The 141,870-nt window shown below is 37.3% G+C and overlaps 9 protein-coding genes and 3 long non-coding RNA genes across 23 annotated transcripts in view; 8 read left to right on the top strand and 4 right to left on the bottom strand.

The window, feature by feature from the left end:
* The window catches only part of itpka (inositol-trisphosphate 3-kinase A), an 18,358-nt gene extending 13,775 nt beyond the window's left edge, over positions 1-4,583 (bottom strand). Inside the window, exon 1 of the mRNA XM_044143857.1 lies at positions 3,633-4,583. Coding sequence (XP_043999792.1) covers positions 3,633-4,040 — 408 coding nt within the window. The 5' untranslated portion in view covers positions 4,041-4,583. The remainder of the gene's footprint in view (positions 1-3,632) is intronic.
* Positions 4,584-6,251: 1,668 nt separating this feature from the next.
* ivd (isovaleryl-CoA dehydrogenase) lies at positions 6,252-14,068 on the top strand. Its single transcript, XM_044143853.1, has 12 exons — positions 6,252-6,556; positions 8,096-8,185; positions 8,348-8,399; positions 9,175-9,344; positions 9,430-9,523; positions 11,014-11,144; positions 11,252-11,348; positions 12,052-12,145; positions 12,412-12,493; positions 12,576-12,680; positions 12,954-13,026; positions 13,498-14,068. Exons 1-12 carry the CDS (start codon positions 6,425-6,427, stop codon positions 13,629-13,631), a joined length of 1,254 nt encoding a protein of 417 aa, XP_043999788.1. The 5' UTR covers positions 6,252-6,424; the 3' UTR covers positions 13,632-14,068.
* A 4,195-nt stretch (positions 14,069-18,263) lies between these two features.
* Positions 18,264-50,659, top strand: bahd1 (bromo adjacent homology domain containing 1). 5 transcript variants are annotated; one of them, XM_044143490.1, is made up of 8 exons: positions 18,264-19,035; positions 25,699-25,775; positions 39,766-41,356; positions 45,947-46,347; positions 47,785-47,944; positions 48,024-48,103; positions 48,275-48,366; positions 49,482-50,659. In XM_044143490.1, exons 3-8 carry the CDS (start codon positions 39,850-39,852, stop codon positions 49,672-49,674), a joined length of 2,433 nt encoding a protein of 810 aa, XP_043999425.1. In that variant the 5' UTR covers positions 18,264-19,035; positions 25,699-25,775; positions 39,766-39,849; the 3' UTR covers positions 49,675-50,659. The 5 variants fall into 5 exon arrangements, with proteins under 5 accessions (XP_043999425.1, XP_043999423.1, XP_043999426.1 ...); XM_044143488.1 differs by lacking the exon at positions 25,699-25,775; XM_044143491.1 differs by lacking the exons at positions 18,264-19,035; positions 25,699-25,775 and adding an exon at positions 33,277-33,718.
* A 12,282-nt stretch (positions 50,660-62,941) lies between these two features.
* prlh2r (prolactin releasing hormone 2 receptor) lies at positions 62,942-72,459 on the bottom strand. 4 transcript variants are annotated; one of them, XM_044143406.1, is made up of 3 exons: positions 71,885-72,459; positions 68,246-69,144; positions 62,942-63,640 (listed from the first exon to the last, which is right to left on the bottom strand). In XM_044143406.1, the coding sequence occupies exons 2-3, from the start codon at positions 69,140-69,142 to the stop codon at positions 63,314-63,316; spliced, it is 1,224 nt and encodes a 407-aa protein (XP_043999341.1). In that variant the 5' UTR covers positions 69,143-69,144; positions 71,885-72,459; the 3' UTR covers positions 62,942-63,313. The 4 variants fall into 4 exon arrangements, with proteins under 4 accessions (XP_043999341.1, XP_043999340.1, XP_043999342.1 ...); XM_044143405.1 differs by lacking the exon at positions 71,885-72,459 and adding an exon at positions 70,192-70,359; XM_044143407.1 differs by lacking the exon at positions 71,885-72,459 and having other exon boundaries at positions 62,942-63,458; positions 63,569-63,640; positions 68,246-69,455.
* On the top strand, positions 70,403-78,844 carry LOC122846435. Its single transcript, XR_006373237.1, has 4 exons — positions 70,403-70,790; positions 73,127-73,280; positions 74,369-74,483; positions 77,416-78,844. It is a non-coding gene; the product is annotated as an uncharacterized LOC122846435 (long non-coding RNA).
* Positions 78,845-79,068: 224 nt separating this feature from the next.
* Positions 79,069-81,720, bottom strand: ccdc32 (coiled-coil domain containing 32). The gene is made up of 4 exons (XM_044143408.1): positions 81,574-81,720; positions 81,154-81,401; positions 79,799-79,952; positions 79,069-79,706 (listed from the first exon to the last, which is right to left on the bottom strand). Exons 2-4 carry the CDS (start codon positions 81,383-81,385, stop codon positions 79,517-79,519), a joined length of 576 nt encoding a protein of 191 aa, XP_043999343.1. The 5' UTR covers positions 81,386-81,401; positions 81,574-81,720; the 3' UTR covers positions 79,069-79,516.
* A 1,065-nt stretch (positions 81,721-82,785) lies between these two features.
* Positions 82,786-88,474, top strand: pcmtl (l-isoaspartyl protein carboxyl methyltransferase, like). Of its 4 annotated transcripts, none has more exons than XM_044143532.1 (9): positions 82,786-82,903; positions 83,098-83,292; positions 83,976-84,080; positions 84,916-84,947; positions 85,060-85,164; positions 86,208-86,328; positions 86,439-86,524; positions 86,863-87,032; positions 87,676-88,474. In XM_044143532.1, exons 2-9 carry the CDS (start codon positions 83,175-83,177, stop codon positions 87,686-87,688), a joined length of 750 nt encoding a protein of 249 aa, XP_043999467.1. In that variant the 5' UTR covers positions 82,786-82,903; positions 83,098-83,174; the 3' UTR covers positions 87,689-88,474. The 4 variants fall into 4 exon arrangements, with proteins under 4 accessions (XP_043999467.1, XP_043999468.1, XP_043999469.1 ...); XM_044143534.1 differs by having other exon boundaries at positions 82,840-82,903; positions 83,200-83,292; XM_044143533.1 differs by lacking the exon at positions 87,676-88,474 and having other exon boundaries at positions 86,863-87,036.
* A 1,038-nt stretch (positions 88,475-89,512) lies between these two features.
* Positions 89,513-93,276, top strand: rpusd2 (RNA pseudouridine synthase domain containing 2). Its single transcript, XM_044143530.1, has 4 exons — positions 89,513-89,614; positions 89,694-90,140; positions 90,857-91,153; positions 92,402-93,276. Exons 2-4 carry the CDS (start codon positions 89,706-89,708, stop codon positions 93,104-93,106), a joined length of 1,437 nt encoding a protein of 478 aa, XP_043999465.1. The 5' UTR covers positions 89,513-89,614; positions 89,694-89,705; the 3' UTR covers positions 93,107-93,276.
* A 1,337-nt stretch (positions 93,277-94,613) lies between these two features.
* Positions 94,614-117,747, bottom strand: disp2 (dispatched homolog 2 (Drosophila)). 2 transcript variants are annotated; one of them, XM_044143525.1, is made up of 10 exons: positions 116,990-117,747; positions 112,133-112,271; positions 111,221-111,486; positions 109,666-109,695; positions 109,454-109,577; positions 108,557-108,672; positions 106,051-106,175; positions 104,140-104,237; positions 103,163-103,321; positions 94,614-102,225 (listed from the first exon to the last, which is right to left on the bottom strand). In XM_044143525.1, exons 1-10 carry the CDS (start codon positions 117,082-117,084, stop codon positions 98,965-98,967), a joined length of 4,413 nt encoding a protein of 1,470 aa, XP_043999460.1. In that variant the 5' UTR covers positions 117,085-117,747; the 3' UTR covers positions 94,614-98,964. The 2 variants fall into 2 exon arrangements, with proteins under 2 accessions (XP_043999460.1, XP_043999461.1); XM_044143526.1 differs by lacking the exons at positions 108,557-108,672; positions 112,133-112,271; positions 116,990-117,747 and having other exon boundaries at positions 109,666-111,352.
* LOC122846513 lies at positions 103,262-106,110 on the top strand. Its single transcript, XR_006373250.1, has 3 exons — positions 103,262-103,347; positions 104,189-104,329; positions 106,025-106,110. It is a non-coding gene; the product is annotated as an uncharacterized LOC122846513 (long non-coding RNA).
* Positions 107,034-112,097, top strand: LOC122846515. The gene is made up of 3 exons (XR_006373251.1): positions 107,034-107,305; positions 109,457-109,551; positions 112,086-112,097. It is a non-coding gene; the product is annotated as an uncharacterized LOC122846515 (long non-coding RNA).
* A 5,441-nt stretch (positions 117,748-123,188) lies between the features above and the next one.
* On the top strand, positions 123,189-140,765 carry pkdccb (protein kinase domain containing, cytoplasmic b). The gene is given in 8 exon segments (XM_044143529.1): positions 123,189-123,383; positions 123,385-123,972; positions 127,485-127,616; positions 129,570-129,841; positions 131,142-131,221; positions 132,217-132,324; positions 137,560-137,736; positions 139,267-140,765. Coding segments are annotated over 8 exon segments (1,644 nt in total). The 5' UTR covers positions 123,189-123,203; the 3' UTR covers positions 139,374-140,765.
* The last annotated feature ends 1,105 nt before the right edge of the window (positions 140,766-141,870 follow it).

Here is a 141,870-nt window from a genome sequence, read left to right as displayed (position 1 = left end):
AACTAACTCACAAGTAAATTTTCAGCAACAATTATGAGCTTATTTAAAGCCAATAATTCCTTAATACTCATGATAAAGTACTGGATTATTGCACTTATAATATGGAAAAAATGTCTCATTGCCTGTTCGAGGAAGCATAATATGTCACTTTAAAAACTTCCTGGAATGGTGTAAATTCATTCCTTACATTAATGAAATGTTACCGATAAGCTAGTCCTTCGGTAACCACGAGGTTGTTTAGATGACGGACAATAAAAGTCGTTTAAAATTGCAGATAGTTGGAGCTTTCTGTCACAGAAGGGAGCTGGTTTGTAGAGCAGAAGCAGGTCTTAAACATCAGCCAGCAACACGTTTCCTGACAGACGACTTCTGGGAATTACTGGAGAGTTACTGCAGACAAGACGCAGCAATAACAGATTTCCCTTTAAACGGTTCAGTTCATCTTCCAGTGGCATTAACTGGTTAGTTCAGCTCACAGCAAGCACTTCTCATGGGGATGAGTCATTTTGGCAGCTCAGGAGTTATTTTGGGAGCTTTTGAATGAGATGGGCTCTGGAAGATTTCACATGAGATTATGTTCCCGTCACACAAGTGTGACGGTTTTTCTCTCACTTTCAAAGCTATTTCTCAAATTAAAAAAAAGAAAAAGAAAAACCTGTTTTATAAAGCTTGGAGAGCTTGTCAGAGGAAGGATGACACCCAGAACATCTGATTCTCCTCCCTGAAATAATATTACAACGTTTTTTAACATCATCTTTACGACCTTTTAAATCTTTATTGGTTCTAAGTTTATGTGTAAAATTAAAGTGTTAAAGGTTATAATCACAAACTTTACTGCATTTTAATCAGATGTTGTCTGACTAATAGAAAGTAGCACCATCATCACCACCTGTTTGAACCATGACACACGTCTGCATGAAATTAAATCGCTGTGAATGGAAAATGACGGGTTACGTAATCATGTGTCATTTTGCTTTTACATTTAACTTGAGGATATTTTGCCTCATATTTCCGATGCTTTTCTTGACTTCTCCTCCGGTGTGAGATGAGTTCACGTTAAAAACACTACTTTTCATTACAACATTACAACATTACGTTTATTTTCTGTCATTGCTGCTGATAACTTTCTATCTGAAGAAGCTCAGCTCTGCAAGAGAGGCTTAAAGGTGTGGCAGAAAAGTATTTTCCCTCTTATTCCTTCTAAGTACATGAAACTCCTTCACATATTTTTTATTTATTAAAAAACCTGCAATCCACACCAACATGAAATATGCTGATGGGTTAAACATGTTGCAATCAGAATAAATTTGATAACGGATAACAAAGAAACCACCTGCTGATCTAGAAGTTTCTGCCAAGGGTAAACAGTACGCACTCAAAGTTTTATCATGATATTTTGTTCTACAGTTGTGATAACAATAGACAGACATGACAGTAAGAGCTATTTATTACTTCTTTTGTAGGTTAGGATAGATCTACATTTCATTTTTCACACAAAATCATTCTTGGATGTATTTTCCAGCAGCTGCTGTACATTCAGTGGTAAAACAACTGACCAAACGTGCTAGAGCTTTGCTTGTGTTGCTAGGTAACGGGCTGGGCTGGCTGGGGTTGCTAGGTAACGGCGCATTCCGGAGATTTCTGAAACGGCTCATATTCCACAAACCAAAAAACATTAATTTATTGCCAAAAAACAGCTGCGTGTATTTCTTTAAGCGCTTGTGTTGATTTTTAGAAGCTGTAAAAACCCAAATGGAAGTAAAAAAACTTGAAGTCTGTATAATATGTCTCCTTTAACAGTTTCTTTTCATTTTTAGCCTTAAAGAAGGAATAGATGTTCACCATTAATAATAATCCCTTATTGAAAAAGGTTATTAGCAACCTAAATAAATTCAGACATGCTTCTTTGTCCCAACTGTACATAATTTATTGGAGATAAAACTAACAATCTCTTATTTTGAGAATTAAGTTGATTAAAAACATAAAAATCAATCAGGGTTTCTGCTAGTTCAACCAACTAAAATGTAAGACTTTGAGACAAAATGTGCAAAAGAAAATTGCATATTTTATGTAGTAGTGGTGAGCTTTTTGTACAAAATCCACTTTATTCACCACATGGTGAGCCAGTGGTGAATATAATGCCAACTGGCATTGTATTTACTTCAAAGGTGGGAGATTTGTTAGAAAAAAACTCAGAAATGTTTAGATAAATCTCAGAAACTTCTTAGTTACAAAAATAAAAAAAACTTCAGATTTTTCCAAGTTTCTTTAAGAAAATGTCTGAGTTTTTTGGTTGAAATTGAATCCTCCTAAAATGTTTAGATTAATCTCAGAAACTTCTGAGTCACAAAAATAAAAAAAACTTCAGATTTTTCCAAGTTTCTTTAAGAAAATGTCTGAGTTTTTTGGTTGAAATTGAATCCTCCTTTTTGGTCATAATACACCAAAGTGTGAAAGCTTTCACAACAAAAACACAAACTCTTACCAAGTATCGTGGTCTAGTTTCTGGTGCAAATGTTGAAACATAGACAAAACTACCTTTTCAGTAAGATGTAGGAGCTTAATTTAAGTAAAAAAGAAAATGTCCTTAGTATTGGTGAAAAAGTACATGTTCCATCAGCAGCAACACATTTTTTACATTATAAGTTAAATAATTGGTGGAACTAGAAATATTTCAGCAATATTAGTAAAATACTTACTTAAAACAAGCTCCTATACTATGCTGAAAAGTTACTTTTAAGTTAGTAGTGTCTTATTTCATGTGTACTGTGATAACACTTGGTAAGATTTCGTGTTTTTGCAGTGTTCTCTGAGTTCAATGGCTGAGGTTAACGTATCAATAAACAGATCATAAAGAGAGAGAAACTGTGTCTTATTATTCAGCCAGTATTTTAAAATTATTGTAAGATAATCCAGTTAACAGAGTTCTTCCTCTGATGGTGAAAAGATTCCCAAACTTGATTTGTGAAGTTATTTCATCCTAACTAAAACTAGATAAGAAACTGTTCCCCATACACACAGGATTCAGGAAATGAGACCTCCACCGTGTTTGACCTCATATGAGAAAGTCCAAATCACTTACAGGAAGGTTTCATATCTACAATGATAAAACATTTTCAAAGTCAGGAAATTATGCTTTTTATCTTACAGGATTAGATCATTGTTGGCTAAACTAAGTTTATTACAATTCAGCTAATGTAATGTAATAATTTTGAAATTAAAATTGAAGCAGAAACCCTCTGTCCTGTTTTCATGTTCAAGTTCATTTGTTCAAAAACTCTGATCCTGGGTACAAAGATATTTATCGCTTACTCTGCTTTTTTGAAAACTGGCAGATTATTTCACTTTGAACAAAGTGTTTTTCCAATACTGCAAGTGAAGCAATCTGCCAACAGATCCAACACTTTTCCATCAGTATTGAGTAATTACCGCCTTAAAACGAGCTCATACTTGCTGAAAAGTTACTTGCTGTAAGTTAGTTTTGTCATTTTTCAAGTCTACCAAGATATTTGAACTAGAAACTGGACCAAAAACTAGGTAAGATTTTGTATTTTTGCGGTGCTGCTCTCACTTTAGCACAGTTTTTGGAGTACCCTGACAAAAACCAACCAAAAACCAAAGAAGCTTCTCACCTCTGCGCAAACCAGGTGCTCCAGAGTGACGAGGCCTTTGCTCTGAGTCTCGGAGTCGCTCAGCAGATCATCCTCAGACTCCACCGCGGAGGATCCGGTGGAGGAGATGGACGAGTTGGACAGCTTCCTACGCAGGGTTCCGTCCACGGCCCCATCCAGGTCTTCCTCCTGGATCTCCCTGGAGGTGCCGCCTGCGTCCGAAGTGATGGTGACCTGCGGCACCAAGGGCGCATCCATGAGCGCCGGCGCGGCGGGCGGCACGGCGACGATTGCGGCTTTCTGGATCTGCTCCGCGCAGATCTGTGGAGATCTCCCGGCCGTCCTTCTCTCTACACGGCCTCCATCGCTTATCCCAGTCCCAGAAAACCCGAAGTCCTTGGAGGACTTTCTCCGGCACTCTTTAGGCATTTGAGATCTGCCCGTAGAGGTGCAACGACGAGAAGCGAAACTCCGCTTCGGCTCAGCCTTCAAATCTGGTCATTTCACTGTGAGAGCGTTCCCACGGAGTCTCCCCGGTACTCTGGGAGTTCTGCCGATCCTCCCCGGGTCCTCCGCTGGTTGCTCTGAGCTGGGAAACGCCTCTGGCAGCCTGTGCACTCTTTGACTCTGTCGGTATGGGGAACCCCTCTTTAGTGGCGTGGCTCGCCCTTCTGCGCGGTTTTACACTCTCTCACACACGCTCTCACACCCCGCCGCTGCTTATTATCTTCCGCATTGCCGCTCTTGCTTCCTGACTGAACAGTTTAGAGCTGCTGACACAGTTTCAGGCTCTCTGCCGCTTCACTTCAGCAAAAAACTCCATTCCTTCAGCTGCTCGTCTCCTACATTTTGCACTGGATCTTAGACGTCAAATTGTCAAGTTTTTAATCACTTTAAAACATTTTCCAGCCAAATTAATCCAAGAAACATTTATTCTGCATGCATAATCTGTGAGCGTAGTCGACCTACATTGTTTTGGGGAAGTTGTCTCCAGCTGTAGCATTTAGTCCTCTTGTTTGCACATCATGATGAAATAGAGACTTCAGCTCACATACAATTTGCATATTTGCATCATTTAGCTAAAGCCATAGTTTGCAGAGAAGATATAAAGGGTTTAAAACATCAGTGATATTAAATAAATTGGTGTTTCTCTAAAAATGGAGTAAATACAGGAACTGGTCGTAAAAAAATACCAACAGAAAGTGGTGGCAGTTTCAAAAAGATTTGGAACAGCTGCGAATATTTCTGATGTTTTGATCAGCTCTACTTGAGTCGCCTTTTTACCAAATACTTTTCTACTTTTACCTGAGTAAAAACACGTTGAAGTGGTGCTACTCTGCAAATACACAAACAAGTAATTTTAGTCTAGTTTCTAGTATAAATATCTCAGTACACTTGTAATAAGATAAAATTAACTTAGAAGTAACTTTTCAGACAAGTCCCATCCTCAAAATCCAAGATGGATGCCTACCAAGGACGACTGAATGATTAAAAATATATTGAAAGTTTATATTTAAAGAAATGGACATCTGTGTGTAACCATGGCATAACAGCTTTATATAGAAAACAATTTTTGGTTGCTGTTTTACAGTTAATATATGGTTAATTTAAGGTGGAAAATGTGTAATCTATTTTCTTCTATGTCAATAAAACCTAGAGTTAAACTGGGAAACACATTGTACTCCACTAAAACAGTTTTTTAAACACCATATTTCCTTATTAATCCTCAACAGCTAAATAATCAAATGACTTCTGAAACAAATAAAGAAATGTAAAAATGTAAATTGTATTTAATAGAACAAGCCATTGTAAAACACCAAAAGCTCACTGATCTGATTTAAGCAAATAAGCAGATATAATTAAACGCTTCAAATGTTTTGTTTGCTCCGTGAGGTTCAGCAGTGCAGGAAATATTCCAGTAAAAAATGCAGCCACACACAATATAACGCTATAATATTATATAGAAACACATTTTAAGCTTCAGCGGTACTATATGTGAATTTAGCGTTGAAATTTGTATAAATAACGTATTTTAATGTTTTGAAACGCGTTGCTTTACCAGCTTTTACCGACAGATGGTGATAACAACCAACTTACCAAAGAATAAAAGTTTCACTGACGAAAATTCATAGAAGAAAAAGAGTAGACGTCAAACGCGTGGCCCAAGTCGAACGTCAATATCACCGCCATCTTGTTAGTGGCATATAACGTCATATATTTGTATTATGAACTGTAGCATTTTTATAGGTTTTACAGCAAATTAAGCACTTCTTATGGACAATAACTAGCTTTTAGTATATTTCAAATTGTATATTGATTATTCTGATTATGCCATGTCTACACATATTTGAGTAGTTTTGTATCTCAGAGTTAGCATTATACCACACATTGATATATTAATCAGAGTCCTGTTATCAAACTAAAAAAATAATACTTTAATTCGACACAATTTGCAATTTCCTTATCTCATGTGTTTTATCATTTTTAAATGCATTATCTAAAAAAAAGATGAATACTAAAATTAATATATATTATTCATGCAAAAATGTTAGATTAATATTAGTTAATCATAAACTTTCTTTCATTAAAAAATAAAGCTTCCAAGCAAATTTGTTGGTTTCTCTCGGATCTTGCCACACACAAAATGGTGGATGCTTCGACGCTAACGGTACTGTGAAATTCTCTCAGAGTGAGACCTCGTCTTTCCGCCGAATTAATATCAGAGTGAGACCTCTTCTTTGTCCTGGGATAAAAGGACAGTCCCACCAACACATCTGAAGCCCAGCTTTTTGTTTTCACCCGCCAGCAGCGTCATGTTTGCGGTCAGAAACGCTCTCCGCCTCGGCTCCAGGTTATCCGTCTCCACTACGGCGCGGAGGGGATGTTCCGGTGCTGCTATCCAGGTGGATGACGTGGTGAACGGACTCACAGAGGAGCAGATACAGGTTAGCTAGCTGCTACTAGGTTGTCTTGGGGTGCAGACAGGAACAACAACTGTTAAACAAATCAACAGTAATCATGTGGAAACTAACTGCATTGTGCACCAAACTTGAGAAATGTTTTCCACTCAGAAGATGTCGGCGAAAGGTCGTAACTGACATGGCGTGATGACATAACGTTAGCTAACCGGCAGGGAATACATAAACAAAACATAAATACTAATGCTTATTGATTCAGTAAGTTAAGTCTAAACACTTCCGTAAACATAAAAACACAATATTCCTGCAACAATCAGATTTTTTTATGGCTAAACTTTTGATTTAAAGCTGATTTTTATATAAGAACCTACAAAAAGAGGAGGAGGTGGGTCTCATGTAGGCTATTTGATTGGACAGAAGGTTCTTCCTCGTAATTTAGTACCAGCATAACATTATGACCACCTGGTTGTTAGTGGGTTAATTTCCTCTTTGGTGACTCTATTGCAGTGGTCCCCAACCACCGGGCCGCGGACCGGTACCGGTCCGTGGACCAATTGGTACCGGGCCGCGCAAGAAATAATTAAATATGTCCGTTCTATGCATTGAGTCTGGAGGAGCTTTTATTTTGAAAATCGTACACCGGATGCCGAGGGTTGAGTCTTGCGCCAGCTCACAACGCGCGCACCTCCCCCCCCGGTCCGCGGAAATTTACGAAGGCTTTGGCCGGTCCGCTGTCATAAAAAGGTTGGGGACCACTGCTCTATTGGATCCATTGGATTGGTGATGATCCTGTTCGGTACTAGACGTTATAATATGGATCTGACGTGTTTTTCAGAACATGCTTCTTGTATAAAAACCAATGTATTGTGTCCTGATGCCTCTCCACCACATCATCTGTTGCATTGGGCTGCATCCACCAGATGAGGTCACCCATGAGTCTCCAGTTCATCAAAATTCCTTCTTTGGGTCACTTTTGATCGATTATTGTCCACTGGAATGCAGAAGCATTTTGTATTTAATCAGGAAGCTTAAACGATCAGTTTTGGTGTCCTTGAAGTTCTGACTGAATCTGTCATGTTGTTGTTTGGAGAAAATTTTCAAATAATATGTTGAAAATGGAATAATAATGCACGTTCACGCTCTCAAATACCAATAATCTTGAATTTTGCAAAGAACAGTCAAACTTAAAACTGTTACCCAGCAGGTTGTTGCTAGGCAACCAAAGAGTGAGTGAGTTAGTTGAAGCTCTTAGGTTGAATTCAGTGAATTTATTGAATATTCTATCAGATATATCTATTCACATTGATCATGTTTTTTGAGTTGCATATTATTGATTTATTGTCCATCTCTGTACAAATATACATTTAATTACATACACAAAAATAATGTTTTACAATATGAGAACCAATCATTTTAGCTACAGTACGCTTTTGGAAAGGAGTGAGAAGTTTAGACTTTTTAGAACATTTTTATTATAATGCTCTACCAAAGATTTTGTCCAAGTAGATATTATGTTAACAATATTAATATTATGCATCTCTGATTTTTTTGTTGTTTTTTCCACAGCTTAGGCATACAGTTCGTAAATTCTGTGCAGAGAAACTTGCACCTTATGCTGATGAGATTGACAAGAAAAATGAGTTCCCAGGAATGCGGGTGAGTTGAAACGCACTCAGTGAGTGATTTGCCTATAAATAACTGTTAGTGTTAGTGTTTAATTAAACATGGTTAATACCAAACCATTGTACGTTTATTTAGGACACATCCAGTAAAAATTAACTCTGGGTAATGAGAGGAATGTTGTTGTTTTTTAACCAGGATTACTGGAAAGCAATGGGGGAGATGGGACTGCTGGGGATTACTGCTCCAGGTACAACTATGAAGCAAAAGTGTTTTTTGTTTGTTTTTTTACAGTTATATTTTCTTGTTTGAAGCATGCAGTGCTGTGTAAGTATTTTCAGTTCAAATGGAGAAAACATGGAACAGTGATGAAACTTTTCAGATTTGGCCAATCTACCAACATTACTCCAATATATATAATAATCCAGACTAACATTTAAAACTCTGAAGGCCTCACTTGTCTTATTTAAGGTCAAAGTTCATGATCAAATTAAGGAAAAGATGGCATCCATACTAGAGTTAAGAGATCACAACCACAAAAAAACCCCACAAAGATTGTCTCACATTTGGTAGAAAACATCTAGTGGAACTTTTTTATTGGCTCTTGTTCCAGTGTAGAACAGCATAAAATAGACACTGCAAACACACAAAATCTTTCCTATCATATTTTTGGTCTAATTTCTTGTGCAAATATCTTAGTAAACTTGAAATAAGTCAAAACTAAGACTCTTTGGACCGTTCTGGCACATCACCGCCATGTTTGTTTCTGTATCAACTCTGCTTAGGAATGGCAAATGGCGCCCTCTGCTGGATGGCAGCCAAATTAAACACTAAATGAGTAATTGTACTTTGGTACAAAATGTATCTAATAAACCATTAATTGCAAATTAATTCCCCAATCTGAAAAATTTAAGTGTGACTGAATAAATCTGTCAGGGAGCAAATACGTTCCCCAGCACCGTGTGTCAGAGTTTTAATCTTTATCTCGACCTCTCTTACCTTCGCCCTGCGTTTGCTCCGGTCAGTGGAAGACGGGGGAACGGGACTGGGCTACCTGGACCACGTCATCGTGATGGAGGAAATGTCTCGGGTGTCGGCAGCCATCGCGCTCAGTTATGGCGCCCACTCCAATCTCTGTGTCAACCAGATGGTGCGTCACGCAAACCCGAAGCAGAAGGAGAAGTACATGCCAAAGGTCAGGACTGCTCTGTGTGGAATAGGAAAATTATCATTTTAGAGCATGAAGTAGGTTTTTTTCTATCTTATTTTGTGTTTGGTAGTTACTGACAGGTGAACACATTGGAGCGCTGGCCATGAGTGAACCGAACGCTGGATCTGACGTCGTCGCCATGAAACTCAAAGCTGTTAAGAAAGGTAGTAAATGTAAAATAAAATTTATGTGAAAGCATAACAAAGTTAAACTAATTGACATCTTCTTGGCAAGTATGGAGAACACTGTTATTTTTTTATTATTTTTTTCAATGTCTTCACTTTCCTTTCCAATTTTCTACAGAAGAGCTCTCAGAAAACTCTTGTATGGCTTCTATTTGTCCTCTTAGTTTTAAAGAGGCAGAGATGCACATCTTTAAAAAGTGTTCAATTCATTCAGATTTTTTTTTCTTGTCTGAATTCTGACTTTTTTCCTTTTGAATTTTGAATATTTTCTCCCTCCAAATTCTCACTTTTATTTCACAATTCTGTTCTTTTCTCTGTGTTCATAACTTGGCCTTCTTTCTCAGAACTCTGTTAGTCATTTGTTCTCTGGCAAATTTCTTACATTTGAACTTTTTTGTTCAAAATAATCTCTCGGATGTTTTTGTTAACTCTCTTTTTGAATTATTTGCTCCACGCTGTTCTAGAATCTACATGACTGCTTCTCTCTGGTTATTTGTACAGGTTTTGTTATTTTCTTCTTCTACAAAGTCAGAAAATGTGAAAAAAAAATGAGCAGAAAATCTAAAAGTTTAGAATAATTCACTTTTTTCCATTTTCCAGATATTAATGACAAAAGTTATTTTTTCTACCATTTTCTTTTAAAAAGTGTCTTTAATTTTTTGTTTTTTGTTTTGACTTTAAACTAAAACTCTATCATAATATAGTGTTAGATTAACAAGTCAATTTTACAAGTTTATCACTATTTTGGTTTTTTACACACACAATAATGACACTTTTATTACTTTTTAAACTTGAAATTGGTTTTAAACGCAAATTAATTTGAAATGCACAACAATGTATTTAGGTGCTCTGAATTATTACTTTTTTGATATTTTATGATTCATAGAAATGAAAAAAAGCTGCACTTGTTGTAAGATTCTTATTTTAAAAACTGAAGATCTAGTATTAGATTATGTACAGGAACGCCAGATAAAGTTTATTTATTTTTTTAATTATCTGCTTTTTATCCACCTACTTATTCTGAGCTTTTTTTGTGGGTTTTGATTTATTTTTGTTTTTTTGTTTTGTCATTTATTGGTTTGGATTTATTCTCCAAATGTCTACATACGGTATTAAAATCAGAAATAAATCATAAAAAGGCCAAACATGCCATTTAAAATAGGAATCTGTTCATGGAAGCCGATGCAAAAGAATAATGAGTTTATAGCTCAACATGAAGCAGAGGGCAGTAATATAATCGGTTCTCTTTGTGTTTGTCAGAAATCAAAGCAGAAGGTTTAAATGTTTTGGTTTTCACTGAAGTGTAAAATTACCTTTGATCTGCTTCCACTGATGTGACACTTAAAACTCTGAGCTGCTTCTGTTTCTTTTTTCTGTGCAGTTTTAAACAAAACATCGGAGGTATCGGTTCTGTTTTTGATCCTCTGTGTTTCCTGCTTTCTGCAATTTTTAATTTTTTTTATCACCAGGTGACTATTACGTTCTAAACGGCAACAAGTTCTGGATCACCAACGGGCCGGATGCCGATGTCCTCATCGTGTACGCCAAGACCGACCCGGAGGCGCATCAGAAGGGAATCACGGCTTTTATTGTGGAGAAGGTGAATCCGACTCTTCTTTTCCTGTCTGTGGGTCAGCGCTGTTCATGTTTTTGCATTAAAAAAAGCCTGTAAATATCAGTAAATGTTTTTATTTTCCCCTCCTAAAGGGAATGCCAGGATTTTCCACTGCGCAGAAACTCGACAAACTGGGAATGAGGGGATCCAACACCTGCGAACTGATCTTTGAAGACTGTAAAATCCCAGGTATGAAAAGTTTGAAAGATTTTATTTCACCTTTAAACCATTGATAACATATTACAAAAAAGTCATTTTGAATTGAATTTATGGTATTTTGCTCCAAAAGGCTGAATTTGTTTCTGTGTTTAGCTTGAATCTAAGTTAAAACAATCAAATTTGTTTGTTTATGCTGCAAAAATACAAAATCTTACCAAGTATTTTTCTCTAGTTTATAGTAAAGTTAAGCAAAAACTACTAATTCAGAAGTAATTTTTAGCAAGTCAATTTTTAAGTCAGCAATTTTTGAATATTGATGAAAAAGTTGTAGCTCCACTGGCTGATTATTTAACCTATATCCATCCATCCATCCATCTTCTTCCGCTTTACCCGGGGTCGGGTCGCGGGGGTAGCAGCTTCAGAAGGGAGGCCCAGACTTCCCTCTCCCCAGCCACTTCTTCCAGCTCCTCCGGAGGAATCCCAAGGCGTTCCCAGGCCACACTAACCTATAATGTGGGGAAAGTGTGGATATAAGTGAAATAATCTCAGTACTTTTTTATTAATATTAAGGAATAAACTCTGTTATGTTGCTAAAGAGCTGCTTGTAAGATACTTTTGTCTTATTTTAAGTCTTTGCACTATAAAATAGACCAAAACAACTTTAATATTTTATGTTTTTGCAGTCTTGGGACTCAGACTGAGTGTTTTTCTGTGAATTTGTCCTGTTTGACAGAGAAGAACGTTCTGGGTTCGCTGAATAAAGGAGTTTATGTGATGATGAGCGGCTTAGACTTGGAGAGGCTGGTGCTGGCTGCTGGACCTGTTGGGTGAGGTTCTTAAATAACAGATTTTATTCTTCAAGCTAACAAAAGATACATCAAAAGTCAGGAGATATTTAGAGAACAATGTGAAGGGAAGAAGTTAGCACAAAGAAAGCTAGCATGATATGCTTGTGTGTTAATCTTGTTCTCATTTTAAGGATTTGAGATTAAAATTAAATGTGATTGATAGAGATTCTGTTAAATCTTGTTGAAACTCTGCTGTGAAGTTGTAAAAACAAAGACAAAGGGAGCTACATGTTGGTGCTTTTCAGCATAATGCAGTCCGTTCTGGATGCTGCTATCCCCTACTTACATGTGAGAGAAGCATTTGGGCAGAAGATTGGACACTTTCAGGTCTGACTGCTGACTTTCGCTTGAGCAAACCTCTCGCCACTTAACAGATCTTAATCTGGAAAAATGTAAACTTTTTCCACAGCTGATGCAGGGCAAGATGGCCGACATGTACACCAGACTGAGCTCCTGTCGGCAGTACCTCTACAACGTCGCCAGAGCTTGTGACAAAGGGCATTTCAGTGCAAAGGTCGGAACATTTAGCATCTTTAATCCGTTTTCTTGTTAAAAAATCAATTAGACTGTCTACATATACTTAAAACATGTTTACAAGGAACCTGTTCAGCATTTAAGTCAGATTTTTGTTTATTTCTCGTGTTAAAGACCTGAATATTTTTTATTTTCTCCTTGTTAACAAACCTATAATCCATTCTGTGATGCTGAGTTTGTGTTTATGATATAATTTAATCTGTAACATGTGGTAAAAATGTGGTTTGTGGTTTGTTTGTTTTTTTTTTCCCAGGATTGTGCCGGAGTGATTCTGTACTGTGCCGAGAATGCCACTCAGGTTGCCTTGGATGGCATTCAGTGTTTAGGTGAGTAGTTTCATTGGCAAGACATTTTTCTAGTGTTAAAAGCTACTTCTTCATCAATATTAAGAAATTATTTACTTAAATTAAGCTCCTATATTTTGCTAAAAAGTTACTTGTAAGCTAATTTTGTCTTATTTTAAGGGTAATAAGGAATTTGCATTGAAAACTAGACCAAAAATACTTGGTAATATTTGGAGTGTTTTTTGACATATTTTTCATTGCCACCTGGGTTTTCCTGCGTATTTTAAAGTCAGAGTAATCTTAGTGTCTAACAAGTATTTTTTTTATCAATACTAAGGAATTATTTACTTAAATTAAACACCTATATCTTGCTAAAAAGTTATTTTTAAGTTGGTACATTTTAAATTAGATAAAACAAAGACATTTTGATTAAATCTGCTTGGTAAGTTTGTGTTTTTGCAGTGTTTTGTTGTTGTTTTTTCCTGAATAACTTGTCTGGTTTGGTACTCTCAGGCGGGAACGGCTACATCAACGACTATCCGGTGGGGAGATTCCTGCGAGACGCGAAGCTGTACGAAATCGGGGCGGGAACCAGCGAAGTGCGCCGGATCATCATCGGCCGAGCCTTCAACTCCATGTTCAGATAGACGCAGCAGTCGCTCGGTTTGTTGTTTGCACCGTTTCTCACACCCAGGACCTTTACTGGATGAGTTGTTGTTTCCATTCAGACGATAAGCTGATAAATGAACAAATTACTTATTGATCCTCGCCGAGCGGCCTTGAAGTTTTGCTATGCTAGCTGCCTGTTAGCTGGAGGTAGATGATAATAATGTAATGAACAGATTCCCGTATTTCAAGCTTAAACGCTTCCTCAAAACAGTTTGGATGAAATCATCTTTAACAGATTATCGAAGGTTTTCCTTAACCTGATTCTGTTATTGAATATTTTTCTGTAAACAAAACACTGTCAAACATATTTTACTTTTTTTCTGTGAAGATTTAGTCTCTTCTTGATTGTAGGTGTCATCATTATGTAGACGTGTATGAACTATACCAGGTTTGCAATAAATCAATAAGTTTCTAACATTTGTCTGTATGATGCTGCAACACAGATTCACTCATTTTGGGTCAAATTAAGATAATGAATGTCTGTGCCTGAAAATATTGATTCACTTACAAACTGTTAAAATATTAACAAAAAGCTGTCAATAAGTATCTCTTAAAATTAAATAATATTGATGAGTCCCTTCAGGAAATTATGATCAATCAAAATTATTGATTTTGTAAGAAAAGATATTTGCGCTTAAATATGACGCTACTTGTGACATTTTGACATTAAGGCTGCGGCAGCAGAGTAGCAGAAGTAAGACATACTGCCACCCGCAGATGGGAGGTAGCATTACATAAACAATGTTTGTCACTGTTGTGGGAAATTTGCAATAACCTCTCAATTATGCATTAGCACCAAAAACTGCAGGGACTGGTAAATGTAGCGCCATATGGTTAAAAACTTTGATCTGATAGATAAACTACTATTTAACCAAACCACTGTTTTATTTGTGCGTAGAATAATTTCTAATTGAGGAATTTTGAGTTTGTACTGAGATATTTGCATCAGAAAATACTTGGCAAGAGTTTGTTTTTGCAAAGTAATAGTTTTTAAAAATGAAATTTGAAAGGAAAGAATCATAAACTATAAAAAATATATATATGTTACCATTTTCTTCCCATTTGGATGTGATTTAGATTATTTCACTTAAAATTTAGGGAAAATGTTGTGTTATAAGTGAAATAATCAGCTAGTGGAACTAGTAGAAATTATGCATGTAAAACATCTTGCTGACGATATACTTTTAATTTAGTTTTATCTTGTTTCAAGTGTACTAAGTACTAGACAAAAATACTTGGTAAGATTGAGTGTTTTTGCAGTGTGAAATCTAATTCTAGACCAGTTACCAAGTTTTATTTGATTCCAATACGTCCTGACCTGAGTGTGGTTAATACTGGATTGTTTTATGGGCTAAAGCCTGAATTACACGCACATAAAAGTCAATCATAACTGCTAAGTGAATGTGGTGGAGTGGAATGGGAAAATATATTTGTTCTTGAGATTCACCCGATAATAGTAATAATAATAAAACACATTAAAAGACTCTGTAGTTTTAACGAGCATTAAAATAGCTTCTATCCATCAGCTGTTTTTTGTTAGCAGTCAGTTTTCTGTGATGGAAACTGAAAGTTTAACCCAACCTTTATGTTTAATCCTGAGTCCAGAAAGGAAAGAGTGAAGTTTTGGTTCTGATTAAAGGAAAGGCTGACTCTGAAACGCAGAAGCCTCTCTGCATTGGAATCAAAAACTAATAAGAATGTGCTCATGACGCCTCAGTGAGGGCTGAACACTCAGCCTCTTGTTTGCAGACAAGAGAGGAGACGGCAGTCCAGACAATAGTGGAACCGTCCCAGCACATTTGAATAATACATGGAAACTCAGTTTCAGGCTGGAAACCCAACAAATGAGGTTCAGATGGTAAAATCACTGAGAAGTTGCAGCTGGCAGAGCGAGTTAAAATGATTGAAGGTTTTTCTGCTGTGTTTTCATGCAGCTTAAAACGATTCCAGGCTGCAAACAGTAACATCAGCAGCTTTAACATGGAAACACGACAGACTGCGTTTACACTGCAGCCTGAAGTGACACAATTACAATTTTTATTTTTTTTGTCAAATCGGATTTCTTTGCTGTGGTAAATGTTCACATTTACAACTATATGCGACTTCAATGTGAACTTCAAATGACATGAAAACGTCCCTCTTGTGCAGTAGAGGGCGCAATAACGTCACACAGAGAGCGTGCTCAGTGTTTTCGGAAGTAAACATGGATGCTAACGGTGTAGCATAGCTTTCAATTTTTAAGTTGTTATCCGACCGGAGCAGCACATTAACAACTTAATCCTCATTATCATCCGCCGTTGTTGTTTTTCTTCCCGCTTGCGCGTATCAAGAACGCAGGATAGTGACGTTTGTCGAGCGTCGATGACGTTCAGGACCTGACCGTTAGGATTCAGGTCCCATTAGAAACGATCGGATGTCCAGGTGGCCTGGGTCGCAATCGGAAGAAATCCTGGCTGTCTTGTTCAGACCAAAAAGAAGGTCAGATACAGGTCACATTAAGACAAAACAATCTGAATTGGGTCAGTTGGCGGCAGTGTGAACGCAGCCTTAGACTTCCTGCTTGTCGTGAATTTCTTGTTCAGGACTCCTGTAGTATAAACTACGGCTGAAACAATTAATCAGGTTAATCGATTTAAAAAAAAAAAAATCGTCAATTAATTTAATTAACTGGATAATAGAGATGATAAAAAAGCTATATGTTCTGAAACATCACATTCAGAGCAGTAATTAAGCAAATAATTTTAACATTTACATTTAAGATGAAAAGAAAAATGACTGTAAGTCTGTTAACTCCTCAAGTTGCAGTTTTACCTTCACCTGATTCAAATTATGTTTAAAAAAACTTTTATTAATCAACTTTTGCTATCCAGTTATTGATCTGTTGATCACAAATAATCAAAGAGCTGAAATTTTCACGTATTGATGTCAGAAGTACTTTTTTAGCTGCAGATGCAAACTTTGATACAAATGATCACTAAAGGAATACTTTGTTACTGCTGTTTATTAAAAAAAAATATTTAAATATTATAATATACTTGAGTTGTTCTACTTTCAAAGCAGATGGTTGCATTGATGATTTTATAATCACTGTCTAACATGATATTTTCAAAATGACGACAATAACTTTAAAGTAACTCTTTAGCAACATATAGAAGTTTAAGTAAATAATTCCTTAATATTACGTTTAAAAAAGGTATGGTACTGTCAAATTATTTCACTTATAACATGGGAAATGTCTTACCATACGTTTAAAAAAAAATCTCTCCTTTTTTAAATTTAATATTACAAACTTATTGGCATAAAACAACCTCTTCTATGTTGCTAAAAATTACTTGTAAATTAGTTTTTCTTATTTCAAATGAAATAAGATGTTTACATTAAAGCTAGACCAAAACAAAGTATTGATTTATTGATTTAAGGGTCTTTTCACCAGGGGTTTCAATAAGTCTGGAGGGGGTTGTGTTGCAGCTGAGCCCTCTAAAAAATCTATAAAATCATCACACTCTCGGAAAAGTTAATGTTTTCTTTTCATGAGAAGGATGCAGCTTCTCGTGTTTCAAAATCATCCGTTCATTTGTTTTAAAATATATTTCTATATTGAAAAAGAAGTTGATATTGTTTATTTTGGCTTTGGTTTTATTTCTGCACCATGTAATTTGTCATTTTCAACCACTGATCCTCTCATATTGTCAAAGGTTTGCTTTACATGTTGCACTTTGTAGGAACGGTTGTCTCTGACTAAACAGGTATTTAAATGGCTTTAAGTTCTGATGTCACTTCCTGTTTCCTCACTGCTTGATAAACATCTATAGATCACAATGAAACCTGTTATCTCAATGAAGAGACTAAAAAAAGAATAAAAAAACTATTTACAGACATAATAAAAGCTTTTTTAAATATATGTTCCAGGTCATAAGAAAACACCATTATTATCGTTTGGAGCATAAAAATTATGAGAAAATATTGATAAATCATCCAATATTTGTGTTATTTAATATTCAGACTTTCTGAAAAATAGAATTTCTGGATTTCTATTTTTCAGTATATCTTGATTATTTATCATTTATCTTGTTAAATTCCACATGAGATTCTGATTAATTGTTGACACAATAAACGTCATCCTAATTAAGGATGTTAAAAAAAACACTTAAAACTGTCCATATTGTCTGAATTATTTTTTCTTTTTTTCACTGGTGTTTTTTGTAGTTTTTTTTTTTTTGTTTTGTTTTTTTGCCATATTGAAGTTGGTTTACTTCAAAACTGCAATGGAAACACTTGATCAACAAGCGGGCCACTGGCGAAAACCACAAAGAAGACGAAACAGGAAGTGGTAGGAAGATGACGGCAAAGAAGAAATTAAACAAATGAAACACGTTTCATTTAAATTTTATTTAATGGAGACATTGCAATTGCAAAATTATTATTATTATTATTTTTTATTTTTACATTAGTGGAATATTTATTTATTTGTTTCAGGGATAACCCCTTGAGATAAAAATAAGCATCACCAATACAAATCGTAATAAGTAAATCTAAAATATAATACAATACATATATTCACAAAAAAGTTGTTTAAACATAATTATTACAACCATACAGCTACGTAAATAATAATAGTTTGTATTCCTACTTTTACCATAAAATATTGAGATAACTCGCTCCAATGTTATGAAAAACTGTATTATGGATTTCCATTTTCCAATAAATTTGACATTTTGAGATAAATTACTGAAATAAATAAACTTTTTAATGACCAGATGAGTCAAAGTTTGGTTTTCTGAAGCCCTCCCAGTCTTCATCCAGAGGTGAAACGCTGAGTTCCTGCTGCCTCCGCTGTCACATTTACCTCCAGTGTCAGAATAAAAGGCTCTTAAAGACGTAATAATGTGTGCAGGAGCCATCTGTCAGCCCAGCGGGGCCGCTGCTGTTGCTGCTGGGGGACGGGGGACGTGTGCCTCTGCGCTGCGGCGTGGCCCTTTAAGGAGCTCCATGTTGTCGCTTCATGATGCGTCAACATAAAAAGCGGATGATGCTGTTATGTAAAACATGCCAAAGTCAGCCGGAGTTTGCGGGATCTGCGTTCAGGGCCTCGGCTGCTTTCTAAACTCATCTGCTACAGCTTAAGCGTCACGGGTGGATTTATTGGTATTTTTTCCCCATTCCTCGCAGCGTGGAGTTTGGAGCGGGTGAAGGAAATAAAACAGCCTGCTTCAGATCAGCTCAGCTCAACATGAGTCGCCCTCGGCTCGGTTTTCCTCCTTCGTTAGTGGGGAGCTCATACACCTGACGCATCTCCGTCCCCCCTTCCCCTGGAACCGATCGTGGGTTTATTTTTAAAGGATCAATCCGCTCTTTTCCTGCGTGTTCCGGGGCTGCGAAGCGGTAAGTCAACAACAACAACTCTTTATCTGTAAAACTGAAAGTGTCGAGCAGGACAGGAGCGACGATCGAGCGTCCAGACAGCTGGAATAATAAGAATTATTATAAATGACGACAATCCGTCAGCATTTGTCAGTTCGGGTCCAACTTTCGGACAGCTCCGGAGGGTTTCCTACGCAGGTTTGTCGCCTGATCGGTGGGCAGAGCCGCGGCTGATCCTCCGGCTCATGATCGCTGAAAATGTCACTCCTCTCCAGCAAGTTCACTCCGAGAGCTTCTATCTGTCTAAACCAAGAATATTAATCATTTAAATGTACATTTGTTTCGGACGCAAGTTGAATTGCCTCACTACAAAAACACAAAATATTACAAAGTGTTTATGGTGCAAATACTTTAGTAAGCTTGAAATAAAAGAAAACTCTTACAAGTAAGATATGGGAGCTTATTATAAGCCAATAATTCCTTAATTTTTATGGAAAAGTCCTAGTTTTATTGGCAGATTATTTCACTTATGAGTTTTGTCTTATTTCAAGTGTACTAAGAAATTTACAGTAGAAACTAGACTGGGTAAGATTTTGTGTTTATGCAGTGTTTTTAATATTAATGGTTTATATCCAGGGATCTCGGGCAGTTTTGGTTAATTTCTAAACTCTTTCCGTCCTAAATAACAGTGTGTGCATGTATTTTTAGTTATAAAGAAAAGACAAAAGGTAGAGTTTTTTATTTTTTTTGTTTTCCAGTTGAGTATCAGACTAGGTAGGTAATGTTCATCGTGTTGATCAAAGAGACAGCCTGAAGGAAGAAACTGTCTCTGTAACTGCTGGTTTTCACTCTGTAGCTTCTACGCAGAGGTAAAAATCTGAGCAGTTTGTGTCCAGGGTGTGTGTGGTCTGCAGAGATGTTGGCTATTTCTACAAGGAACAAAAGAAAACATGCCATTTGGAAACATTTTGGCTCCATGTATGGCATTTGAACATTAACACTTAATGGAAAATCTGTTCATAAAATCTATTAGTAGGCATATTGTTATCCTAATTTTTAGCTTGTTCTTTTTCTAATTCAAATAAGACCATACAACACAAGTTTTCTATTGTTATTTTTATTATTGTACACCTACATGCAATATATTACTCATCAAAACACAAAAATAAAACTTAAAATGTCTAAAATCCTCTCATTTTTTATGAAAACAAGCAGCTTTTTGTGATTCCTTTGTGAAACTACAGCAGAGTCATAGTGGAAAAGCTGAAATAGATATCGATTTAGAGTCTGACTCTGAATCTTAACCACAAACCAGCAAAGTTAAGACATGCTGTATGACTTTGAGTTTTTCTCCTGCTGTTTTTTGGCTTCTAAAGTTCCAGTTTTTGTGGGTCAGTCAGCAGGCTAGCTCCATCTTTCTCATGCGGTTAGCTTGAAGTGGTAAAGTTAGCAGAGATGCTAAACTGTACATGTGTTGTTTTTGTGGTTTTTATGCTTTGTGACCATATAATTACTTAGGATTTTAATTGTGTTTTGTTTGGGTGGCAATGCTTGATGGAAACCTTTTCACCAGAAATACGGTATTGTTGGAAAGCTAAACGGTATTGTTTTTTTAGTCTTTATTTGAAGGAGTCAACACTTTCTGAACATGTCAGGTTTCAGCACTGAAAAGCATAGAAACTACGTTTTGTTAATGATGAATGTTTGGTTAAAACTCTCAAATGTGAAATATCTATATCATCCGTTATATATTTTTGATCAAACAAGAAGCCAGTGCAGCGATTTAATGGGTGTTTGTGACCTGATCTGACCCACAAGTGTTGGTCAGGACTCTGGCAGCAGCATTCGGGATAAGCCTGATTGATTCCTTGTGTCCCGTTTCTAAAGGAAACCATTTATTCCTTTAGATCTGAGTTCATAACCACAGTGTTGTTTCTTGCATACTCTTATCTTTAGCTTTATTGAGGCTAATTGAGCGCTCTACAACTTTTATTTTTGGAGCAAAACCAATTACTTTTGTCTTTCCAGCGTAATGGTGGATGAAATTTTTATGCCTTTAAGTTCATACAGCAGCCAAATGAGACCAAAATCTATTTTCCCCCCCCCCCCCCTTTTTTAAACCATATCTAACTTTTTCATTTCAGTATGAGCTGCCTGATTCCAAGCTTTTCAACTGTTAAAAAAATCAGATTTTTGGTACTTCCATATCTCCATACTTAATCTGAGATTTCATTATCATCTACAGTCTGAACGGTCATGCTGCATTTTATCATAATTCTGCACCAGAAGAAGCCAGATATGATCAATCTGAATGTAAGCAATGGCTGAAAGTTATTATTATTAAATTAAGTAAAAGATCTGCGTCACTAAAGCGCCTCACATCACGATCTCTCCACTTCTGGCTCCGTCTACACATCCAAACAGACTTCTCTACAGAAGGTTGTTGCTGTTAGTTGTGCTTTATTTTTATTAGTTTATGATCTTGTGACAATATTGTTGTTTCCTATAGCTGAATAACTTCAAAATCGATCCATAAACGGCTCCTTTCATTATTACTTCTGTAAAAAATGCGCTGCTGTTTGACGTCGCCGTTCTTCTTCTGCGCTTCCAAGTCACTTTAGTGTTGTAAACCAGAAGTTTTGTTGTGATTGCGTCATTTAGTAACATGAATGAACACACACACACACACACACACACACACAAAAAAAAATCCTATTTCAGTGTGTGATGATATATTTGCACTTTAAACTAGTCTAAAAATACTTGGTAAGATTTTGTATTTTTGCAGTTAAGAGAAGCAGAAGAAAGTAAATATAATAATTTTGAGAGCAAAATGAAGCAGAAACCCTTTCTGTCACACTTAAGTCAACATTTGGTTCATTGTGGTGTGAAAGCAAACACTCTGATCCTGAACACAAAGATATTTAATGCTTAGCCTACTGTGGTTTTTGAAAACTTAAATTTTCGATTTAGTACATGTTCTTCTTGTTAAAGAAGGAATTACGTTCAGCAACAAACGACTAAAATGAGTTTCAAGTAAAAAAGCTGAAGTTCATGAAGTTAAATTTATTCACAAACTTCCGTACCTTTAACATCCCATCTACATTTTTGACGTCTTTCAGTTTTTCTGCTGCAGTTTTGGCTTTGGCTGCCTTCATGTTGAAACAGATTTTTTAAAGTGCTTTATATTTACCAGACCTGCTAGTAATATACCAAAAAGTAAGAATATGAACTCTTTTGTTTAACTTCTAGCTGTCTTTTACCAATCAAGATTGTTTATTCCATAACTTTGTGTTAAGTTGTTCTGTGTTTAGTTTTATAACAGTTTTAAATAACAAATATTGCAGTGTGGTAAATTATCCAAGAAATTATTGTGATAAATGATAATATTGCTGTTTTGAGACCATTTTTAAGTAATATATTCATATTGATAATGCAAGTTTGCCCTCTCAATTTCACACAGAATCTCTACGGTGGAACTGGAAGATATTTTAAATATCCAAAATAAAACACAAGAACTAAAAACAATAAATAACTGAAACCATAAGTAAAATAGACTGTGATGTCAAGGTAAAAAAAAATTGCCATTCAAAAAATATTAATCATCAGAATGGAAAGTGACCTAAAATGGTAAAAGTTGATTTAGAAAACCAGCAGCTAGTATATTGTTTTTAATATATTTGTAAATATTATCTTGTTGTTCTTGCAGAATGTGTCAAAAGTGGTCAGTTTTTAAACTGTTTCATAACATTTGGTGGGAACCTTGACCCCAACCCCTCATTTAAGGTTTAAAATGTACAAATAAAAGACTCGAGTTGACCTTTTCGCTCATAATAACAATGAATCCATCAGTTCCTCGCAGCAGCAGACCGAATGCGGCTCGCTAAACAGAGACGCACCGCCCACACATGAGATAAAGCAGGTTATCAATCCTGGACATAATCCCATTATTCCTGATTGAATGCATCTAAGACCTGCTAGAGATAAGCTGAATTCAGAAATCTGGGAGATTCTTCAAGCTGGCTACAATCCCACTTCAAGATTCCAAAGTTGTTCTTGTCAGTTTATTCATGCCTTCTACTTTTTCGAGTCAAGCTATTTTGTCTTTGAGTGTAACTCGTTTGGTTGGGGCTCACAGACGACGGTATTTACAGAAGCTTGATATAGCCGGGTTTTTTATGCTAGGCTACATGACGGTGTGGCACTGTTTCCATGGTTACTGACGCGTACCTTCGCCATAATACATTTTACATATTTCTAATAATACTTACTTATAAAGTATCTGAACGTTAATCTTCTTACCTTGTAAATAGTGTTCGCTGCGAATCTGCGGTTACATGGAGGGATGACAGTCATGATTAACGCTGCTGCTGCCGTATCTTTCCTCATTAAAAGTTACATAACAAACTGGCAAGTTTGGTTTGTATCCTTGTCTGTTTGTGCAGTCGACCGTGCAGCACACTGTGACCATTTTTACTGTGAAATCAACTTAATAAAAGCGACCTAAGGCCACCACATGTGCGGTTTTTGGCAGATTTTATAGGAGCGCAAAGGTTTTGACGTCATGGCGGAGCGGGCCGAGTTTCGAAGAGAGTGACGTCACGTGCAAAGCGTCAGTAGAGGAATAATAATAATAAAAATAACTTACAATATGTAGCCACCTACACACTGGAAACACTGACAGCTTCAGTTTTACCAAATCACTTAGTCGTTAGAATCAGAGATGGGTAGAGCACCTATAAATTTACTCGAGTAAGAGTAAAAAGTAGCCATCCAAGAAATTACTTGAGTAATAAAGTATTTGATAAAAAGTCTACTCAAGTTTACTAAAATTATCAATCATTTAATATTTAAAAATTACCTCATCAGACGGACTGAAATATTACGTTATGCGGAAATTTTAGTATTTTAAGGATAAAAATGACAATCATTCATAAAAAATAACATAATCAAGTAAAATAAGTTTTTTGCCCAAATCAGTTTCTTTCAATAATAATAATAATAACAAGGTATGAAACTTTAACAAAAACTCCAGGTAAATTCTGGTGAAGTTTTGTTTGTTCTTTTTTCAGTGGGTAGAAAATCTAGCAATTTAACTCGAGTTAGAGTAGAGATACTCCATAATAAAATTACTAAAGTAGAAATAAAAAGTACAACATAGCAAAAAATAATTTCCTTCAAAAATGTTACTCAAGTAAACGTAATTGAATAAATATTACTAGGTTGTAAAACAACAACTGCCGCCTCCCTGTCAGAAAAGGGAGTTTAAATATTCCCCAACAGAAACTAACAACTCATCATGACTGTTTTTTGTTATTCTTACTGTCTGGTTATTTTTTAATAACAATTTGTTTTATCAGGCTGCTTGTTGACGCAGCAGCTCCAGTTTAACTCACCAGGCTGGATTTCCATGCCTCTTTGTGTCTGTGATGCTCATAGAGCCAAATACATTCATTTATAATAAATGAGTGGGTAACTGTTAGTGGCTACACTCACAACCTATCATTTCATGGCTTTAACAAAGTGGTTGTTGATGACTGGAGTTCTGAATTACCTGCTAGTCATTTCAGATTCACTCCCACAGGCTGCAGGTGTTTGATACAGATGGAGACAGTTCATATTTAACTGCTTTTTGTTTTTTAAATCTTCCAAAAAAATAAGAATGTTTTTTTTTCCCTCCTTATTTTGCATTTTTTAAAAGTGAAATTTGCTAAAACTATGCCTGGTTTCACACCAGCTCTGATTATTCTGAGAAATTACTCGTGATCTTTAATCCAAGATAAAACAAATAAAATCTGACGCTACTCGTTTTTTGTTAACATTTTGTTTAGCAGTAAGCTGCGTTCATGTCTTCTTCAGAGGTTCTTGTGTCGTTGCCGTAGCGCCCCCGCAGGCGAGGAGGGGAACATGTTTTTCAGTTGTTTGGTTTGTTTGATTCAGTGCGGTGTGAAAACGAACCGCAACAGCTGAAAATAAAACAAACGTAGCAATTGTGGTGGAGTCTATAGACTATCAGGTGTGAAAATGTAAAGAGTAAAACATCCAAACAAACATTTTATTTTCAGCTTTTGTGATACCGGAGAAAGTTTTCCCAACATTAGGTCGGATTGGGAGGCAGGCAGGAAAAGCTGCGCTGTGTTTCCGACGCAGCTGTGGAAACGTGCAGGTCTGGTTCGTGGAATGACAGGAGAAGAAAGGAGGGAGGGCTTGTTGTGCAGGAGAGACAAGGAGACCCACAGACTGGCGTCAGCTGTCCGCCGCTCCACAGCTGCAGCAGCGCGTTCAGAGCCGGGGTCTTCACACACACACACACACACACACACACACACACACACACACACACACACACACACACACACACACACACACACACACACACACACACTGGGGCTCTTCATATCTGCTGCAAGAGAGCGAGTGTGTGTTTTATGTGTTGTTCCTGGCTGTGACTGAACTGAACAGAAGCTTTCAGTGTGACGGAGAAACATCCTTCACCAGGTGTCCTCCAGTTCAGCAGAAGTTAAATCTTCTATCTTTTCCTCCGGCGTGTTGCTGTTTCTCACAAATCTGTAAAAACAGGAGGCTGGATGTGGTAAAGAAAATCTCTCTTAGATTTTCCTGAGTTCAGATGCTTTCAGAGATCATCTTTAGATGCTTTTCTCCTCTTCTGTTGTTATTATTCAGACTGTCTGGCATCAGGAAGAGGAAGCAGATAATTAGACCTCCTGTCTTTAGTGTTGATCATCGCCTGAAAATATTAGGTAAGGTAATTTTATTTATATGGCACATTTTCAGAAACAAGGCAATACAAAGTACATTACAGGAATTAAAAGGAAATACAAACAAAATAACAAATCAAAGGTAAGAGCAAAATAAGGAAAAGCTAATAATGTTGATCCAAAGTAAATAATAGATATTACGGTGTGTTACAGCCATCGTAGAAAAAAAAGGAGAAATAGGGAGTGAATTTCAACCAAAAACCTCAGAAATTTTTAGATTAATGTCAGAAATTATCCACAAAATCTTGAACATTTCTGGGATTCAAAAGTCAAAAACTGATTGAAAAAAAGCCTGAAATATTTAAATATTTATCAGAATATTTAAAAAAAAATAAAATAAAAAAAATAGAAAATTTGAGAGTAAAAATAAATTCAACTTTTGGAACTCAGAAACTCATTTTTTCAGAACATTTCTCAGTTTATTTCTCACAAATGCAACTTTTCAAATTAACATTTTTTATTTAGACAAATTCTGAGATTAATCTCAGAATTTGAGTTTTTTTTTCTAGAAGATGTTGAACTTTTCAGACTTAAACATTTCCATATTTTTTCTTATTTTTTGAACAAACTTGCAGCTTTTCAAACTCTAATATTTTCACGTTTATATCTAGAGAAGTTTTGAAATTTTCTGATTTGTTTTGGTAGCAAATGTTGAACTTTTCAGACTCAGAAATTTTCAGTTTTTTCTACAAAATGTTTGTTTTTGTAGAGCAAATTTGCAACTTGAAACTAAAAAATCTCCAAAAAAAATTTCTAGAAAATGTATTAAATTAATCTATAATTTGCTGATGTTTTTCTAGCAAAAGTTCAATTATTCAAACTAGATAAAAAAAATGTATTAATTTATTTAGCTATTTATAATTTTTTTGTTAATTTTTAATTAATTTTCTAGAACATTCCTGAGATTTTTGCCACAAATGTACTCCTCATCTTTTTCTTTTCCCCTAATTTGCTGTTGTATTGGCATGTGTTGATTCAGTATTGGTGCAGTAATGTGATTTATTTCTTTTTTAATAGCTACTTGTCGTTTAAACAAACACAATATAATTATCCTGCAAACAGTACACAGCAGCAAACTGTGTGAAGACCAATAGAGACATGTTTACACCTGACATTAACATCCATACGGGTGATTAAACCAGAAATGAACAGATAGAGGTGGATGTCGGAGCAAGAGCTGATTGTGACGTTTCTCAGCAAAAATGTGCAGCAACAGACCATCTGTTAAGAGAACAGACCAGCTGCTAAAATCAATCAACTTCACTTCAGATTTAGTTAACGCAGCAGATGTGACTCTGATGACGTCACTTTACATAGAAAGAAATTAATAAAATTAAGCTATTAATGTTTCTGAATTTAAAAAATATGTAGAAATATTATCTGAATATTTAAGTTGTCAGTTTATTTATGAGTGCAACTCCAAAGGAAAGAAAACCATTTGTTCAAAATGTAATAGACATTGTAAATTCACATTTCCTAATGATTTGATTTTAATACCTGCAGTTTTCATTTGAGTTGTCTCCTTTAAGTTTTATTCAGTAAGATTTTAACATTATCTAAACTAGGCGTGCTGTGGTGGCGTCGGGGATAGCACAACCCACATTTGGAGGCCTTAAGTCCTTGACGCAGCCGTCGCGGGTTCGATTCCCGGAACCGACTAACATTTGCCGGATGTCTTCCACCCTCTCCTTCCCCCTTTCCTGTCAGCCTACTGTCATATAAAGGACACCAGAGCCCACAAAAGACCCCCTGGTGGGAAAAAATCCACAAAACATTATCTAAACCGTAAAATGTATGCATGATCAGCGTTTTGATGCTGAAAACTAGCAGCGATGCTAAGCAGGGTTAGCTAAATTGTAATCAGTAGCATGTGGGCTATCACTAACATGTTGCATAACATTGACTTACTCCATTCAGGATGGTAAACATAGATATCATTTCAAATTTTAGCTACAAGATTGGTGCTAACATGTTGTGTCAAAAATTAGCATGTTGACACTACCAGTAGGATGAGGGTTTCCACTTGCATGTTGACTATCATTGACTTCACTCAGTATGTAAACATTAGTGTATAAACTAAAACTAGCTAAAATGTGAAAGTTAGCTGAAATGCTGCTAGTAGCATGTTTGACTAGCGTCACTAGCTAGTTGATGCACAGTGATTTACTCCATTCAGTATGCTAAAAGTTTTATATATATATATATATATATATATATATATATATATACATACATACATACATACATATAAAAATGTGATAAATCCTTATTTTAATTGTGAGGCTAACATTAGCACGAGGGCAATCACTGGTATGTACAGCAACTAACATATTGACACTACTAGCAGGATGTGGGTTATCACAACATTGACTTACTCCATTTAACATGCTACATGAGGCTAATACACAACAAATAAACTAAAATACCTATTTTAGTTGTGAGGCTAACATTAGCATGAGGGCTATCACTAGCATGTAGAGCGACTAGCATGTTGACACTACCAGTAGGATGTGGGTTATCACAATATTGACTTACTCCATTCAGTATGCTAAATGTTCCTAGTATGTAAAAAATTACCTCAATTATTTTAGCTCTCAGGCTAATGTTAGCATGAGGGCTGTCATGTTGAGCGACTAGCATGTTTCCTATGCTTTGCTATGGCAAGCCCCAATTAAAATGGATTGAATTAATTTTATTAATTCAGCACAAAGTTAATGGAGTGTCTAAATAATCTTGTAAACATTTATATACCTGATATATCTACTTAAATGTCATTTAGCAGCTATAAAAATACTCAAACTGGGGCTTTGTGCTTTCTACCAGCTCATCGTTAACCCTCGGCTGTTTTCTCTTTGGCTGCATTTAAATCTGCGTTTTTATAACTTGAAATACTTTGGAGCGCCTTTGGGATATGTTAAAAACTCTTATAAACAGTCTCATTTCCTCAATCTGATGCTTGAATGTTTGATTGGTGCGATCTTAAAACATTTAGTCCCTCTACAAATATAAAAGCACTCGTAATGTTTTTTTTTTTTTGGCTTTATGATTCCATGTTTTTCCTCTACTTAAGTAAGAAGCGTAAAGAGTGATGATCCAGTTTTTATAAGCTGCCAGGGGTTGAGTCGCTGGGTAATGATATCTCATCATGAATGGTCACTTGAGACGTATGTGAAGACGCAGGTTCACTGCAGCTTCATGACAAGCAGCTGAAGGCAATAAAAACTCGCACAGCGACTTCCTGGGATTAAGTTGTTTACTGCTGCATGATTCATCAACCTAAAAACACACTGCTTTTATGACTTAAAATGAGTTAATGGCCTTTTGTTGAACCCCTCTGGCTTCTGTATGAAGATTAGTTTTATACTGCAGCAAGCAGAGCAGCTACAGAATAAAAACTGTTTGATTTTTAAATCCTCACCAAGTCTTAATGGTGCTGCTCGGTTTGTTTTAATCAAACTCTAGTTCGTCTTCCTAGAAATTAAACTCTGGTCCATCTAAAAACCTCAAGTAAGAACCCTCCAAAACCAGAAAATGGACTACAGCGCAGGGCATTCTGGGTAAAAACAACCAGAACAAAAGTGCCAGTCTATCACTAGCGAGAGAAACGGCTCATGGTCTTTTACCAAAGACAAAAGAGAAAACCTAGAAATCATAAAATCTGACGTTTACGTCTCGTGAAGAAGGAAGTTGCGTTCAATGTCTTCTTCTGGGGTTTTTGGGTCATTTCCTTAAGTGGTTCTTAGTGCAGCGCCACCACAGGCGAGGAGAAGAAAGAGCATATTAGTGTCATTGTAGATAGAAAGAAAAAAGTACATTTCCACCAAAAAACTCAGAAAATGTTTAGAGAAAGAAAATGAGATTTCTGAGTTTGAAAAGTTAAAATTTTGCTAGACCATGAAATTTTCATGTTTTCTAGAAAATGTCTGAGATGAATCTAAAAATGTCTCAGTTTTTTGGTGGCAGTTTATTCTTCCTTTTATTTTTTTCTATCTGTAATGGTTTTAAAAACGGTGGTAGAAATGCTTGTTGCCTTTTACCAAAGACAAATCAGAAATCCTACCATTGCAAACATTTGACTCCACTCCATTTTTAACATTTTGTGTAGAAGGAAGTTGATCTCATGTCTTCTTCAGAGGTCTTAGTGTTATTTCCTTCAGTCATTCTTGATGCAGCGCCACCACAGGCCAGGGGGGAAACAGGTTCATAAATGTACCACGTAGTATTGGGACCATTGTGCATGTGGAAAAAAATGGCAAAATTTCTGCCGAAAAACTCTTAGAAATACTCTAGAAAAAACAAGACCATTTCTTAGTTTGAGAAGTTAGTATTTTACTCAAAAGTACAAGGAGGAGAACAAGTTTTTAATTTAAAATCTGATAAAATTTACCAAAAAAGTCTGAACTTTTATTCATATCTCCAATCAACTATTATTTTCTAATAAAGCAATGACACCTCACATTTAAAACTGTCTATTCAGCTAAAAAAAAAAGTCCCAAAATATGCATTTATTTACTTACCGTTTTATTCTTTCCCTGGTTTTCCCTGGTCTGACCTCTGGACTGAAAGAACCGAAGCGCTGACTTTTCAGGCAGGGATGAGACGAGAGAAAGATCAATAAAATAACCCGGCGTTTTTTCTCCCTGCCTGATGTTATCTCTCCACCTCCGAAATGAAAAATTCATCATCGTCAGTAAACATCTCCTCACATCAGAGTTTCTGGGGGAAAGGACTTGTCAGACACAAACAGAAGATAAATGTAGGACATTTTGGAGATATCTGATGTCAGTTTTCACAAAACGCAGTGAGCAAACTCATCTGTGTTTTCCTACAGGTGAAGAGTGTGTGTGGAGTTTAGCTCATAATCAGAGGAAATTCGCCTGAACATGAGCCAGAGCCTTGAAAACACATAGACGGCGCTCAAAAGGAAAATGTTATTTACAGAAATAAAGGTCAGATCTGGGATCTTTTTTTTTGCTCTTTTTATTTCAGTCTTTCCTCAGAAATAAGAGCGGCTAGAAAACTATCTGGTATCTTTAATGGGAACATTGGAAACCAGTAAAGTTTTGTAGGCGTTTCCACATTTCCAGCCCTTTGCAGCATTTCATGATCTATTTATACATCTGTTCTTCTATCACTCCTCTTTTTATCCATCTTTTAAACCATCAGCCCATTGAAAATGTTCAACTCTCTCAGGTGAAATCAGTTTTCTATTGATCTTTCTGATCCTGAGCAGATCGTTCGCAACATTATTGTGAGCTTCAGCCAGTAGGATGATCAGCTTCCTGTAGCTTCTTGTTGTTTTCTAATGCTTTCTGCAGCTCTCTACAACTTTCTGCAGCTTTCAATAGTTTCCTATAACTTTTTAGAAGCTTTCAGAAGATTCCTGCAGCTCTCTACAGCTTCCTGAAGCTTTCGACAGCTTTATGCAGCTTTATGCAGCTTTCTACAGCTTCTTGTTGCTTTCTACAGCTTCCTACAGCTTTCTGCATCTTTTTACAGCTTTATGCAGCTTTCTACAGCTTCTTGTTCCTTTTTGCAGCTTCCTACAGCTTTCAACAACTTTCTGTAGCTTCCTGCAGCTTCCCACATCTTTTGCAGTTTTCTGCATCTTCATGCAGCTTTCTACATGTTTTTACAGCTTCCTGCTTTTTCCTACAACTTTCTACAGATTTCTGCAGCTTCCTGTAGCTTTTTATAAGCTTCCTACAGATTTGTGTTCCAGTAGCATGTGGCCTTGTGTTTGTTGCAGCACAGGTCAGCCCTCGGCTGCCTGTCCTTTCCTCTCGCTCCCCCAGCGTTCACGCCTCATTAACTCAACACACTCGGCTCCTTTACTGCTGTTAATTACACATCGTAAAGCTCATATTGATAAGGGCAATCAGCGTTTACACCAATTAAGCTAAATTCTGACGGCACGCCAACATGGCGCCACTGACTACATCAATGTGTTTTAAACGGAAAAAAATGACCTTTAAGCGGTGAAACTATTTAAACAGCTTGAGTGAGTCAATGAGCTGAGAGTTTTATCAACGCAATGTTGCACATTAGCACTGAGTCTTATATGTCTGGTGGGAAAATATCAGAAAACAAAAGACTAATTGCTCATAATTGGACTAACTGCGTCATTAGGAGCAGAGGATGCAGTAAATGAGCCTAATCCAAAGGGACACATCTCTCCATGTTCTGCTGTCAGTGACATGAGATTATTAGTGATTGTCTACATATATTTATCTCACTAGTAGTGAAATAGACAGAGATGATGGTGTTGGCAGGAATGAAGGAAACACAAAGCTGCTAATTAGTAATGCTCGTTAGGAGCAAATAAACAGCTGCTAATTAACTGGGGAAGCTTCAGGAGGAGCACCTATAATCAGCCGAGGAGCAGCTGCACAAGCGGTGCAGTTTGAACTTTACAAGCTCCTTACTTCCTAAGTTTCGGCAGGAAAACGTTCATTGAACAGCTCCGTTTGTTGCCTCGTGTGTGCAGAGTTGGCACTTTCTGTGTTGCTAAGTCGGTTTTTGCAACATCTGTTGTTTCTCCACCTAAAGTGAGGGAAACGGCAGGATGCTGCTAGCGCCAGGCCTGGGTGTGGATGTATACGGCTGTTAGCAAAATATCGCTTTTGACAAGCTGAATGCAAAATCCCCACTCAAATAAAAGTGTTTTCTTTAAGTTTTCAACTGTTGTTCATCCCTGAAATTGACAAGCTGGTAAAGAAGACAGAAACTAGTTCAACGCATCTCAGTTTTCAGCTTTTTTATTTTTATATTTGATAAATATAAGCTGCAGTATAACTAAGATGTTAGGCTCATTAACTTGTGTGTTGTAAATTCAGTGTTTGTTAAAATAATTTGGCACTTAAACGCCACTCTGCACTTTAAAATCCAAATAACTTTAGTTTTCTGCACCTGAGGTTAAAATCTAACACTGATAAAATGTATGCTAATTACAAATGATGCTAATGAAAGTAGCAATGATGGAGCAAATGGTGTTGACTTGTTGGTATGGATGGGGCCCAAATAAAAATCTGCTTTGGGTCCAGAAAAGCCTTGGGCCGGGACATGTATGAACTATATAATGTTTAATGGAATCTAAGAACTACGTTTCTGCTTTCTTACGTGTTTGATTTTTTTCTATAAATTTTGTTGTTGCTTTAGGGACAAATGGAAACATTTTCCATTACAAATGTCTGCAAATCTTTGTTTATATTCTGCAAATGTAGAAAAAACAAAATTTTGCAACTGCAGCATTTCAGCTAAATGAGAAATGAAATGAAATTACACGTGAATAAAGTTGTTCATAGATAAATCATTAGCAATGGTGCTAGCGCTGATCATTTAGCAGCCATCAGAGAAGACGTTAGCATTTTATTCAGTTCCAACAAAACACTTATACTTGGGAAATTCTAGTCAGCAATTCCCCAAATTTATAAAAAGTTTGTTTTTCAAACTTTTTATAAACTGTTTGAAAAACAAAAACATAAAAAAATGTTTTCTTCCTCCTACTTCCTGTTGTCTTCTTTTGCGTTTTCGCCAGTAGTAACATCTGGCTGTTGATCACGTGACTGCTATGGCTGAAAGAGTTTCGAAATAAAACTGCAATGGAAGCTTTTGTGTCTCAATTTAACAAATTTATTTTCGTAATTTCCATTTTTGCGATTTTATGTTTAATGGAAGCGCAGATATTGACTTCTTGTTTCTCATGTGATCACTTCCTAGCGGAAAGTTTGCTGACTGCTGGCTTAAAATAGACCATTCCAGTAGATCAGCAAAATCACACACTGAAAATGTGCTGCTGAGAGTGAAATCCGTGGGTGACGGCTCGGTCCAGAGGGACCAGTACGCGGGGTTCGGAGGGATGTCCCGGCGCACGCATGTGAACGCAGACAGCGCATGAATATTATCTCCAGCATGCCGCTTCGGAAGTAGGTCACCGCTCCGCCGATCCGTGCACCATGTCTGCAGCTGCTGCGGGCTGCTCGCTCCGTGGATCGCCGTCCGCCTCGCTCCGGGTCCGAGCCGAGGTTCGGAACTAAAGACGGGCTGGGTCACCCGGCGGGACGCAGGAGGTAATCGGCTTGAATTCGGTCCCAGCTGGAGATGATCGCGGTCTGCTGCAACAACTCTGCTGTAATCCGAGCTGCTGCTGTTCCGCTAGTACCGAGCGGTTTACTCCCTCAAGTCCGTCGGAACCGAGATGTTTCGGGTGTTTTACCCCCTTCCTGCTTTTCCGATACTTCTCTTGTAACATCCTGCATGCTGTCAGATTGACAACTACGCGCTCTTCCGAGGCGAGTCTCTTTATTTCTTTATGGTCTCAGGCTTGTGATTTAAACGTTTTTGCTCGGTGTGATTTGGATTCCTGCGTGGATGTGGGTGTGTTTGTGACTGGCTGGAGCGTGGAGGATGGCGGATGGCGGTTGGTGTTACTGCTGAACTGCTGATCCGCTCCAGAAAAGTGGAGATATCGGCTCGGATTCCTGCAGGAGAGCTCCAGCCTCGGGGCTTTCTGCTCTCATGGTGACAGCTCTACACCATGTCCTCCCTTCCATCCTCTTCCTCCTGGAGATGAAGCTACAGCCAGTTTAATACGCCATCGAGAGAGAGAGAGGGAGAGAGAGAGAGAGAGAAAGAGAGAGCTAATTCATCTGTCATTGGGGCTTTATTTACTTACAATTGCTCTCAGCTTGAGGGTTAATCACCCAAAGAAGAGCTCAATCATGAGCATTTAGGGGTTCCAATTTACTTTCAATACCTAGAGAATGCATTTGTTGCAAATGACTGAAATGTGAAGCTAAATTTTAAAAAAAATCCATGTAAATATAATTTTTTTAAATCACTGAAGCTTTGTGCTGACAAAGGTGTATTAGGACCATTAGATGAGAAAAGAAAATTTCTACCAAAGAAATGCAGAAATTTTGAGATTAACGTCATAAATTTTCTGGAAAAATTCAAGAATTTTCTCAGCTTTAAAGGAGGAAAATTTGCAACAAAAAAAAAAACGTTCAGAAATTTTTAGATCAACGTCAGAAATTTTCTAGAAAAGCAAAGAAATTTCTGAAAAGTTGAAAAATTTCTAGAAAAAAAACTTGAAACATTGAATAGAAGAACGTAGAAATTTGCGAATCCGAAAAACCTGAAAAATTTCAGAGGTGAAATTTCTTCAACTAATAAAACTGAAAAAATTCCCAAATTTTTCTTTCTGGAAATTTTATGATTTTTCTTTTTCTAGTAAGTTTTTGAGTTTTCAAACTCAGAAATATACTTTTTTGTTTTTTAGAACATTTCTGAGATTAATATCAACATTTTTGAGCTTTTCTAGCAAATCTTTCCAATTTTCAAACTTCTAAATTTGAAGGGTTTTTTTTTTTTTTAGAAAATTTCAGAGATGAATTTTATTCCTCCTTTTTATTTTATTTTCTATTTACAGTTGCCCTAATGTGCTGGTGTGTGATCGTTCCTCTTTAGCTCTAGTTTCTGTTCAGCTGGATTCATTTGTTGTCAGTTGCTGCAATATTAACAAGTAGATTTAAATTATATTCCTTAAACAAATATGCACCAATAAAACAGAACTTGACTAGAAAGTACAGCAAGAAATTTTTTATAAGTTCTGAAATCTGGATGTAATGATGGGTCTGAACTTTAATAGCTACATAAAGACAGTTACAAAGTCGGCCTTCTCTCACCTAAAGAACATTTCCAGGATTAATAAAGTTAAAACTTTAATGAACATTTAACTCTGGTACTGAAAGTCATTTTAAATATACTAAACAAATAAAGAAAACAACAATAAAGGGGTTTTATTGTAAATACTGTAAATAAAATTACAGTATTTTCCGGACTATAGAGCGCACCTACAATTAAAAAAAATAAATAAAAACTGGAATGTACATCTATAAGACGCTCTCAGTTTTCCACAAGGCGGCAGCAGAGGGCAGCAGAGGGCGGAGTCCTTAATAAATCCATCAGATTTAAATTGGCTGGATTTATTAAAGGCGCAGCCCTCCGTGGATTCGTTCACCCAAGCTTACGTGCAGCGGCTCTGTTTCCCTCTGCACAACTTAAAAGCTGCATCATATGAATTTGAAAACATTTCTCCATCGTGCCTGCTGCTGGCATGTGCTTGTTCTAAATGAAATTCAGCCCTTTCTTATTTGATTTCCAATTGTGACTTCCAATAATTCACTTTCTGCTAAAGAGCCCCCTGGTGGTCGAAGAAAAATCCACAGAAAAGCCGCACCGGGCAACAAGCCGCCTGGTTCAAAACGTGGGACGAAAGTAGCGGCTTATAGTCCGAAAAATATGGTAATTACTAAATCTCCAGTTTGTGGTAGAAAGATAAGGGAAAGAGAAAAACAATAAATCATGAAAATGGACATTCTTGAGCTCGTTTTAATTTATCATGCAAATAATTGACTTATTGCTAATTTTGACAGACTAATTAATTAACCACACCACTAATGGTTAATGTTATGAAGTGCAGTTGAGTGTTTTTTCTTTTATACGAACAAAACAAAAGCAAATATCCCAACATGTGAATGTGGAATTTGTCTCTCCCTGAGCTCCTGTCCTTCAGCTGCACGCTTGTCCTATTCAAATGGAGCAACTTGATTTGATATCCGCAGACAGAAACTCAATGCGAGGCTCCTTCTGTGTGCTTATTATGTGGAAATTAAATTTCGCCCTCATAGATTGTGTTTCATGGTTCACTGAGTTATTCGGCAGTAAGGGCTGAAGACGGGCCAGTGAGATTGTTTGGAAATGTCCATCACAGGCAGTTAAAACGGGTTTGCATTTGTTTACGTGCTTGCCTCTGTGTGATCGGGAATAATGTTTATTGAAACAAGCCGTTGCTTTCCAGTGTCTTGAGAAAGTCTGAGCATTTTCCGTTGTGATGGAGAGAAACTATCTGCTGTCTGTTCTGTAATCTTAAAAACACTGGGCAAAGCCTGCACTCATTTTTGGTTTTCAAACCCTTCATTTAGTGTCGCCCGACTGCAAGCTGTCATCATAAAAATACAGCAATTTGCTGCTCAGTTGGTCGGTAAATGAAGTGGTATGACACTTGAATCCGCTCGTCGGCTGTCAGACGTGTTTTTATGCGTCACAGCAACAGGTTTTCAGCAACAACCTGACATTATCCATTTTTATGAGGCGTGCTCGGCTGCAAATACAGAAAGGTTTAAGTGCTGAAGGTAAATGTTGAAGTGATACAGCAGAAAAAGTCAACAACGACAACAGAAACTTATGCAAAATTAACTTTTTGTACGTTGTTGTACTTCTGTTTGGGTCTCAGCTGCTTCTAAAAACAGTCCAAGAAACACCTAGACGTTTTTCAGCAATAAATTGTTTTTTGGTGTCTGGAAAATGAGCTGCATCAAAAATCTCCAAATTGCTAAATCACATTCCATGGGCATTACACTGTTACCTAGCAACCTCAGCCAAGCTCAACCCCGTTACCTAGCAACCCAAGTAGCTCTACTACTTGGTTGTAATAGAGCCAACCAAGTTAGTAGTTGGTTGGCTCTACAGCCAACTACTAACTGGTAAAACAGACCAGTTTTACCAGCTGACCAGTTTGGTCAGCTGGTTCTACTGCTGTATGCACTGCTGGAAAAGACAGGTGCTTTGTTGTTGACTTGCCACCCGGAAACAAACCGCGGCATTCTTGTTGGTGGTGCAGAAGGCTCCACTTCTGCTTTTCAAAGATGCACATTTTCATGTGCAAAGCAGCCTATTTGGACTTAAAGTGACAAGAAACCCTAAAACAGGGGTCTCAAACTCCAGTCCTCGAGGGCCGCAGTCCTGCAGTTTTTAGATGAGCCACAGGTACAAAACACTGGAATAAAATGCCTTAATTACCTCCACCTTGTGTAGACCAGTTCTCCAGAGCCTTAATGACCTAATTATTCTGTTCAGGTGTGGTGCAGCAGAGGCACATCTAACAGTTGCAGGACTGCGGCCCTTGAGGACTGGAGTTTGAGACCCCTGCCCTAAAACAACTCATGCTGAATGAGATCAGATTAATAAAAGAGGATTGGGGCCACTGAAAAAAATATCTACATATTTTTTTCCATAGAATTCTTTCTAAGAGTTTTGACTTTTTCTAAAATTCTGACATTACTTTAAGAATTATTTTTGTCTCAGAATTAAAAAAAATTTTTCTCAGAATTTTCACTTTTTTTCCAAAATATTTTCTTTCTCAGAATTTTCACTTTCTTCTAAGATTTAAATACTTTTTAAATATGATTTTAGAAAGTTTTTTTTCTCAGAATTCATTTTTATCAGAATTCTGACTATGAGAGTTATAACTTTTTAAATACTTTTATTTTTTCACTAAGAAAAAAAAAATCCAAATTCGTTTTTACCTGTGGCAGTAATCATCTTCCGTACAACTGCAGGCATAATGAAGTGCCTACAGTCATGAGAACTGAAGTTCTGTTTCTCCCATAGACCGATCATAACCTGTTCACGGAACCAGAACGGATCACCTTTAAGGTTTCTCCATCGTGAATTAAAGCGTTGTTGTGAAATCTCGGTGCCTCTTCATTTTAAAAGACAAACATGTTGACTGACTTCTTGGAGGTCAAGCAGGATAATTGTGTTTCTCCGCGGCAGGAAGAGCGATCCGTCTCCTCCTGCTGCTGCCACACATAAAGGTCAGCACCAGCTGAAACATCAGGAGCTGCGAAGGCCTTCGGGTCGGCGCGTTGGCTTCCTCTGTGATCTCGGATAGATGAGTGAATTGCATCAAGAGCTTGGTGGAGCGCTTTCTCCTCTGGAGCTGCCAGAGACGGTTTGATGTGCGCCACAGCAGCTTGTTGACATGGAAACCGAGGAGGCCGCTGCGCTGACGAGCGTTTCTGCCACCAGTTTTTGTAGAAATGAGCTTCTGGCTTGTTTTTGCTTCCAATGGTGCAGATTTGCTGCTCAAGTTCCAACATGGAAGAGGATCATCTGAAAATCTGCTGGATTCGAAAGAAAAGATCCACAAATCTGTGATGAAGAGAATCTGGTTGAATATGTTCATGTGTGAATATTAATCTCTGCGCCTTTGATTAAACACTGAAGGTTTTTAATTTGAACTGCAGGAACATCAGGATGATTCAGATTATTGATAATTTCATTTTCTGGAAAAATCTAGAGTTTGATTTAAGATTTTTTCTGCAGATGATTAAGGATAGAAAAAGAACACGGAAACTATTTGTTTTTCCAGATTTTATCTCCAATCCCACTTTGTGAAACATCCATCCATCCATCCTTCTCTTTTTTAATCATTTGTCCTCTATTTTCCTTTTATTCATCCATCATCCCTCTGTCTTCTGATATTTTCCTCCATCTGTCCTTCTTTTGTCAATCTATCCATCCTTCTTCTATTTTTCCATCCTCTTTTTTTTCTCCTGCACATCTTTTTAATCCATCCATTTGTCTGTTTATCCGTCTCCTTGTTTTCCATCCATCCATCACCCATTTGTCCTCTTTTGTGTAATCATTTATCCATCCATTTATTCGTCCATTATCCCTCCGTCCTCTTTTTAAAATCATTTATTCTTGATTTATTCATCACCTGATTATAACCATCCATCCATTCTCTTTTTTATTAATCTATCCATTTATTCATCCATTATCCATTTGTCTTCTTTTTTAATCCATCCATCCAATATGAAGTGTAAAACTAAAACCTGTCCTCAGATTTTCCCACCTGAGCGTTGCATCTCTGTAGCTCCTCCACAGTTAACATCTCTGCTTTTTCCTCTCTATTAATCTCTAAAGAAATCCTCTGGGGTTTTCACATGACCACTGCATTTATCCTGAGACTAATTCACACACAACCGTTCTGCTAAATTTCCTATTTTACATATTTTTATAATTCTGGTGATATTTTGGTAATTTAATGTTCTACTCTAACTGGAAAAGCTCACTGCATGTGACTGATTGCTCTCGGTTAAACGTGTGCTGTGTCTCTGCACAGATTAATGCCGACGACCTGAAGCCATCTGCTGCACAACCTTTGGATGACGAGATTTCGGCACATCTGCTCACTGATGCTGAGACCATGGTGAAAGCGCAACAGAGCCAGCCGCTGCAGCGCGGGAAACTGCAGAAGAAGAATGCTTGCAAGAAGAAAGGAGAACTCAAACAGAAGGGAAATGTGAGAAAGAATGAGATTATTAAAAAACGAAAGAAGGACCAAAGAGGTTTTTATCACGGGAAGACGACTGGAGGATTCGGTAAAAGAGAGTCCTTCTCCTGTTGCGTTCTGCTAACCCGTCTGGATGAGAAACGAGTCATCAACAAAGAAAAGAATGCAAAATATAATCTGCAAAAGAGAGTCAAAGACAAAAAGAAAGAGCTCTCTGTTTCAAGATCGACCAAATCTGGACGTATGTCAACTTCCACCGCCAGTCGGCAAACTCCAGAACCAAAAACCAACCAAGAGGACGCCTTACTCATGCTAGCTTCCCCGGCTGTCGAGCCTCGCAGGCGGAGAATGGCCTCCCTGAACGCCGAGGCCCTCAACAGTTTGCTGCTCTACAGAGACGGCTCGATGATGGCCGACCTCACAAAGAAATCACAGCCTTCAGGCGAAGACGCAGACGGGGATCCAAAAGCCAAAAATGTCTCTGCAGGAGGGAGAAGAGCCAAAAAACAGAAAGATCAGGCGGAGAGCATCGACTGGTTGACTTTGCTTGCACCGACACCGCGACGTCAGGCAGGCCTCACCGCCGCCACGCTGCTCAAACTCACCGGTTCCCAGTACAAAACCAAACGGCAGAAGAAGACAGAGTCCAATCAGGGCGGCTCAAACGTTGACCCTGTCTGTGGAGGACCAACGCAGACCAAACCGAGAAGACCGCACGCCAAATCAGATGAGTTGCTGAAGCACAGAAAACCGGACGCAGAGTTCCCGGCTCAGTCCAAAATGAGCTGCTGCTGTGGTCTGTGTCCGCCGGGCACCGCAGCGGGGCACGGCTTCCAGCGCGGCTCGTCGCTCGGATTCCCCTTAAAAACAATCAAAGAGGAGCAGATGGAGGCAGAAGTCACTTCCTGCTTTTGCTGCTCCCAAGAGAGATGCGTGGAGTACTGTCACAGACTGGCCCTCTTCCTGGAGGACAAGACCTTTAAGGAGCCGGAGGACGGCTCAATGTCCGACGTGTTCCACCACCACCACCACCACCACCACCATCATCACCACCACCACCACCTCCAGTCGCCCCATTCTGTCGCCCACCCCGCCACCATTACCATCAGCCCGCACACGTACACTTGCTTCCCAGGCTACTACGTCCACTTCACCCATCCGGAGAGCCCGCCGTCGCCGATGCCGCCTCTGGCTTTGTGTCCGAGGAGCAGCAAGAGGCCGAAGCTGCTGCCCAGCGCCGGTCCACCACCCTCAGGGATCAGACATCCAGTTTACTGCTGCACTTCAGTGGAGGCGTGCTATGGAGAGCCCTGCAGAATCAATGGCTACTCCTATCCCAGTGTGATTCCTGCCATCACCAGAGGGGGGTGCCCTTACACCCCCAAAGACTGCGCCAAATGCAACCAAGGCATCAAAAGAGGTAGGCAGACGTCAGAATGTTAAAAATGCTTTATCAAACTCGATAATATTTTATTTGTACAGCACATTTCAGCAACAAGGCAGTTCAAGGTGCTTTACATCATAAAAACACAAAAACACAAAATCATAGAAACAGTTAAAAATTGAAACGTTACATTTTCATTGATTATGTTTCAAAAGCAACTGTGAACACGAGGGTTTTTAGTCTGGATCGTTTTGCTTTTTTCTGGAAGTTTGTTCCACATTTGTGGTGCAAAGATGCTAAATGCTGCTTCTCCTCGTTTGGTTCTGGTTCTGGGGATGCAGAGCAGAACCAGAAGGCCTGAGGGGTCTGGAAGGTTGCTATGACAACAGCAGATCTTTAAGCCGTTCAGTGATTTATAAATTGACAAAAGTATTTTAAAGTCTTTTTTCTGAGCTCTAGGGAGCCAGAATAGGGACTGGGGTGATATTTTTTTGTCTTCCTGGTTTTAGTCAGAACACCAGCAGCAGCATTCTGGATCAGCTGCAGCTGTTTGATTGATTTGTTGGACAGACCTGTGAAGACGCTGTTGCAATAATCAATACGACTGAAGATAAACGCATGGATGAGTTTCTCTAGATCTGGCTGAGACATTAGTCCTTTAATCCTGGAAATGTTCTTCAGGTGATAGAAGGCCGTCTTTGTGACTGTCTTTATGTGGCTCTGAAAGTTCAGGTCAGAGTCCATTACTACTCCCAGGTTTCTGGCCTGATTGCTGATTTTTAGTTGTAATAACTGAAGCTGTGCACTGACTCTAGATCGTTCCTCTTTAGGTCCAAAAATAATAACTTCAGTTTTGTTTCTGTTCAGCTGGAGGAAGTTTTGGCACATCCACACATTTACCTGTTCTAAGCATCTGTTCAGTGATTGGATGGGGTCAAAGGTCACCTGGTGACATCGTAATGTAGAGCTGTGTGTGATCTGCATAGTTATGGTAGCTGATATTATTTCCTGTTACAATAAGCAAATAGATATTGAATAAAGGGATCCAGGGATTCAGCCTTGGGGTGCACCGTATGTGACTCATGTCCGCCTCGAAGAGAAATGACCTACTTGAACAAAGAAATCCCTGCTCTCTAAGGACGATTCAAACCATTTGAATCAATATTACGATGTTATCATTTATCACGATAACCTCTGGAACCATTTATCGTCCAGCAAAATTTATCGTGACAGACTCAGACGTCACTCCGCAATGTTTCCTATTCCCCAACATGATTTAGTCACGTTTCTGTTACGAGACTAAATTGTAAAATATTGTAAAATATTTTTGTTACATATTTTACAAAAATATGTTGTTTTTTTTCATATTTATTAAAACTTTCTTCATTCCATGAAAATATGAGACAGATATCCTCCTCCCACTGCTGCTGTCTGCAACAACCAATCAGAGCCAAGAGGCGGGTCTTAGCGCTGCCAATCAATCTCCAGTTTGCGCTGTTCAATGTGTGCAAATGGTGGGAAAACTATTTACAATTACAAGAAAACCGTTTATCCATCTACACCTACTAAAAAGATACACTTTTACTTTACAGAATTATTTACAGTATTTCTTATGATTCATTTTCATGTATTTTATGTTTATGACTAATTTCAGAAGTCTTCCATATTTTAAAAAATAAATTAGTTATAATTTGATTCCTTTTCCGCACATTCCTCATGTTTTATTGTTTTACACTTGCAGAGAAAGATTTTTTTCTAATAATTTGCATTTAAGACAAATTATGTTTACCATAGATTGTTAGGATAAACTAATTAAATTTTTACAAATACAAATTCAACTCCTCACTCCCTTATTCCTTATCTGCCTGTGAAATATTCTTTTAACAATGTTTTTTAAGTACCTTGGTTGTGGTTGGACATTATGATTCATGGTGGCAAATGTAAATTTGTGAAACTGAACTCTTCTCTGAGGTAGAAATTTGCTGCTGCTCATGTCACGATGTTTTTGTGTGTTTTTATCTTTTTAATTTGGTGCAGTTATTCCACATTTGACAACTTAAACCTCACTGGTTATTCATAATTGATAAAAAATCAGGCGATACAGTCAGTGTAAGTGCTTTAAAAGCTCTTAAACGTGAGCAGTAGTCATTTAGAGAACATTCCCATTGCAGTTGGATTGTGTTTTTATGTTGCATGTTTTAATTGCAAGGTTACTTTGAATGCATTTCCTGTTTTGGTAGCCAAAGCGGTGCAGTGCGCTAAGAATAGCTGCTTTATCTGACCCATTATAGAGTGTCAGTGAACTGGGAAGTTGGTGAGAGAGAGAGGAAAAAACAAAAAAATAAAAAATCAGAAACAGGGCAGGACCTCTTTTGACTCAGATTGAATGCATGCGGCTGCAGACTGAACCGAAACCCAGTGAGCCGACTGAATGAGCTCAAGTCGAGAAATTAGTCAGAACAGAAACGGTGGATGTATACGAGAACATTTGTGTGTTTTTTAAAGCACCTGAAGGTGGCCTCCATTAAAAACAAAACAAAAAAAAAACAGGTTTATTTCCTCTGAACTCTGAAGTCGTTTGTCACTTTCTGCGGCTCGGTGTGTGAACGCTCGCGCTGTCGTCTACCGCAGGGCCCGACTTTAATCTCAGTGGAAATCTCCGGCCCTGTTCTCGTGAGACGCTTAACCACGGGAAAGAACAGGTGTGAGCAATAATAAAGGTAATGATGCCTGAGTTTTACGCAGCAGATTTTCACGCTGTCGAGTCTGTTGGCTTACTGTCACACTGGGGCACAGAAATGGAAAGGAGATATTATTTAAATGTCATTAGTAATTCCTTTTCTTTTCATATTCTGACATGTCTGCTGTGGAAATAGCCGGCGGTCCGCCCACGCTGCGGTGTCACTTTACCGCCTCTTATTCTAACTTTTCTGGAAGATGTTTCTTTAACTTTCCTGTCAGTTTGGTGGCACCTTTGGACGCTTTACATGAATAAAAAGCTTTTTGTTTTAATTTCTTGCATGAATGCAAAGGTTGAAAATTTTATTCTGAAAAACTAGTTGTTCTTCTGGGTAGAACATAATTATTTGTCTATAAATAAATGCAAAATGTAAGGATTTCTAGAGTTTTGGCTTAATTAGTATTGTTTTTACAGTAAATGGCCCATTTTTGAGTCTACATACTCTAGTTAACGATTAATCGATCACTAAATTTGTTGAAGATTATTTTTAAAAATTCATTCATCATTATTAATTAGGGCTGGGCAATAAAACAATAATGATATATATAACGATACAGACGTGATCAATATCAATCAATAATATGTCTGATAGAATGTTCAATAATTTTACTGAACCTCGATCCAGAACCGCACAGCATTCTGGGGGATGTAGGAAAAGAATTAGCCACCTCACCGCTAGCTAAGCAAAGTTGGTGGAATCGGCTATCTCGCTCTTTCTTTGGTTACCTAGCAACTCACTCATTCTATGGTTACCTAGCAACGACATGTTGCGTAACTTGCAGTTCCAGAGTTCCACCATTGTGTATCTTGGCTGGATAATAATAATAATAATAATAATGATTAATAAAACAACTGACGTGGAGTGAAAACTGTGGCTAAAACAGGAAAGGTCACAACACCAGTCTGGCAGTATTTCAGATATTTAAACACCTAATCAATAATGATCAATATCGACTGATCTGAAACTCTTACATCGTGAAATTACTAGCAATAACTACTTTTACTTGAATAACTTTTTGGAAAAAATAAATTTTTATGAGTATGTTTACCACACTGTGCTTTTGTCTTTTTCTACAGTAATTTTATGATGAAGTATTTCCACTCATGCTTGAGTAAAATTTCTGGATTCTTGACCCACTGAACGAAAAACAAACATAAAATCACCAGACACAATTCAATTCACTGATTCTTTTGCTTGATTTTGTTGTTTTGTAATTATTTATATAAATTATTTTCAATTTGATCTTTAAAATATCAAAATTTCCACATAACTTCACAATGATAACGTAATTTTTAAATATTAAATGATTGTTTTGATCAGTTACACAGTACTTTAGGAAACGTTTTACCAAATACTTTGTCACTCTTACTTGAGAAATTTCTTGTAAAGCTACTTTTTTGGGAAAAATTTACTTTTATGAGTATTTTTACTATGCTGTACTTTTTACATTTACTTGAGTAACTTTATAATAAAGTATTTCTACTTTTACTTGAGTAAAATTTCTGAATTTTTTTATCCACTGAATGAAAAATTCACCAAAACCTCACCAGACACAGACACTCACCTGCAGTTTTTGTTAAATTTTGTAAGTTTAATATTGAAAGAAACTAATTTGGAAACATTTTCTTTTTCCTGATTTTGTTATTTTTATTTAAATTTTTGTCATTTAAAAAAAAATTCAACTTAACTTTATATTTTGGTTCCTCTGATTGTGAAATGTTTAAATTCGAGCACTTGAATAGACTTTTTACCAAATGCTTTTTTACTCGAGTAATTTCTTGGACGGCTACATTTTACTTTTGAGTGAAAATATGTTGAAGTAGTTAGTTGAGGACCATTTCAGGTATTCTGCCAACGATTAATCCTTTCCTGCTCCTCCCTGCAGAAGAATACTCGCCGAGTCTCAGTGATCACCACGGCCCGTCCTTCATCCCCGTGTGTCCCAGCCCCAGAGTCCTGACCGGCTGCCCCGTTCCCACTGTGCCTCCAGCCGGCCAATCGGTGGCCCACGTCCAGACGCCGCCCTCCGACCCCAGCCGACCCCAGCCGCCACTGCAGGTGGCGAAGGAGCGTCCGCAGAGCGCCAGGCCGCCCAGCAGCGGTTCGAGGTCCGGAGCGCGCGGCGGCCTGGCCGTCCCGCCTCTGAACCGGGGCAAGAACCAGAGGCTCAGCGCCGCCTCGGCTGGAGGGCAAACGGTTCCCAAACAGCCGAAGAACAGCCGGCAAAAATCCACCAACGGCTGGAGGTCGCTGGGCCAGCCCTTTGAGAAGGAGGTTTTTGTTGTCGTAAGTAGAGACAGTCATGCCAAAAGTCTTTTAATCAATCAATCAATCAATCAATCAATCAAATTTTATTTATAAAGCACATTTCAGCAGCGAGGCATTTCAAAGTGCTTTACATCATATCAAACACAGAAACACAATGCAACATAGAATCAATAATCAAAACTCAACAATAAGTCAAGTTCCATCAATAAATTTGTAATTGATTACGTTTTGAATACAATCCTACACATGTGGGTTTTCAGTGGAGTTTGCATCCATAAAAGGTTTACCGGTTTCACTCCTGCTGTGTTGTATGTGTTATATTTTAGCATCTTTCAAACGTTCTCTATTAGATTCAAATTCGCTTTCTTTCTTCCAGTTGGAGGGAAAATGTTGGTAAAATAAGTCGGATCAGTTTTGTAAATTAGCCTGAACACTGCAAAAACTCAAAATCTTACCAAGTATTTTTGGTTTAGTTTCTCTTGCTAATATCTTAGGATGGTTGAAATAAAACAAAATTGACTCATAAGTAACTTTTCAGCCAGATTTACGAGCTTGTTTTAAGTAAATACTTTTAATATTATAAAAAAAAGTACCAGTTCTTTCTGATTAGAGGGCTGTCTTATATTTTAAAGAAGAAATGAAGAGATTATTTTATTTTTGTCTGGGTATTTTCAATCAAAATATTTGTTATGATTGTTTTAAAGGTTGCCTTTTATACTCCCTTGAACAATACAGGAGACGTTTGCATGCTATACAAACATGTTCATTACATTTTTTTGATTAATTATTCTTAGATAATGAGAGTTTAGTCAATTCCACATGTTTTGAGCTGTTTTACGGTCTCTGTCACTTTAAATCAAAACAAGCTTCAGCTGACCCTGCCCCGAAACTCACATGTGAAAATGACTGCAAACAGATGCGCAGTTATACAACTGCACATCTTTGAAAAGCAGAAGTGGAACCTGCTGCTTAACAAGCAAGAATGCAGCAAGTGGTTTAAGGACAGAAAGTCAGCAACAAAACAGTTTGTCTTTTCCAGCAGCCATTGTACAGCCCATGCAGCGGTAAAACTAGCTGAACAAGCATGCTGGGGTTCCTGTTGAGTTGCTAGGCAACAGCCCTGGGCTTCTGGGGTTGCTAGGTAACGATGCAGTGCCTGTGGAATGAGACTTAACTATCAGCAGGGTTTTTAAACGGCACCAAAAAACATAAATTTATTGCCATAAGATGGCATTAAATTCCTTGGGCTATTTGGAGAAGCAGTTGAGATCCAAATAAAAGTTAAAAAAGTGCAAAATGTAAATAGTTCCTCTTTAAATAAGTCGGGTGTTTATCCAGATGTTCCTTTAAAAGACAAAAGTAATTTCTAAAACACTTGATGGACCAGCAGCAGCTTGTCTCTCAGTTCTCAGTGTGTTTTTGTTCTTGGGTATTTTCTGCTCCCTGTGTTTTCAGGGAGAGGAGGCTCCGGTGTTGAGGAAATGCTTCGAGGGAATCCGCAGGGACGGCGACGAGATTCGCGTCAGAGACACCGTCCTGCTGAAGTCTGGGCCCAGAAAGAAGTCTCTGCCTTACGTGGCCAAGGTGTCGGCACTGTGGGAGGAGCCGGAGTCAGGTACGTCACGATCACACAGGTGAAGGAAGCTAAACTGGTGAGGGAGAACTGACCAGTATGGACGCCTGTGTTTCCTCAGGAGAGCTGATGATGAGTTTGTTTTGGTATTATCGTCCAGAACACACGCAGGGAGGGCACAACCCCACCTTGCATTGTGAGGTAAACAGCTGCCATGTTCACAGTTACTGAAAATAAAACCTAACAGCTAAAATGAGCATGACTGCGTGACAGAAGGAGACAGTCTGGCAGTCAAGAAACATGCAGAATGTATCAATTAAAAGGAAAAGCTGGACTTTCCTTCTTTTGTGCTAACTGGGCATCTCTCTGCAGAATGAGATCTTTGCATCCCGTCACCAGGATGTCAACAGTGTGGCCTGTATTGAAGACAAATGCTATGTCCTAACATTGGCACAGTATTGTCGGTAAGAAGGGTGTCTTTGTGTGTTTTAGTATTTTTATTTTTTTTATTTCAGACATTCTGCTGATTAAAAAAATAAGATTTTCTGAAGCGCTGGACAATAAATCAATAACAATATAGGAGATTTAGGAAGAGAAAAGGCTTCAGCCTCAACCTTTCACAGCCAGTTAAGGAAAGTTTCTGGAGTCAACTAACTCACTCATTCTTTGGTTACCTAGCAACAACTTGTAGAGTAACTGGTGGTTACCTAGCAACAGCCTACTGAGTAATTTGCGCAGCAGCAGTTTAAAATTTTGCCATAAAATAAAAAACATAAACTGTGGATAAAAACATTTCCAAACTAGTTTGTAGTTTAGAAAAGAGTTTTGCTTTTAAACTAGAAACAAAACTAACTTTCTAGTTAACTTCTACACGAACTAGTGTAGCAGTTGTGAAAAGGATCAAACTGGAATCAGGATCTGCGTTGGTTTATGCCTACAAACAGTGTGGGACAAACTCAACCACTGGGTTTGGTACACAGCCACAGTCCTGCGGCCCAACAAACATGTTTTGGAGGGAAAACTTTATACAAGCTTTATAAACATAATTTAATTTTAACCAACCCCAACATTTTGTTTAAAACACTTACACAGTTAACATAATTTTTTCATGCAGAACAAAAGCTATGAGAACTATTTTTAACAATATAAACATTATTAAGAGGGAGAGGTAGCATTAGCACGCATCTGGCTGCTGCAGCTAGTCACAGAACCCTGCTTTGTGTAACACTAATAATCGTCCTCCCAGAACAATGTTTACATTAGGAACCAAAAATAAAAGGAGTATAAAACAGAAATAGCCTGCCAGTCCAAAAGCAATAACAGACACGTCAATTCAACAAAATAGAAATAAAAATGTTTTAAGAAGGTTCATAAAATAAAAAATAAATAAAATGAACTCAGCTACACTACAAACTAGTTCCTACCAAGTTTCAAGCTAGAAACTAGTTTATAAACTAGAAATTAGTTTCTAAAGTAGAAACTAAACTAAATTTCTAAACTAAGTAGAAACTTGACAAAAATACGTAACATTTTGTGTTTTTGCAGTGCACTGAAACCTTCCTGTGTTTGTTGTGTGCAGATTTTGTGCCTTGATAAAGCGCCGCAGGGAGGGCGTCCGCGACAGCGCCGCCTCCCTCGTTGTGCCGCCAGTTCTTAGCAACGCCATGCCCACCCACCACTGTGTGCCCGATGACGTCGACCCAGAGCTGGTTCTGTTCTGTCGACACGTCTACGACTTCCGCTACGGACGCCTCCTGAAGAACCTGCAGTAGAACGCGGCGCTGCACAGGAGCGGGTCGTGTGTCCTCACCGTCATCCTCCATGAGTTTTAATCGATTACTTACGGGGAATTTAAATAGCTTTGAACTGTTTATGTTTGAACGACATGCATTTTGCTCGGCAGTCATCTGACGTGAGGCATCAGAGTTATTTGGCGGTGTGAACGGCCTGTGGTGATGTAGCAGCTGTCTGAAGAACATGGAAGTTACTCTGCTGTAAAAAGAAAACGCTGCTGTAGCTCTTAGAAATGTGACGTTTGACAGATCTGCAGCTGATGTTTCGTGTGAGTTTTGCAGCCGTCTGCCTGACGGACATCAGATAGCTCTGATCATTTTTACCACATCTCATCTGATTTCCTTCTGATTTGAATATGCTAAATATCACAGCATCCAAGAGCGAATTTAACTGGTTTGTCTTAAAAATCTGCTTTGAGTTATAGCTAATTGTTCAGCTTTAAACGGCTAGCAGTCAACTTGCAGAGTTAAAACTTGCTGCTGTAGTTGGACGTCACAGTAAAGTCGTTGTTTTCAGACCGGGACGCATCCACAAGAACAGTTTCATTAAAATAAATCCGCCTTCTGCTGTTTTAGCGCATATGGAGCATGTTAGAACCTCTTGATGTAAATTTAGCAAAAACCGAATGAAAAAGATTTTCAAAGTCATAACGGAGATTAACGGCACAAAATAAATAAATCAAAATAAATCAACAAAACTTTATACACATCTTTAGTTTCCAGTCTAATAGTTCCCACCCAAATAAAAAATATCAATAAGCTTAATTTTCTTTTATAATTAATCAAATTTTTCAATTAATTGATTGTTGAGTGACACAATCGCACATAGATGGATGTATTACCCTCCAATTTATTTAATTTTATTAGCCTTTTTTAAGAAACAGAAACTTTTGCATATTGTAAAATATGTAAACATTTAAAAACTTTAATTTTTTCTATAAAGTTCCAGTTTGAGTATATAAAATATATAAAATCAAGCTCTTATTATTTACATATTTACATAAAAAATAGCTGTTTTTATTGAAGACTTAAAATGCAATAATTTAGACTAAACATTTTAATTTTACTTAAATATATCAATCTTTACAGCATAAATTTGATTTATTTATCTTTTAACATTAACTACACAACAAATCAAGCAAAAACAACTGCTTGGATTCAACATAATTTAATAATAATGTTGCAATCTCATGTTTTTATGGTACTTTGTTTCTCCAATCTACACAAATAAGTTAAATTATTTTATTTATTTAATTTGGACAGCAGCACAAAGTCTGAACACGAATGGATGCAAAGTGACCCGGTCAAGCATCATCAGTCAACAGACTTAAGAGTTTACTTCTAAAAAGTTTCAACAAAAGTCTTCTAATTGGTTTTGGGGTATTTCTTTTTTTTTTTTTTTTTTTTTTACTAATTAAAAATTAACCAATTAATTTTGCCTGAAAATGAGAGAAATTCAGTTTTATTAGGAAGCTGTTGGTGTGGATGTAACCTGAACTCACCTGAGGTTTCAACAACAAATATAAAGTAGAAATGCAACAAAAGATGAACTGGGAAAGTTTTTCCATCATGAACTGGGAAAGTTTTTCCATCATGAACTGGGAAAGTTTTTCCATCATATCCTCAGTGAGGTATTTTGCTTAAAGCCGATTATCGTTCGGCCATTTCTGCCTCTTCAAAGTGTTCAGTTAGCTGATATATTCTCTGTTGCATTTAGATTTGTGATGAAGACAAATTCAAATTTAAGACGTGTATTTATTTCTGTGCGGCAAAAATCTAACTTCTTTTATACTTTTAGATAATACGGCTTTCATTGTTTGAGTTGCAAAATGAGCCTCTGAGGATTTCTTTGTCGAAATGTTATAGTCAGAAGATGAACCTGCAGGACCAAAATGTACTTTGGTTTCATTCTCCTCAGAAGAAACGTTTTTCCTCTTGACCTGAAAGCTTCGATGATTTTAAACCCACCTTATTGTTTTCCTTCAGCTCGCTGCCTTATTCCCAGCCTTTTGCTGAGGAAGATGAGCTCATCTTCATCTGGGTTGTGAAGCCTGCAAGTGTTGCTTCCCAAATGCTTCCAGTGCTTCAGTCTCTGCTCATTTCTAACATTGAGGATTTTTACCTCTGCCACACTGCAAAAACACAAAATCTTACCAAGTATTTTGGTCTAGTTTGTAGTGTAAATATCTTAGTTTTGTCTAATTTCAAGTAAACTAACTTACAAGTAACTTTCCAGCAAGTTGTAAGTAAATTAATCCTAAATATAGATGAAAAATAATTAGTTCCCCTGCAGATTATTTCACGTAAAACACAACATTTACTCTTGTTAGTAGTAAAATAATCTGCCAGCGGAACTGGAACTGGGTTGCTCGGTAACAGGCAGGGCTTAGCTGGGGTTGCTAGGTTACATGAAATATTCTACCATTTGAACTAGTACTTTTCCCCCTATATTAACAAGTGATTGACTGAAGAAAAGCTCCTATAACTCGCTAAAAAGTTACTTGTAAGTTAGTTTTGTCTTATTTCAACTGTCCGAAAATATTTGCACTGGAATCTAAACCAAAGCGAGCACATTTTTAATAACTCGACTGTATCTGATGGCAAAAACAGGATTTAGAGTGAAAACGAGTCTCAACAGAAAGTTTTTGAAATTGCGTGTATTTCAGGTGTTGCTCATAAACAGGCAGTCAGAGAAAACTTGAAACGAGTTAATAGCCAATTTTCCACAAAAATGTTTAAGAACATTTAGTTTGAGTGATGCTAACTCTCACCTCTAGGTGGCAGTATTTCTTATTTTTACAGCACTGCTGCCTCAGCTTTACTTGATGTCAAGTTATGGTCCATGATTATTGCTTTGAGTAACAAAAAGTCACTTTTAACATCACTCATAAGCGCAAATATTGCGAAATTTGTAACTTTTAGTTACAAATAAAAACAAAAACAATTCGAAATTCCTGAATGGACTGATCAAAGTGAAAAGAAGTTAAAGAATATTTAATTTCAAGAAGTACTTAAAGCTATTTATTAATATTTTAGCCGTTTGTTAATGGGTTTCGTATTAATATAATCTGTCACAACTGGCCCTTTAAGAACATTTATGATTTAGATATAAAATAAGGACTTTGTTAAAGTTTGACGACACTGCAAAACGGCACCCTGCACTATTAATCTAAAATATTAACGAAGATGCATCTCAGCAAATTATTAAACAAAAATTAATTTAACAATTTATTCAGCTTCTTGTGTAATTCTGGAAGTATAATGTGGTTTCACTGCATTTAATCAAAGTTTTTCTAAGACCCTTCCTCCTATCAACACTCATGTTTATTCATTAATTTAATCAGACGCCAATTTAAAGGGATTCTTCAGATTTTTGGAAGTGGGGTTCTGTTGAGAGAGCACGACAGGTCAGAATCTTACCTGCAGCAGGTAACGCTCGACTTCTTCTTTACATAAACACAGCTTAGTTTCCTTCTGAATCTGAAGTTATTTACACTGAAAACTGAGGTGGTCTCTATAAGCTTGATCTTCTCATGTGAAACTGTAAGCGCGTGTTGCCATAGTAACGACCCGAAGGGGAAATAAGGCGGTGTAAGAATCCATATTTCACCTTTAAGTTGCTGCTAAACTTCTGTTTTGACCTTTTTTTCTTCCATTATTCATATTTTAAAAAAGATTACCTCCACAAAACGACACAAAGCGGACTCACAGATAATCTGTAATAAGGAATTATGAGAGATTTTCTGTTTTACTTGGCTCTCTGTGCCTGTTTCCATTAACTGTTCCTATTCCAGGAGTTTACTGAGGAGAAGGATGAGTCGTCTGAGTAGTTTCCCAAATGCCTTCTTTGTTTGTTGAAAGACGCTGGTCTGATCTTGAATCAAAGAAATGTTTGCACCAAATAAATAGATGAGAGTTTAACTCATTCCCAGGTGTAGAAATACCTGAATGTTAGTCCTTGTGTGGATCTTCCTTTGTATTCTTTGCATGGAAATATCTTGGAAATATTAATCACACCACAGATTATTTGTAAGGATTCAAATAAACTTCTGTAACATTAGATATAAGATATTGTAATAAATAATATATGAGTTCCAACATTGTATCTCATCTTTTTGTTGTTTGTGTGGTTCTCTTCAGCTGCAGTAATCAATGTTGTCCACATGAGGGCGCTATCGGACAGAGATTTAAAGAAGCTCAACAATACACTTGAAATAACTTTTTTAAGTCAATCATTTTTTAAAATAGGTACAAAAGAACATCCAATGGCAGATTGTTTTCTTCTAAAATATGAAAAATATTTGCTAGTGGAACGACAAAATAAAAAAAATAATATATTCAATAATTATTGACTCAAAGCAAGCTTATACATCTGTATGAAAAGTTACTTATGAGTTAGTTTTCTTATTTGAAATTTACTGAGATATTTGCAAACATCAGCATGTTTAGAGAAATAGAAACAACAAATTTATATCGGCACAGACAGAACAGAACGACTTTGACCGTGGCCCACTCAAAGTTCAGACCTGATTGAAATGCTGCGATGAGATCTCACCAGCTGTGGATATCTCCATTTACAAATGGAGATATCCACTGTTTCTTCTTGCTACTTGATGAACTTAAGCAGCAGGAAAGTCTAAGATTTGGCTGGCTGTGAGGCGTTACCAGTGTTTACTCAAAGCAGCAACCAGCCCACCTACCAACCAACCAACCAGCCAACCAACCAACCAACCAACCAACCAACCAACCAACCAACCAACCAACCAACCAACCAACCAACCAACCAACCAACCAACCAACCAACCAACCAGCCAGCCAACCAACCAACCAGCCAGCCCACCCGCCCGCCAGCCAGCCCGCCAGCCAGCCCACCCACCCACCAGCCAACCAACCAACCAACCAACCAACCAACCCCAGCCAGCCAGCCAGCCCACCCACCCACCCGCCAGCCCCAGCCAGCACCAAACTTCCTACCTAAGAGTCACCCAACCTACCAAACAACCAACTCACATACCAACTAACTAACCAACCAAAAACCACTCAAACAACCCATCACCACACCCACCTACCAACTAACCAACCCACCTACTAACCAACAAACCATCCAACCAACCCACTAGTTAACATCCCCCACCTACCCACCTACCTGGCTACCCACCACACACAGTGGCTGTGAGCCATTAGCAGTAATAACTCAAAGCAACAAAGATGAGAGGTGGAGCATCTTGAAAAGTGAAACAAGGAGGCATCAGTCGACAATCAAGGTTTTGTGATTATGTACGGAGCTTCAGGTGCTGTTCAATCAGACTCTGAAGTTTACAAGTGGTGACAAAATGATGTAAGTGTTTGGGATGAGAGGCAGAGAGAGTCTCTTCAGAGCATCAGCTGTTTTCATTATCAGTGTACATCGATTTCTAGAGTAGTTTATCTATTACATGCATCTGCCAGTGGAACTAATATATTTTCATTCATTTTAAGAAATTGTTGACTTTAAACATTTCTTGCTCAAAAGTTACTTGTAAGTTTACTTTGTCTTATTTCAAATGTACCAAGATATTTGTACTAGAAACTAGACAAGAATACTTGGTAACATTTTGTGTTTTTGTAGTGTAAAGCTGTGTGAAACTAAATGTTTTTTAGAGAACAAAAAAGTTTATATTTAAAGAAACAGAACCATGCATCATCATTTTGTTTACTTTCTAGTGAAAATATCCTATTACACTTGAAATACGACTAAACTAACTTACAAGTAACTTTTTAACGAGATATAGGAGCTTGTCTTCAGTCAATCATTTATTAATGTAGGAGAAAAAGTACTAGTTCAAATGGTAGAATATTCCACTGCGGCGTTACCTAGCAACCCCAGCCAAGTCCTGCCGGTTACCTAGCAACCCCAGCCAAGCCCTGCCGGTTACCTAGCAACCCTGTTCTAGTTCTGCAGGCAGATTATTTTACTAATAAGGGAAAATGTTGTGCTATAAATGAAATAATCTGCCAGTGGAACTACTGGTTTTTCATGTATATTAAGGAATTATTTACTTAAAACAAGCTCCTCTAAATTGCTGAAAAGACTTGTGAGTTAGTTTTATCTTATTTCAAGTCTAATAAGATATTTACACTACACAAATACTTGGTAAGATTTAGTGGTTTTACAGCACACATTACATTTATGGTTAAAATCTGTGAATGTACATGATTTTTTCTTTCCAACTGGAGAGTTTCCACGGGAGGTGAAGAAATGGCTACAAATGGGATTTCCTCTTTTTCTTGCTCTTCGTCTCTAAACACGAAGGGTGGCGGCCGCAGGCGTGTCCCAGCGGAGGTCCTGAGGCGTCTAAATTGAACACTTTTAAGGCCTTTCACCTTTCATCTACCTGACTGATTCTGAGCAAGCAGTTCTTCTGTTTCTTCTCATTTCCTGGCCTCAGCATCCAATCACACACCGATGAATCACAGACAGCAGAGCATATTTATTCGCTATTATTTTTAGATTTATATATTAGAAGAGTTCATTTTTTCAATGGATTTTTCAGGAGAAGCATCCCTGATGTTTGTGATTGCTTTGTGAAGATGTTTGGTAATTATTTCCCAACCTCTTCCCTCAGGCCATCAGTCTGTGCAGCTGTGACTTCACCACAGGAGGTTCCAGTTTGCTGGAACAAAGTAAAAAAAAAAAAATCCAGCGGCACAGAGTACAAACCAAATGTCTGTCAAATATCTTCTTCCCTTCTAAATATCCTAAAAAAATTGTCAGAAAAGTTTTACTTTTGTTTCTTTTTTGTGTGTCTTTGTACATTAAAGGGGACCTATATTAAATTCATATTTTGCACATTTTTATATTTCCATTTGGGGTTCTATGTCTTCTAAAAATAAAATGGCAATGCCCTTAAAAAACACTTGGTAGGTTTTTAACAAAACGTGCTTTGTGGAGTCTAGAAAATGGGACATAATGTGCCGTTACCTAGCAACACTAGCCAAGTTCCAGCACATTTGGTCTGCTGGTTTTACTGCAGTATGCACTGTACAATGGCTGCTGGAAAAGACAAGTGTTTCATTGTTGATTTACCAGCCAGAAACCACTTTCTGCATTCTTGTTGATTTTGCAGGAGGCCTTTTTTATTTAAAGGGGACCTATTATGCAAAATTCTCACTTTGCCTGGTTTTATATTTCCATTTTGGTCTCTACTGCTTCTGAAAACATTGTTAGCAAAAAAAAAACACAAAGCAGTAAATTGTTTTTTGTTGTTTGGAAAATGAAAACCTCCTGATTTTGGAGTCGCATTCTATGGGCACTGTTCTGTCTCCTAGCAACCTCAAAAGCACATCCTGTCACCTAGCAACCCAAGCTGAGCTGCAGCACATTTGGTCAGCAGGTTTTTATTGCTGTATGCATTGTATAATGGCTGCTGGAAAAGTCAAGTGTTTTGTTGTTGCCTTACAACTTGTTGCATTCTTGTTGGTTGTGCAGGAGGCCCCTCTTCTGCTTTTCAAAGTTGTATGGTTGTATAATTTTGCATCTGTTTGCAGCCATTTTCAGTGGCCACCAGCAGCTTATTTGAATTTAAAGTGACAAGATGCCCTAAAAAAGCTCAAAATAGACAGAACTGCAACTAAAACCTCATTTTCTAAGAATGATTTTGTGGAAGAAAAGCTGTAATGGACATGTTTTGTATCTCCCATAAACCTAACCTATTCAAGGAAGTATAATAGATCACCGTTAAGCTCAGACCTCAGAGCCTTAACTCCTTCAGCTCCTTTCACTGCTTTTCTTTGTGTCATCCTTCCCATCCATCATCTGCCTGCAGTTAAGGATCGCTTATTCTCAGAGTTCAGAGCAGCGGCAGTAAGAGCTTCTCTGCTGAGAGCGTCATCATCTCTGCGGAAATTGTACAGAAATGCCACTGCGATGACATCTGCGCAGGGAGGCCATTGAACCAGAACACAGCTGCATTTTCATTTTCATCACGGACGCTCACGCCGCCATCAGATGTCTGGATATCAAGATGGAGGGAGATTTGCGAACAATGCTTTACGCCTGGCCGGTTTCAGTCCAGTCGTCTTTTTTAATCTTCTTCTGTTGTAAACTCTCACCCAACTGCAGTATCAACTTCACACAGATGCAACTTTCCCATGTGGGTAAAATTCATATTTGAATTAAACCCTGCTGTAATAAAACTGGCAGTGAAAGCTTTGCAAAGGCTTATTCATCTGGTTATTTTTATTCAAAATCCCCTGCAATAATTTGGTAAACTGAGCTCTCTGTGTTATTCTGATACTGAAACTTTATTCAGCAATCTGTTTCAGTTCTGATTTATTCTGTGGCAGTAAATCTGAATGACAGAACAAAGCTGCTAACACTAATCCTAATCCGATACATGCCACTTCCCTTCAATAACACAAAATCTTACCAAGTATTTTTAGAGCAACTATCTTAGTAAACATGAAATAAGACAAATTATCTTACTAGTAACTTTTCAGCAAGATATGGAAGCTTAATTTAAGTGATAAATTATTACTATTGATGAAAATGTGTTAATTCTACTGGCAGATTATTTCACTTGTTATATTTGAAAAATGTCTTGAAGTGAAATAATCTTACATGTTTTGTCATCAAGCCTTAAAAAAAAAACATTGAAGCTGAAAAATAGGTTTAATTTATTTTTCAGTTTCAAACTTTTTTTTTTCCTCAGTTTCATTTTTTTCTTTTGAACAAATTTTATGGCCCAAATGTAGCTCCATACTAAATAAATTATACCAGAGTTTGACTTGGGGAATTTAAATTCCAAGTAAAGATTTAAGAAGATTTTTTTTTTCTGTTTTGTTTTTTAAATTTTCTGCTGGTGTCAAAACTCATGAGATCAGTTCTGGTGTAAATATCTTTTTTAAAAACAGGTTTTTAATCAGTGACTGTTTTTTTAAATGGTGAGTTTTGCCTTGATTCATTTTTATTGTGAACGTCTTTTCTGAAATCAAAATAGATACTCTAGCCTATTAAGTATTTGGTCATTATTTCAGTTTGAGTCAGGCAGAACTGAACTAACCGTTCCCATAGCAACGATCAGAAGCAGGACCCTGGCCCAGAACCACAGTGACCTCACTGATGAGGTCACAGACGACATCATGTGCATCACAACAGATCAAAGAGGTTCTGAGGCTTTGACTGCTTGAATCTCAACACGTCAGTTAGAATCCAAACGCTTCAGTGAGATTCAGATTTAGTGTCTAGAGAAGATTTTTGAGTTTCCAAGATGCCATACCCTTTCATTTTGCCACTCGGTTTTGGACTTGGATATCTGGCAACAAAAGGGATGAGGAAGGTTTTCAAAAATTTCTTTCCTGGAAACGACTCAGACAAATGTTTGAGTTGTTTCTCAGACTCCCAGGATGCTGAGAGAGATTTGTTTTGGGACGGGCTTCCATCGGTTCCCACAGATCAAACTGACCCGGCTGGGGAAGTTTCTTCTGTCGAAAGTCTGAGTCCTTTTTCCACCACCCAGGATGCTGAGAGAGATCGATTGTTTCCACAGATAAATCTAACCTGGCTGGGAAGAATTTGTCTGGGGCGGACCTCAAAGCTCGGGCTATGATTTCACCATCTCTAACATCGATAAATGGCAAATTATCCAGTATTTCAGAATGCAAATGTTCCCCAAACGGGGAATCAGGTTTAGCACACAGGAGTAGCAGTGGAGCCCCAGGCAGTAAGTCTGTTCACAAAGACAAAACTGCCGTGAACAAGGGCAGACAGGGTAGCTCAAAGTTAAAAGAAGAGGAAAGACCTATGGAACCGTTTGTACAGAGTTCCCTAAAGAAAAACTACCCTGGACAGGGTAGCCCATCATTAAAAGAACAAGAAAAACCTTCAGAACTGCTTGTACAGATTTCCCAAAAGAAAATGTACCACAGACAGGGTAGCTCACAGTCTAAAGAACAAGTAAAACCTTTGGAACCTCTTGCATCAAGTTCTCAAAAGAAAAACAACACTGAACCGGGTAGCCCACAGCCAAAAGAAGAGGAAAGACTTTCGGAACGGTTTGTACAAATTTCCCCAAAGAAAAACTACCCTGACATATATATAGATCTATACATAGATATAGATCCATCTATATAGATATAGATCTATATATATATATGTATATATCTATGCATATATATATATATATAGAGAGAGAGATAGATATAGATATAGATATATACACAATTCAGACCAAAAGTTTGGACATAACTGTGTGTCCAAACTTTTGGTCTGTTCTGTATATAGAAAGATAGATCGATAAATAGATCTATTTATCGATCTATCTTTATTTGTGATACTTTTCTCTAAATTTACTATTTGTTTAAGATCTGAGTTTAATTAATCCCAATATTAGTTGTACAACAAATTACATCATTATTGATGTTAATAATCTCAGAACAAGGTAGTATAAAAATATATAAAACTTGATCTTTAACAGAGAGCTTTAAGGGAAAATTTTGTTTTGCAAATGTTTATAAAAACTGAACAATTTCCTGCCAGAACCAAATTAATAATAGATGAAGACAATTTATATGGCAGCCGGTACAGAAAACCAAGGTAGAAATCTATTGTTAATCAATTCATGTTAAATAAATGAAAAAAAAAAATGACTTAGGCCTACCATTTTACAGTGTTGGAATTTTAAAAAAGACACAAAACTCGACTTTGACTTGATGAAAAGACGTGAGAAATGACGTAATTCAGACTTCCCTTAAAGTTACATATACAGACATAAACTAGTCTCAAGTACATGAACGTAAAAACTGAATGTTATGCTCACTTGAAATCATGATAAATTCATGCAAACTGCTTTTTGGGTGGAGTTATCTTCTCTTGGTGGGTTTCATCCTCATCAAGTTGAGTTCTTCTTCTTCTAACTCGGTGAGGTTTGAGCTGAAATTCTCCCACATTCGGGTAAAAGCTATACAATTTCCATCACAACTGGGGGAGAAAAAACATCAGTTGAGGATTTAATCCTCCGTTCTGGAGGGAAGAAGCAGCAGAGCGCTGCAGCTCCATAACAACTGCTCCAAATTATGACAGGATGTTTGATTAACCGGCTGCTGGGTTATAGATTTTACAAATAATTGACAGACGTGATGTTGCTTAGCTCTTTGGGTTTAGTGTGCACCTGTTGTGTGAAGCTTGAAGGGCCAACAGCGCGCTGACACCTTGGTTTCTCTTAAGGATAATAAGTCCCCATTATTGAAAGTTGCTGGGTGAATGGAAGAAAACACAAAGTCACACAGCATCATAGGCAGCGACTTTACTGCTGCTACGCCACGAAGGAATCAAATATTTGTAATGAGACAGATGTTCATTCAGAAAGAGGTGCAAGGAAAAAGATGAGATTAAAATTAATTGAACACAAAAACATCCGATTTGGCTTTTTACATTTACATCTCATCTAAAGTCCTTCAAAATTATCTTTTAAGTTTAATCAGGACAAACTATTATCCCACGTAATTTGATGTTTTTCAATATCATTTTTAAAGGAGTTTCTTCCAAATTCTTAATGTTTTTCTCATTTAGAAATTCCTGAAAAAACTATAAAAACACAAAATCTTACCAAGTATTTTTGGCCTAGATTATAGTGCAAATATCTCAGTACACTTGAAGAAGATACATTTATAAGTAAATTCTTTGGAAAATATAGGAGCTTCTTTAAAGTTAATAATTTCTCAATGTTGTTAAAAAGTAATTTGTTCTTTGGCAGATTATTTCACTGATAATCTGGAAAAATGGTCTCGTTATAAGTGAAATAATCTGCTAATGTAACAAGCATTTTTTCATCATTATTAAGGAATATTTATTTTAAAAGCTTCTATATCTTCCAAAAAAGTTATTTGTAAGTCAGTTTTTTCTTATTTCAAGAAACTAGACCAAAATTACTGCAGTGAATAAAATTGGATTAATGTAGAATGAAACTTCTCCATCTAAGACTGATTTTGTTCGTAAAATGTAATGAACATGTTCTTTATGGAACATTTAGTTGTAATTTGTCACCTTTAAGAGCAAAGTATTTAACATTAAAAGCAGAATAAGACGTATTAAAAGGAACTTAAATTATAAAATAGAAAACAACATAGAGTCAAAGGCCACTGAAAACAAGTTTGATTTTAAGACACAGACACAGGAACTCTGCAGGTGAGAGAAGAAAAAGTTTTTCTCTTTCTGAGAAAAACTCGCTCCAGCTTGTTACAGCTCAACACCTCAATGTCTGGGGTCGTGGCAGCTTCACATCTAAGGTCGGACAAACAGAGAAACCTTGCAGTCAAACGGCTTGTTTGGCTGCTAGCTTAATGTAAGAAAATAATAAGTTGAGAAACTCCTGTTGTTTTGTTTCAGGCTGTGACTTAACAGTGAAGTTTGAACAAAACTCAAACATTAAATCAGAACTGCAAAGTTTGATGCCACTAGAACACAAATTACTGTAATTTTGCATGTATTTTGCTTTGTAGAATTAGTATTTACTTCAAAAAACACAAGTGATGTAAACTATACTTATCAGGTTTATTCAGTGCTTTATAATTATAGGAGACATGATATCAGTGCCACATTCTGTCCTCATCTCAGCTGACATTTTAAATACACAAAAGATTTTGCACACGTACTGTCCAACAAATGTCACATCTGCAGCTGAATTGATTGTACTGAAGTCTGACATGAATTCATTCAGTCTGTGCTGCAAATAAAACTACTACAATTTTCTTTCATTTCCACAACCTAAATTTTTATTTATCAAATTATTTTCATTTTCAAATTTCACAAATCTGCACATAACTTTGTATTTCTGTCCATCTGGTGACATTATTATAAAATACAACGATCAGTTACTCTGTACTCAAGTAACCTTTTAACCAAATATTTTTTTACTCTTGAATATTTTTTTGACTGCCACTCTTTTACTTGACTAAAAATATGTTAAAGTTCTGCTAATCGAGTAAAAGTTTTGGGTCATCAGTGGTTTTGACCTTTGACCCCTCCCATAGCGGTCATATAGTTTGACAAATTATTATTTTTTTAATATTAGGTAATAATCAAGTGTGACTTCTGAAATAAATTAATAATAATAATAATAATAATAATAATAATAATAATAATAATAATAATAATAATAATAATAATAATAATAATAATAATAATAATAATCACAGTCAAGCGTAGATTTAACAATGTTTTTATTATTTCCATAAATAAAAAGTTTGCTCCTGTTATTTCTGTCTGATATTAAAGTTTCTTTAATGATCTGAAAATACTTTCTCACGTCACACAAACGTTCAAATGTGCACAAACAGCAATGAAAAACAAGAATAAGGAAACTAACAGCAAAGAGCAGCATAACTAAACTGTTCAGCATTTACATAATTTCTAAAATAGCTACGTTATCTCAGTGATAAGATTATTTTACTACTGATTTATTTGTACAAAGAGAAATGTGAGAATCTTAATGTGTATTTAAAGTGTGCTTAAGATTAATTTGTTTCACCTATTGTCAGTCAGAATAAAAGTTTAGCCCCTCCATCTCACCTGCTTTTAAAGATGTTTGTAGAGCTGATGTGAAAATCTTTATTACACATTTTGAGACAAAAACATCGCGGCTCAGATGTAGTTTTCTTTTGGAACAAGGTCATTCAGGACGACGGCAGGTAAATCCGCCACAGTGGTGAAGGTGTTGAGGCGCGGCATTCTGTGAGACGTCGTCAGCACGCTCGACCCCTGACCTCCGTGCTTCTCTGTTCCTCTCCTGCGACTCAGGGGGTTGAGACAGAGGTAGGACAGGAATTTAGTGTGCAACGAAGCGTAAATGAAGGGGTTGTAGCACGCCGAGCTCATGGCTAGCAGGTGAGCAGACACCTGGATGACGTTAATGTAATTCTTCCCCAGTATGGAGAAGTCTGTGTCAAGGTCACGTATCAGGTTCACCACCTGGAAAATAAGGCATGTTATTAAGAGGCAAGAAAATGTAATATTTCAGAAATATGCAGTCCAGCATAGAAAACAAATCAACCTCTTGTAGCTTGACCCAATCTGTTTTTGACCTTGGAGGTTCAATACTCCAAGATCTGCATGCAAAGTTTCTTTCATTGTGTGAATTAAATGCACTGAAACATCTCAGAAGTGCAGAACAGCAGCCGGGGATATGGTAGAGTTTGTTTTTAGGGTGACTTCACACCAATCTTGTCTAGTCTGCTTCAGTCTGGTTTGTTTGGGGAAGTGTGAAAATGCCATCAAACTCTGATGCCGAGCAAAAAAGTGAAACCTCAGTTTTGCTTTGGTTGAACTGAAAGTGGTTTGAATGCACATCTTAGCACCAAGTGGACCGAAGACCACTCCAAAATCACGGGTGGGCTAGAGTGCAAGGCATTCTGGGTAAATGCAATTAAAACAAGTTTATAACTTATGGGGAGAAATGGGTTGACGTCTTTTACCAAAGACAAAAGAGAAATCCTACAACTGATAAAATCTGTTGTTTTGCTACTTCACTACTTCTGCACACTTCATGCTACATCAACCGTTCAACTTTCACCATATTCTGCTCATTCAGGACGTTACGTCTATGTCTTTTGGTATTGACATCACCTACAGTTTATGAAATAATCAGCTTTTTGTTATCATCTTGAGCCCCATTGAAATGAATGAAACATCCCATATTTCTGAAAAATTATGCTAAAAATGTTACGATTCAAGCTCCAATCCCTCCTTCAAACCCTAATGTCATCATTTCCAACTGTAGCCCAGGGTAAAATCTGCCCTTTCGCCCGCCTTCGCTGCTCTAGATGCAGCATCATTGGTCAGAATGACAGCTAGTCACGGAGTGGAAATAAAGACCTGCTCCACTTTTCCCAGTCAGGTGTGAGGGGGAGAGCTAGCTGCTACAGGTTTGTGCTTCCAAACAACTGATTCATCGCTTTGTTTGTTATGCACTTTTAAAATATTATTAAGATCTGAACAACCAGTGAGCTTTGAATCATGAAGTTTGTCTGAACTGCAAATGGAATTGGTGAGTGGTGAACAAAATGTTTGTTGTTTGGCATGATTGTTTTTGTAGCCAATGCTAGTTTCTGGCTGGCATCTGCAGCCAATTATTACCTTTTTAACTTATTAAAGTCAGTATGAGTTTAATATAATGGGTTAAATGAGATATCTATCAATCTTATTTTCTGAAAGTCTTCTGCAATCAACTTCAAATGCTTCTGCAATTTTATTAAAAATATTCAGCTTACAGCATTCACAATGTAGAATTTCTAGTTTTTGTTTACATTTCTTGAAGAAGGAAGTTGCTCTCAATATCTTCTTTAGAGATTTTTGTGTTGTTTCCTATTGTGGTTCTTGGTGCAGCGCCCCCACAGGTGAGGAGGGGAACAGGATTTGGTTAATTTGACTGCAGTGTGAAAGTGAAGGGCAGCAGCTGAAATGTAACAAATGTTGTGATTTTGATTCCCATTGAAATCGAGTCCAGACTATCAGGTGAAATCACAGCAGTCTCTGATTGGCTGCTTCCCAAAGGTGCTGAAGTTTGAGTTAATGGTAGTGAAACTTATCGATTTTAAACACTCTTAAAGTGGGTTCAAAGTGGATTTTAAAGTGGGTTAAAAATCCCCACTCTTAGTGAGTTTACCTTTACCTAATTTGTTGATCACTTTGATTTCCGTCTGTGGCTTTTTCCTTACAGACCATCCATTACATTATTGGCTTCTCGTCGGACAGTTGTGTTAGTTCTCCACTTTGCAGCAAGATTTGTTGTGGCCTCTGGCACCAAACTGTCTTTAGTAAATTAATTAAACCTGTAAAGTGGAAGGTGGGCTCATGTTCCTGTTAGCCAACACAACCCACAGATCTTTGACTTGATTAATATGCAAGGAATTTGGATGACAAGACCGAACTTCACACAGGAAATCAATAAACTTCCCCATCGCCACATTCCTAATAGGATTGAATTTGAGTCAATATATTTGGATTGTTTTGGATAATATGATTCCATATTACCAGTTAAAAATTTGCAAATAGGTTTCTTACCATTGCGTACTGACACTGCGTGAATAAAAGTGACTGAAAGTGATAAAGTTTAACAGTTTCTACGGTTCTGTAGCTGCAATTCGTCATTGTTTAAGCTGTGTCAAAGAAACAGCAGAGTGCAGCTCAAAGTGCTTTGTAACTGCTGAATTGGTATTTTTTCCCCACGTTTTCCCATTACCAGATCTGTATGTGGAGACGATGCACTGAAAGCTATGACTGGTAAAACTAGGACGCCTTCTTTTTCAAGCTGGGGTCCATTTTAAAGCTTTCAGGCCCGTTGATGGTGCTTCTGATGTGCGCTGCTGCGTGGTTTTTGGATGTGTATGACAGATGTTTTATGACTCATGGCATCTACAAATAACCCAAACATTTTGAGCAGCAGCTGTACTTCTTATAAATCAGAAAATAATAATTTATAATAAATAATAAGAACTTCTTGGCAATCTACGCTGCAAAAACTCAAGTGTTTTTAGTCTAGTTTGTAGAGCACTTGAAATAAGACTAAACTAACTTAAAAGTAGTTTTTCAGCAAGATATGAGAGCTTATTTTAAGTAAATAATTCCTTAATATTGATGTAAAATGACTAGTTTTATTGGTGGAAAAATATTTTGTTATAAGTAAAATAATCTCCCAGTGGAACTAGTTATGTTTTCATCAATATTAAACAATTATTTACTTAAAATAGACTGCTATATCTTGCTGAAAATAGATTAGACCAAAAATACGTGGTAAAAGTTTGTGTTTTTGCAGTGCATGACGATTCACTTACCTTCTTTCAACTCCTTTATTTACTTTTGATAAATAATTGAACTAATAATGGAGCTAAATAAATAATACTCTTAACTTAAATATATGTTGGGAGAGCTGTCATCCTCAAATTCTCCTTTAATTGCTTTTCTTTGGACACTTCAAAATATCCTTGTAGAATGGCAGGTCTAGTCAAAGCAACAACTTATTCCTGAAGAAGGTGGTGAAAGAAATCCAGGTTTTTTCTAATCAAGTTGTCAATCATAAATGGCACTGAAATCCGGACCTTTTAAATGATGATCAAAAAAGTTCCATAAATTTTAAGATTGATAATCAATGCATTAAAACATTGAATTTGAACCTGCCTTTTATTCTGTGAAATGATCACATGATTAAAACGGTTGAAATATGAAGCAGCCTACACCTAAAGGCAATTTAATATTTTAGATAAAGTTGCTCTGAAATCGAGCTGGACAATAAATCAATAACAATATGTATTGCGATTTACACTTGATCAATATCAATAGATAATACAAATGTTCAATGTATAGAATATACACTGAACTACAATCCAGAACTGCACTGCATTCTGGGAGATGAAGGCAGGGCATCAACTAACTCTCTCACTCTTTGGTTGCCTAGCAACAACTTGTTGAGTAACTTGTGCAGAAACAGTTTAAGGTTTTGGCACACTGCCTAAAAATAAAACAAAAAAACTGTGGATAAAGCAGTCAGACCACCAGTTTGTCAGTATCTCACATATTTGAAATTAAAACTAATCAATCATTATCAATATCGACAATTATCGATTGACACGCTGACGATACGTTTATCAGCCGTATCGTCCAGCCTTACTCCGACATCGAACAGAGGTGTTTTAGGAGGAATAATATGTATCATTTATTTATTGGATGGTGACGTAGATCTTGTTACTTCAGATCTGCTTCTGATTGTTGTTGTTTTGTTCTTTTTGACAGAAAAGTCATTCAAAGAAAATATGTAAGGCCTCTGACTAAGGTATTTAAGGGAAATTTACATTTTTAAAATGAATTTAAGAAATTTTCAAGGCCGTAATTTAAGATATATTAATTTGAAGGGACATTCATTTTGCACAGTTTTGTACTTCCATTTGGGTCTAAGCAGCTTTTAAAAACAGCCCAGTCACTTAAAAACACACTCACAGCTGTTTTATAGCAAAAAGTTTAAGTTTACTGGTGCCTGGAAAATGTGCAATTTCAAAAGCCTCCCGAATATTGAGTTACGCCATCACCTAGCAACCCCTGCTAGCCCGTCCCCTAGGAACCCAAGCGGAGCTCCAGGACATTTGGTCAGCTGGTTTTACCAATGTATGTGCTGTACAATAGCTTCTGGGAAATACAAGAGTTTTGTTGTTGACTTACCATCCAGAAACAACTTGCTGCATTCTTGTTGGCTGTGCAGGAGGCTCCACTTCTGCTTTTCAAAGATGTACTGCTGAATAATTTTGTATTTGTTTGCAGCCATTTTCAGGAGCGAGTGTAAATGTTGAGTTAGGGGCCAGCAGTAGTTAATTTGGAGAATGTAAAGTGGCAAGAGGCCCTAAAATGTCTCATTCTGAACTGACCAGACTAAATGTCATTACCTAAGAATGATTTTGTGCAAAAATTGTGAACATGAACATGTTTTCTATACACCTATCGCAACCTATCCAAGGAATCATAGTAGGTCACCTTTAAGGCTTTTTAAAACTTTTTAGGGATATGCAGACAGCCTGTACTCATGTTTACCTGCAAAGGGAGCCAGGAGAAGGCAAAGCAAAGAACAGAAACCAGCAGCAGACAGAAGGTCTTCTTCCGCCGTCTACTCCAGGCGGCCCGTGCGCACCTCAGCTCAGGACATGCTGTCAAACTGGACGTGGTCCTCCGCTTCAGGTGGCAGGATATAGCGCAGTAGGAAATGGACACAGCAGCCAGCGGGACAAAGTAGGAAAAGAAGAGAATGAAACAGGAGTAAATGAGTCTGCCTTGTTCTTGTCCATCCCAAAACTCCTCGCAGACCGCCATGTCCAGGCCCGCCGTGTGCAGGTCCAGGTAGACCGTGTGGAGCGCAGTCGGGGTGGACAGCGCCAGAGAGGACAACCAGATCAGCATCACCAGGCAGCAGCAGAACTGGCATCCCAGTCTCTTGCGAATGGGATACGCTACAACGATATAACGATCCACCGCGATGGCCATGAGGGACAGAACCGCTGCGTAAACGGCGGTGGACTGCATCACGGTCACAAAGTGACACATGTGGTACCCGAACACCCAACCGCGCCTGTCAAAGGCGTAGGAGGCCGTCAAAGGGACGCAGAAGACGCACATCACCAGGTCGACGAGCGCCAAGTTACTGATGAGGAAGTTAGTGGTGTTGTGTCTCTTTTTGTTGTGCCAGATGAGGAAGAGGAGGAGGAGGTTCCCGGAGCAGGCGATCAGAACCACGACAGAGTAGAGCGGGATGAAGAGGAGCTTCAGGCTGAACAGCAGGTCAAAGCCGGAAAACGTGGGGACCGGAAACAGAGAGGGGTGGAAGAGGAGGTGGGAGGAGTTACAGCAGGAGGATGAAGAGAAGGAGGATGAAGAGTCAGAGGCCGGGGTCGAGGAGTTCACTCTGGAGAAATTCATCGCTTTCTCCCAGTCCATGTCTGCAGAAACCAAGATGGAGATGATCAGGTCGACATTTAAAAAGAAACTGAGACTCACTCCACTGATCCGATACTCATATCTGTATCGTCCCGATACTGAAAAATATTCTAGATTGAGTATCAGTGACAATGTTTCTGGTCCATATGCTTTGTATTCTGAGCACCATCATGTTTTATTATTATTTTGCATTATATTCACAATTCATGATTGAACTATCTGAACTATTCAAAAGGTTTGTTGCAGTCTATTTTTGTCAGTTTTATTATTTTATAGTCCAAAATGAACTGACTGAGCAAATTAAAATTGTTTTTTTTTGCATATCTTCCCAAGATTGTGAAGCTAATGGTGTATTTAAGTGTGATGTACTGTTTTTAATTCAGTACATTTATCTCTTTTTTTTTTTTTTAATTTAAGTTTTCAGTCAATTCAGAACTGTTTTTCTGTATTGGATAGATACCAGCCAAAACTAAACCTTAGATATTGGCATTAGTATCGGTATCGGAAGTGAAAAACGGAAAACGTGCAACCTCTAGATTCAAAAATACAAAATCATAAAGAGTATTTTTGATGTAGTTTTAAGTGAAAATTTCTTAATACACTTGAAAAACAACAAAAACTTACAAGTAACTTTTTAGCAAGATGTAGGAGCTTGTCAATAATTTCTTAATATTGATGAAAATGTTCTAGTTCCACAATTAGGTTAAATGACATTTTCCCAATTTTAGAAGTAAATAATTTGAAAGTGAAACGAGTATTTTTTTAAAATCAGTATTAAGAAATTATTTACTTCAAAAAAGTTCCTATATCTTGCTAAAAAGTTATTTGTAAGTTTGTTCTGTTGTATTTCCAGTGTTTTAAGATACTTACACAAGAAACTAGACCAAAAATACTGAAGGTTTTACGTTTTTCCAGAGTAATTAAAATATTTCATGCTAACTTTATGGTTGAACATTTCTATAGAACTTTATAATTTCAGTTTATTAAAAAAATGATTTATTTTTTGGCCTATAAAGTTTGGACACCCTTGGCTGAATGAGATGACTCACATTAGAGCAGAATAATCAGCGGCCACTTCAGAGCTCTCCATCAGGCTCATTAAAGAAGCTTCAGCGAGTCTTTTAGTCCCCGTCAACAAACCCAACACTTCTTAGTTTTCAGCTTTTATTCTCCGAGCCTCTCTAAATCTGATGCAGCGAGTATTCATGAGAAGAGCAGGTGATGTGTTCAGCACACATGAACCACGGTGAACATTTGCTCAAACATCTTTACATGATATGAAATGAAATACTCATCAGCCGGCTGTTTTCACGCTTTGCACGTGACTGTTTTGACGCTTTGCACGTGACGTCACTCTCTTCGAAACTCGGCCCGCTCCGCCATGACAGACGTCAAAGCAACCTATGCGCTCCTGTAAAGCCTGTCGAAAAACGCACATGTGGTGGCCCGGTATCGCTTTTATTAAGTTGATTCGGCAGTAAAAAGTGGTCACAGGGTACTACGCGGTCGGCCGCACAAACAGGCAAGAATACAAACCAAACTTGTCATTTTATTGTATAACTTTTGAGGAGCGATGGAAAGCAGCCGTCAACCATAATGACTGGCTACTCGGTGTAACCGCAGATTTGCAGCGAACATTTTTTACAAGGTAAGACTAAAGTTCATATACTTTACAAGTAAGTATGATTAGAAAGATAATGAAATATTGCATTATGGCAAAGGTACGCGTGTAACCATCAGTAACCATGGAAACTGTGCCGCACAGTCATAAAGCCTAGCATGTACGGAAATAAACTGGTTAGCATCTCGACTTCTGTACGTTTTTAAGGCTGCTCCAGTGTAAGGGGAACCGCCGTTTATGACATAGTGACATAAATAATGTGGTGTGAATTCAGGCAAAGTCGGTCATTTGAACAAAGGGGAAAAAGGTATGGGTCGGTTTTTAAGCTAGCTGCTTCCAACTTTTATAAATACCGCCGTCTATGAGCTCCAACCAGGTTTGTTACGTTCACAGATAAATTTGTTTGACTCAAACAAGTAAAAGTCATTAATAAACTGGCAAAATAAACGACTTCAGGCGTTCAGTTCTGTACTTCTGATCTTCATTTCTGACGTCCATCATGGCGGTTAGAGTGACTGAGTGACGTAGTTGCAAAGGGTCAATATCAGATATTAAACAAAAAAAAGTCAAGATGGAAGACTTGATTTGCGGCTTCTAAAAAAAAAAAGATTAAAAACACCAAATTATTGAACATAATTCAATCTTTCAGATCAGAAACAGATTAAATAAACAGCAGCAGGATTCACACTTTTACACTGGAAATGGATACAGAACAATCTGTCTCTCTTTGTGTCAGTTTTGTGATTGAAAAGGGAACAAGTAGCAGGCATCAAGCACACAATCAGAAGAAATCCCATCTGAGATGCCGAATCCCAGGTAGCAGCGCTGCAAAAGAGGCACTGCCTCATTACGTGTTCAACGCACTGTAGCGCAGGAATAAGTCCATCATAATGAGGATACTGCATGTCTTTATTCTGTCTCAAACTACTAAATTATTCCAAAAATAATCCTAATCAAGACTTATAATTTATATTTATATCATCTTTGTTTACAGCTTCAACATAAATTAATGCAATTCTGACTAAATTTATTTTAAGTCAACTATTATTCTGATTAATGCAACATACTGCAGGTATTTTACTATGTTTTGTCGGTGAAGTTCATATTAGAGGAAAAAATACCTGTTAGTCCAGAGGCTCAGCACCTGTTAGCGTCTTCTTTCTTGCAAGGAGTCCTGCCGTTGTGCAGAATTTCCTCCTCTGTGCTTTGAAATAAAGACATGAGCTCGCTCTCTCCCTTTGTCAGTGGGCTTCACACACACACACACACACACACACATACACACATACAGAGACCACTCAGTATGTGATTGTGTGAGTCACCTCCACTATGATGGGGGAAAAAACAGAGTCTGTTGTAAATGTTCTTCAGGAAGTTTGATATCCTGGATAGAAAGCTCTTAATTTAAAAAGGTCGGCCATAATTACCACCAGACGATCCAGTCGGTGTATCAGAGATTAACTGTGGTCACTTTGAATTTGCTTTAATTCCTCCATATTACCCAGTCCTGTTAGACATGCCTTATACAACGATGTTAAAATTACATCACAAATTTTCTTCCAGCGGTTGCTTTTTTTAATACAGACCGGATAATTAAACATTCAAATATAAATAAAGTTCAAACACTAAGAATACATACATGTACTTTTTATTTAGGTATGTTGAAATAATTTTTAAAGATGTATGAGGTACTAGCTGCGTGGTAATGACCTATTTATTTTATTTAAAGGGGACAAATTATGCAAAATTCTCATTTTGCTCTTTTTTGTTTCCCTTTATGGTCTCTACTGCTTCTAAAAATAGTCTAAGCGCTTGGTAATAAGTTGATGTTTTTTAGGTGTCTGGAAAACAAGTCGTTTTAAAAACCTCCCAATTGTTAGGTAACATTCAACTGGCACTGCGTCGTTACCTAGCAACCTCAGAAGCCTAGCCTGTCACCTAGCAACCCAAACTGAGCTCCAGTATATTTGGTCAGCTGGTTTTATTGCTGCATGCGCTGAACAATGGCTGCTGGAAAAGAAAAGTTTTTTTGTTGTTGACTTGACAACCAGAAAACACTTGCTGCATTCTTGTTGGTTGTGCAGGAGGTTCTACTAATGCTTTTCAAAGATGTATGGTTATATAATTATGCATCTGTTTGCAGCCATTTGTCCATATTTTAGCAGTTTAATGGGTTTTATCTATGCATTCTGGCACATTCCAGTCCTTTGACTGAATGTCAAAGGACATTCAGGTATGGAATGAGAACATTAATGATTTTGATGTGGCCCAAAATGGAAAAGAGTTTGACATCTTTGATCTTAAACATTTAAATGTGAGATAAAGAAGCAAAATTTTTCCAGAGAAAAATCACTTTTTCACAGGAACACCAGATCTTGACTTCCTGGAATCATGAACGAATGGCGTCACATCTCCTGCAGTGAGGTGCATCAGAAACAAAAACAAAAAAAACACTTGTCTGCTGAAGAGAAGAGCTGATTAAACCATGAGGAAACAAACTGGACGTCTCAGTGGCTGGTAACACATTAAACTTTCATAATAATGACTTGGAAATCACGACCTTTATTGTTTGGGTCTTTAAAGTCAGCATGACACTGACTGTCAAAAACAACCCAGAATTCATTACTGGTCAGCTCTGTTCATGTAGAGCGAAGGATTATTAGAGCCAGAATAATCGTATTTTTTTTACTCAATTTTCCCCCAGAATCTTCTAAATAAGAAAATCTTTATGATCTCGTCTAGCTGGTGTTAAAATACATGCATGGACAAAGTTGTTAATAACGGAAAAACTCATACTGGTCACTGAAATAACTTCATTTGTTTATTTTAAATTATTCTGTTGAACCACATTTTAAAATCAATTTCACTGATTAATTTTCAGTACATTTCAGTTTTAAGGTATTTCAGTGACCAAAAAACTTTGAGTTCCACTTGCAGATTATTTCACATTTTTCCTAAGTTATAAATTAAATAACCCACCAGTGAAACTAGTACTTTTTCGGCAATATTAATGAATGATTTGCTGTAAAAAAGTTCATACAACTCACTGAAAGATTGCTGTTAATTTAGTCTTTTTTTCCATTTGAAGTGTAAGAAGATATTTGCTCTAGAAACTAGATGTAAAATATTTGTATTTTAGGTCTAATTTTTAAAATTTAATCTTGGTACACTTGAAATAAGATAAAACTAGCATAAATGTGCCTTTTAATCAAGATACAGCAGCTGGTTTAAATTAAATAATTCCCTGTTACTTATTTAAAAAGTGCTAGTTCCACTGGCAGGTTACTTCACATATAACACAATATTTTTACCATTTTATAAGTGAAATAATCCACCAGGGGAACCAGAACTTTTTGATCAATATTGAAGACTTATTCACTTACAAAAAGCTCCTATTACTCACTTTGAAGTGTACTAATATATTTGAACTAGAAACTAGACAAAAAAAAACCTTACAACTATGTTGTGATAAGCAGCATAAAATTTAAATATTTGTCAGTTTCTGACTATAAATGTTTGATTTCTTTACGTCTCTAAATGTTGGGTTCTTTCCCGACGCTGCTGTTGGATTTACTGAGGATTTTTCCACCTGTTTCTGTCTGCAGGAGTTTTTTCACATGATTCATCTGAGATTCCTGGGAGTCATTTCTGTGGCGTTATTAGACTGCTGAGCAGACAAATCCTCCAAGAAAACCCAGTGGCCGATTCTTCTCCTGTGTGGTGAGTTTCTTGTGGAGAATATAACGTTTTATTGCTGCAGCATCCTCAGAGTGACTGTCAGCAGCCTCAGGGCCAACATGTGACGGCCACAGCAGTGGGTTCTGGGTTTTTACCTTTTTATTGTCCAACCACATGTTCAGATTTATTATCAATGAAAACTGTTTTACCTTTACTGGGTTGTGCTTTTCATTTTGGCTCCAGAACGTTCTTACACTAATGTTGCTCACTTTATTTTTTAGCCCTGCTTTAAACAAGCAGTGCTTGTGAATGCCTCAAAAATCCCAATCAGTTGATCGACACCAGCAGGATTTATTACCTTTTATCTTCATCACCTGCTGATGATAAACGACCAGCAGCTGAAGCAGAAATGACATTTATGGATTCAGCTGAAATATATCGGCTGAGGTCCTGTTCAGGTCAATGACCCACTTAAACTCTGTAACAGGTGACACCAAATAAATCACCAGTAAAACTAGAGAAAGTGAGCTCATGTTGTTTTACGTTTAACTACAGTTTTTAGTCATTTGCTGCTGTGTTCTTTTTGTTTGGATTTTCATTAATCAAAGCTTGCTGCAGAGTTTTAAATATGGCAGCCACAAAATTTTGATTTCAGTCACACTGCAAAAATACAAAATCTTACCAAGAATTTTTGGTCTTAGTTCTAATGCAAATATCTTAGATCATTTAAAATAAGACAAAATTAACTTTAACTTTTCAGCAACATATCAGAGCTTGTTTCAAATTGGTAATCAGTTAATATAAATGAAAAAGTACTTGTTCTTCAGGGAGATTATTTCACTTATAATAACATTTTTAACTTGTTATTAGTAAAGTAATTTGCATTGGAACTGGAACTGGGTTGCTAGGTGACCGCTGGGGTTGCTAGGTAACGGCACAGTGGAATGTCCTACCAGTTGAACTAGAACTTTTTCGCCAATATTATTTAACTAAATAAATTCTTGACATAAAACAAGCTAATATGTCTTTGTGAAAAGTTGCTTGTAATTTAATTTTGTCTTATTTTAAGTGCGCTAAGATATTTACTAAAACTAAACAAAAATACTTGGTAAGATTTTGTATTTTTGTAGTGTGACAAAATTAAAACAATTCATATAAATAACATAATTCAAAAATAAAATCTGAATAAAAGCAAAACTGAAATGACAGTTTGTCTTAAGAAAATTTCTCAGTAATTGAAAAACTTAGACTTTTTATGCTATATAATATTGAAACACAGAAAAAGACCAAAAATAGAAATGTTAGTGTTCTAGAAAGAACATGAAAAATATTACTGATGTCTTTGATATCTGTTTGTAATCTTCGTTTCTTGAGGTAAAGTACTTCAAGTTCTTACAAATGTAATCTGAGTGAATGCGTTGGGCCTGGTCTGTAGTAATGTAGAAACGAAACAGTGAATAAGATTATGAAGAATACATAAAGGAGTATTTTATGAGCGCCTCATGGGTACGGATGGTACGTTTGATTAAAAAATGGATGCCAGCTAAATTCCAATTTTCAGGTCGTTATCGCCCATCCATCTTGTTAGAGCTGCCAAAACTATTTTTGATTAATTATTCTCACTGAAATAATAATTATAAAGAAGGGCTTCCCATAACAGATGAAAAAAGAAGTGGGTTTTATTGGCATGAATTACCTTCTCTGAAGGATTAAATCAAGACAAACAGATCAGGAGATTTCAGACGTTGTGGAAGAAAGACAGCAGAACGATCACGGGTTTTCACCGGCTTAATGAAGTCACTGAAATCTCAGCTGCTTTTTTGTTTTAATGACAACATGTTGCCAAGATGTTGTCATCTTGGCAACATGTTGTCAAAATCAATTAATTAGAATTAATTGATTTTGCTGAAAGTGACCATTTCTATGTTGTATTTGGGACGAACTATAGAAAAAATGCTCGTCTGTGAACTTTGAGCATCGATTCTTCTTTTTCTTTTCATTTTTCTATCACTGATCTTTATTTATGTGATATCTATTCCAACATGTAGGAGGTTTAAACTCAGCAATACACATTTCAATCTGATCTGGCTAAAATAAAATTAATTTTATGATGCAAATTTTAAACGTTGGCTGATTCAGTTCAATTCAACTCTGTCTGAACAGGAATGGATGTCATCCCGCCGTTTTTTCCCAAAATGGTTCTCACCAACACAATGACATTTTAGTGACATTGTGGATAAAAAAGAGAGAATTTTCACCAAAAAACTCAAAAGGTTTTAGATTAATCTCAAAAAGTTTCAAGAAAAAAAAAACTATTAGCTTGAAAAGTGTAAAATCTGCTGGATAAAATACTCTGAAATTTTAAGATTAATCTCAGGAATATTTTAGAAAAAACAAGAAAATTTCTGAGATTAAAGTCAGAAATTTATAGAAAAAGGAAATAATTTTCTGAGAAAAAAAGACATTTTGATAGTAATCTCAGACATTTTCTAGAAAAAACTCAATTTTTTTGCACAGGATGGCTGCATCCTGTGCAACTCTTCCACTCCTTCAGACTAGCCAGCAGCAATTAGCAAACTACAATGGAACTGTGCATCTGTTGAGCTTCGTGACTTCGAAGTGAAATGCTGGTAAAAACATTGTTACAGGGTTAATAGAGGAAAGATGTTAGGATCACTTCTTGAAGGTGGAGTTTCAGACTATTTTCACTCCATACAAAAGTGTCTTATTAAAGAGACAGAGGCCCAATTTCAAGGTGCTACATTTCAAAGTCAAATTTCTTTTAACTTCTATTTGATATATATCATTTTTATAACAACTGAAGTTAACATAGTTACTTAATTGTGCTATAAAATTGCACTATGCATAATACTGACCCTTTAAATGTTAAATGATTGATCTTTTTATCTTCTACAGACACATTCTTCAGTTTTCATTCATTTTTTTTACCCATAGTGCCTCTCTTCTTTCCCAGATCTTTCCTCATGCAGGATCATCGTTCTTAGTGAAACGCATGCAGATCCTGATTCCTCCTTCACTGTGTCTCAGTGTCGAGATAATGAGGCGGCATTCTGGGCAGGATTTCTTTTAATCCCCATGTGTGACAGCATTTATGACGCACAAGTGTCTGGAAAGTTTGGAGCTATAGGAAACTGCAAAGAGAGATGTGAAAATACAGACTTCAGGTTCCTGAATCTGAATTTGTCATAAATACAGGTGGGAGCCACATGCCCAGCCTCTGAAAAGCTTTGAGAAATATGTGTTGCCTCTTGTTACGTCACGTTATCTGCACTATGATGCAGAAAAGGATGACAACTGCAGGGGAAGTTCCTGGACTTTCTGGTCATGAAGGATACATTTTCAAAGAAAAATCGTCAGAACCAAACTTCCTGCTTTCGCTTTAATTTTATAGTAGATATGACCACATTTATCCATTCATTTATACACTAAAAAAAACAAAATCTGTATTTATTTGCATAATTTAAACCTGACTGAATACAGAAAGTGTTTTCAAATAAAGAATGACCTAGATTGTGTTTTTATTGATAATAATACACTCAGTCTTTTCTGCCTTTCTTCAACAGAGTTGCCCAAAAATATTAAAGTAGCTGATAAATAATCTGTGTTGATGGTTTTTTGCTGCTTTTTCTTTAGATTTATAGCTAATACACAGGACCAAAGAGTCTCTGCAGATTGTTGCTCAAATATAAGTCTAGTCTTACTTTTAATTAAAAAATCATTTATGAAACACTCATGTCTATGATGGAAATTACACAAAGAAATTGGATTTCTTGTCTCTTAATACTCAAGTGTACTTCTGTTCCACTTTGCAATAAATTAACTAGACTTATAATTTGATTTTAAATAAGCTAAAAGTGAGTGTAATCTAAGAATCAAACAGAGATTTAATGAAGCACGTTGAGTTCTAGTAGTTTATCCTCCACTAAATGTTTTAACTAAAACATAAATAACAGAGTTGAACCAGAAAGATATGAGAAAACCTAACATGTTTGGTACATAGATATTATTAACCTAGAAGGTTCAAGCGACATAATTTTACAATTAAAACTGAAGAAAATTAATGGAGAGTGAACAGTTCCGAATTATGAAAGAATTATTTAAACGTGTCATTATTTTTTTTTTAAACTGGACAAAAATGCAGAGATAACTTAAATATAGATTACAGAATGAATTTCTACCAGTAGAAAAAAAATAAAGAAATTTTTGAGTTTCAAAAGTTTCAACTTTTGAAACTCAGAAAGGTCCTTGATTTTTCTTGAAATTTTCTGATAATCTCAAAATTTCAGATTTTTTTCAAGCAAATTGTTTTAAGAAACATGCGTTTGAGAAATATGCGTTATTTTAGCATATTTTCAAACTCAGAACTGTTTTGTTTTTTTGTAGAACATTTCTGACATTAATCTCAAAATGTACTCCTTTTTTCATCTACAATGACTCTAGTACTGTCGTGTTATACAATATTTCACATTTTAAATAAAGTTCAGTATCTGTGAATCATTTCCAAATATTTTTTGGTTAAAATTAACAGCCACAGGTCAGGAGAATCTAATCTGGAGGCAGCTGATCTGCTGTGGCGCCCCCTGCAGGGAACAGGCTAGATCTTTTTTTCTTTCCAATAATAAAAACATTAAATCAGATTTTTCTCATTTTTAACTGCATGCAAGAAGCAAAGCAACAGTCACAACATTTTTTATTTAAAAATAAGTAAAATTATGCTGAAAATAAAAGGAAACATAAAATGATGCATTAATTTCTAAAAGCTATATTGATTTGTGGAAGTGAGATTTTAAAAAACAAAATGTGGTTTGTATTTTATTGCAATATTTACAGCTTTTTGTATTTCCAACTATTGTGGTTTTCCTATTTAAGCAAATTTGAGAAGCACATGAGAACAAGTATATTTTTATACATCATTTTGTGGAAAAAGATGGACATTTAAGACAAAAACAGGAGAACAGGCAGATGAACCCGACATCTCCACTGGAAGGTAAACAGGAAATTATTTTTACAGAATACTTGGCAGATTAATACTTCCGTACAGAATATTTACACATTTATTTCTCTGGGGAGCTGCTATCGTCCTCCTCTCCGTTCTGCTCTCCTCTCGCCGTCTCCTCTTCGTGTGTCGTGTGAACTGATCCGGTCGGTTCTGTACTCTGGGTCGGCCTCAGGAGATACTCCAGCTCCTCCGCGCTGATGGCCACCTTCTCTGGGATTAACCACCTCTTGAAATGCTCCAGAGCACTGAGAGGAGCAGCGGTTACTGATTGAGTCTCACACACACACATGAATAAGTGAGGAAGTAAATAAAAACTAACAGATTTAGATGATCCTACCTCTCATCCATGTCGTCGCTTTGGAAGAGCTCTGAGGTCTGGGCATCGTGCAGAAATCGATCCCAGCATTCCTTCTTAGCTTGAGACAACGAGCGCAGGATGTCTCTGGAGGTCACGTCACTGGACTGACCCTTTATCTTTCTCAAACGGTTTTCTGTGATAAAATAGAAACAAAATATACGAGTCTTAAATTATTAGAATCATTGCAGTTTGATCAGCGTTGATGCAGCAGAAAATTTAGTCATTTAAAACCAAATGAAAATGTTTCATTTACAAAATAGCACACATCAAACTTTTTAATAAAACCTTAACAAGATGGAAATATTTAATTTTATTTTCCATCTAGACATTTACAGCTTTTAATGTTTTATTTACTGCAACATTTACTAGTAACACTGCTGACAGCATAAAGTAGATTAAAAGCTCTCAAAGAGAAAACAATAAGTACTAATCTAAAGAAATGAGAAACATATGTCAGTTTGCAGTTACAAACACAGCTGTAAGACTGGGGGTCCATTTAACCACAGTATATGGAGGACCGGTCCTGCCAAAATTCACTATAAACAAATAATCAAACAAACAAATAAATACATAAGGAAAACAAACTGTAAATAAATCAGTTAAAATAATTAGTCTTATTTCCTCACTTATTATTTATTCATTTATGGTCAGTTTTGGCAGGATCAGTTCTCCATACTCCATAATAGATTACTGATTTTCATTTAGTTTCTACTTCTTTAGTTACTTTAACCTACTTTATGCTGCCAGATAAGTTGTATTTAAGTAATTTCTTAATTCTACAGATCTGACAGTGATGAGGACTCATGAGGGGGAGAATTATATTTTCACAAAGAATCATATTGGTTTGGATGTCTGGCTTCCTCTTAAGACTCAAACTCATTGACTGTAAACAGCTTTTTGAATTTATTTAGGCTTTTTTTGTCAAATATTAAACATGTCTTGATCTTCTGAAACACTTTCATGTGACAAGAAAGCTAAAAACAAAAGAAATCTTAGAATAAATACATTATTTACTCTAAATACCAGTATAAAGGTTCAGATAACCATTATAATTTGGATATAATTTATTTAGATTGTAATTTTATGTATTCTCTGTTATGAATTATTATTTTGTACAGTAATTAAGACTAAAACAACAAGCAATTTATTCTAGCCATGAAAAAAAAGTTCAACAATAATATTTTGTTGAACATTTCATGGGAACGTCAACAAAATGTTTGTAGTTAGCCATTTTTTGTGATTTTGTAACAGAAACTCATCATTTAACTCGTAATCTACACAGTGTTTGTATTCGAGAGTGCATTTCTTTCAGATAAAGAGCTGAACAGAAATACCTAAACTGGCTAAGTAAGACTCGGAGTCCTCCATGGGTTTCCACTGAGCACTGGGAGAACTGGTCCCATTCACTTGTGCACCAGCCTGGACTTCATAGTGGGCTGCTGGGTGGAAGGAGTCCGTGAACTCCGAGCTGGTCTCGGGAGTCTGGACCTCCGGAAGGCTGGAGCAGATCTGCGACCACAATTCCCCGCTGGTTTGGACATCCTGACCGTCGAAATTATCAACCATCCTTGTCCAGTCAGCGCTGAACAGAGATCGGTTTTAGATCGTTATTTTTTCTTTAATAGCGAAATTCACCGTTTCCTGAGACAGTAATAACCTCCATGGATGTTTCTGCGCATCTAAAATGTTCTTCTGACATATTAGCACTAAAGAACGACAACACAAATCAAATAACATTAACAAACGAGTCTTACCTGGTAGATAATATCACCTGGTCAATATGTATTTACGATGATTTATAAAGTTAAACAGAAGTTTAGCTTCAGCAGCTAACTGTGTCGTCCAAACACTGCTTTAAATCGCAGGGAGAATTTGTTTGGACGTCACGGCTGTTAATCAAACGTTCTTGAGATTTCATTGGATAATCACTCAAACACGTAAAAGAGGCGTACACGCGGCGTAAGAGTGCGTACGTAGACCTCTTCGCCATATTGTGAAGGTAATTTCAAGAGATTTGTGTCCAGTTATATGATCAAAAGCTAAAAATTTTATCTATTTCGCTACTTATCATAACATAGAAATTAATAACCGAAAACCATGATTACTGATACGAAGTAATAAATTATGATAAATAAAAAGTAATGATAATATTACAGTAATAATGATATTATACTATATGAATTAATAATAATCATCATAAATGTTAACTGTAGATAAAAAGATTACTTTAATAAAAAGTAATCTTTCTTTATTTAACCTTGGACTACCTGACTTTTTTCTATTTACAACTGGAACCAAACAAAAGGCAGGGCATACTGAGGGAAATTTGACTAAATTGCTACAAAGCAAATCATTAATAACACTAAACAAATTATACCATATAGGACTTTGAAGTATAAATATAAAATACATATCTTTTAACCTTTAAAGCTACAAACACACACACAAAAAAAATTGCCAATAGGATAAGACTAGCAAAGAGCAGACACATAAAATTCTGAAAAATTATATCAGCAGGAAATATCATATATAAAAAAGGAGTGCTAACCAGTATAATCTTTCATTCTGCTATGTTCACTGACTTGTGCCTTTCTAGACTCTCTAAACTGCTCTAAAATTATTCGTCCATTTAAACAAACTATTTTAAATAGTTTATGACAAAACAAGATTTTAGCTTGCAAACTGAGTCAACTTAAAATTAGCTTTAGTGAATTGTTCTAGATGAAATCAAAGTATATACAGGTTTGTTTTTAGTACAGAATTAGTATGAGTTGTGCTATCAATTGTATATTTTAATATATGTAAAAATATATTACTGAATGTGAAAAGATATGTCAAAATCAGTTAGATGTTTTTTAACCTCAGAAAACCACATTTTCAAGTGGGAGTGAACTGAAAAGTTGCCACTCACAATATGGCGGACACTATGACGTTCCGCTTCTCTATTGGGCACCAAGGCGCGTGTTCTATGTACTAATGCCTGCGGCGTGTAAAGTCAGGATCCTATTGGCTAACGGCTTCTGTAGCTCGGATGACAGTCAGGAAGTGTTCAACGCTTTAAAGGGACGGTGACCAACTTCAAAGGTAAACAACCATTAATACTTCCTCTACTCACGAGAATAAACCTTAAATGTGACGAGAAAATCACCGTTATTTCAGCTCTACTTTTATATTACGGTTACTTATTAGCTTGAACTTTAGCTATCCGCTCGCTAGCTAGCTGACTGTCAAGTGCTTTTATTAAAAATTGCGCCGTTGTTCTGCATTTCGGCACACAGAGCGTTTCTGCGCCTTCTTTGTAAATGCTGTTGGTGAGTAAAGCTGCCTGAATTTGTCCCGCCTGGACACCCGGGAAATGAACGCTGCCCTGCGCTTTGCAGCAGTGGCAGTCCCGATGGGTGTCCTGCTGTCCCGCACCATGGCGTGGATGTCCAGCGGAAAAACGCACCCAGAGCTCATCAGTAGACTAAGAGGTACTGGTTTGAAGGGCAAAGCCGTGGGAATCGTTTCTCTGTCGTTTTTCTTTAAATATTCCACATTCACATTGAGACATACTGGTAGAAATGATTGCTCAAAGGGGAGATATGATCTAAAATGGACTTTTTAAAGCTTTATATCATGTTGTAATGTAAATTTTTCATCAAAAACATACATCGAGATTTGTTTAGATTTGTTTATGCATGTTTAAGGAGTCTTTGAATTTCCCTGGGCAGACATTTGGAAGGTGCCTAAACGCTTGCTATCACAAAGCCCCTCCCATTTTGGCAAACTTTCCCTGTCAGGTCCCCAAGACTAGCAGCAGCAGCAATAAGCAAACACCTGGTGAAGAAGATATCTTGAATTGTTGTTCTTTCTACTCAGAAGAGTCAAAATGTAGCTGTTTCTAGTCAAAACTCAGCTGAGTTTATGTTAAAATGGCCTGCCATAACCTTTCAGTTTGATCTCAGTTCAGACTAAACTTTATCACTTTTTAGTTCACTTCAGAAAACCAGAATTATTTTTACTTGCTAAATGCCAAAATTAAAAGACACAGAATGTTTTTATTGATTTCTTCAAAGTCAGAAATCTAAATACGTCTGTGCTTGCCTGTTTATTTCTTTTTGCTGGCACCTTGAGTACCAGTGTAGGATAAATTATTATTTATTTTCCCCTTCAGATAACGGAGTAATCCGGAGCGGCAGAGTATTTGACGCCATGCTGGCCACTGACAGAGGACTTTACTCCAGAGACTATGCTTATGCAGACTCTCCACAAACAATAGGTACTCCATCTAGTCACACTTTATGAACACATACCGGTGCATCTCAGGAAATATGAAATAAATAGAAAAGTCATTTTATTCCAGTGATTCAGTTCGAATACTGAGTTACACACAAACAGTGATGTAATTCCAAGCGTTTATTCCTCCTGATTGTGGCTCAATATCTAGAGTAGTTAATATTATAAATTGGTAGACTTTATTCCAGCTCTTCAACATCTCAACGTTAACCATTTATGCTTATGTACTTTGCAAATTAATTCAGCCTTAAGAGTAGAATGCATTTGATTTAGTTTTATATTTAAAAAAAAATGCACAGGAAAAAAGGATGTGAGTTAAGCTGTAAAAAAATATAAAAACTGAAAATACATAAAATTATGTTCAAAACAACAAAATTGTTGTAACTTCTCTGTTTTGTCTTTAAACAGTGAAACAAGGCTGTTGTGTTGCTTTTTTTTAAAGATAACACATTTACAGCACATTTTTGGGGAATATTTTGCTGGATGATAAATTGTACCAAAAATTATTGTGATAAACAATAACATTGTTGTTTTGAGGCAATTTTCAAGAGAGAACATTTTTTATTGATTAATAAATTTATTTTAACAGGCATAATTGTGCTTTGTTGGCTCTCTTTCCGACATCATTAAACTACACCAGATTCTGTGAATCTTAATTTTTCAGCGACATTCTGAATCACTGAGATGTATCTGTGTTTGAGACGTAAATCATAGTTATAAACCCCAGGATTTAGTGTTTTGACTCACACTAACAGTGAACACCTTTTGCTGCAGATGTGCTGCAGATGTGCAGTAGTAATAATGTTTACTTCTCACAGGCTTCAGGGCAACCATCAGCGCTCCACACATGGTAAGGCCGACTGGAAACAGATACAATACACAGACAGAGAGAGAGTTGATCATTTATCCTCATAAAAAAGCAAAATGAAGCAGAAGTGTTTGTTGTTGGTTTCATTTCACAGCATGCTCATGCTTTGGAGCTGCTGAGCGATAAGCTGGTCGAAGGAGCGTCGGCACTGGATGTAGGCTCAGGAAGTGGATATTTAACCGCCTGTTTTGCAAGAATGGTACATCTAATCATAAAAGATTATGTCTAAGCGTCTAATACATATGTACGCAAGTCTGATCCGGAAGTGATCGGCGCCATCTTAGCAGGCAGCCGAAGCGGAAAGCATTGCTGACCCAACAAAAAGAAAATACGTGGATACTCTTGACCCGTTGTGAGAAAACAATACATTGACGCGTACAATTAATGTTTAAACGGATTCATAAAGGATGTACAAACCGTTCATGTGAATAACAAGGTTCTGGTGACCGGTAGAGTAAGTACATAAACTACAAACACGTAGGCTACATGTCTGTCTTAGCTAGCAGAAAAAAAAGCTACATTAGCTAAGCTAATTTTGCTAATTTGACTGTAAGTAGTACAGTAAACATCACTGATATTTATCTTAGTATTACAGAGAGGTTGATAAAGCACTCAAAAAATGTAATGAACTTATAATGTTTATGAGTTAGATAGGAACAAGGTGAGCGCTAGTTCTAAGCCTGTGGTTTGTTTTTTGTTGTCATAGCAACTCCATAGCAACTGCCTGCCAAAATGGCTGTCAGTTACAAAGTACCCAGTAGAATTATGTGAATAAATAACTGTGAATATGTATCCCAATTTATTTTTTTACACAAACATAATGTAGTCGATCGACACCAAATTTGTTTGATTTTTGTAGACGTGAGTTAGGCAGATATGCTTGACCTCTGATGACCTCTGGAATTTTTTAAATTAATATCTTTAAAATGATAGCAGCACAATTGAAACTTTTTTCTTCACAAACATAGCGCAAACATTTGGATGACCTTTTGATTAATATGAAAGCAAAAGCAGCACAAGTAAAAACTATTTACTGCACAAATTTAATCAAGTTGATTGACACCAATTTTTTCAGACTTGACGAAATGTGGACATTTCATGACATCTTTGCCTACCAAGATGGCGCGGATCACTTCCCGTTCAGACTTGTAGAAACTCTGCATAGCGGTTTTTATTTATTCCTAATGATTAGCAGGAGACGTACAGATTAACTACTGATTTTGGTTTTTCTTTACCAAGTAGACGGGACCCACTGGTAGAGTTGTTGGCATCGAACACATTGAAGAACTTGTTCAGGAGTCGATAAAAAATGTGCAAAATGACGACCCAGAACTGCTGTCATCTGGACGCATTAGATTCGTTGGTGAGTTGGGAAACTTTTAATACTTTAATATGATAATTTTTAAATGTTTCTAATTAAAATGTGCTGCAGGGAGTGACTAGAGTAGCGGTTAAAACTCCATCTGATTATAGTTGGGGATGGAAGACTTGGATATCCAGATGGAGCGCCGTACGATGCCATCCATGTTGGTGCAGCTGCAGCGACTGTTCCCAAAGCTGTAAGTTCATGTTAGCTTAGCTCTCTGGGAAATTTGGAAACAGGAACTCTTGAATCAGCAGAACTGAGTCAGGAATTCATTTATTCTACCCAAAGTTAGATTTTGTCTGAATTTTAAAATGTAAAACTAAAGATAGTTTCTTGTTTGTCTAAAAAGTTCTAAAGAAAAGAAAGCAGAAAACGGGAAACGTTTGCATTTCAAGTCAGATTTTCACATTATCAAGTTGTTTTACAGAAATATGTCCACCTATGATCTGTCTGTCTGTTTCAGGATAATTAAAGAGTGAAATGTGTGTGAAAGTTCATATTTGAGACATTTTGTTTTTCTGTTAACTAAAGCTGTTGGAGCAGCTGAAGCCAGGCGGGCGTCTGGTTCTTCCAGTCGGACCTGAAGGTGGCAGTCAGGTGCTGGAGCAGTACGACCGACAAAGCGACGGGACCTTCCTGAAGAGGGCGCTGATGGGCGTTGTTTACGTCCCGCTAACCGACAAGAGGCGTCAGTGGCCGGGGTGAGAAAACGGCACAAACTTCTCCATAAACGTTTCCTCAACTTTCTGATTTTAGATGGCCATCAGTTCTGTGGAGGAAAGTTTTATTGAAAGATAATTCAGTTTTTTATCACAATTATTTTGTCAGTAAGAAAATATGTAATATTTAATATTAATGACATCAAAGTGTATTTTATTCCCACAGTTCTTATGGTTTCTGTTCCCTTTTTTTGTATTTTTTCTATCTATCTGAATTTAATACATCTAATTTAATTTATTTTGTGTAATTTAATTTATTATATTTAATTTAATTTATCTAACTTAACCTACCTATCTATTTTAGGTAGATTAATAACGTATCTATTTTAATTTAAGTTATCTAATTTAATATAATCTATTTTATCTGCTTTAATTTATCTATTTTTCTGTACTGACTGGCAGCCAATTAGAAAATGAGCATCACAAATAACTTTTAAATCAATTATCTTTATTTTTTTTATTTATTGAATAACTTCAAATCAAAAATTATGATGGAAAATTTTTTTTATTATGGCCTTTTTTCCCCCCTGGTCTTCCTCCCAACTTTCTGAGGCCCTCACATGCGCCCCCTGGTGGCCCACTGCCTTCACTAACTTCAATCTGCTGTGTTTTCTTCTGCCTGCAGAGACGAACTCTGACTGCAGTGCTGCTGAACCTCCAGCAGGGGGCGGTGGAGCTGCATCTCTGGGGAACCACAACAGTTCCTGTTATTGACCTCCTGCTCCACTGGCACCGCAGCGGCACCGCTGTTCTCGCTTCGCCTGAACAGTTTGACTAACTTAATAAATGACTGAATAACTGACCTGAGGTTTACTGGATAACCTTATTCTAGAGTTCTTGGACGAAGCAAAGCAGCGGCGAGGATGAGAAAGAACTTTTTTTTATAGGGAAGAAAACTGTAATCTCTACACTGCAAAAACAAAAAGCATTTATAGTCTAGTTTCTAGAGTAAATATCTTAGTACACTTGAAATGAGACAAAACAATCTTTTAATTAACATTTAAGAGGTTTCTTTGCATAAATAATTCCTTAATATTGATTAAAAGGTGCTAATTATAAGTGAAACAATCTGCCAGTTGAGCTAGTACTTTTATCATTAATATTAAGGAATTATTTACTTAAAACAAGCTGCTAAAGGTTGCTGAAAAGTTGTCTGTAAGTTAGTTCTGTATATGTATTTGCACTAAAAATTAGACCAAAAATACTTGGTAAGATTTTGTGTTTTTGCAGTGTAGAAAAGCAATCATTACCGAGCGTAAGCCATTATTCTGTAATTAAAACACTTTAATCCATATTTGGCAGACAGAAAGCTTCGTCTTCTAAGAACACAACGGTGTGCCAAACCTTGAGGGATATCTTTAACAACAGAAATATTGTATAAAGTGTGTAAATCTTGTTTCTTAATAAATCACATTAGAAAATTAGTTGTTGCACTTTGATTTATTTTAAGCTGAAACATTACCATCCAAGTGTTTTTTATGTATACAACATTGTCAAAATAAAAGGAGTAGCATTTTTCCTGGTTGTGTTTCTAAAACAAAAGGAATTCCAGCTGTGTCTTACAACAAACACTTAAAAGATAATTAACAATGATAACCAAAAACCTTGATGTATTTTTTTAGGAAATTGTTTTCTAAACTTTTTTAAAATTTATTTACATAGTGAAAAATATTTTTAACTCTTTACAACAATTATTCCACACATATATCAAACTGAAGCATATTGTTTTAGTATTTATTTTAAAAATAAATTTTTCTTTTAATTGATATTTTTTTCTTTAATTTCTAAACACATTTTTGCATACAATTTAGAAAGAGTTTGTCTTAAAATTTGCACATTGTCAGTGCCGTTCTGAGATCTATTAAGTCATAAAATTTTAAGATATGCAATGTAATGAATATTTAATTGATTAGATGTCGTTCTGATGCATTTATAAATTAAATAACTTTCTTCTGAAGCATGTAGACAAGTTGTGTGTTGGTTTTTATAAGTTTCCCCAGAATGTCATGCCATAATTCATGTATGGAAGAAAAGGGATTGTTTTTCTTTCGACAATCCTTAATTTGATTTAATATTGCTAACATTTCCAATGCATCAATACCAAAAATCAGATTTCATACCCTTTCTATTTCAATATTGTTTATCATGTGTTTAACCTATTTTTTATTTGCATGCTGCTAAATATTACAGTTTTGTCTTGCCATTATTAGGGTATCTTACAAATGATAACTTCAAAGTATCACGATAATAATTCTTATTTTATAATCTTATTTATTAATATTGTTTTATGTTAATTTGAATCCATTTAGCCTCAATTAGATACATAATTAACACATAATTAATTAAAATGTAAAAATTAAAATTTATCATTATTGTTATTCATAATAAGTCTTTTAAACATTAAAATGATCTAACATAACGTCTTTCAGTTGACAGAACTACAAATGGGTCACGATGGCTCGCGTAATTACGTCATCACTACGCGCCCAGACTCAAGCGATGCATGTGCGTGCATCAGCTAGAAGTTTTCTGTTGTTCCTGGAACCCCAGTGTCGCTTTAGGAGGCATGTTGTTCGCTTATTTTCATCTGCTAACATTAGAAAACCTTTGATTAGCCGTTTTATTCATCTGTGGTCTCAACAGGGGAATTTAACGATGCAGGAACAGGACACGACCCCCGAAGCTCCGTCAGGTGAAGACACAAACACCGGGAAACGCAAACACGACGACGAGCCGGACCCCCCGGAGACAGGCGGCCGGGGTAAGAAGCGAAGAGGAGCCGGAGGGAAGAAGCTCCGTCCTGGGGAGAGGTACGTCCCACCGCCCCAGAAGCGGAACTCGGGGGTCAGCTTCAGCCAGGAACACTTCGACGAAACGTCCTACTTCTTCGAAGGCGGCCTGCGCAAAGTTTTTCCGTATTACTTTGACTTTAAATCCTACTGCAAAGGCCGGTGGATCGGGAAAAGCCTACTGGAGGTCTTCAAGAGCGAGTTCAGAGCGGAGTCCATTGAGTACTATGAGAAGGCTGCGAAGGAGGGCCGCATCCGGCTCAACGAGAGTCCTGTGGATGACCTGTCCGTGGTGCTCAGGGTCAGTGCTGTCAGAAAACATTTACATCCAACTCAAATCAAATTAAACACATTCAATTATCCCAGTTCACTGTCATACAGTGTTACTCCATTAGTGTCTGCTTATTTAACGGCTCAAAAGTAGCTCCTAACAAAATAATCCAGAAATGATTTAAAGCAGTGGCGATCCCAAATGGTGGTTAGGAGGTGACCACAGCCCCACCCCCTGGATTAAGTCATATTCAGCCCATATGTTCTCCTATTAAGACATGCATGTAAACTCCAATAAATACATAAACAAATTGTATATATTTGCAACATATATGTCACTATTTCTATTGATTGTGCTTGTTAAGCAGTCAGCATCTTCAGCAGTTAGCTTTTTTGGTTTACCGTCACTGTGAGTTGTGTGATGTAATCTCATTTACATCACACAAATGATGAAAATGAGATTACATCATTAGTGAATAATGTAAATAACATTTTACAAGTAAGATTTTTACAATGTTATAAAAATGTTACAACACTTTTAATTAGCAGTACATAAGTAGTTATTTCTTGAACAGCTCTTTTAATGGCGTTTAGCTACATGTATTCTAAAATGACCTCTACTATTACCTTAATTAGTTGTTTCCCCTCATAAAAGTTAGTTTGTTTCTTTGCTTCAAAACCTAAAAAAAAGGAATAAACAAAATGGCTCTGATTCTTAAAATAAGTGATGCAGTGTTTGTTCTGTAGAATAACGACCACATGAGGAACACCGTGCATCGCCATGAGCCTCCCGTAATCGGCACGCCGCTGAAGGTCCTGGTGGACGACGGGGAAGTCCTCGTGGTCGACAAGCCGGCTTCCATCCCCGTCCATCCATGCGGCCGTTTCCGCCACAACACGGTGATCTTCATCCTGGGCAAAGAGCACGGCGTCTCCGAGCTGCACACTGTCCACAGGCTGGACAGACTCACCTCCGGGGTGCTACTATTTGCCCGGACGCTGGAGACGTCCAAGAAGCTGGACCAGCTGGTGAGGGACAGACAGGTATGTCCGGGACGGGATTAGGGCTGCAACTACCGATTACTTTAGTTATTGGTTAATCTATTGATTATTCAAGGTTTTGACCGATATTATAAGCCTGGCAGGTCACCAGGCTTTACTTGCCTCCCAGCCAGGCTAACATTGTTTATCTTAAATAGGATTTTAAACACCAGAAATAGTAAAGATGGATTAATCTAGGTTTATACTTGAAGCATTGAGCTGATTAAAACAATCTCAATAATTTCCATTTGTATGATTTATCATCTCTTTCTACCAAAGACTCCATGACAAAGTCCTCCTTCTGGTTTCAACTAGCCCTTTTTTTGAAGGAAAAATTTGTTTAGAGAGACTTTATAATTCATTTTATTTGTAATTTTTGTTGTTTTGTTCACTTATTTTTGATATTTAAAATATCTTCCAGTTCCAGTGTTAAATGTTAGAATTTGATCTTTGAATTTTGTTCCTGCATTATTGTATCATCATTGCATTATTTGAAAATGGTCTCAAAACAACATTATCGTTTATCGCAAAAATTACTGGGACAATTTATCGTCCAGCAAAATTTATTATCGTAACAGGCCTAATATTCACATTTAAGGTCATTTTTATTCAGTATCAGAAATGTATTAAAAGATGCAAATTAATATCTAATCTGTGTTTTTAACTAATAATTTGATAGCAAAAGTTGCTAAATAGGAGATTATACGTAATTTGACCTACGTGAGAGAAATATTTGTAGACCCTTTTTTTTTATCTTAAATGCAAAATGTATATATTTTTTTGTACAATGTTGACTTTGTTACTGCTCTGATTATGTTGTTTCAATGAATGGCTGGACGATATGGCTGAAAAACGTGTCACAATATAAACATTTAATTTGATAATTATCAATAATTTTTTTGTTTGTTTTTAAATATCTGAATTACTACCAACTTTTCTCTTTTATGCAAAGTTTTCACTCCATGTTGTGCTCTTTTATTTTTAAGCACTTATAATAAGTCTTTGTGGCAGAATTTTAAACTGCTGCTGTCCAAATTGGTCAGCGGACTGTTGCTAGGTAACCACCAGTTACTCAAGATTGTTGCTAGGCAACCAAAAAGCGTTAGTTAGTTGATTCCACCAACTTTGCTTAACTGGCTCTGTTAAATATTGTCATACGTTTTTCAGCCATACGATTATTTTTTTTATATTAAGAAAAGCTTTTTTCTAATCATTTTCTTTGATTTATTTATTTTTTTATTATTATTTTAGCTTGAGAAGGAGTATGTGTGTCGAGTAGAGGGGGAATTTCCCGAGGGCGAGCTGATCTGTGAAGAACCCATCCTGGTGGTCTCCTTTAAAATCGGGCTCTGCCGGGTCGACCCGAAGGGAAAAGAGAGCAGAACCGTCTTCCAGAGGCTCAGCTTCAACGGAAAAACAAGCGTAGTCCGCTGTTTACCGCTCACCGGCCGCACACACCAGATCCGAGTCCACCTGCAGTACCTGGGCTTTCCCATCCTCAACGACCCCATTTATGGGTCCCACGCCTGGGGCCCCCACAGGGCTAAAGGGGGCCTGGTGGGGAAGAGCGACGAAGAGCTGCTGCAGGCTTTAGTGGAAGAACATCGCTCTCAGGAAAGTTTACACCTGCTGGACATTATAGACGACTGCGGCGCTGCGAAGGAAGCAGAGAAAACAAACGCTTTTCCGACACAAACAGAGGAAGAAAACTCCAGCCAGGTTCCACCAGAGGAGCATCGGAGTACTGGATCAACTGAAACTGAATCGGGTCAGAAAAGTCCCCCAGGAAGCCGGGACCACCTCTGCAGCGAATGCAGGCTGGTGCGACCGGACCCCACGGAGAAGGAGCTGGTCATGTATCTCCACGCTTTACGCTACAAAGGACCGGACTTTGAATATTCCACACAGTTACCCGACTGGGCCGAAGCGGACTGGGAGGAGACCGATCTCAGCTGACCTCATTTAGTCACATTTTGTATTTATTTTGTCTCTAATTTCTGGGGTTTTATTTTGATACTTCTCAGGAGATTTTCTGAAGACGTTGCTGTAAAACGCCTCAGTAGGAGGATTGTTTGCATTTAATTTTGAACATCTGAAATAAACCGACCTCTGCTGCTGCTGAAAAATTTGTTTTATTTCAGGTTTGTTAAAAAAACAAAGCATGGCTCCTATCTGAAATTTTGCTTCAGTATTTTTCAGATCTAGAAAGATATGGGGGAAAAATGGTGCACTGATTGCACTTCTCTCACAATGTCGATTTTGGCCGATACCATTTTTTTTTTGTCTGAAATGTAGCAATATAATTATAATTATATCAAGAAAATTGCTGAGTTTGAAACAGTGGGGTGACTATTAACTGCAAACATGATCTGGTGGAAGAGGACAGTGGTTGATTTTTAGACTTTTATGCTGCGTTCACACCAAACGTGTTTCAGGCGTCAGAAACGAGCCAGAAGCTTCAAGTTGGCCGCGTTTGCACTTTGAAGCCAGACTCTTGACATTTTGCTCTCGACGTGCATCAAATGCAACAAAGTGGGAGAAGCCGTTGTTTTCCGTTGCCGGTCTCTGTACTATGGCGGATGGTACTGAGAGAGTGTCACCAGAATTATGTAGTGAAAGCTTCTGCAATTATAACGGAGGCCCAGATGTTTTTGCTGAACACTTTGTGTTCAGTTTCTGTTGATCAAAAACGGCGACAGCTGATAACGACACAACTTGTGTTGGAGCCTCTTTTCTTTTTTTCCTCTCCCACTTACTTTGAACAATGATAGATGAAATATTGATAGTATCTCGGTTTTATTTATGGAAATCAACAGAATGTCGATGTGTTTGAATTCACCAGATAATTCAGAGGTGTTGTGAGTTTCACAAGCTAGCTGGGCGCTGTTGTCATCTCACCCAGGCTTAGTCTCCTTGCAGGACACCAACTACAGGCCACTACGTCACACTGCGGCCTCTCCATAATTGGTTGACACTCTTCGTCCATTGGCAAATGTTCAGATTTTCCAACTCCAGCACTGGCCACTTTGGACACGCTTGATTGCGTGTTGATGCTCAAAACGTTTCAGTCGCGCAGCTCTTGACCTATGAAACGTTTTCCCTCACACGCGTCCACATAGACTTTGGATGTAAACCAGAGGCTCAAATCAGGCTCGATGTGAACCCGACATTAGTCCAAAATAAGATTCTTCCAATCACTGATCTCCCATAATTAAGGAAATCTGTATTGATAAATAACCTGATCAAGAAATCGGTTTACCTCTAGACATGAAATATGGAGAACATTTCCATTCATCCACTTGCATGTGTATTTATCGTATTGATTATCATCATTAGGAATCCACCGATATAAAAATTTGGGCTGGTATCGATATACGATATCAATATTACTACGTGTCAGCACCTTTTGGAAAAAATCCAAACAACAAAGAATTAAACATGTCTGGAAGAAAAATCAAAAGTCTGAATCAAAAGTTTTATTTCAGGTTTGTGAAAAGGTGGTAACCCAGACAGCTGGATGTGATGATGGTGCAGCTGAGGTGTTTTTCCACCACAAGATAAAAAGCCGGACTGTTCTTTCTTGAGTTTAAGGCAGGTCATTCTGCTGACTGCTAGAACAAAGACTTTCTAAAAACTTAATCACACTTATGGCATCAAAAGCTTTAACAACTCAGAGGCACATTTTATGAAAGTCTTGCCAAGGTCTCATGCTGAACCACGATCAAAGCCACTTTAAAGCCTCTGTTTTTACACTTCATGTCATTTAGAGGAACACAAAACACATTTTTTACACAAACAAACAACAAGCAAAGACAAATACTTTTCCAACACCAATAAAGTTTTGCATTGGTTAAAAATAGATATTTTATATTGACAAAAAATGAAAGATTTGACAATTCCCTGGCATAAATTTAAATTATAGCCTCATTTTCCTCACCAAAAGTCCAAATATACTTTTGATTTTTTTTTTTATTTAAATAACTTTGTTTATTTAAAATCTGTTTATGATTTAAAGTGACGAGCAAATAATCACAAATTATTATATTTAAGTCCGTCAGGATATCCAAATTTCCTGATCTTTTCTGATTTCTGATTTGATTGATCAAAAACCTCAGATGTTTAATCTGCTGAACGTTTCTTTAACAGAAATCCCACATCTGGTTTTCTGATTCGACATCAACCACCTGTCTGCATCAGCTTTATTTAAATTGAACAAAACGAGAGAAAAAAAATCACTTCCAAATGTTAAAGCACCAACTCAATAACAAACATCAACTTTTGGACAAAGAGCACTTTTTATAGTAAATTGTTCCAGGAGTGATTGCATTGGATTGTTTTAGACTTCTAATAATAATAAATGGCTTTAGGGATATCACCAGAAAACCTTACATGCTACACATATAATTAAGGCATAATTACACCATAATGTACAAAAGATATGCTTTTAAAAGTTGTTAGCTTATGGCCATAAGGGATACTCAATGTCAGTTTATCTTGAGTATGTAATCCAATTTTAAATATAAATATAAGCAATAAATTATATAATTTTAAAACATAAAACAATCTATATTGCTTTTATTTGGAACAAAAACTTGCACAGGTTTTGTGGAGTAATACAGGGAGTAAAGGTATCTGCTGTTGTAGAGGCTGTAGTCAGCTGGTTAGCAAACATTATCGTCCCAACTGTAATTTTGAGCTAGCATTTTAAGAGTGACAAACATCCAAAATAACCCAATTTCTCTTGATTGTAAGTAAACGGAGACATATAGGAAATTTATTGGAGTCAGCGTGAGCAGCAATGTGTGGGGGAGGAGCAAGGCTGCACTCCTGTGCTCCGTATAATAGAAAACATTTATTAACTGTTTGCAACTGCGTCACTAATCATTCGAGGCGCCATGATGGACGTTGGGGGTATTGAATAAAGCAACTGAAATTGTTTTCCTAAGTTGCTTTTGCCAGTTAATTTGTGGCTTCTTCTTGATCGAGTCGGGCTAATTTGTATGTGAACGTAACACACCTGGTTGGGCCTTATATAGACGGCGGCATTTACAGGTTGGAAATAGCTAGCTTAGAAACCGATTCATACCTGCTTCCTTTTGCGTGCCTGAAGTCACCACACATGGTTTATATTACTATATCACAAACAGCGTTTCCCTTTGCACCGGAGCAGCATTAAAAACGTACCAAAGACGAGATGCTAACCAGTTTTTTCCCCTACATGCTAGGCTACATGACGGTGGGTATTGTTTCCATGGTTACTAATGGTTAGACGCGTACCTTCGCCATTATGCAATATTGGACACTATCTTTCTAATCGTATTTACTTATAAAGTATATGAACGTTAATCTTCTTACCTTGTAAAAAGTGTTCGCTGCAAATCCGCGGTTACACCGAGGGCTGACAGTCATTTCTATTGGCAACTGCTATCCATTGCTGCCGTAAGTTTCCTCATTAAAAGTTATGCAATAAAATAACAAGTTTGGTTTTCACCCTTATCTGTACAGCCGACTGCGCAACATCTTATGACCATTTTTAAAGCCAAATAAACTAAATAAAAGCGATAGTAGGCTAACAAGATGTCCGATTTTGACAGGCATAACTGGAGCGCATTGGTTGTTTAACGTCCATCATGGCGGAGCGAGCCGAGTTCTGAAGACCGTGACGTCACGTGCAAAGGGTCAATAACAAACCATTGGGTCGGTTATGAAAAGTTTTTAAAACCTAAATATAGTTTCATACCGGAGTCAGTGATGATGTACAGTAAAATGTAACTTTTCCAGCAGTGAATATACAGTAAGTAAACAGTATTTTAGCACTTTTCTGCTGTTTTATACCAACCCACTCCTACAAAGAAGCTGAAATTTGTATTCAGTAGCCCAAACTTTGAAATTTCAAAGAAAAAAAATGGTTAGTATTAAAAGCTTATTTGAGGAACAAGATTTTGCATGAATATAATAAGGAACAACAAAATTATACAAAGCGAATCAGTGAATGTCAGATATTCAGAGTGTCCAGGTTCAGTAGCACAAAATACTTTTTTCAAGGTTTCAGTGATAAACATGCAACAGTCTTGATTTCTGCTGGTGCCTGAACAGATTTTGTTATGCTCTGCTGGGGTCAAAGGTTATGATTTGATTTGACCCATTTCTGTGAATGACTTTATTGCAACAGACAGACGACCTTAAAGCGACATTAAACAAACATGGTGTCACTCGATACATTTGCAGTTGGCCCATATTTCCTTGTTTGGTCACTTTTTGCATGATTTTGTAATTCTATAAATATAATAGGTTTTATAAATTAAGAGCAATAAATGCACAGTGTTTGGAAAAGGTTGCTTAACGTGATCATAAGTGCTTCAGCAGAAGGCAGATTGACTTTTTCCTCCTGTTTACTGAAGGAATGTTCAGATTATGGGTAGGTGTTAGAGAGATTAAACCTGAAGCCATCTTCTTTCTTCTTTTATATCTTTAAGCACAAATCTTTTCTGCCCAAAATGTGTTTGAGATGTAGATGAACTGTTGAGTCAGAACACGACCCAAACAACTCATACACTGTAAAACAGATGACCTGCATTTAGTCTACTGTCTTCTACTCTTTAAGTCAAATAAATTTAGCCAGTTTTAGAATTTGAACTTAAATGTGTGTTTGTGAAAGATAGACTTATGTTAACTTATTTTTATTAATTTAATCAAACCTCCAAGAGTTGAATAAACTAGAGTTTTTAGGTTAGCGCTTAAAAAACTGGAAGAAGAAAAAGACAGGAGTGGGGACTATTTCCCAGAATGCTTAGCGGCATGTTTCTGCACATTGGTGCGTTACGTTGATCTGACTCTTGTGTTTTATTAAGGCAAATGTTCATTTTAATATCCTGTTCACTCACAATGTTTTTGAGCTGAATTCATTGTGACGTTTAATAAAATTTATCAGATCAGAAATTTTGTTCATGCAAGTAAAATAATTATTTATTTTAACTTGATATTGTGAGTAAAGTAATAGGAAAATGTGTCTCTTTAACTAGGAGAGGATAGTTTTGTCTTGCATATTGTGAAATAATTATCTGTTTTAAATTGCAGCATTAAGTTGAAACTCACAATTCAAGATTAATGAACTTAATAAACAATGCTTACACAACTTCTCTCTTGTTAAATGAACTTAATGAATATTAATTTATGAGTTAAAACCAAAATGATTTTCTTGTTGACATGAATTGCATTTTCAAGGCAACAGGCGGACTTTAATTTTGAAGTTAAACCAGTTTCAAATGTTTTACAGTGTAGGACATACAGGTGGATCAGGGATTCGAGACCTTCATGATTCTATTGTGTTTTCATTACAAATGTGAGCAAAACTTTCTCAATAATCTGCTAATGTCAAAACAGCAGAATTTCGCCATTTATTAAGAAATTGAATTAATAAGTTTGTTCACGTGATAAGTCATTAAAAATCACAATCCTTCAACGACTTCCTGTTGTCATCTTTGTGGTTTACGCCAGTGGCAACATCCGGTCGTTGGTCATGTGACTCGTGTGATGCGAAAGAAGTGTTTATATCGTAACTAATTTAGATACAGCCGAAAAAACGTCTTATCCTAGCGCTAAAACCTTTCAAAATATTCCAAGTATCCGCAATTATATAGTTAATGGAAACGCAGCTGTCGTCTTCTAAGTTTTGAAGTCCTAACCCTCGATCTGAACAGAAGATGAGCAGTAAAATGTCTTCAGAAAACAAGGAAATAAGTCCTGATGCCTTCAATTCAAGCACTTATTGTTGAAATGTCCTGGATGTCTGCGAATCCACAGCGTCGTGTTGCTCAACGTGCATCCTCCCGCTGTCCGTCTCGCTTTATCCAGACGTCTGGTAGGTCTGGCCTGCTGTTGGGTAAGATGACCACTTCTTCACTCCGGCTGCTGCGGTCCTTCGTCTCGTAAACCGTTTCCTTCAGCGAGAGCCTCAGCATGTCTCTCTTGCCGTTGAGGTGTCCTGGTTGCAGCTGAGCCGCCGTCTCTCCATCCGCCTGTTGTGGGTTTGAAGACCCCGCCTCAATGTCAGTCAGACATGTTTCGCAGGAGTCCTCCAATCCTTCGCAGGAGCTCTGAGACTGGAAGTGCTGATTGTGACCCTCCTTTGTGGTATTTTCATCCTTCCAGAACGACTGCTGGTCTGTAGTCTCCATTGTGTGGCTGATGATGGTTTCCTCTATGCTCGATGATGAGGAGTAAGACGTATTGCTCCATTGCTTCCCCACAACTGATTGACCCCTGCAGGTTTTGCACAGCAGATTTCCAGTAGCTACATCTTCTTCCACCTGGCCTGCTTGGCGGAGGGTATTTTCTCTGTAAGGGGATGAAGTTTGAAGGGCTGGTTGGGCTGGATCCAAATCCTTCTTGCTCACCTCTACCCCACAAAACTCAATTTCATCTGAGAGCACCGAGGGCTGGTTGGACAGCTTGCTGGTACAGGTGCTGTTTTCAAAGCTGTCGCTCAGGCGGTAGGCCAGAGGCTGCAGCTCGTATTGCTCTGCGCCCCTGTGCAAACCGCCTCCTCCTCCACTGGTCTGTTTGTGTCTGTGCTGACGCTGGTGGTCGGGGGAGAGGTAACCACCTGCCTCTTTGTCATAACTCCGCCTCCCTCTAGATCTGCCAAAAGCCCCGTTGGCAGCAGGCGAAGGGCCAGGCTCGGCGCAGGAGGTCAGCACGCCGTCTGTGTCCTCCAAGCAACACGGCAGCGTGATTCTTCCGCAGCTTCTCTGTGGCCCGCAAAAGCAGCACAGGGACTGAAAAAAGAAGGTTGCAAATCCACACGCCACACATTTCACCAGAAACAGGAAAATCCCTATTTTTCTAAAATGTAAGGCAGTGGCAGGAAGCATGACAATGCCCATGAAGAAAAATGCACCAGAAACTATTGCTACAGGGCATCCCATTCTTTTAGTAGAGTGTGCCACTTTTCCTATCTTGTCCGAATGAGGAGCTAAGCTGTAGGAAATGGAAAAGTTGGCTACGAAGTCAACAGAAAGCCCTGCGGCGGAGGATATAAGCAGGGCCTCTACGCCACTCAGCTGCCACTCAAGCAGGACGAGGAGTCCAACAGTGACAAACACACTTCCTCCTACTGCAACAGTTGCATATAAACTAAGTGGGATATTCCAGGTTGTTAGCAGCAGCAGAATAAACGTGAGAGCTACAGAGAACCCAGCGACCACCAGAGTCTCAGAACTTAGAGATTGTTGTAGATCGAACAAAGACAACTGGCTGATGAACCAGCCATTCTCCAGCCCTTGTGGGGCTCCTAATATTTCTTTGTTGAACCATGTCAGGATTTCCCTGTAAAAACCACTGGTTCTGCTAAAGTTGAAGCTGTAGAGATAGGTGGTCTGGAACTCCAGAACGAGGGCAGCTGCCGTGCCGTTTGGCAGGAAGTACAGGCCTCCACTACGAGGCACATGGCTCTCAGCGTGTTTCTCTGCCAGCATCATATTCAGGCAGCTTTCAAAAACGCTGGGAGGGAAAGGGAAGGCGATGTTGCTACAGCAGAGATGAAGGGCATCAGTGGTTCCTGAACAGCGCCTGACAGATACCCAGCGCACCAGCTGCTCCACAAGGCAGACGTTATCCGTCATGACATCTTTATTTTCTGGTGTTGGAGCAGAGTAAAAGCTTTGGTTCTGAACCCTTCCACACAGATCTCTCAGCCAGACCTGAGCGTCCGGCCTGCTCATGTTAAAGTCAGGGTCAAAAACCAGGGAGCCGTTACTCTGTGGGTTAAAGTGATCTCCATTATCAGTCGGTTTGATGCCCCAAACGAGCAGAACAGTGAAAGGTTTGTCCTCTCCATTCCTCTGCCTCTCAAACATAAACATGTGGCGGTACTCAGCGTCGTATCTCTCAAAAGGGTGGCTGGAGCGGAACAGCTGGGCAACCCAGCTGTCCAGGGTGGGTAACCTCATGCCCGGGTCAACGCAGGACATGTACGTCCCCCCGGCAGCAAGAACTGCAAACCAGCACACCCAGATGTAGCGAAACTTCACGACCCCACAGGGTAGGATTTTCAGAAACAGCAGGTTTGAGGTGTCTGACAGGCCTCTTTTCAGTTCCCTCAGCTTCTGCACCATGCTGAAGATGCACCTCTTACGGGAACTCGTTTCCCAGAAGCCACCCAGGTTTTTGGAGCAGTGTGGATTCCACGTTTGCACCACCACAGACGCAGCGGGTGCCTTCCTGGAACGCTCAAGCAAGATGAAAGAGCACGGTATCCACACTAACGCCAGCAGACAGCTGATTAAGGAAGCAGTCCCCAGATAAACAGAGAAACATCTAATTGCTGTGATGCTGCTGAGATAACCAGAGAAAAAAGCTGCACTGGAGGTCAAGCCTGAAGCTACGATAATATAGCCTATTTCCTGTAAGGCTCTGTTTACTCTCTTCTCCAGGGAGGCTGAAGGGTTTTGCGTTAGCTGCAGATTCCAGAAATCTGTAAAGATAAAAACCTGATTGGAGCAACTTCCTAAGAGAATCAGAGCTGCTGCCAGGTTCACCAAGGGGAAGAAAGTCATGTGAAAAGCTACTTTATAGAAGAAATACGAGGTCAGGAGTGAGGCTGTGATTGCTAGAACAGATAATGCTACAATGAAGAAGGACTGGAGATATAAAACCATGGTGAACAAGAGGGATAAAACAGCGAGGACCGGGAACACCGAATCTCTCACCAAGTAATATCTGAACAGCGTCTTCTTGATACCAAAGTCTATCCCGGTTATGGTCGTGTTATTGTACGTCAGATCTCTTCTTTCAAGGCTATTCATGTAGATCTCCATCATGTGCTCTCCTTTCTGGACGGGTAAGAACAGAAGGCTGTACTTCAGCGTCGGTATTTGGTATTCAACGGTCTGAGGGCCGAGAAAGTCTTTGTCAACGAGGAAGTGCAGGATCTGGAACACAACGCGGGATTGTTTACAGCGGGAGGGAACGGAGGAGCAGCCGCCATGCATGGGTCTCTCTGCACAGGCCGCGGTCAGATCTCCCCGGTGGTAGGATGGAGCACATTTCCGGAGAAGATTCAAAGACTCTGAGACCTGGTGTGGAAGAAGGATAACAGAAAATGAGACCAAGGAACAGGAACTGTAGGCGTTTATCCAGATGCAAGCTTTCATACTGTAGATATCTGCATGAGTGAGCTACACTGCAAAAACACTAAATTTTACCAAGTATTTTCATCTAGTTTCTAGTGCAAATATCTCAAATAAGACAAAGCTAACTTATAAGTAACTTTTCGGCAAGAAATAGGAGATTGTTTTATGTAAATAATTTCTTAAAATTGATCTAAACGCACTTGTCTAATTGGCAGATTATTTCACTCAAAGATGGGAAATTTATCTTGTAATAACTGAACTAAACAGCCAATGGAACTGGTACTTTTAGATCAATATTAAGAAATTATTTACTTAAAACAAGCTCCTCTATTGTGCTGAAAAGTTGCTAGCAAGTTAGTTCTGTCTTATTTGAAGTGTAATAAGATATTTGCACTAAAAACTAGGCAAAAATACTAGCTTCTTTCACTTAATTAAAAAGAAAAATCATAATTTCCAAACTACATTTTGAATTAAATCAAGTTGTTTTTTGTCACATTACAATTTGTCTGACAATCTGAGACATTTAGGTGTCAGTTTTCATCTGGAACAAGTCAAATTTCAGTTTCAGTTCCTTTTGGGCAACAATATAAAACAGCTCAGCTCCAACTCCTTGGTTAGAGTAATAAAAACGAAAGTCTAGCACTGAAACAAAACTCCCTTGGCAATGACAAAAGTTAACTACAGCCTGACATAAACGATTCCTGATAAAACAGTGGAATCTGGCACAATTTAGCAGGAGCTAGACTCCAAACTCCATTATGAATTCAGACGTTATGGAAAATCCATAACTGACCTTCTCAATTTGCCAATCCAAACTGCAGCCTGTAACATTGTGGTGAGATCTAATTAGCTGAGAACTGATAACATAAAGCTACAGTGCCTGTTGTGAGGTAAGGCTGAGGCAGCAGGAGGCATTGGAGAGAACCGCCAAGTAATTCCCCAAAGACCAGCTTGGACAGCAGCCTCTTCTCAGCGTTCCCTCCGCTTCCACGGTCTCCGGCTGCTGGCACAGGTCCTGGAACTGAGCCTGGGACCGAATCTGATTCACAAGGAGAGCAAAAAAAGGTTTCTGAACTCGTGCCCGCTTCTGAAACTAATTTACAGACAAGAAATTAATCTCTTATGGGATTCAGTAGAGTGGACTTAAAATATTGACCGTTTGCAACTACGTCACTTAATCATTCGAGGCGCCATGATGGACGTCAGAAGTATTGGACAGAGCGACTGAAATTGTTTTCCAAAGTTGTTTTTGCCAATTTATTTGTGACTTTTATTTGTTCGAGTCAAGCTAATTTGTCTGTGAACGTAACACACCTCATCTGGGCTGATAGACGGCGGTAGCTAGCTTAGAAACCAACTCATACCTCCTTCCTTTGACGTGTTAATCAAATTACCGACTTTCCGTGAATTCATGCCACATGATTTATATCACTGTCATAAACGGCGTTTCCTTTTACACCGAAGAAGCCTTAAAAACGTACAAAAGTCAAGATGCTAACCAGTTTTTTCCCATACATGCTAGGCGACATGACGCTGCGGCACTGTTTCCATGGTTACCAATGGTTAGACACCTTCTCCATAATGCGATATTGTATATCATCTCTCTAATAATCATGTTGGCTGCAAATCCGCGATTACACGGAGCGGTCAGCCATCATAATAACTGTCAATCGCAGTTATTATGATTGACAGCTGCTGTCCATCGCCATATCTTTCCTCATTAAAGTTATAATAAAATGATAAGTTGTTTTTACGTTACGTCACATTAAAGGGTCGATAGATTACAGTCAAGACTGTCAAACAGATAAAAAGTGACATTGATAGAGGTTGGTATCTAAAAGCGAGGCGTGAGCTAACCCTGGATTGCTCCATCTCACACATGGCGTGGATGGCCTTCTGGCTCCAGAGACTGGCTGAGTTTTCGGATCGAAACACCAGCTGGGCGTAGCGCTCGCCTGCACGGAGAGAAGCAGATGGCGTCAGGCTACGAGAGCAAGATGACCGGCGGTGAACCATGTGATTCAAGGGATGGTTAGCAAACATCAAAGTGGGTATAAAAAAAGAAAGGCTTGTGAATTGTATGATACAATGGGGATGAAAGACGGCAATCAACACATTTTGTGCCAAACAAAAATCTGGCTAATAAATCTACTGAGGGAGATTTCTGGGTTTCATTAAAAACATAAAAGTTAAACCTTTAACAGAAATTGGCTTTCCACATAAAGCCACATATAAAACTGCTTCTTCTGAACTACCAAACCACATCACGAAACTTGGTATTTTCATGATGCATGATGTAGTCAGGGATCTTTTACGTATTTCTAGTCCAAGATATAGCAGGTTTTTGTCTGGTTTAAAGATGATCTATGATGTTTCTTTGATCAGATCCAAAGTCTGGCCCAGGGGGCCATTTGTGGGCCTTTGACTGATTTTGTGCGGCTCCCATTTGCAATCCAAAATGATGGAGGGTTTTAATTTGTAATCAGGGTCAAAATTCTTACTATCATAATTTTCCTTTAGAGGAAAATGTAAAGTACAACAAAAAGTATTCATGTTTTAACAAAAGGTAAAACTAAGAGACTTTTACTGAAAGCCAACTTTGTTGCACTCAGTTCAGCTTTTCTTTATTCTTTATTTAACTTGGCTAAATATGAAATATAGGAAACGTTTTGAAAGAAAGTGACCCAAATCCTGTTCTTATTACTGAAAATAAATGTATTCAATCCAGCCTAGAAGAAACTGAAAACTAGATGTCTTTCTTTTAATACAGCAAACATGCAAACTTAAAGTAGCAGTAATTTTCTGCCACCAAGCAAAGAAATCTTGAATATAATCTATGAAGATTTCCTGAAAAAAACAAGGATATTAATTAAAAAATAATTTTAGATTAATATCAGAAATTGTCTCCAAATAAATTGGAAGTTTATACATTTCAAATGTCACAATTTTCTAGAATATTTCTGAGATTAATCACAATATTTCTGAGTTTTTATTGGACATTTACTCATTTTTTTATTTACCTACAATTGCCCTGATATGGCTGTCGTAAAAATCCCTACCTACTTTATTTGCTTAGTTTTAGTTACTTTTTCTTTTTATTGCCCTTCTACTACTATGAAGTCAACAATTTTGGCCCAGATGGCAAAATCTAGACAAAATATGTTTGTCACATTTTTTTTCCACAAAATCATTCTTAATGAGATTTTAGCCTGGTAATTTCTAACTTTTATGAGTTCCTCTCAGAATGAGCTGCTTTAGGGTGTCTTGTCACTTTAAATCCAAATAAGTTCTTCTGTCGCCAACTTAATGTTTACACTCACATGTGAAAATGGCTGCAAACAGATGCACAATTATAAAACAGAATATCTTTGAAAAGCAGAAATAGGGCCTCCTGCACAACCAACAAGAATGCAGCAAGTGGTTTCTGAATAGTAAGTCAACAACAAAATCTTTGCCTTTTCTAGCAGCCATTGTACAATGGTAAAACCAGCTGAGAAAATATGCTGGAGTTCTAATAGGGTTGCTAGGTGACAATCCTAGCAACCTCCATTGAGGTTGCTAGGTAATGGCGCAGCGTGTTTGTATAATCAGGAGGTTTTTACAGCGGCCCTCTTTCTAGACACTGTAAAACATTAACTTATTGCCTAAGAACACTCGGTGTTTTTAAAAGTAGCAGGAGCACAAATGAAAGTATAAAAACCTGCAAAATGTGAATTTTGAATAATGTGTTCTTTAATTAAAGAACCAGGTGGTTCAGGATTTCTTTACCTGGAGCATCACAGAGGAAAGTGTCCAGAGAAAAGTCAGCAGCCAGCATCCTCTTAATACGACGACCTCTGGAGGCGAGCTGACTGCCATTACTGTCTCTGCTGACAGCGCCGGACTTGGCAAAGCTGGAATGTCAGAAAACACGTCTGCTCTTACAAATGTAAATACATTATACTTAAATTTTATGAATAATCAATTCTGAATTAATATACAGCCATTACAGGAAAAAGCAACTCATTAGTTTTGGCCTGGAGGGTTTTATTGTTTCATGGTGGAATGATCACATAACAAGCAACTGCAATTAACTTTACAAACAAGAATTGGTCACACAAGTTGTAATTTATTGTGGATTTTTATGAAATCCACACAGGGCCAAAATTATATACATGTGCTCAACATTTAAAGCTTCTGGCTTCACTCCGACTGGATATTTAACCTCTTTTATTGGCAGAACTGTCAGAGTTCATTTAAGTTGGTTGAGTCCAGAAGAAAGTTTGGATGAGTGTTTCTTATATTTTTAAAGCCTTGGCACCAATATTAGTCCATAAATTTCCATCACACCTGTTTTAATGATCCTAATAGCTTATTTGGGGGATAATTGTCCTGTTTGTACTCCAGAATCAACAGTTAAGTCTCTATTTTCATTTTTCCGTCCACTTTTTGCAATTCATCAGTTTATCTGCCAGTAAACAGCCCAGAGCATTAAGCTGCCACCACAGAGCTTGGCAGTTGGTATTTAGGACCAAAAGCCTCACTGTGACTTCTTCCAACATATTTCTTGCTAGACATAGTAATCTTTTTCTCCTCTGACCACGTGGTTTAACCAAAGTGGTGATTAACCTGCTTCACTGGACAGTAGCACTGGTATTCTAGATTTTTTTTCAGTTAAGCTTTGACCATTCCTGGTTGTTCTGGAACTAAAGATACAAACAATTAATCAATTTTACGCCTAATGGTTTAATAGATTAAAATTAGTTCCAATTACGCCAGTTTACACCATCTTTTATTTAGTGTTGTAGTTTAGCCGCCATCCAGCAGAGGTCCCCGCTGGTCATCTTCAAGCGGAACCAGCGAAATAGAAACAAAGATGGCGGCGGGCCATACCAAAGGAAACGGTTCAAACGGAGTCCGTAGTGGGATTAAAATGCACTTTATGCGGTTATGTGTTGAAATATAAACACTCGACAAGTTCCTAAAGTTTGACATGACGGAAAAATCATGGCGCCAATAAGCACGGTTGATTTTGATGGCTGTGGTGAGTTACCACATTTCATGGAGGAAAGTTTTAGCTTTCTTTCAAGAGCAACCACAGACTCTTTCTGTATAAACATCTCTCTCTTCACGGGGAATTATGTTTCACATGTTATTGTTTTCATCTTTTACTTTTCTGTTCAGATACTCAAGAGGTTCCTGTTTTTTGTCATATGGAGATATATACAAATACGTTCAGAAATGAGAGAAAACCAGAATTAATATAGCTGACGGAAAATATGTTAAAATTATTATTTTATTTTTTTAGTCAGCATAATATGAACAAATTCAGGCAAATATGTTATGCAAAGATGGTTGACCTTAAAATAAGAGAAAACTCAGGTTTTTAAGAAAATGGCCGCTTATTAATTAATTGTTAATCAATTCAATTTAAAAATACTTTATTGATCTAAAATGGAAATTAAATGTTGTTGTTACTCATATTAATTCAAATTCTTCATAGAGTTATTGTGTGTAGTGATAGCTGTTAGCAGAAAATATTTCCTGTAGCAGTCTGTATTACAGCAAGTTTGAAGATCCCTCTGACTGAAGACAATGTGTGTGTTTTCCATAGTTAATTAACTTTAGATTAATTTATTAAACAATAGCTTGCATGTAGGCTCGTCACAACAAACAATAAGTCAATTAAATCAAATTAAAGGGAGCTCAATAATTCCAATTTACATAATTTATCTTTTTCTTCTTTTCTGTCTTTCTACCAAAAACGGGATGATAAAAGTCTTCAGTCTGGTGCTTTGGTCTGAACTAACACTTCCTTTTTTTGAAGGACAATTTTATTTACAGAGACGAAATAATTAATTTTATTTGGTGTTTCTGTTGTTTTGTTTATTTATTTTTATTTAAAATTTCTTCCAGTGTTAAATGTTTATTAGAATTTGAAGTTTATTTATCTTTTAAGAATGTGCCATTGCCATTAAATTATTTGAAAATGCTCTCAACACAACAATATTATTGTTTATCACAACAAATTCAGGGAGAATTTATCATCCTGAAAACATTTTTGTTATTGTGACAGGCTAAGATATTTACCTAATCCAAACCAGTTTTCTTCCACCTGACAGAAGTTTGCTTGTTTGGGACTAGATAAAACAGGCTAACATGTAGCATCTGCAATGGCCTTGACCACAACCAAACAGTTTTAAAAAAACTCTGCCAGTTTGACCTTGAAAAGTGTTAAAATATCCAACCGAATGGTTTGCGGAAACGTCTCATTTTACTCTGACTCTCGGCTGACCTTTTGCTGAGCTGCTGTGGCTCAGCGGAAAGAGTTTTTCCCGGGCCGGTTTCCTGCTGCAGCTTGGAAAAGCTGGACAGCCGAACTCTGATGTACGTTCCCCGCGGCTGGAAACCCTGAGACGTTCGGAGCACAATGATTCACTCAGAAACAAAGAGAGTTGAGGAAAGAACGCTGCAGACGGCACAGTACACGAAACCTTTACTCAAGTTAGCGCGGCACTTCTTCAACATATTTTTACTAAAGTAAAAAGTAGCTGTCCAAGAAATTAGTCAGGAGTATAAAGTATTTGGTAAAAAGTCTACTCAAGAACTGAGTAACTGATCAAATTATCAGTCATTTAATATTTAAAAAATTACATCAGATTCACAAAAATATAAAGTTAAGTGGAAATTTTAGTATTTTAAGGACCAAAAAGACAATAATTCATATAAGTAACAAAAAAATAGCAAAATCAGGCATAAGAAAATGTTTCCAAATCAGTTTCTTTCAATAAAAAACTTGTATGTTTCTGTGTCTGGTGAATTTTTGGGTCAAAACATGTTTATTTTTCATTTCAGTGGGTAGAAAATCCAGAATTTTTTCTCAAGAGTAGAAATACTTCATAATAAAATCACTCAAGTAAAAGTAAGAAGTACAGAAAAATATTCCTAAAAGTACATTCTTGAGCTCAGATTCTTGCGTATTTAATATTTTTCCTGGTTTGCTGACATTGTACCTCCAATATCAACTAGTGTTAACTACTAGGATAATTTAAATTAAATGTGAGACTGAACTGACTCATTAAAAATCACCAGACGTTTCTGCTGTAGGTTTGACTGAAGGTGTGAAACCAGATGCGTTGAGGTGAGATTTCAATAACAAATCCTGCTGACTGACTGCGTCTCATTTACTCACCAGAAGCGGATCAGAGAAGTCTGGCAGAGGCCCAATGAAGAGTCCAGCCAGTGACAATCCCAGCAGCAGGACGGCACAAACCAGCAGCACCAGTAACGGTCGGTCCACTAACAGCTGGGAATACCTGCAAAAACAGAAATAAACAACAATCAAATAAATATTTAAAAATAAGAGAAGAAATGATGAATCCTACACCGGGATTTAAGACTCACTTTCTAATGATGAAGTAAAGTCCTCCAGTCCTGTAAACAATTAAAATGTAATATTAATAACAGAACATAATTATGACAGAAATGATCTACTTGTCGTCTAACATTTGAATTATAATATTGATATAAAAAATACTAATTCCACTGGAATATTTCTTCATTAATAAGATATTTTCCCATTCTAAGTGGTATAATCTGCCGTTTTTTGTCAATATTAAGGGACTGACTTCTATATCTTGCTGAAAAGTTACTTGTAAGTTGTTTTTATCTTATTTTAAGTGTACCTAGATATTTTCCCTAGAAACTAGACCAAAATACTTAATGTTTTGTGTTTTTGCAGTGTTGATCATACGATTCCTTCTATAATAATTTAAAACAAATGAAGGGAGAATGTCTCAATAACTGCACCTAAAAATGTTTAGAAGGTTAATTTAAACACTTACGCCTTTTATACAATATTAGAAATGCATTAATAGATGCAAATAATCAATTATTCCTCTCTTAAGAAAAAATCCTTTTATTTTTTTATTCCGTTAGTGAACGTTTGATCATTTGTTGCAAAGGAAGCATCTGCTGCTAAAAAAATAGTTGTTTTACATCAACAATTCAAAAATTCAACTGTTTTACTAAACATCAATATGGTGTAGGAATAACAAAGCATAAAATAATGGTCTGTCAAAAAGTGCTTAATATTTCTTTTTTATTATTTCTTACAGAATTTGAATTGTGTGAAGCTAAAACTCGGACACTTGAGGTGTTCTGGGTAGAAATTTATTTATTTTTTACAAATCTTATATTTTTTGTACAAATTGCCACACTGCTCTGAATTTGTTGTTCTTTCAGCAATCTGCCTTTTTATGACTGTTTATACTCCAGTTAATGATTAAATTACTAAATTAGTTAGGGATTATTACAACAGATTCTTAATCCAATTACCGTATTTTCCGGACTACAGAGCGCACCTCACTATAAGCCGCAGCCACAAAGTTTTTAAAACAACCTGGAAACGTACATATATGAGCCATAAGCTGCTGGTATCTCTACTGCTCTCTGTTTTCCATCTTAATAAATCTGCTGGATTTATTAAGGACGCATCCCTCCGTCTCCAACGCCGAGCCATGGATTCGTTCACCACCAGATCGATAGCCTTCAACTTAAAAGCTGCGTTTTATGAACTTCTTGGTGTTGTTTCCTTGGTGTTGTTTCCATGATGAGCGGGTTTGAGTTTGAAAACATTTCCCCCTTGTGCCTGCTGCTAGCATGTACTTGTTCTAAATGAAAATCAGCGCTTTTTTTTCTGATTTCCAATTTTGACTTCCAATAATTCACTTCCTGCTAAAGAGCCCCCTGGTGGTCGAAGAAAAATCCACAGGAAAGCCGCACCGGGCAACAAGCCGCCTGGTTCAAAGCGTGGAAAAAAAGTAGCAGCTTATAGTCCAAACATTACGGTAAAAATAATCTAACAAAATCTGTCCGCCAGCATTAAAACGTCAGGCATACGTTCTCATATTTCATTACTGGAAAACATGCCTTGGTGTTTTATTTAATTTTGTCCCACCTTACTGACGCCACGTGGCGCTGCTTCGGTTTGGTTCTGGTCTCATTCGACCCGTGCAGCCAGTGGCACCTGGCCGACCCGTGGCAGGACGCCTGCTGGGCAGAACCACAGCTGTGTCCGGGTTTCACCGCCAGCCCGCCGTCCGCATGAGGACACGCTGCGTTCGAGTGGCAGCAGCGGGCTTTGACTGGGCCTTGACGGCTGCAGTGGGGGCATTTATGGTGGCACGGCGAATGGCAGGCTCCAGTCTGAAGACGCTGCGGGACCTTAAGGAAGAGTAACAGGTTTTATGAGCGGTCAAGTCAAAGTAAAAAATTCTATTAGTTTAGTTTACATTAAGTTTTAAGCAGGACTAGTTTAACTAATCTGATTAATTAGTCATAGAAGGCACAAAAAAAATGTTTGAGGTTTACTTTCTAGTCCAAATATCTAAATACATTTGAAATAAGACAAAACTAACTTACAAGAAACAGGAGCTTGGTTTAAGTCAATCATTCCTTTAAGTGAAACAAGACATTTTAATTTATAAAATCCACTGGCAGATTCTTTCCTTTTCTTCAATATGGAGACATTATTTACGTAAAGCAGTCTCTTATAACTTGCTAAAAAGATATTTGTAAGTTAATTTTGTCTTATTTCAAGTGAGATGAGATATTTGAACTAGAAAATAGACCAAAAATACTTGGTAATATGTTGCGCTTTTGCAGTGTAGACTGTGTAATTTCATTTGCTACTTGAATTGTGTTTGTACCATGCATATAAATAACAGTATCATCTGCGTATGTTTGAATAAAGACATTTAAGAAGATGTTATTGCATAAATTAGAATAAAACATTGGCCATTTATGAGTATTTCTAAATATAGCAGGTATTGCTGGACACGGTGCTGCAGGTAGAGACACACAGACGTACCTGATGGTAGAGCTGGAAGGAGGAGGAGGGTTTGCCCAGGCTGCTGCAGCTGTCACACAGCTCCTCTGCAGAGGGGATGACAGTCAGCTGGGCCTCAACGGAGCCGTCGGGGGGGCACAGAGAAACCACCGGGATGCAACTGAGCAACGAGACAAATAAAGGCATGTAACTCCAACAACACGATGGAAGAAATACCTGGAAATGAAAGAATTATAGTAGGAGCAATTACCTTTTCCTCGTAGATTCAGAGTAAAAACGCACAACTCAGCAGCAATAATGAGGTAAGAAATGGATTCAGAAACACATTGTAGCTTCAGGTTGTACGTATGTAAAATAAAAAGGAGAAGAAGATTGTTGATGTAGGTAGGAATTGCACATCATGACGTCTTCAGGGCAAGAGGTTTGACATCATGGCTAATTGCTGTCAGGAGAGCCCAGGAGTTTCTTCACCCTCGTTTGTTAAAGATGTTCATGGAAATCTTTTCAAATACTGAAAAAAGCCTGAATTTTATTTTGTTATTATTAATAAGTGATCATCTGAACACTAGTGGTGATGGATTAGCTCATTTAAATACCTGCTACAGATGATCCTTCAGAGAGTTGGTGTTTGGGTCGCCTTATATTGGAAACACGCCGAATTCTGCAGCACACCTACATGTTAAGGTTCTCATAGTCAAGCTAGCATAACTGACCTACTTTCCTCTAACTACCTGTTTTTGCTTTTAATTACAACTTTTTCCTGACCTTATCTAGTTATCATACTGTTGACAATTAGTAGCAAAGCATTGCGTCCCTTCTTCTTTTATGCATCACGCATGCGTTTAATATTTAGCGTGTTATTTTGACAGCTAAAAGCGAACTCTGGTCCGTTTAAAACCCTCGGTCTCGGTTCATTTCAAGTGAACTCTCAAATGCTTATGTGAACCTCAACTGGAGACCACTCCAAAAGCAGGAAGTGAATTATAGCGCATGGCATTCTGGGTAAATACAACCAAAATAAACGTGCAAGTTTAGCGTTAGCGGGACAAATGTCATGTGGTCTTTTCCAAAAGAGAAATCCTACAACAGCTAAAATCTGAGGCCACTCCATTTTTGTTTACGTTATATGAGGAAGAAAGTTGCGCTCATGTCTTCTTCAGAGGTTTTTTTGTTGTCTCCTTCAGTAGTTCTTGGTGCAGCGCCCCCAGAGGAGAGGATGGGAACAGGTTTTTCAAAGGATTTGGTTCGTTTGACACGTTGCAGTGGGAAAGAAAACCGCAGAAGCTGAAAATGTAACAAATGTTGCAAAAGTCTACTGGACAATCATGTGTGAAAACACCCTGAAAGTGTTTATATCCCTGTACTTTTCCAACACTTTTCAAGCTTAACTCCATAGAAAATGCTCTTTCTACTCGACCCACAACTGTTCAAACCTACATGTGCAACAGAACAACGTATCCGACCTGCTTCTGCATCAGCCCCTGCACAGCTCGGCTCTGAACTGAAACGTTGCATAATTTACTCATAAACAGCCCAAGCTGCTGCCTAATGGCTGCTCTCAGTGAAGGGTCTGCGTTATTTGTTTTTCCAGCAGTCTGGACGCAGCCAGTCTTGTCATCTCGTAACCATGGCATTAGAGGGAGCCAGCGAAACCCGGCTGACCTCGCAGATACAGTTGCATCGAGCAGTAAGGGGCTCAGATGAGGTAAAAAATACAGTAAACCTGAAGATTTCTGTGTGCTAAAGACTGTTATAGGAATCTAAATGATTTATAGAGCAAAATATACACAGTAGCTCTGTCATAAAGCATTTTATTACTATTTAGGCACAAAATATACACAAATAGTGAATAAGAAACCCAGATGTCTAACTAATAGAGCCATAATTTACATAATTCATTAATATTTCTGAGAAATTACAAAAACTGATCCACACAGGACTGTGTCTGACGTCAGTGTGGCTCGTATGAAGCTGCATCTGAAATTACTTCCCTCTGCTGCTCCTCTCCTTGTGCACCGAACATAAACAGACACAGTGGAAAAACTTTGTGGAGCTGAAAATCTGAGTTTAGCAGAAAAACCACAAGCTAAACGCTCGTTTCCTGCAGATCACATTGCTGGCTTTGATTCTGGTTGTTTTCCCAACCTGTTAAAAGTCCCAAGCGGAAACCAAAACCAGCGGCAATGGTTTAGTTTATAGGTAAAGGTAGTTTTATTTATAATAGAGCTCTTATGAGAAAAATTATCCAAGCAGTTTCAATTAGCATGTCTGCGTAGCAACTTTCAGTCTCATCCGTTCATCGTCTTCAGGTACGAGGAAAGTGGGAGAAAGTGCAGGCATCATTCATCAATAAAGTTACGAATTTGTCAGAATTTTGAGAAGAAAATCAAAATTCTAAAAATTCTGAATTCTAAGAAAAAGTCAGAACTCTGACGGAAAATTCAGGATTTAAGTTAATTCTGACGTTTTGTCACAACTTTGGGAAAAAAGAGTCAGAATTCCAAGAAATTGTGACAAGAAAATTGATACTCAACAAAGTGGAATCCTGAGAAAAAAGTCAGAATTCTGACAAAATTTTCTTTAAAAAAGGCAAAATTCTGACAAGTTAGAATCCTGGTGAAAAAAATCTGAATTTTGAGAAAATAGTGAAAATTATAAAAAAAAATTCTGAATTTAGAAAAGTCGGAATTCTGAGAAAAATCAGAAGAAATGTTTAGGAAACATTCAAAACATTCAAGTTCCACTGGCAGATTATTTCACTTATAAGTAGAGATTTTCCCATGTTGTAAGTGAAATAATCTGCCAATGGAATTAGTACACTTTCCTCAATATTAAGGAATTATTGACTTCAAATAAACTCAAATATTGTGCCGTAAAATTACTTATAAGTTAGTTTTGTCTTATTTTATATTCACTAAGATATTTTCTCTAGAAAATAAACCAGCATACTTGGAAAGATTTAGTATTTTTGCAGTATTCATCCAGTTTAAGTGCCTGGGTATTTCAAAATAAGAGTCCCGTTGGAACAAAAAACTTGAGTTATCTCAAGAAATCCATGACAACGGTAGAATGGAGCCGATTACAAACAACACTAACAATAGTAAGTATGTTGCACACATAGAGTATCTTTGGATCAGTGAAGCATCTGCTGTTGAAATGTCGGTATGATGGGCCCCAAATGAAATCTGCCCAGTCTCCTGAAAGGCTTTGACCGGCCCTGCCTAATGTTCACATTCTCCTGAAACAACATATTTCCTCATGCCAGGAAACTCTCAATCTGTCAATCCAAATACTGACTGCTGATTCCGATAGAAATCAGATCTGTTGGGACTCGACCTAAAGTAACTTGGAGACTCTGCGTTTTGCATGTCAAAGAAGAAGAACAGGCGGCGTTCTCCTTGTAGCGACAGATGCTGCTGAGTTTAGCTCCATGTTTTCTCCAGCCTCGCTGTCTGATGTTTTCCAGCTAGAAAAGCTGCTGAGGATCAGAATGAGTGACTGGCTGACATCTGCAAGCCAAACAGCAGGAGAAAGAAACAGAACTGATTTCTGACGAGTCAACATTTTCATGTTAGCTTGCTGCTGCACTCAGTCCAGCCCTGTTTAAATGCAAAAAACATACAAAAAAAAAACATGTTCATCTTTCAAAATCATATTTTCAAAATGTTATTCATATATTTATAAATGTCAAAGTTCCAGACTAAATACTCAATTAGAAAGCTAAACATTTAGCTTTCAAATTAAACATTTAGCTAGAGAACTGAATAATTAGTTTACGAACTAAGCCTTTCAAAAATATTTAGTTTCAAAACTAAATAGTTAGGTTGTGAATTAAATGTTTAGGAAGGAAGCTAAATAATTAGTTAGGAAAATGGAAATTTAGGTCAGACTTAAATATTTAGCCTGACCTATTTACTTGGGTAGTAAATGGTTAGCGTACAAACTAAATATTTAGTTTCCAACTTAATGTTTAGCTAAAAAGCTTAAATATTGATTTTTCAAACTAAATATTCAGTTTGAATAATATTTACATTGAACATATTCAAACTAAATACTTAGGAAACTAAATGTTTAGCTTGGACTAAAAAATACTTGGTTCTAAATATATAGCTTGCAAACTAAATATTTATTTTCAAATTAAATGTTTAAATCTAAACATTTAGGTCATGAGTTAAATATGTATAGGAAGCTAAATATTTAGTAGAAAGACTAAATATTTAGTTTGTGAATCAAATGTTTAGTTAGAAAGGTAAATATTTAGCTCTTTAATTACATATTTACTTGGGAACTAAATGTTTACCAACTAAATGTTGGAATCAAAAGCTAAGTATTTAGTTTGTAAACTAAATGCAGTTTGTGAATTAAATATTTACTTTGTGACGTTGACATTTATAAATTTAGGAACAACATAGTTCCATCCATTCATTCATTCATTCATTCATTCATTCATTCATTCATTTATTCATTCATTCATTGTCTAACACCCTGGTCCCTACTGGGGTCAGGAGGTGCTGGTCCCGATCTCCAGCTAATCTTCCGGGTGAGAGGCGGGGTCACCCAGGTCGCCAGGCAGTTGTTAGTTTAAAAGATTAACAAATTAAAATTCTCTGACAGTCTAAATAAACTAAAATATTGCTATTAACGTTACAAATGGCAGCTCGTAGATCTGTCCTACTAAATTAATGCAGATCACTTCACCTGCCACAATAAAGAACATGAAGATGTTTTTAAAAATGCACGTAATTACAGTGTTTATGCCAACAGAGCTGATTTATGGGATCTTCCAGCAGGTGAAATCATCCCTTATTGAGACTTTTTCATTAATTAAACCCAAATGCGTATTTATATCAATTTCCCATGCAGAAAAAAGAAACCTACCTCTGGGCAGTCTGCTGAATTTCCTTCTCTTCAGTCGGAGAATCATCCACCACTATCGCATCAGTACTTTCTCCAATAATCGATCGAGCCTCCATCTTCCTCCCGATTCAATCAGCGCCTATTAAAAGGTCACAATCACCGCGGGGACATTTTAAATCAGTTTAATTAATCTGCTTTAATCTTCGTGGAGTGAATCCACGCGGATCAGACCAGCAGTGCTTGTTTCTGGGGTTGCTACTACACAGCGGCAGCATCAGGGATGTTTGCGTTAACCTGCTGCGCTCTGATTGGCTGAGCCGCGCTGATGCTGCTGACGCGGCGCGGTCGCTGTCCAATCGGATGCGGGGCTGGGAAGCCCGGAGACGGGCGGCATCCTGCAGGTGCAGCTGAGTTATTAACAGGAGCAGCTTAGTTATTAACAGGAGCATCGGCTCTGATGCTCAGTCTGAACAACTGGACCGGCTAAAAAGATAAAATAATAATAATAATAAACTACCATCAGCTCTGAGGGAAACTAATCAGGCGAAACCTTCAGTTTGTTTTCAGTTAAATACTTTTAAGGATGTAATGCAGGAGTCGGAACAAAACTGCTTTAATAACAACAAACAGGTCCAGAAGTTTCATATTTAAGGATCCAACTTGGTCCAATTCAAACCTCCTTAACAAACATAAAGTCACAGATAGATAGATTTAAAAAAAATAATAATAATACTTTTTTCCAATGAATATGCAGGATTTTCACTCTAAGAAGCATTAAGATTCTGTAAGAAAGTAAGAAAGAATGATAGAAAGGCAATAAAGAAAGCACAAGAGAGAGAAAACAAAATAGAGAGAACAAAAGATAGGAAACAAGGAAGAAAGGGAGAAAAAACAAGATCAAAAGATAGAAAACAAGGAGAAAGAAAGCATAAGACAAAGTTGGATCTGACAAAGACTGAATGAGTTTAAGATCTGAGGAAGATGATTGCTGGAACAAGAATGCAAATAGTGTTTTTATTTCAATGTTTTGTTGATTTTTTTTTCCAACATTTTTATTAAAATGACAAAGCTAGAAGATAAAACTATCCTGTCTTAATAAAACCATAAAAGTTCAAGTTGTTTTTATATTAAATCTGTTGTAAATAGTTTCAACATCAGATTTTTCAGCCATTTGAGGTTTATGTACTGTATCATAATGGATCCTTCATAATTTCTTTTTCCTAATTTGAAAGTATACAAATACTTAATATAATATATACAACAAATACACAGAACCTGATGTTTAGTTCCGATTAATTATGATGATACTTTGTTTACAACTAATGTAAACATGACATTAAGATTAGAATATTACATCAGATCAACAAAAATAAACATTTTTAATACAGATTAATGAAAGAATGTTTAGTTGGTGTCTACAGGTTGTTATTATTAAGGTTCGGGTTAAAGCATCACAACTGGACGCTTCCCAACAGGAAGTCGGCCATTTTGGACCAAAGCTGCCATTTCCTCTTCTTTATGGACGCCACATCTGATCGAACTCGTTCTACCGGATTTCAGATTTTTTTTTCAATCAAATTATCAACTTTTCAAACTTAGAAATTTTCTTGTTTTTTCTACAAAATTTCAGAGATCAGTCTAAAAATTTCAGATTTTTTCTTCCAAATTTTCAACTTTTCAAATTTGGAAACTTCTAGAAAATTTTTGAGATTAATCTTAAAATTTCACATTTTCTTGTTAGCAAGCTCTCAACTTTTGAAAATTATAATTTTTTGAGACAATTTCTGAGATCAATTTCAAATTTTAAAATTTTTTCAAATCAAATTTTCAACTTTTCAGACTGAAATTTCCTTTATTTTTCTAGACAATGTTTTAATCGTTTTTTTGATGGAAATTTACTCCTCTTTTTGTTTTTCTATCTGCAATGGCCCTGATCCTTCAACAGCAAATAAAATATATGTTTAACAGTTCCTCAAACCATTTCTTTGTGACTCAGAGACGTCAGCCAGCTTTGACTCAACAGACCTGTGTGACTTTCTGCTAATGAGGCGACTGCTGGTCTGGCTCTTGTCATAAATATGAATCATGGCCCCCGGCTCTTTCTCCTTCTGCCTCCATGGGGGGATTGGATCAGCACAGCAGGAGGCAGAGAAACTTTTGACGATGCGATCAAAGTTGTGTTTTGTCGTCTTCCATCATGAGCAGAGCGACTTTATTTACATCTCTTCTCTCTAGGTGCGTTTTCATTAACCATAAAATTTTGCAAATTTGAATTACGAAAATAATTTTGCTTCTTGGAAACATGCCAATTTCGAAAAAACGCGATGAAAAGTTTTGGCCAGATGGATAAATGCGATGTTTTCTCAACAACCGGATGTTACTACTGGCGGAAAAGACAAAGAAGACAGTAAGTTTTTGTTGGTGTTTGCTTTTTAATCAATGCATATGTATGTTTTAATAAACCAAACATATTAAAATCAACATAAGACTATAGAAAAACTCCCACAAATAACCCAAATGAACCATGGCGGACAACTAAACTTTCCCCTCCAAAATGAATAATCCTAAAAGCATTTTTTGACTCCACAATGAGGACTTAACTAATTCTTTCATTGCATAAAGTAAGGGAAGGTTTTTTAAAGGAACATTTGTCTATGTAATGTTAATATATATTCTTAACTTCCCTTTGGGATTAATAAAGTATTTTTAATTTGAATGAATATAAACGTATTAAGACGACAGGAAGTGGTAGAAGAATTACTGTTTCTAATGACTTATGGCACGAACAGACTTATTCTCGCCTCATTTTAATTACGTTTCTGAAACATTGCAATTGTAAAATAACGTGTTTTTTTGTTGTTGTTTTTTTTTTACATTAGCCAAATATCTACTAAGTATTGAGCATATCTGCAGTAGAAACGCGTCTATTGTTAACGCTTCAAACCTCCGTCATTCACTGCTAAATTAATTCATTTTATCCGGATAAATCAAACCTGATTCGGAAAATCAATCTAAAGTGCATTTGATTAAGTTACAGGAGGTTTCTTGGCTAAAGTGCGATCTTTAAGAGGAGTAAGAGACTCTCGTTGGTTGAGTTTTCTGCACAGCTTGAGAGACAGCTGACGCAGCTGAAGCCCTGTTTACTTAACATGAAAATGATTAGCGCGCACACACACACACACACACACACACACACACATCTGGGGAGGCTGACGGATACAAAACTGGAAGCCAGGCACACAAATAGCTGGGAAGAAGAGGGGAGGGCTCAGCTTGTGGCGGGCGCGCTGAGGTGACAGCCATGGTAATTTCCTGTGGCAGATTTCAGCCTGAGAATGGCGACGTGGGAGAAAACGCTTCATTAGAGTCGCAGATCTGCTTCAGGAAGCGAGGTACAAACACAGAGCTGGATGCAAGAGGAAGATCGTGTGGAAATAGAGTGAAATAACATCATCTGTGTACATCTAATGTCTAATGCTTCACAAAAAAACCTTTATGTGTGTGTTTTAAAGGGAACCTATTAGGCAACATTTACATTTTGCACGTTTCTGTATCGCCATTTGGCTGCATTTCATATTAATTTTCCGTCTGAATCAGGTTTGGATTACCCGGATAAAATCACACAACTTAATTTAGCTGTGGCTGCGATCCATTGCAGATTTGCGCAAAACTTTGTCGATATTCGATTTTGCGATTGTGGTGTTCCCAAAAAATAAGAAATGTATTTAAAATAATACGTTTAATAAAATTTGTCACCAAAAAACCATCATTTTCTTTCCCCTTCCCGTCTTAATATGTTTATATTAACATTATATACACAAAAATTTCTTGTAGATTGGAAAAACCTCAAGATTACGTCTCATTCATGGGGAGTGCGCCGTGTTCTAGCATCCAAAGCAGAGACCGAGGTTTGGTTAGCTTTTTTTTTTTTGTTTGTTTGCTTTTTACCTCTGTACAATGACTGCTGGACAATTTAAAATAAAAAAAAATTAGGCAAAATTCACGTTTTGCACGTTTTTGCTCTTACATTTTGGTCTCTGCTGCTTCTAAAAACAAGCAAGTGTGTAAAAAACACTCAGCTGTTCATTTGGTAATAGGTCAATGTTTTTTAGTATTTGGAAAAAGAGGCAAGATGAGTCAAAAACCTTCAAATGTAACATCACAAATCAAGCACTTCTCATCACCTAGTAATCCCAAATACAGCAACTGTTAGGGGGCGTGCGGCCGGCAGCAGCTTTTTTGGATTTGACGAGATCCAAAGTGACAAGATGGCCTAAAACATCTTGGAATGTTCATCTTGGAAAATTAAGCAGATAAAATCTCATTATCTAAGACTGCTTCTGTGCAAAAGAAGTAAATACACCTATCCTAACCACTAAGCTCCTCCTCCTGGGTTTGATTGGTTGGTTTTGGTCTGGAGCGGTGCATTTCTTCGACAATAGTAGTTCAGGGAATTTGTATTAAAAAGTGAAAAAAAAAAACAAAAAAAAAACATTTTTATTAAAGTTACATACTGCAACTTTAAACACAATTAGGCAGAAATCAAAACCATCCATCAACACAATCTACATTTCCGTTGTGCAATAATTATTTTGTCAGTAAGTTATTTATATTTTTTGTTTATTGGCCTCTGTTTTAGACTGTATTGACATTTTTTATTTGTATTTATGTGAGCTTGTGCAGCATCATGTGGTTCTGCATTGTGTCTTTGAGCCAATGCTGAACAACAATACAGTAAATCTTGAATCTGAGTGAGATAACGATAAGAAAACAGAGGAAACGGTAAATAATCCCTACAGCATCACTGCTGTTTAGGTTCACGAATGTCTCGACTCCAAGACCGCAACTAACAATTGGTTTGTAATTGATTATTGTAAAATTTGACACATTCTACAGATTTTTCATTTAACCACTTAAGCATTTTATGCAATATTAGAAATACATTAAGATGTAAATAAATCAACAATTCAATCCCTTTTTAAAATAAACTTTTTATTTCCTAACATGCAATAATAAAGCATTATTTTAGTCAATTTGAACCAAGTGAAGCTAAATCTGCTGCTTGAGAAGTTTGGTAAATATATATGGTACTCAGAGTGTGTTGTTCTTTCAGTAAATGATCTTAAACTCTTCAAATCAGTTTTTGCTTGAAAGGAAGAGGTGTTTTGCTGCCATCTTGTGGGTAGATTGTAGAAGAGCATTTTCTTTTTTGGACTTTTTAAGACTACTTTTAGTGTAATCTTAAAAACACTGCACTAACTATCAGGGCTGTATTTTACATTCAGCCTCTAAATTTTTGACTTAAACAGCTTCAGTATATTTTATGTGGCTAAAAATTAAAGATATTTTTTTATTGGATTCTGTTCTGTAGAAAAACTGTTTTTCCTGAAATGCAACAGCGGCGTATGAGGTTGTAAATCTGAAAAAATTTAGTTAAATTTCTGCCAAAAATCTCTGAAATTTTGAGATATTCAGAAATTGCCCAGACAAAACCGAAATTTTGTCTGAGAATTTTTTTCCAGAAAAAAACATGATTTTTAAAAATTTCACAGATCAAAAATTCAATAAAAAAATCTGAGATTAAGCTCAGAAAATTCAAGAAAAAACAAGAACATTTTTAAGCTTTAAAGGTCAAACATTTCAGAATAACTTCAGAAATGTTCTAGAAAAAGTGGAAATCAAAAAAGATTAATCTCAAAATTTCAGATTTTTCAAAACGTTTTTTAACTTTTGAAATGTCCTTTTTTTCTGAGAATAATCTCAAAATATTGGAGATTTTTTTTTTCTCACACAAAGTTCCAACTTTTGTAACTCCGAAGTCTAACTTTTTTTCTACAAAATTTCTGAAACTAATCTCAAAATTTCGGATTTCTTTTTCTCAGATGTGGAACTTTTGACACTCAGACGTTTCTTTATTTTTTCTAGAAATATTCTGAAAATAATCTGAAAATTTCTGAGTTGTTTTTCTGGCAAATTTTCGACCTTTGCAGCTCAGGAATTACCTGATGTTTTCTAGAAAATGTCTTAAATTTTTAAAATTCTAAGACTTATCTTGGAAAATTTCGACTTTTGGAGCTCAGATGTGTCCTTTTTTAAATAAACTTTTTAAGATTAATCTCAAAGTGTCTCAGCGGTTGTGGCAGAAATTTTCTCTCTTTTTTTAAATCTACAATGACCCTAATACGCCACCGTAGATCCTTATCAAAGCTAAAATGGGACTTTGACTCGAGCCAACATGAGGTCGAGTCTCCTGCACAGCAGTCTGACCCGCGGGTGTAAAGTTACGAGCGCTCTCCGTGTAGGACACACCTCCAGTGGGAGTTTCCTGGGAGCCGAGCAGGAGCCTCCTGCTGCTGCAGAAAGCTCCCACTCGGAGAGGTCGCTCTGCAGGTCCGCAGTTCCTGCAGCTCCGGACGGGGAAAGCGCCCGGGATGGGCCACTCTTTACGCGCGGCTGCCCTCCTGGCCCTCGTGGTCCTGTCTGTCCTGGTGTCACTCCTCATTACGAGCCTGAAGCAGTTTGGATCTGGACCAACGCGCTTTTTCAACGCCACCGATCCGCAGGAGCTGCGCAGGGAGCTGGATGTCCAACTCCGGGAGAGACGGAAAGCAATCCTCCCGCTGCTCCCACCTCATGATGATGATGAGAAAAACGGAGTTTTGGAAGACGGTCAGCACTCCTCCGACTCCGTTTTGGATCTCAATTTATGGAATGAGGTCATGCTTGGCACCGGGAAGGCGCACCGGGATCAGATGGGCTGCGAGTCCTTAGTGGACGTGCGGGCGGTGGAGGTGCTTGGGTCGGGATACACCAAGGTGGTGGTGAAGGCGAATGTGGCCGGAGGTCAGGCCGTGGCGCTGAAGATGGTCAACGAGCAAGGCGTCGACATGAGAAAGTGTGTGAAGGAGTTTAAGGACGCACAGGGCTGCCGGGAGCTGGTCTCCTACAAACTGCAGAAAGAAATGCTGCTGCTGGAGAGACTGCGCCATCCCAACGTCATCAAGGTGAAAAAGTTTGATCCGAATCACCCAGAGTTGGGGAGTAACTAGTTACTTTTACTCGAGTTGCTTTATTATGAAGAGTTGCAACTCTTATGCTGCAAAACCGCAAACTTTTACCAAGTATTTTTGGTCTAGTTTCTAGTGAAGATATCTTAGCAGTTGAAATAAGAAAAAAAACTCTCAAGTAACTTTTCAGCAAAAAAAGTTACTTTTAAGTCAATAATTTAATGTTGATGAAAAAGTACTAAATCCACTGGAGGATTATTTCACATATAACTTAACATTTTCACCTTCCTATAAGTAAAAATAATAATAATAATGGAACTAGAACTTTTTCATTAATATCAAGAAATAATTGACTTCAAACAAGCGCTATTATCTTACTGAAAAGTTATGTGTGTTAGTTTTGTCTTATTTCAAGTGTACTAACATATTTACACTGTACACAGTGTACTCGAGAAGGAGTACACTGTAAAAACACAAAATCGTACTAAGTGGTTTTGGTCTACTTTCTAACTCAAATATGTTATTACGCCTTAAATAAAGCTAAACTAACTTACAAGCAACTTTTTAGCAAGAAGTATGAGCTTGTTTTAAGTAAATAATTCCCACTTATAGTGAGTGAAAAATGTCTTGTTATAAGTGAAACAATCTTCCAGTGGAACTAGAACTTTTTCATCAATATTGAGGGATTATCGACTTAAACTCATAGTTCTTGCTGTTACTTGTAACCTTATTATTTCTAGTGTGTTAGGATATTTGCAATAGAAAGCAGTTAAAAAATAAATTTGTGTTTTTGAGTGAAGTTACTCAGTTACTTATGTAAAGTTTATGGATACTCAAACGAGCTTTTAGAAGGAAACTGGTTTGGGGGGAAATTGAATTATTTCCACGTAACTTTATAGTTTGTTCTGTCTGATTATGTACTGTTCAAATATTAAATTATTGATAAGTTACTCAGTACTTGAGTAGACTTTTAACCATATACTTTTTTACTCTTGAGTAATTTTGTGGATGGCTACTTTTTACATTTACTTGAATAGAAATTTGTTGAAGTATTGCTACTCTACCTTGAGTACAAGTTTTGGGTACTTTACCCAGCTCTGTAGTCACCATGTTTTACTGCATATTCACAGAAAATCTAGTAAAGTACAAGTAAAAAAGTATTTAGTTAAAGTCTACTCAAGTACGGAGCAAAGTTATGTGCAAATTTTGGTATTTTAAGGACAAAAATTACAACATTTTCTATAAATAAAATCAGGTGAAAGAAAAATTTTCCAAATCAGTTTCTATTAATATTTAACTTATGAAACTTTAACAAATACAGCAGGTGTGTGTCTGTATCTGGTGAGTTTTTGGTTAAAACATGTTAGAGAATCCAGAAATTTTACCTAAAAGTAACAATATTTCATAATAAAATTACTCAAGTAAAAGTAAATAGTATAGTGTAGCAAAAATACTCCTAATTTTGCCAAAAAGTTACTCAAATAAATGCAACAAGTTACTATCCATTTCTGAGTAAATACAATTTAAAAAACCCATCATGTTAATGCATTTAAAAGCTAAAAATGCTCTTCTAATCTAACATGTGACGGTGAAATTGCATTAAATGCAGAAAAATGGTCATTCAGTTAAAATGATTTGATTGAGCCGTCACACACATGCCAGAGACAATCGCTTGGGTTTGCTTCTAAATTGAGCCTTAATGGTCTGAGTGAGTCAGATGGACCAGGACAGAGGAGTATTGTGCGCTCCTGCCAAAACTGGACGCAGAGGTCAGAGGAAGGTCAGCAAATTTAATTTAATTAGACGGGAAGGCCCTGCAGAGCCAGGCAGACTTTCCATCCAGCACTGAGACAAAGGAAAATCTGAGCAGTGGGACAGGAACCATGGAAAGTCAGGATTAGATCCAGAGATATTCCCTTTCCACAGCTTCTCAACACCACACACCATCATTTAATAGGTAGAGCTGGTAGTAACTAGTTACATTTACTCAGTTACATGCCCAAAGGGACCCAATTCCGATTTTCTTGTCTTAATACGAGCTGTGTCTGACCTTTTCATGCCAGTTTGAACAAATCAGATCGGATTTTTTCCAAAGCGACTCGGGTCACTTGGATATCCGATCGTTTCTAATGTGACCTGAATCCTAACGGTCAGGTCCTGAACGTCATTGATACTCGACAAACGTCACTATTCTGCGTCTTGATACGCGCAAGCGGGAATAAAAACAACAGCCATGGCGGACGGTAATAAGGATTAAGTTGTTAATATGCTAGCTTCGGTCGGACATCAACTTCAAAATCGTAAGATATGCTACACCGTTAGCATCCATGTTTACTTCCGTCAACACGGAGCGCTTCTTCTTCTTTTTAATGGCGGTTGGGAACACCTCTAACACTGAGCGCCCTCTACTGCGCATGTGTAACCCTTTCGTTGTTTGTCACCTAATGTGTTAAATGTGTGTGTGTCAAATGTGTCAAATACATGTGTCAAAAACATGTGTCAAATACACACTCATGCACAATTTTCTCTCTGTTACACATGCGGGACACTTTCTGGCCGTTTGCAGTTCACAGACAAGTAGCATATATTTGGAAGTGTGAACGACCACGGCAACAAGAATCCGATTTGACAAAAAATCGGAATTCGGTCACTTCAGGCTGCAGTGTGAACATAGCCTAATTTGAGTAACTTTTTGGAAGAAAACACCTTTAGGAGTATTTTTACTACGCTGTACTTTTTACATTTACTTGAGTAATTTAACTGTGACCTATTGGTACTCTTACTTGAGTAAAACTTCTGTGTCAAACTGAAGGTTCGGGGGCCAAATCCGCCCCACTGGCTCACACGGAAACATGAATAGAATAATAATAATAGATAACCTTTGCATCATATTTTAACAATGAAGTCAAAGCAGTTTTCATATGTATATTGCCAAATTACATCAATGTGAAAGGAAGTTCAACATTATTTAACTTTAAGAAGCACTCAAGTGCAGTGACAGCTTTGTATTTATATTTTAATGGTTTGTTGTTAATGGGTTTTATTAATGCATTCTGCCACAACCGATTATGAGAACATTCATAATCTTATGAGGCCCAAAATAAAAATGAATTTGACACTGTGAGTAATTTCACTGAATGAAAAACAAATAAAAAATTCACCAGACACAAGTTTCATGAGCTTTATACTGAAGAAAAAAAAACTCATTTGGAAGAAAATTGGAATTATTTTGTAATTATGTTATTTACATGAATTAGTTTCACATTTTTGGTCCTTAAAATACCAAAATTTCCACATAACTGTAGATTTCGGTTCATCTGATGATGTAATTTTTAAATATTAAATGATGTTTTGATCAGTTACTATGTACTTGAATGGACTTTTTATCAAATACGTTTTTACTTTTACCTGAGTAATACCATCATTTAGCAGTTCTACTCTACTTGAGTGCAGTTTTTGAGTTTTCTACTTCCTGTGTACTTACTGCGCTGTCCTTTCTTCCTCTGCAGCTGAAGGGCCACTGTTCAGGAGTCCATGGAGGAGGAGGAGTGGAAAGAGGAAGAGTCGCTGTCATTCTGGAGCAGGGGACTCCACTCCAGATGATCCAGCTGCTCCAGACTCCCTGGGAGGACAGATTCAGGGTAAACAGCAGCTTCTTCTCTTTTCTTTAGCTCTTCATTCAGGTCTGATTTCTGTAATTAACAATTGTTTTATTAATCAGTTTTTCTGACAATTAGTCGGATTTTAAAAAATTGCCACATTTTAGAGATTTTTTTAATTTAACTGCATAATTAAATTTATTTTATCAGAAACTAAACATTTTAATGCTTAAAAAGTAATAAAAGCATTCTGTTAGTTAGCATAGCGGCGGATAAACGGATTTCTGTAACTGTAGGTTGTTTTTCCCCCATAAGCACATTTAGCAGCGAGTACATGAGGATGATTGACAGACCTTCCTCCTGGCTCTGATTGGTTGGTTTCAGACGGAAATAGTAGCTCTGGGTGGAAGTGGAACAAACTGATGACATAATGACAGTTTTAACAAATGTGTAAAAAAACCCATATTTTTAAATAAAAGTTATAATATATGCTGCACCTTTAAATTCAAAATGTATTAATTTTTGCACAGTTTTGGCAAAATTACTGCTCTGACTGTGTTGTTTTTTTCAGTAAATTGACTTTTTTTGTGTTTGTAAATTCTATTTAATGATGAACGATTATCTAACTTATCGATTATTCACAATTAAACCGATTAATCGTTTCAGCTGTAGACTGCTTCCTCTCCAGGGAATAGGATGTGAATAAGTTGAGGTGTGGGAATGTTTGACAGACAGAATCGGTGGGTGGTGGACTGAAAATACGAGCGATTGTCTCAGCTGTGGCTCTTTTTCTGCTGCATCGCCTGAATTTTGGGTCATGATACCCCTGGCAGGCCGGCCGGGCCCCTGCAGGGTGCATCACTCTCAGGGTGTACGGTTTCACCCTGCACCCTTTTTCTGCTCTGCCCTGATTCCACCGCGTGGCGTTCAAGGAACTCCTGACGTTACACAACCCTGTAGCCATGTTTGCAGCCTAACAGAAGTTAGATGTTTTTTTTACTTACATAACTAGTTGTAAGAAAACAACATGCTTATTGTATTCAGAACTGTTTGCAAATTAAAACATAATCACAAAGAAAAGTATTTTTATTCTAAATACAAAATCTACATTTACATATTGTGAAGTTTTGGCTCTAAATGTGTGTTTTTTTAAGCAAACAGTCTTTTTTAATTCTGTATTTTAATCAATATTAAGGAATAATTTACTTAAAACAACCTCCTATATTGCTGAAAAGTTTCTTTTAAGTTAGTTTAGTCCTACTTGAAGTGCATTAAAGTATTTGAGCTAGAAACTAAGCAAAAATACTTGGTAAGATTTTGTGTTTGCAGTGTAAGAGTAGCAATAATTCATAATAAAATTACTCAAGTAAATGTAACTAGTTACTACAAAACTCTGTTACGATAACAGATTTTTCTGGACCATAAATTGTCCCAGAACTTATCGTCCCAATAAACGATAGATTTGTTGTTTTGAGACCATTTTCACATCATATAATGGTAATAATGTAGAAATACATTCTTAAAAGATCAATAAACATTTAACACTGGAACTGTAAGACATTTTAAATATCCAAATAAATAAACAAAACATCAGAAACAACAAAGAAAATTAATTATGAAGTCTCAAAAAAAAGTCTAGTTGAGACCAAAACACCAAACTGAAGACTTTTATTATCCAGTTTTTGTTTGTAAAAAGAGAAAAAAGAGAAAAACAATAAACCATTAAAATTAAAATTGATTGAGTTTGTTTTAATTTATTATGTGATTAATAGATTTACTGCTTATAATGACAGGTCTACCTAACTCAGCTTTTCACAGAGAGTTAGGTTAGTTTGGAGAAAGAAAAAAAAAACATAAATATGTAGAGAGGAAAATGATTCTCACAGCTCCAAACATGAGTTTTCCTGTAATGTGGTTTTCATGTTGTTATCCAGTAGCTGTAGGGTAATTATTCAGCGCCTGAACTGATCAGGTTTTGGCATGTCTGGATCTCAGGTGTGTCTGGATCTGGTCCGGCTGCTGCACTTCCTGTCCCGCTCTCCTCTGGGCTCCGTGGGGCTGCTGGACTTCCAGCCGCGGCAGTTCGTCACCGTCTCCGGCCAGCTGAAGCTCACTGACCTGGACGACGTCAGCGCCGGCGAGATCGCCTGCTGGACGGACGCCGACTGCACGCTCAAGTTCCTGCACAGGAACTTCACCGTGCTCTGCTCGACGCGGGGCGTGTGCGACGGCCTGAACGAGAAGAGGAACATTTACAACGCCTACAGGTACGAAAAAGAGAAGAAGAAGAAGACGAAGTGACAGCTTTACAGCGTGATGGATGGGTGGGACTAAAACACTGGTTACACTGACAACTAAAATAATGACAGAAAAGATAAAGACTTACATCTGGAAATATGGCTGGAGAAAAAAAAATCACTTTTTCCCTTTAAACTGGTTTCTGACGCACTGCAAAAACACTAAATCTTACCAACTATCTTTAGTCTAATTTTTAGTGCACTTAAACTTAAAAGTACCGTAAGTTTTCAGAAATATATACAAGCTTTTTTTTAAAGTAAATTATTCTTGAATAGTGATTAAAAAAGGTCTGCACAGCAAAAACATAAAATTTTATTTAGTATTTTTGGTCTAATTTTTAGTGTAAATATCTTGAAATAAGAAAAGTAGCTTACAAGTAACTTTTCAGCAAGATATAGGAGATTGTTTTAAGTTAATAATTTCATAGTATTAGTGAAAAATACTAGTTACATTAGCAGATTATTTCACTTATTACATGGGAAAAATGTGTTGTTACATGTTACATAATCTGCCAATGAAACTAGTATTTTTAAAGGAATTATTTACTTAATATAAGCTCCTATGTCCTGCTGAAGAGTTAATTGTAGGTTAGTTTTGTATTGTTTCAAGTTTAATGAGATATTTGCACTAGAAACTAGACCACAATACTTGGTAAGATTTTGTGTTTTTGCAGTGTTGAACGGTTTTCTAATCTATATTCAAGAATTTTGTGTTTCTCTTTTTCTGCTCTGTACAGAAAAAAACGGAGATGTTAAATAAAATGTCAGTTTTTACGAGTTTTATAAATGGCAAGAGCTGCAATTTGTCAATATAGTGATAAACTGGTGGATAAATGTTTATGCTACACTGTGAAAACAAAACCTTACCAAGTTTTTTTTTTCTGGTTTCTTGTCCAAATATTTTAGATCACATGAAATAAGACAAAACTAACTTACAAGTAACTTTTCAGCAACTAATAGGAGACTGTTTTTCTTCATTATATAAAGTTCTACTGGTACATTATTTCATTTATAATACCAAAAAAATGTTTTGTTGTAAGTTAAAAAAAAAACAAACAAAAAAAACAAACAAACTAGTACTTTCTTTAAAAAATTCAAAATCACAAATTATTGTCTTAAAACTAGTTTCGTCAAGTTTTGTCTTATTTCAAGTGTACTGAAAAAAACTAGACAAAAATACTTTAAATTTTGTGTTTTTGCAGTGCAGCTTTATGCTTTTATGAAAAGTCGTGTTCAGGGTGTTTTTCTGTCTCGTTTTGCTCCGCTGCAGGTTTTTTTTCACCTACCTGTTGCCTCACCAGGCCCCTCCCGGCCTCACACACCTGGTCGACCACATCATGAACACCACAGGTGAGGACGGCGCACACCGACATGATTAACTATCGAGATCAGAGAGCGAATCTTTCCATCACCACCGTCGTGTGACGACATGCCCCTCAGGCAGGGCGGCGAAACGTCTGTAACATCCTCAAACAAAGGAGAACTTTTAAAAAATCACAAAGTTTAATTTAAAAAATAGTTTACATGCTCAACAATTAACTTGTAAAGTATTTTCTGTCAAGTTTTTAGGGCAAATATCTTATCTTACACTTGAAATAAGACAGAAATTGTAAGTTAGTTTTTTCTTATTTCAAGTGGACTAAATTAAGTCGGAACATTTTGGGAATAAAGTTGCAATAATACCAGAGAAAAGTTGTAATAATACCAGAATAAAGTTGCAATAATATCAGAATAAAGTTGCAATAATATCAGAATAAAGTTGCAATATTACCAGAATAAAGTTGCAATAATATCAGAATAAAGTTGCAATAATACCAGAATAAAGTTGCAATAATACCAGAATAAAGTTGCAATAATATCAGAATAAAGTTGCAATATTACCAGAATAAAGTTGCAACCCCGCGACCCGACCCTGGATAAAGCGGAAGAAAATGTATGTTTGGATGGATGAATGGAAGTTGCAATAATACCAGAATAAAGTTGTGGACATTTGAGAATAAAGTTGGACATATTATAACTTTATTCTCGGAATGTAATTTTTTTGTGTATTATTTGACATTTATGTGACAACATGTCTCCACCTATATCAACCACTTGTACTGGTGGGACTAATTCACGTCATTCAATGTCCGCACAAATTCTATCTAGGGTCCACAAATGGCCCTCGACCCACACTTTGAACGCCTTTACTTTAAGTTTTTCTATTTTTTTTTAGCTTAATGAGCTCAACAAGCGTGCTACTCCTCTGAAACAAATGTTATGTTAAAATCGTGAACCTGTGAAGCTAAATCATCACAGTGCTGATGAGAAATGTGACGATGACTGGATTCATTTTGTTTTTCCAGGGGAGCTGAAAGCCGACATCAGTCAGACTCTGGAGGCCTTTGAACACATCCTCCTCCTGTACAAATCGGGCCTCCACCTGGACAACCTGCACCCTTCAGCCCTGAGAGGTAAGAGCTGTGGGAATGAAGCCGGCTCTTCACGCACACAATCTGCACTTCTGTTTTCATTTTATTAGCTGGAGAAAAATGAAAGCTGTTCGTTTCTCCCGCTCTGGCTTTATTAGGCAGCTGGAGCGAGAGAACGAGAAAAACGAAGTGGAATTGATCCTGAACTCTGTGTTCACCCCACAACCACAAACTTTATATCGATAGGATTTTATATGCTAGATTAACTCAATATAGTGCCTAGTGGTGACGAGGGAGGGAAATTATAGCTTTCTTTACAAATAAAATCTGTGGTGTGTCTTTGCCAGCTTTGCACAACAAGACACTAATTCTGCATTATTTTGGATCCAGAATCTTCAGCTGTATTTCCAAACTAGAGCAAATGGGAAAAGCGAAATTAAATTTTCTTAATGGAAACATCCCAATTTCTGAAAACAAAATCTGATTTTTTGTTTAATTGAAATGGAAGCATGTTTTTTTTGCATCACAAGAGTCACATGATCAACAACCGGGTGTTACTACTGGCAGAAACGACAAAGAAGATGACAGGAAGTGGTAGGACATGTGTCAAACTAGGGCTGGGCGATATATCGAGTATACTTGATGTATCGCGATATTTTCAATTTAAATGGCTATATTGCTATAGCGATATATTGATATCGTATATATCGTCATTCAAATAATACACTTTTGCTGTCAAATTCACTGTGAGTTTGGTTTATCTGACACCCTGTGAATGCATCACTAGTCCCCATCACTTATTTCTCACCTTGTTACCTAAAGTGTAGACAGTTCATAGCAAAACACAGAATCCCTTTTTATGAGTTTACATTAAAGTCTAGCAGGGAAATGGGGGCAGAAAGTTGTGTGGGTGACATCATGCTGCAAGGAGTCTAGATAAAATAACATTGGAGCTCATTTAAGAGTATCGTGATGTATATCGTGTATCGTGATATATATCGTGTATCGTGATATGGCAAAAAATACATCAGGATGTTAGATTTTCCTCATATCCCTCAGCAATATGTCAAACTCAAGGCCTGGGGGCCAAATCTGGCTCGCCGTAGCTTTTTATGATGCCCTCTAGACTCCAAATTACATCAATAAATCCCTCCAGTTTTTCACAAATACACAAAATTCACAGAAATTAACAGATCCTCACATTTTTTCCTAACTGCAAATTTTTCTCAAAATTTGCTAAAAGCATTGATATTTAAGTCACTGCTGTCTCAGCCTTACTTGTTGTCAAGTTATAGTCCGTGGCCGTTACAGAGATGAATAAAAAGTTACATTTAAACATCATACATTAATGCAAATACTGTGAAAAATCATTACAAATATTTCTAAATTAGCACCACAAAATCTGCCATTTTTATTGCACAAAACCCCCAAAACAATCATGAAACCCCAAAGGGGTTGAAATATTATGAAACTTTAAGAAACACTTATTGAATTCTGAAACAGCTGTTTATTGATACCTTAACAGTTTCATGGGTTTTATCAATACATTTTGGTACAACTGGCCCGAACATTCACGTGTGACTTAATTTGCGTTTATTTAATTGTGAAAATGTGTTTTTTCAACATTAGCAGAAGATCTACAAACTTTTACCCACATTTGTGATGGAAACGCAGCTTCTGCGATCATCTGTTTTTTAATCTCAGTTGAATTTACACTGCAAAAACACCAAATACAACCAAGACTTTTCGTTTGTTTTCTAGTGCAAATATCTTATTATACTTGAAATAAGAGAAAAGTAACAAGATGTAGGAGGTAGATAATTTCTTATTATTGATTAGAAAGTACTATTTCCAGAGATTATTTCACTAATATTGTGGTAAAAATGTCTTATTGATAAGTTAAATAATCAGCCAATGGAACTAATACTTTATTATTATCAGTTATTGGCTCTAAACAAACTCCTACATCTTCTGAAAAGTTTCTTGTAAGATTATTTTGTTTTATTTCAAGTGTACTAAGATATTTGCACTAAAAACCAGACTAAAAAATACTTGGTGAGATTTTGTGTTTTTGCAGTTTAGGCCTTTTTAAACTCTATAGTCAAGAATTATTTACTTAAAAAAGCCCCTATATGTTGCTGAAACATTAACTTTAAGTTAGTTTTACCTTGTTACTTGAACTTTGACCTTTTGATCCAAACATTTTGCCTTTTTTGGTGCATTGTCCTGCTGAAAACGAACCTCCATTCTTGACATATTTTCCTCCTAAATTGATTAAAATTCATCTTCAGTTCAACTCTAACCAGCTGAATACAAAGACATGTTGCAAAATATTTTTTATTGTCCGTCACATGAAATCCCAGTAAAAAGGAGAGTGAATACTTTTGCAGAAACGTCTAATTTCTTCCATAAAAACAATCCTACACAACGTAAACTTCTTCCATATAAGCTCAGAGAAGCCCTTCACGTTCCCTCTCCCCTCCCCGTCTCTCCTCTCGGCCGTATGAAATATTAATAACAGAATGACTGGCTGCGTTCCTGTGGGGAGATTTTTTCCGTCCCCCAGATGCTGGGCTGTTTATATAGCAGCGCTTTGTGAATTTAATCACAGGTCCGGGGTAAAAGAGAGGCCTGGTTACGGAGAGAAGCTGCCAGCGAATGGAGGGAACGTTTCGGCTTAGTGAGGAGGTGCCAGGAGTCGAGTGCTGCTGCCGCCGCCGCCGAGCGATAAGGCTCGAAAAATGACTGTTTATTATAAACGCATTCTGCAGATTCTGCTGCAACCTTCCCTGGTTTTAGGTTTTCGTTACGACCTGTTAGTGGAGGTCACAGACGCAGTGTTTGATTCAGAGATCAGACTGGATTAGCATGACGTATGTTTGGGGTAAATATCTTACTTTTACTAACATAAAAGTGAATTTTTAGCAAGATTTAAGAACTTGTTTTAAGTCAGTAATTCCTTAATATTCATAACGAAGTACTAATTCAACTGGCAGATTATTTAATTTGTAACATGGGGAAAATATCTTAATTCTGCTGGAGGAATTAAAACTTTATGGGAGTTTCACTTTGTTTAACTCGGAGTTGAGCAGAAACCTAAGTAACATTCACTAAAGTAACTTTTTTTGGGGGAAAAAGACTTGCAGTATCATGTTGCCTTGAGTAATTTGATTATGAAGTATTGCTTCTTGTATTTGAGTAAAATTTCTGGATATTCTGCTGACTGAGTAACTTCACTGCAAAAACACAAAATCCCACCAAGTAATTTTGGTCTGTTTTCCACTGCAAACATCTTAGTTCACTTGAAAAAAGACTAAACTAACTTACAAATAACTTTTCAGCAAGATGTGAGTTTAAGTCAGTAATTCCTTAGTACGTTTAAAAGTAAGTAATACTTCCACTGGTAAATTATTTTATTTAAACAAGGAAAAAATGTTTTAAGTGAAATAATCTGCTAGTAGATCTAGAACCTTTTCATCATTGCTCAAGTTTTATAACCTCCTATGTCTTGATAAAAAGCCACTAATGAGTTAGTTTTGTCTTATTTCATGTGAAATAAACATTTGCAATAGAAACTAGATCAAGATTTTGTTTTTGCAGTGAGAAATAAGCCCAACTTTCCAACACTGCCATGTTTTTCTAGGTTTTTTTTATTCGATTAATCAAACGCATGAGAAAACCTAAAGTAGCTCAGCCTCGTTTCTGGTCAGAATAAGCGGCCGACGTGTGAGTTATGGTTAGGTTAAGCTCCGGCTTAGTCTTGAATTTGTTTTGGTTATGCTTTGTGTCAGTGGAATGTCCCTGGAAGGGAAAAAATCCACAAGCTCCAATGTGTGAGAGGGAAAAAAGATTCTCATCAGACCTCCAGTCTTAATTTAAAATTGCTGACAGATGGAGAGTCTTCAGTAATTTCTGCAGAGATCATCTGAGCTGCGATGGAGGAGCAAAGATGTAGAGTTGCAATTTTTGTAAGTGGAAGAGGAGAAAATGGCATCTATTCAGGATTAAAGCCACAATTTGGAATACAAAGGATTTAATTTCTGAATCTAGATATGAACGTTACTGATTTTTCTTCTTCTTTTGAAGTGTTTTACTCCTAACACACACACACACACACACACACGCTGCCTCCTGCCACTTACAAAAGGTTACCAGCTTGCGCCTCCTCCACACCGACTCACAGGCGAGGCTTTTGTCCACTTCTGGGCCGGGTGTGCGTGCAGACGTATGTGTGCATGCTTTTCTCTCATGGCTCCGGCTAATGTGTAGCAGATGATTTAAGGCCAGATCCACAAGACGTCTGACTGAAAGAGTTATGATGATGAATGTAACGCAAATGTTGAGAAGGAGGAGGGAGAAGAAACGGAGCGGGTCGGTCCGGAGGGGGGAGTTCTGCTTTTAATGCACAGCAGCAGTTTGTTGGAGAGACTTAAGGCTGCGTTCAACTGCAGCCCGCAGTGACACGATTACTCCTTCTTTTTTTGTTTTTTTTTGTCTTAATGCCACTTGTATCTGATCTTTATATGACACTCTGAACAACACAGATCTGATTAATTTTTTCGAGTGCGACCCAGGCCACTTGGACTTCCGATCGTTTCCAATGTGATTTGCATTCTTGCCCAGTTCAGCCTGATAACAGAGGTGTCATAAAGGCACATAAAGACTCCAGTTACATTTACAATAAAGTATATAATAGTGAGTAAAAGGGGCCAAAGCTAGTGGTAAATCTCCATGGTAAAGTCTGTCCTGATTATAAAGACTGTATAGTCAGTTACTGGCTAAAAGGTTTTCCTGCTAATATTTGCTGTAGAATGAAACAAAAGCAGCATTTGTTTCTAAAAGATAACATCAGCAAATGTTTCATGGTTTATTGTGATGCTAAATGTGCTTAACTAAAAACTTTAAATGTGTAAAATTTAATTCCAACTCAATCTGTTGACCGTCTCTTGGTGAGATTTTTTAAAGTCAAGACTGATGCTGTTTTTGGTAAAGCCTGAAAGGCAACAGTAGGAGAAAATAATGTCATCTGCATAAATAATACATTTTCACTCTGAATACTTTGTCCAAGATTTTCTATGTAAATGGTGAATAAGTACGCCACTCTGTCTCACTGATTGAACAGATAATTTCTTAAACCACCCAACTGCTTGCGCTTTATTTAGTTCTTCTGTTAAGTTTCAGATCTGAATTTTGCTTTTCTTATTTTGTAAGTGGCATTAGTTTAATTTTCCTGATAGAGTTGCTGAACTGAAGAACCGTGTCTTGTTCTGTGGTTAGATTACACTGTGATGCGAGACATGAGCACCTCTGGGAACGGGGAGTACCGCTGCTGGCCGTCCTACAGCCAGCAGGGCTGCGTTTTGTCCGTTCACAGCGCCAGAGAGGCTGCGTACATCTGCAACTCCCACTCTCAGTGCAACAGCTTCACTCTGACCGGACAGAAGACGTGGACGGGTGAGAAACTGCTCTGATCTGAAGCATAATGTCCAACAAGATGCTGGGTTTCTAAAAGTGACCTATTAGAACAAGTTAGGTTATATCTATGAAACATGTTCTTTGCATTTTCTGCACAAAATAATGAGATTTTAGTCAGAATGAATTGTTTTAGGGTGTCTTGTCCCTTTAAATCCAAATAATCTGCTGCTGGCCTCCAACTCAACGTTTACACTCACACGTGAAATTGGCTGCAAACAGATGCGCAACTAAACAACCGTACATCTTTGAAACACATTAATAGACCCTTATAGGCCCCTTCAAACATAAAACTCTGTCCAACCCCTCAAGGCTCTTCAGAAAATCTCATTAGATTGTATCTGAGCAGCAAAACACTCACCTTTTCCAGCAGCCATTCTGCAGTGCATACAGCGGTAAAACTAGCTGACCAAACGTGCTGGAGTTCAGTTGAGGTTGCTAGATAATGGGTTGGGCTTTGCTGAGGTTGCTAGGTGGCGGGTTGGGCTTTGCTGGGGTTGCTAGGTGGCGGGTTGGGCTTTGCTAGGGTTGCTAGGTGATGGGTTGGGCTTTGCTGGGGTTGCTAGGTGATGGGTTGGGTTTTGCTGGGGTTGCTAGGTGGCGGGTTGGGCTTTGCTGGGGTTGCTAGGTGATGGGTTGGGCTTTGCTGGGGTTGCTAGGTGATGGGTTGGGCTTTGCTAGGGTTGCTAGATGATGGGTTGGGCTTTGCTGGGGTTGCTAGGTGATGGGTTGGGTTTTGCTGGGGTTGCTAGGTGATGGGTTGGGCTTTGCTGGGGTTGCTAGGTGATGGGTTGGGTTTTGCTGGGGTTGCTAGGTGATGGGTTGGGCTTTGCTGGGGTTGCTAGGTGATGGGTTGGGCTTTGCTGGGGTTGCTAGGTGGCGGGTTGGGCTTTGCTGGGGTTGCTAGGTGGCGGGTTGGGCTTTGCTGGGGTTGCTAGGTGATGGGTTGGGCTTTGCTGGGGTTGCTAGGTGACGGGTTGGGCTTTGCTGGGGTTGCTAGGTGACGGTTTGGGCTTTGCTAGGGTTGCTAGGTGATGGGTTGGGCTTTGCTGGGGTTGCTAGGTGACCGGTTGGGCTTTGCTGGGGTTGCTAGGTGACCGGTTGGGCTTTGCTGGGGTTGCTAAGCAACAGTGCAGTGCCAGCTGATTTGTGACGTTACATTCGGAGGTTTTTCAGACCCCAAATGACATTAACGTATTACCAAAAAACAGCTGGATGGTTCTTTTAAAGAGCTTGAGCTGTTTTTAGAAGCAGTAGAAGCCCAAATGGAAGTAAAAATATGTGCAAAATGTGCAGATTTTGCTCAATAATTTTCTTTAAACATGCCAACCCCTGAAGGCTCTTAAGAAATTCTCATTAGGTTGGTATTTGTCCTGAACAATAAGCCTGAATAATCGCAGCTGCTGCTCGGCTGCGACGTCTAAGTAAACACTTCTTTTTAAATGCTAGTTGAGGACGTCATGTAGAAACACGCTACTTCAGCGATGCGTTTCACACGTATTTCTTTTGCAGGCCACCACCTCGCTTCGTTCAGGAGCAGCTTCGGCCACCTGGTGCCCGACTCCGCCTCGGAGGTCTACGTGAAGAAAAGCAAAGTTCCCCAGTCGCCGTCGTCTTGAACTGCTGCCGCAGCAATCAGCGCTAACGTGAAGTGAGGGCTGAGACACGGCTGGCTGATGGGAAGTGAAGCGGGAGCGCTGCGTTTGTGCAGAGAACTGAAGTCTCTCTGTGAACATGCTGACCGCAGCCCGGCCCGGCTGCATGAGGAGCGGCCCGCGGAGGCTGTTTGAAGTCAGCAAGCGAATGTGTTGTATTTATAAGGCTTCTGCTCAGTGACTGTTTGATCCGCCTGCCAGCCCGCTGCCTCTGCCAGCTACTATTTAAAGGGATTTCCCTTTAGGTACAATTAAGGAGGGAGAGCCTTGTGCCCTCACTTATTTTGTTTTTTCCTTTTTTTGCCATGTGTCTCGTCTTTCGCCAAAGTTTAAAAACGGACCTCGGAGTTCGGCCTTTGACGAGAAAGGAAAACAAGTTCAGAGAGAAGCGGACTTTGATGAAGGGCGCTGAGGTCGGGGTTGTGTTTTCATGGTTGTCTGGATTAAGCTGCAGCCATGTGAGCGTTTGTACATCAACACTGGGACAGATAATTAAAACCATTCCACAGAAGCCTGCTCTCACACGCATTTTATACAAAACTTAGTCTTATTGTTCATAAGTATTTATACAATCAAGTGAAATGTAATTTTATATAGTGCACCTTGTGGGTGAAACTTTTATTTTCAATGAAAAATTTTTTTTTTACCATGCTACAAAAACACAAAGTCTTACTTTTGGTCTAGTTTTTAGTGCAAATATCTTAGGACATTTGAAATAAGACAAAACTAACTTAAAAGTAACTTTTCAGCAAGATATTGGATCTTTTTTTAAGTCAATAATTCCTTAATATTGGTGAGAAACGTCTAGTTTCATTTTGAAGATAAATTAGCTTAATGGAAACACTGCAGTTTAGGGAAAAAAAACTTATTTTTGCTCTGGGATGAGGTTTTCTATCCGTATTGAAATTGGTTAATTTGGGAAAACTCTGATGGAAACATTTTTTTTGCATCACAATCAACAATCGGATGTTACCACTGTCAGAAACCACGAAGAAGACAACGACAGGAAGCAGTTGGAGGATGATGCCACAGCATGGTTTTTAATGATTTGTACAAATTGCAATTGTGAATTTGTTTTTATTCAACTTTAAAGCACATTTGTAATAAAATTTATCTTATAATAATAAATAATGTTCCAGTAAAACTAGAACTTCTCCATTAATATTAAGGGATTATCAACTTAAAATAAGCTCTTAAATCTCTCTAAAAGTTACTTTTAATTTAGTTTTGTATTATTTGTATGAATATATTTTCACTAGAAGTTTAACCAGAAAACTTGGTAATATTTTGTGTTTTTGCAGTGCATTTGTAACTGTATGATTTGTCCCTATATAAATGTATTTCTTCTCCTTTTCACTGTTGTGCCTATTTGCATTTTTTATTGTGCGGCGTGTAACTGCAACTAACAGCCTGATTATTTGTCATTAGCACCTCAGTGTGTGTTTCAGGAGGGCAGGTGGGGGGCCTGCAGGCCGTCCGATGGGCGTTTGTGTGATTTAGCCCTTTATCTGCCTGCCCACCCCCACTTCTACAATCTGCAGCCCATCTAAATGACTCGGGTTGCGAAACCTCCGCAGAGTTTGCACAATGCCAGAGGAATGCATTCAAACGCCGGATCATGCTGAGCTCATCATGAGGCTTAATTAATACAGTAAAGTCGCTGATTTAGGCCGTTATGCATGGCGAGGCTGTGGCTGACAGACAAAAGCAAATGTCAGGACAATCACAGCTCAGTTTGCACACGAATGGGACAGGTTAGCAAGGTGGAGAGCGGCAGAGTTCGTAAAGTCAAGTCTTCTACACTGTAGAAACACAAAATCTTACCAAGAATTTTTACTTTCTAGTGCAAATACCTTAGTGTGCTTAACGTAAGACTAAACTAAATTAAAAGTAACTTTAGAGCAAAATACAGGAGCTTTTTCAATGAGTAATTCTTAAACCGTCAGATTTATTTTAGTTATAAGTGAGATAATCTGTCAGAGGAACCAGTTCTTGTTATTCAGAGCTAAAACAAGCTCCCATATGTTGCTGAAAAGTTGCTTGTAAATTAGTTTTGTTTTATTTCAAATCTACTAAAATATTACATTAAAAGACAAAACTAACTTACAAGTAACTTTTCACCAAAATATAGAAGCTTGTTTTAAGTAAATAATTCTTGGTTAACAACAAAAACAACTTGTTCCACTGGCAGATTTATTTAGTTTTAGATAAAAGTGAAATAATCTGCCAGTGGAACTACTACTTTTAACTAAAAAAAGCTCCAATTTGTTGCTAAAAAGTTACCCGTTTTGTCTTATTTCAAGTGTAGTAAGTCATTTGTTCTAAAACTAAAAGATTTTGTGTTTTTGCAGTGTAGCGTAAATATTTAGCCACCATTTTATTGCTAGATTGACAAATTGCAGCTGTAGCCTTCCATGCAAAAAATGTTGTAAAAACTGAAATCCCTTTTTTTCTAAACATT

This window comes from Gambusia affinis, linkage group LG16 (genome assembly GCF_019740435.1).
Source record: "Gambusia affinis linkage group LG16, SWU_Gaff_1.0, whole genome shotgun sequence".
NCBI classification, from domain to species: Eukaryota; Metazoa; Chordata; class Actinopteri; order Cyprinodontiformes; family Poeciliidae; genus Gambusia; species Gambusia affinis.
Note: the sequence above shows the minus strand (reverse complement) of the source record. Positions and strands in the feature narration are given on the sequence as shown.

Excerpts from the sequence above, each read along its gene's own strand:
- ivd (XM_044143853.1), top strand. The coding sequence starts at position 6,425 with ATGTTTGCGGTCAGAAACGCTCTCCGCCTCGGCTCCAGGTTATCCGTC. Across the intron at positions 11,349-12,051 it reads TGAAGACTGTAAAATCCCAG|AGAAGAACGTTCTGGGTTCG; the intron begins GTATGAAAAGTT and ends CCTGTTTGACAG. Across the intron at positions 12,146-12,411 it reads CTGGCTGCTGGACCTGTTGG|CATAATGCAGTCCGTTCTGG; the intron begins GTGAGGTTCTTA and ends GGTGCTTTTCAG.
- bahd1 (XM_044143488.1), top strand. The coding sequence starts at position 39,850 with ATGGTGAAAGCGCAACAGAGCCAGCCGCTGCAGCGCGGGAAACTGCAG. Across the intron at positions 46,348-47,784 it reads AGAAGGAGGTTTTTGTTGTC|GGAGAGGAGGCTCCGGTGTT; the intron begins GTAAGTAGAGAC and ends CTGTGTTTTCAG. Across the intron at positions 48,104-48,274 it reads ACCCCACCTTGCATTGTGAG|AATGAGATCTTTGCATCCCG; the intron begins GTAAACAGCTGC and ends ATCTCTCTGCAG.
- prlh2r (XM_044143406.1), bottom strand. The coding sequence starts at position 69,142 with ATGGACTGGGAGAAAGCGATGAATTTCTCCAGAGTGAACTCCTCGACC. Across the intron at positions 63,641-68,245 it reads TCTCCTGGCTCCCTTTGCAG|GTGGTGAACCTGATACGTGA; the intron begins GTAAACATGAGT and ends CTTATTTTCCAG.
- ccdc32 (XM_044143408.1), bottom strand. The coding sequence starts at position 81,385 with ATGGTTGATAATTTCGACGGTCAGGATGTCCAAACCAGCGGGGAATTG. Across the intron at positions 79,953-81,153 it reads GTCTTACTTAGCCAGTTTAG|AAAACCGTTTGAGAAAGATA; the intron begins GTATTTCTGTTC and ends ATTTTATCACAG. Across the intron at positions 79,707-79,798 it reads AGCGACGACATGGATGAGAG|TGCTCTGGAGCATTTCAAGA; the intron begins GTAGGATCATCT and ends TGCTCCTCTCAG.
- pcmtl (XM_044143532.1), top strand. The coding sequence starts at position 83,175 with ATGAACGCTGCCCTGCGCTTTGCAGCAGTGGCAGTCCCGATGGGTGTC. Across the intron at positions 84,081-84,915 it reads AGACTCTCCACAAACAATAG|GCTTCAGGGCAACCATCAGC; the intron begins GTACTCCATCTA and ends TACTTCTCACAG. Across the intron at positions 86,525-86,862 it reads CAGCGACTGTTCCCAAAGCT|CTGTTGGAGCAGCTGAAGCC; the intron begins GTAAGTTCATGT and ends TGTTAACTAAAG.
- rpusd2 (XM_044143530.1), top strand. The coding sequence starts at position 89,706 with ATGCAGGAACAGGACACGACCCCCGAAGCTCCGTCAGGTGAAGACACA. Across the intron at positions 90,141-90,856 it reads ACCTGTCCGTGGTGCTCAGG|AATAACGACCACATGAGGAA; the intron begins GTCAGTGCTGTC and ends TTTGTTCTGTAG. Across the intron at positions 91,154-92,401 it reads AGCTGGTGAGGGACAGACAG|CTTGAGAAGGAGTATGTGTG; the intron begins GTATGTCCGGGA and ends TTATTATTTTAG.
- disp2 (XM_044143525.1), bottom strand. The coding sequence starts at position 117,084 with ATGGAGGCTCGATCGATTATTGGAGAAAGTACTGATGCGATAGTGGTG. Across the intron at positions 109,696-111,220 it reads CGCCACGTGGCGTCAGTAAG|GACTGGAGGACTTTACTTCA; the intron begins GTGGGACAAAAT and ends AATTGTTTACAG. Across the intron at positions 104,238-106,050 it reads TTTCCTCTGTGATGCTCCAG|GCGAGCGCTACGCCCAGCTG; the intron begins GTAAAGAAATCC and ends CTCTCCGTGCAG.